General features: G+C 45.4%; 1 protein-coding gene and 1 long non-coding RNA gene across 3 annotated transcripts; one reads left to right on the top strand and one right to left on the bottom strand.

Annotated features, from left to right (window-relative positions):
* Positions 1 to 6,328: 6,328 nt before the first annotated feature.
* Positions 6,329 to 98,894, bottom strand: MARCHF10 (membrane associated ring-CH-type finger 10). Its single transcript, XM_066254549.1, has 11 exons — positions 98,726 to 98,894; positions 91,794 to 91,900; positions 78,677 to 78,799; positions 55,261 to 55,432; positions 41,932 to 42,084; positions 34,324 to 35,725; positions 27,940 to 28,106; positions 25,112 to 25,221; positions 15,031 to 15,129; positions 9,737 to 9,779; positions 6,329 to 6,390 (listed from the first exon to the last, which is right to left on the bottom strand). Exons 1-11 carry the CDS (start codon positions 98,739 to 98,741, stop codon positions 6,329 to 6,331), a joined length of 2,454 nt encoding a protein of 817 aa, XP_066110646.1. The 5' UTR covers positions 98,742 to 98,894.
* Positions 46,448 to 51,175, top strand: LOC136326548 (uncharacterized). 2 transcript variants are annotated; one of them, XR_010729467.1, is made up of 3 exons: positions 46,448 to 46,839; positions 47,271 to 47,506; positions 51,118 to 51,175. It is a non-coding gene; the product is annotated as an uncharacterized lncRNA (long non-coding RNA). The 2 variants fall into 2 exon arrangements; XR_010729468.1 differs by lacking the exon at positions 51,118 to 51,175 and adding an exon at positions 47,728 to 48,259.
* Positions 98,895 to 107,051: the final 8,157 nt, after the last annotated feature.

Here is a 107,051-nt window from a genome sequence, read left to right as displayed (position 1 = left end):
GGGGTGAAGGCAGGAACAAGGGCTCCCGGGGTGGCAGTTGTAGCTGAGGAATTGGGGACCCAGAAGCCCCATGCTGCCTGGAAGAAGTGGCTGGTTGGGTCTGGAGGTTTAAATCACTCCAGAAATACCTGTCCTCCCTCCCCTCTACTTTGCTGGTGGCTGCAGTGCTCACCAGAGCCCTGCCCCCATCCACAAGCATTTCAGACAGCTTCACAATCTTGGGGGCCTCCACAGACATTGCTCTCAACCTCCTTGCTGGGGGGCTCCCCCTTGCCAGAGGAGGGGCAGGGCAGGAGGAAACTCTGGGTCCAGCCATTTGCCTCTGGCTGCAGGGTGGCCCTGTTCTAGTAGAGCACGTGGCAAAGCTTCCTTTCTTTCTGCTCATTTCAATTCACTAAGCATTAAGCACCTCCTCCACATGCCGTCTCTGCTGGCAGGGGGTTGCCCTGAGACCCATCCCTGTGGGCCCGGGCAAAGGGCACTGCATGTCGGGCACTCAGCCCAACTTTCTCTGGCAGGACTGAACCGGGTCAGCTCTGGCCACCTGGATGTTCAGCGACAGCTCACTGAATCCGTGAATGAATGGGAGAGTGGTGTCAGGCTCTCCCATTAACAACCTCTTCTTGTCAGGGCAGAGATGCCTCCTCCCAGGTGTCCTGGCAGCACTGGCCTGGCCCAGTGGGCAGTGCTGTGAGGCCACAGGGGTGAGGAGCCGGCCAGCTGCACCACGTGGCTCTCCTGGAACGGGGCTGCCCGAGCTCTGCCAAGCTGCCTTGAGCACTAGGGCTGAGTCTGTTGCAGGGACAAGGTAAAAATTTCATCCTGAGGGAGGACCCTAAGGAAGGAGGGCAGGAAGAGGAAGGAAGAAGGGAAGGAGTTGGGATAAATAAGACTGGCATGAGATCAAAGTGCCCGGATGTTCAGTCCTGGCTTGATGTTCTTTATCTTAGGGGCCTGGGCTGCTTAGAGCTCCAGGAAAAGGCTGACTTCAATCTTGAGCTGCAGAGTTTAGTCTGTCCTTGTCTGGAAAAGCAGGCTGGGTGCCAGCACCAGAGGAAGGAGCAAAGCAGCAAGTTGGCATTTCCCCCTTGAGATGGATTTGGTGCTGGCAGTCTGCAAAAAAAAAAAGAAAGAAAAAAAAAGGACTATCTTCTGATATCAGCTGATGGCAGAACTTTAGTTTTAGCCCTGACAGAGGAATCCTGGTCAGTGAAGGTTTTCTCATCTAGTCGGCATTTTCTCCGACAGGAATCTGGTCGCCGCCATTGTACATCCCTGCTGGCTAATGCAGAGAGGCCCTCTCTGTCTCTGGGACTTGGGAAACCGGATGGTATCTTTCCCCATACTGGAGCTGCCGGGGACTCGGGATACTGCGTCAGACATGCCATTCCTCCATGATAATGATAACAAGCAAAGTGTTTATCGAGTAGTTCCTAGTGCTGCCCTGTTCTAACTGCTTACTGTGAATTAACTCGCTCTATCCTCTCTGCACACCATGAGGCAGGTACTATTGACCCGTTTTTACAGATGAGGACACAGGCACAAAGGCAACTGTCCCAGCCACGGTTCCTCCACCCACCTTCACTATAGGAAGTGTTGGGGGTGGGCAGCGAGTACTGGAGCACCTCACCCTTTGCAATATTCCAGTCAGGGTCTGAGACACAAAAACTTTGTCTCAACCTGCATCTGCCAGGGGTTTCAAAACCTTTCTTTTGGGGGGAGGGGGTAATGAGAAGCATCAGCTCGTAGTTGCGTCACTTTAGTTGTTCATTGGTTGCTTCTCATATGTGCCTTGACTGGGCGTGGGGCTCAAGCCAAGCTAGTGACCCCTTGCTCAACCTCGCGAACCTGCCCTCAAGCCAGCAACCTCGGGGTCCTGAACCTGGGACCTCAGCGTCTCAGGTCGATGGCCTATCCACTGAGTTATGGCCAGTTAGGCTCAACAACCTCTTTCGGATTTAAGAGCTTACAATGATCTCTTTTGTTCTATGGCTCTCCTTCCAGGAGACAGGTTTTCCGATATCTGAAAGCAGAGCATTCATATGAACCCTCTCATAAAGTGAAATGGCATGAAGTGAAGAAGAGTATTCCCAGACCCAAAATTCAACGCGTACTCCAAGTCTTTTATTTTGTTCACTAGGATCAAAACACTGAATTATGTCCAATTTTATACTAAGCGTAACACCCTTATGAGGTCTCTTAGGCTTTTCTGATACCTTAGGCACATCTTGCTAACAGGTGCACAGAGTAAGTCGAGATAAAGCACAGATGCTCACAGCGCCAGGTGCCATGCTCGCTGGCCTGAGGCTGCTGCATGCAGCTCCCAGGGAGGAGGACGGTGGGGCCACACCCACTGCTTCTTCTATAGGGGCTCATGCAAAACAAGCACTGAACATATTTTTTGCCTTTTTTCTAAAAGCAAAAATCCTCTTCAGATTTCCTTCGGTTAGCCAAAACAGTTACTAATGTAGGACTTTCATAAAAGTGACATGGCGAAAAGCGAACTTTCAAAAAGTGGGGGTACTTATATCAGGGTAGCCTGGGTCCGGTTAGGATCGTGGGCTATAATGCATAGAATGAGGTGGGGGCTAAGTTTTTTTTTTTGTTTTTTTTTTTGTATTTTTCTGAAGCTGGAAATGGGGAGAGACAGACAGACTCCCGCATGCGCCCCGGGATCCACCCGGCACGCCCACCAGGGGCGACGCTCTGCCCACCAGGGGGCGATGCTCTGCCCCTCTGGGGCTTCGCTCTGCCGTGACCAGAGCCACTCTAGCGCCTGGGGCAGAGGCCAAGGAGCCATCCCCAGCGCCCAGGCCATCCCTGCTCCAATGGAGCCCTGGCTGCGGGAGGGGAAGAGAGAGACAGAGAGGAAGGAGGGGGTGGGGGTGGAGAAGCAAATGGGCGCTTCTCCTATGTGCCCTGGCCGGGAATCGAACCTGGGTCCCCCGCACGCCAGGCCGACGCTCCACCGCTGAGCCAACCGGCCAGTGGGGGCTAAGTTGATATATAAATATTTACGCTCTCTTGGATATTTTCAAGCTCACATTTCTCCAACAGGAGTCGACCTTCCCCATGTCACCGAGCAGCAGGGTTCTTCCTCCTCTACTACAGCCTGCTGTTCTGCGTCCCACATCCTTTATCTCACCAGTCTGGGTAGGGGGCTTTGGTCCCTTTTTGTGGACCCTTAGCTCCCTGACCTGGCTAAGGGGCCCATGGCTCCTCTGTGCAATGACCATCTCTAGCCAGCGGCTCCCACACATCTGTGTGTGCTCCCGGCTTGTCCCCGCCCCCCACCTCTGCTCTGCTGGGGCTCCACCATCCTTCAAGGCCCTTTTTCCTATCCCCCTGGCTTCTAGAGCTGGTTAAGGATGTTATCCTCTCTCTCAGCTGGTCCAGAACCATGGCCTTGGCCAACAGACTGACTTAACTCCCTGTAAACTTCGGTGTGTCACTCAATTTCCTCGAATTTAGATTTTGTGATGGTTCATTTTATGTGTCACCTTGACTGGGCTAAGGGAGGCCCAGATGGCAGGTAAAACATTATTTCTGAGTATGTCCATCCGTGAGAAATTAGCATTTGAATCAGTAGATTGTGTAAGGAACATCGCCTCTCAATGTGGGAGGGCATTATTCAGTCCACTGAGGGCCTGAAGAGAAGGAAAAGAGAGGAAGGGTGAATTTTCTCTCTGCTCGAGCTGGGCCATCCATCTTCTCTTGCCCTCCAACATACATGCTGGTTCTTGGACCTTCACACTTAGACATGGACACATGCTATTGGTTCTCCTGGGTCTAAGGCCTTCAGGTTTGGACTAGAACTACACCACCAGCTTTCCGGGGTCATCAGCTTGCAGACAGCAGATCGTAGGACTTCTCAACCTCTATAATTGCATGAGCCTATCTCTCCTAATAAATGTCTTTCTCTACATTTGTACAAATCGTTTTTGGTTCTGTTTCTCTGAAGAACCCTAGTATAGGTTTCCTCTGGTAATGTGGGTTAATGATATCTTCCTCACAGGCTTATTGTCAGAATTAAAGATAAATGTCAAAATACCTATCCCCAGGCCCAGTGCATAGCGGCACCTATAAACTCATATTACCCCCATTTGACCTTTTCTATATATGTCCTGTTGCCCCATTAAGACTGAGGCCCATGAGGGTGGGCATCGTGCATTATTTTCTGTGTTGTAGTTAGTTGGTGGATACATGTTTGAAGGTCATGATGTCAGCTCTCTGAAGAGGCAAAAGCTTGGAAGGACCCTGTGTCCTGGGCACTGTGCCTCAACCTCATAAATCCTAGTGATATTTACCCAGTTACAGAGGGGATAGTCCTTTGTATCACTCTTTCAATAAAGGAGACTTGGTCCTTCAGGCACCTCAGGCCATGAGAAGCCCCATCCATCAGCAGACCCCTGAGCTGCCACCATGTTGAGTTGAGGACATAGGTAGCTAGCTTTCAGTTCACCCCAGACCTCATAGGAGGCACTCTTGGTTGTATTAGTAAGTCTTTAAAATAGTTCTCTATAAAAAGAGCATAGTTTTCAAAAACTCCACCTTGGCTGATGCAGACCTGTGACTGTCTCCGGTAGCTGCTTCAAACACTGTCACATCTTACTGTGGATTTGACTTGTCAGGGGATTTACACGGCCACCTCAAATCCCATCCAGCTCTCTAGAAAACTTATTTTTAAATATACATGGTCCGTTCTTAGATGTTTCGCAGTACTGGCTCCTAGAAAAAAATCTTTGCTCTTCAGTTAGCCTTAAAGTTCAGTTAAAAAATAAAGACCCATTTCCTCATAGAATTGTTAGGGCTTGGGGCTCTGTTTGTGAACGAAGGAACTTGAGGTTTTAGGAATTTTATTTACTTCATGAAATATTTTCGACTTGAATGACCTTTCTAGGCTCTATTAACATTAAAATATGGCTGTTTTGATTTTTGATCTTGGATGTAGGCTGCCTGGTTGAATCGACTTGTTTGCAGTAGTTCAGTTATTCTGTGTAATTGAGGAACATAGAGGAATGGGACCAAGATTTGGGGGAAATTTGAGTTCAGTCTTCCTAAAACCCTGTTGGCACTATAAGACATCTCAGGTAAAACTGTCTTTGCCCCCAAATCTGCAGGGGCCACTGTGGGTCTCAGGAGTGAGTGAGGGTCTTACAGTGAGGGGGGGAAGTGCCCTTTCCCCTTCATTTTGCCTTTCTCTCTCTCCCTGCTCTGTCTCACCCTTTCTCTGTTTCTTCCTCCAGGTTTCAGAAAATTCATTGAGGCTTATTTTACAATTAGATCATAGGGTTTACCCATTTTAAGTGCAGTTTAATGAACTTTAGTAAATTCATCCAGTTTTGTAAACATTAGCATGAACCTGCTTCAGAGCGCCTCCATCACCCCACTGTCCTCTCCAGCGGTCGGTGGTCAGTCTCCACTCCTAGTCCCAACCCAACCCCTGTGACCACTGAACTTTCTGTCTCCCATCTCTACAGTGTTGCCTTTTCCATTGTGTATAAATAGAATAATACAATATGCAGTCTTTTGTGTCTGGCTTATTTCACTTAGCATAGCATATTTACATACATATTTGCATATATCATTAGTTTATGCCCCCATCTTTTATTTTTTGACAGCTCTCTTTCTCTCTCTCGTACACAAACACAAACACAATCTTCTCATGAGCCTTCTCTGATCTTCCCTCCCCCTTTTGATCTAGTCTTTGGGCCCTAACTGTAATTAGGAGAGAAGCACGGAGTCCACACACCACACAGGTCCTAATGGGGCATCTACAGGGGGAGTCGGCCATCCAGCTGAACCAGTCCAAGGGGTCCAGGATGTGCACCCCTCCTGGTGGTGATGGTGGGAGGGGGCTGTGAGATGTGCTTCCCTCTCCTCCCAGTTGGAGGCCCTGAGCCTTTGCCCAGTGGGACTGGAATAACCTCAAAACAAAGCTGGGGGAATAAAATCAGTTTACTGAATACGTGGCTCTGTTCCACTCAGGGTGGAGACCTGAACAGGTGCCCTCCATAGGGGGATGCCAGGCCCCTGGGTTTGTCAGGGTTGCTGGGTCCCTGGTGGCTCTGGGCTGAGTCGCAGCAGCAGGGCAGCCTGTAGGGGCTGAACAAGGCCAGACCTGTGCATTCTGGGACTGGACTGGTGACTGTTACTGTCCATAGATGCTCAAGCCAGACCCCAGAAGAGAGTGGCATAAGATGAAAATAGTAACTGCAGGCACATTGGTTTCAATATCAGTAAAGAGGAGGAGGAAGGGAGGCACCTGGAGACATCGAGAGCAAGGCTGGTGGAGAGATCTCCTCGAGCTCCATGGCCGGCTCCCTTGCTAGATAACCGGGCTTTTGCTTTGATAGATGCTATTTTCCTGTTCATCTCCCAGCTCGGAATCTAGAAAGCAAGAAAGTCTCTCAGGCTGCAGAGCCATGGCAGACTGGGGGATCTGTCATGGAGGGATGTGGCATTGCTGTTCCTCCTGTCCCCACTCACCCGGAAGGCCAGTCACACACTACAGTGCCTGGAACAGTGTGGGAAACAGAGACCCGCAGTCTGGAGCTGGGGGCTTCCTAGACTGCCCACTGGACTTCTAGCCAGGCCAGGGCAGCTGGACTGTAAGCCCCTCAATGAAAGCATCTTACTAATCTCCACATCCCCACGCAGCTGGTGCTGCAAATGTTTGCAGGATGAATAACTGGAGGGACCACTCAGGGAAATGCCCTCACATAAAACTCTCACTTCCTTAACTTGTCAAGAAGTGGGGAGTGGGCCTAGGTTTTAAGAAGTTTTACAGAGATAAAATGTCTAGAAGCAGAGGGTTATGTGATGAGAGAGAAAGCAGGGAGGCAGTGGGGTCTGAGTGAGGAGATAGAACGGGTGTGGGGCTCTTTGTTCATGGGGAAACTCTTGTTCTCAATATATTTCTTTTTCCATTGGCTTGAGTGAGTGCTCTCTGACTAGTTGGAAATGGTTTCTGACTGTTAAAGGGCAGGGAGCAGGAGCAACTGACATCCCTCATCCCCACCTGGAACCTCTCAGCTTCCACCTCTGCCACAAGGAAGCCCTGGCGCCACAAACTGTCCTGGCTCTCTCACCGATCCTGTTCTTGTTCCCAAATCCAGCTGCCTGGACTTGTGCAAATGGCGGGGAGGTGCTCTGGCCAAGCCTCTGGCCTGAAGGCCCTCACGTCTACTTCTGTCCATACCTGTATTGCTAGTTGCAGGAGACATTGTTCTCCCTGGCCTTGGACTTGGCTGTGGTGACAGACATTTGTGCCAGCTGGGAAGCACTCGTCAGGGGGTTGGTCACAAAGAGATGTAACAGGTTTTCAGACCTGGGCTCACCCACCCAGGGACTCTCCCCAGCTCCCTTATGTCTGTGGCTGTTGTGTGTGGCTGCCGTTACCAGGTGCAGGGGTGGGGGCACCTGGTGAGACAGTTGGCATGGGTAACAGAGAGCCACAAAGAGGCTGGCATCTCTTTGTGCCACCTAGTGGGCACTGATATTCTGCCTTTTTTCCTCCCTGTTTACCTGACCTGAGCTAGGGTGGCAGGTCACAGCTGTGACAGCTCTGGCAACCCATCTTAACAAAGTGCTGCCAACCAAGTGACTCATGCCAGGCTGCTGGGGACCAAAGAAGAGCGTGGCCCGCGGGAGGTAGGAAGGCATGTGGCTCCGCCTCTGGCGGCCCTGGCTCTTCTTGATCATGGCTCTGGCGGGAAGCCAGGCAAAGGTAGCGTCTGCTCAGTGTGCCAAGACCGCCCCTCTGTGCGGAGCTCCACCACAGCTACGCCCGTCAGCCTCTGGCAGATCTGCATTTCCAGGGGTGAACTGGCTGCCCCCACTTGGGGGCTGGTGCCGGGGAGGGGGTGGATCCTAGAGCTCGTTCCAGCTTCCTTTCGTAGGACGGCAAATGACATCTCTCTTGAGCAACACGGGAGGGCAGCGTTGCAGCTCAGGGCACTTGCAGGGAGGGTTTCCAGGGTCACCCTCGTGGAGACTCCTTTTTAAGCATCCCCCAGTGATGCTCTCCTTCTGCGCTCCAGAGATGTCAGTCTTACCTGGGGTCCGGGCTAGGAGACTGGAATGCTCCTTCCCCACCCGCTGGGGAAAAGGCTTGGTCCTCCTCAGGGCCTCCCGGGGCAGCAGGGCGGCAGCGGCCCGTACTGGGCACTAGGGGGCGCCCCTGCCCAGCCGAACCCATTCGGGCGCGCCAGGCCGCGGCAGGTCTCCCGAACCGGGAAGAGCCACCGGCGCCTCCGGGGCGGGAGCTGAGGAGGGGCGCACCCGGGCTCGGCGCCGAGACCCTACCCGGAGCCTCAGGCCCGGAGTCCTCCCGGACGCCCAAAGTCAGCTCACTGTCGCGCCCTTTCCGGACCAGGGGCTCTCGCCAAAAGCCGCGATTAGGACCGGCGAGGCCAGGCGCAGAGGCGTTTTCCCCGAAAGGGGGTGCGTGCGCCCGCGACACAAAAGGTCTTTTCTCGACCGCACCGCTCCCTTCCCGCTCGCTCCCTGCACGGCGGCCGGAGGGGGAGCAGCAGCTCTAGGTTGGCCCTGGCGACAATGCTGGATGGCGGGGGTGGCCGCCCAGAGTGGTCCCCGGAGGACGCGAGAGGGCACTGGGTCCTCACCGGGCTCTGCTGGACACCGCGGTCGCGTCCAGGACTGGGACTCGATGGCCTCCTTTTGTGAACGGAAGGAACGGCCCTCCCCGCGTCTCTGAAAATGGTACCCCAGGGTTCTCAGGGGAATGTGCCCTGAATAGATAACTGGATTCCTAGAGTCGTCATCTGGGCCTCACTCTGTGCAGCTGTGAGCTGGTTTAGCTTCTCCTTCAGGCAGGTCTATTGGGGGTTCCCCAAAAGCTTCCCTGCAGCCAGCAGCGTCCTGATCACCAGGGGTTCACCCCTTGGCCTGACTCAGAGTCTCTGGGAGGGGCCCAGGAGTCTACTTTTGGTAAGTCCCCAGGTGATTCTGATGGCAAAGCCACTGTAGAAGTACTGTTGTAAACCTTTTAGGGCGGACAGTTGTAAAATTTCTCCCCAGAAGAACCTCTGGGGACAGAATTGTCACATTCCCCCCTCAGTTCACTGTAATGTTTATTCTCCATGCTGATGGAGAAGTTCTTCCTGAGTCTGACTGCAGGCCCTCTTGCTTCAGTTAACCGAATTTTCTTCAGTTGGGTTTTCTATGAGATAAGGAGTTGTTTGAGGACAGGTTTGCCTCCTGCGAGGGACCTTTTTCAGGAGACCCGTTTTCCTTATTCAACCTCTAAATCCAGCAGACCCATTTGGTTGGGCGCCGAATGGTGAGGAAATCCAATAAAAGCCACCAGCTTTTATTGATTGAATGTGGTCCGTTCCCATAATGGCTAAGCAACCCCCTTCTAGGGTTTGGAAGATAACCTGAGAGGCCCCTTAAGTAGTGGAGGCTGGAGAATTCCAGCAAAGGAAAAGGAAAAAACCTGCAGCAAGTCATTCTATGCCCGAAATACTGTCTCCCTTTTTGTTGGCCCTTGCCCTTGCTTTCATTAGGAATTAAAATTCTTATCTGCTCTGCATCCAGTGTACTTGGCTCGCCTTCCTGATTGCTGCAGACAGTTTCCCAAGCTTTGTGGGGTTATTTTTGCCGCTGGGTGGTGGTCATCACTTCCTTCCACAGTTTTAGGTTCAGCACAGTGACAGAAAAAGAGTAAATTAGCAAATACCCTCAAAATGGCAGGACTGACCCCCAAACCTACTTTCATTTTCTTCTGGTCTGGGTTGTGGGAAAAGTCTTGACAACTGTGAGAAAGAAGACAATGAAAAATGAATTGATTTTCCAAAGCAATAGTGTACAGCTGTATAATTCCCTAGCTGAGGGACGTTCTAGGAATCCCTTACCATCACCTTAAAGGGGCAGAGAAAATGGGCGGAGGGGCCACAAGCACACAGATATTCAACACCTGCAGGGCTCAGCCTTGTCCTAAAGACAACCGCAGCATAACCCAGGTCACCTTTGCTAGTTCAGGGCTTCTAATTTTGGCACTGTAAGCAGACCTGCTTCCTCTCCGCAATTGATCTGAATAGCAGAATCCCATTCTGATTGTCCAAATCACATTTTCAGACTGCGGGGGGTGAAGGCCCTGCTAATTGGCCACTTGCCTCACCACTGGCTTTTAAACAATTGCTTGTATTCTCTGCCCGGCAGGAAGCAGCAAGCCCATCAAGGCTCTGGGCTGCCTCTTTGTTCTGACTATATGGCATTTTTATGCCACAATAAGAAACACTGTGTACTCCGTGGGAGACCATTGTGCCAGGCTGTGAGGATGTGGGTTTGGTGCAGAAGGCTGGTGTTCTTCCCCCAGGAGAGGAAGGGTTTTGTGACAAGCTGGGGGACAAAACAAGAGGTGCCAGACACAGTTACTGGGGCAGCTGGCTGCCCAGTGTGGAGACAGCTTTGGCCTCTGGTGTGCCTCTCACCTACAGGCCAGGAAGAGCACAGGAGAAGGATGGAATTTCTCACAGAGTAGCAGACCCTGTTACCTGGTAAATTATACATCAGGACTGTGCTAACCCAGCCTCATCCTGCCTCTGGACTCTGTGCCAGGTGATTGAATTGATGTGAACCAGTTCTCACACCCCACCAGGAAACACCATCTTGGTGAGTGTGGGCCAAGTGAGGGCCTCTCATGTTTTGGGTAGGTCTGGTCCTTTGAGGCAAGAGTTTTAGTTTTGTAGACATGGTATGAATGGGGAGGGCTTAGAGAAAGTCCACCCAGCCTCACATATAAATGGACCAGTGGGATCTAAAAGCTACTTCAAGACCCTACCTGTCTCCCAGGCCAACCACTGCATACCCGCCCCTCCCCCCTAGTTTCTTCCAGGTGAAAGTCTTCCTGCAGGTGCAGTGTTAATGCAGCACACCTGGCCCAGGAGACGGGCAGCCTTGCTCCAGAAGAGCTCTGCAATGCTGGAGGGCCTGGGGTCCCTCTGGCCTTTGCCTTTCAGCACACTGACTCTATTGTTTCATATGGGTAGTGAATCAGGCCCCTAAGAGGTATAGAGAGGAGCTGCCATTGGCAGGCAGGGGGAGAATTCAGGGTACAGGTACATTTCACTGAGAGGATGGTGAGCATGATAGAGATAAGGCCTATGGCTATGAGGACACCCCAGGACAGGGGACTTTGGGAGAATAGACCCCGAATAATGGAATGCCTTATGTGGGTACTAAAGGGGAGAGAGGACAGGGAAGGCAAGTTTGTTTAGCTTCACCTCAGATTAAAATCTGACAGTCCCCATCAGATTAAAGGGTGAGCCAAGCAGAGTCAGTGAAGCTGGAGGGTCCTGTGTTCTGCTGGGCACTTGCGGAGAACACCACTCAGTGCTGCTTCAGCCCGTAAGCACCTCCCTCTGTGCCCACCAAGACTGCCCTTCCATCCCCAGTGCTCCCCGCTGGGCCCCTTGCCCTGTACCATCGCAACAGCCACCCAGCTGGTTTGGTCCCCCTCCAACCCACTCTCATCATGGCTGCTCCACTTAGCTCTCCAAAATGCAAACCTCTTGTCCTGCCAAACCCTGCTAGAAACTCGTGAGTGGCCTTCTAGAGCCGTATGCAAACCCTTCCCAGCCTGCTCCCTGCCAAGGCTCCAGGCTCACTTCCTGCCAGTCTGGGCCACACTCAACAACTTGGCTTTCCCAAACATGCAAGTCTTTTCAGGTTTCTGAGCCTTTGCATTTCTTTCTGCAGGGAATGCCCTTCCCCCACCTGCCCCACCCCCTTGTCCATCTGCTACACTCTCCAAGATTCAGTGCAAACATCACCTTCTCGGCTGGTCTGTGGATGAGAACAATAATGGAAGCAGCTTGGCCACCAGGCTCTCAAAGCAGTGGGAAGACTGAAGGCAAAGAGTACACCTACTTGGATTAAAGGCAGGGCCTCTGAAACACTGGCTTGTGTCCCTGAAGGCCTGAAGACACTGCCTGGAGAGTCTGTTTCGGAGAAGGAATGGAAGGAGGGGCGAGAATGGTGGCTCCTCACCTCATCTAACTTTGTTCTGTGTCCTTCCATATCTGGCTCAATCTTCTACCATAGCATAAGGCACATTTTTTATATTCTTGTCAGATGTCTATTCTCTCTTTAGATTCTGAGTCCCTTGTAGGCAAGGGATGTCTTAATCATCTTAGTATTCCTGCAGTCTAGTTTAGAACCTGGCACATAGTAGGCACAGAGAAAATCTTTAAATAAATAACTATACCTTGAACTTAGGTGTTCCTTTACCTAGAATACCCTTCTCTCCACACGTCTGTACTATCACTTTCTCCAAAACGTAACTCAAGGCTCGCTTCCTGGGAGAAGCAGGTTCTGGTTCATTAATTTATTGTTTGAGCATCAAAAGGTTATTGAGCACCTACGCTGGGCCAGGTATTTTCTAGGCACTGGAGGAATGCTGGAGTTTCAAGAAATAAGGTTCCATGCCCAAGTTGCCAACGAAACATACCACCTCTACTCTGTAAGACCATATCTTTATTTGCCTGTCAGTTAGTATTTGTGGAACTAATTAGTGCTCCTGGCATCCAGAGTGTTTGGGCCATAGTCAGTGGTGAAATATGATTCACTGGGGGCCAGCATCATGAGAGGGGCAGAAGGCTAGGCTTTGCCTTCAAATAGCTCATACCCTCCCTGGGAAGACAAATTGTCTATGGGATCATTGGAAACCCCAGGAATCCCAGCCAGGGAAGACCTGGCGTTGTCAACTTCATAGCCTCTGGGAATTCACTGGGCCCACTGGTTCTCTTGACCAAGTGAGACTTTCCAATAATTCCCTGGTTTTATAAATTCCAATTTGGCCATAAGCTCATCAAAGAAAGGGACATCATGACATCATATCTGGTAGCCACTCCCCCTGGGCCCATCTAAGCACCTGGTGCAGGCTGGGTCATGAATGAATGAGGGAATGAATGGTCATCACCACTGACCACCAGTCATCATGAGATGACTTGGATTAAAAGCAAGAACCTTCATGAGATGCAACTGAGAAATTGAGCGTGAACGGGTTCTTAGTTCTGGTAGGTACAGGACAGGGAAGGAGGGTTCTCTCCTTAGGTACCGCCTCTCTTTTGCTAAATGTAACTCACAGATTCTGAGTATTTTCTATAAGAAAATACTGAGATTCAAGCTCAAGTCCAGAAGTGTGAATTTGACAAAAGCCCTTTGCTTTCCAACTTCCATTGTGTATTCTTAACTGGTTATTTGTACCCGTGATTGCTTGGTGCTTTAGTAGATGAGATCTGTTTTGGGGTCTCTCAAAGTAAATGCACTCTGTAGTGAGAGGAGAATATTGCCCTGTCCTTTCTGCTTTCTTCTGTGCTGGCTCCCAGCTGGCTGCTGGTGTCCCTTACTCCTTCTCTAGGGTAGTTTTATCAGAAGGTTCTGAGTCAGACCTCTGGAGCCTTGGTTTTCTCCCATTGGGTTGTACTGTTTATTGTTTGCTTTACTGTCTGGAAGGCTAACATTGCTTGCATTAGCTTGCTGATGTTGCGGCCATCTGTAACCTATATCAACTCTGGGTGCTTTGAAGTTCAATGTGCAATAAAAAGTTCATTAAAAAGATGTGGAATCATGAAAATGAGGTTACAGAAATATTAGCAAAGGATCATTTCCTGCTTCCTGTACTATTATTTTTTCTCTTCTTAATGTAGTTCTCTGGGGAATTCATGTAACCATTAAAACTATGGAACACTTAAAGGAAGGACAGGCCCAGGTCAAAAAGAGGGTGAGATTCCTGAGGAGAAAGCTTGGCAGTGACGTAGCCTGTTTTCTTAATTGAGAACTTACGGTCTAAAGGGAGAATTTAAGCCAGAAAAAAGTAGGGACAAATCTAGACTTCCTATGATGAATGGTTTGAACCCAGCCTTTTAGTTTGGGATGGCTCCCAATGGACTGCAGCAGCCTCTGGTCAAGCCAGGTCTGCGGCGGTGCAGGCCACACTGGGGACCCTGGAGTTCCAGCCTCCGGCAGTGACCACCGGACCAGCAGGTGCCTCTTGTCTACTTGAGGCAGAGGAGGAGGGGAGAGGAGAAAGTGAAGAGAAAGAGAGGTATGTGGGCTAGTGTGGCAGTGTCACTAAAACTGCCTAGCGGTATCACTGGTGGCTTGTACACTGCCACACCGGCTTGCTTTCCAGTCACGACTTTCTGACCTGAGCAGTAGTCAAATTTCAAGCCTCAAGGGGTGTTCTGGGAACCCAAAACACTAAACGTGTATCAGTCCCTGGCATTACCGTACCGTAAGGGAGGGGCCGGCCTGCTAGCGCTGTCTCCTGGCCCAGCCACAGAGAGGCATTTAGCCAAGAGGGGAGTCCTTCGGGGCTCAGAGTCCTGACTCAACAATAACCAATACACTTCAGAGGTCGACCTGTCCACCTCCCATACTTCGGTTAACTTGGCTAAGGCCAGGCTGCAGTTAATAGCAGACCCACGCTTCTCCCTCCAATCATGAAGCCTCCTAGAGGGCCCTGGTTCTCTTGTTAAAGGAAGGGCAGCCACAGATGGTCATTCTTGGTGAATACACTGTCACTTCTCTAATGACAAATGGCAACACCATCAGCACCTTTATTTCTTGGTATACACACAGATGCTGGGATAACAAACCCTGGGACCCAAAGCCAAATGAAGAGCTCTCCTGTGGGGGAAGGTCCCTGTTTTTCACAGGCCCTCCATGTTTGGGCAGTGGGCATGCCCACACATGATGCACACTCAGGCCCAGCAGCCTCGCTGGCCTCTATTTTTGGGACAAATGTCCCTAGAGGCTCACTTGCCTATGTGATCATTAATGACCATTTAATTACTACTCATGTTTAATAGTAAGCAATTCTGTGATTATCACTTTTCAGCCACCAGGCCACTCTGCATACACTTAGCATTCACTAAGTCTTAGGCCTATTGATGACAGTGCCATGTTCTATCAGGTGACCGTGAGGATCTCAACAGATTGCATACCTAATAAGCAACACTGCAAGGTTTGGGGGCCTGCTGCCGGATGGCCCAGACTTACCCTGTCTCTTGTAACCCGGCTGTAGTTTAGCCTCATTAGTTCTGCAAACCTCTGCAGTAGCACCAGGTATAAGGCTGAGTTTATCAGCGCATTTTGCACCTAAATTTGAAGAAGAAAGCTCTTAAGTCCATCTATAAAATAATAATGATCTAAATCATGTCATGGAGGGTAGCAAGGCCAAGAGGTGACAGGAAATGGGACAAGTACCCAAGCCCTAGTCCAGGCCTGGTTTTTGGGGACCAGAGAACAGAGCAGGAGTGGTTCCGGAGCAGAGGCTGGGCAGCCAGTGGGAACTCTTTACTACCTGATGCAGCGTGCCCTGCGAAAGCTCTGTGCTTCAGGTTGAGTATGACGTGGGGCAAGACTTTTTTATGGTCCTTGAAGGATGGGAGGGACTCTGGTAGATGGTTATGAGGGGTCTTAAGGGCCCTTTGGAGGCACTGGATGCCAGCAAAGACAGGGATGAAGACAACAAAGTGTGTTGGCCAAAATTCCTTATTTCTGTGACTGAAGTATATGGGGAGGGCATTTGTTTAGGATTTTAAAAAAATTTTGGCATGGGCTGGGGAAATGGTGAGGTGGGACCGTATCAGACATAATGAAGAGTTTGGATGTCATGCTCCATGATGTAGGTATGTAGCTACATACCTGAGCAGAGGAGATATATATCTCAGGAAGGCAAACTTTTCTGTGGCAGAATTTGGGATACAGATGCCATGGGGGAGGTATGCTTTATTTTCCTAGATTCCTCATTTGCCCAGAGAAATCAAGGGCCCAGGCCTTAATTCTTTATATTTCTCTTTTTACCACTGGTCTTAATGATGGTCTCACCTAAGCCTCCCCTCACCCTCTTCCAGGCTGAGCTATTACCATTTAATCCCCAAACAGCATGTGCTCAACTGGGCCTCAGATGGCACTGTGAACCTCAGGGTCTTCGCTCATACTCTTTCTCTTTATTTTAAAAAAATTTTATTTTGTTGTTGTTTTTTTTAGATTTTATTTATTCGTTATAGAGAGGGAGAGAGAGAGAGAGAAGGGGGGGGGAGGAGCAGGAAGCATCAACTCCCATATGTGCCTTGACCAGGCAAGTCCAGGGTTTTGAACCGGCAACCTCAGCGTTTCCAGGTTGATGCTTTATCCACTGCACCACCACAGGTCAGGCTCTTTTTTCTTTATTTTTTTTAGTGGGGGGGGGGGGATGGAGGGACAGACAAGGATAGACAAATAAGAAGGAAGAGAAATGAGAAGCATCAGCTCACAGTTGCTGCACCTTAGTTGTTCATTGATTGCTTTCTCATACATGCCTTGACTAGGGGGCTCCAGGCAAGCCCGTGACCCTTTGCTCAAGGCAGCAACTATGAGGTCATGTCTATGATCCTACGCTAAAGCTGGTGAGCCCACGCCCAAGCCAGCAACCTCGGGGTTTTGAACCTGGGTCATCAGTGTCCCAGGTTGATACTCTACCCACTGTGCCACCACCTGGTCAGACTCATGCTCTCTCTTGTTTGGTTTGTTGGCTTGTTTTTGTGCCTCTGTTTTGAATGCCCCTTTCCACCTTTGCCAGGCTGTGCCCATAACTTCTTTACCACTGTCACAATGTCACCTCCTTATAGAAGCCTTCCTAACAATTGTCCCAGTCATTCCTTTACTCCCCGACTCCTAGGCATTTGCACATTGCATCTTGTACTTGTTAAAGTCTTTGCCTTTTCTTGGTGGGTGGACTGTGTTTTATTTTTCTCACTAGTGCTTAGAACATAGGGAAGTACAAGGGGGAGGACCTGGCCACTTGGCTGACCATGGCTCATCTGTCCTCAGCTCCTTCGGCCATTTGTATTGCAAGGCCTCAGCCTGTGGACGCTTCATTGACCTTCAATAAATTAGTGGCATTAGCGACAACTCCTCCCCTCTGCCATTTTAATCCTCCATCTCTCCTCATGCCAAATCCCCTGGGTGGGGGCCTTGGTAATGAACCAGACGGTGCTCAGGAAGCCCCGGGTGGGGGTGGGGACTAAGACCCCCAGCAGAGGGCATTGCCCTTTAAACCACCCTTGGGAAAAGTTCGAACTCTGACCGCTTTCTCAGGGTAACTAAAGCTTGGTCTTGACACAGTGACAACCTGAGCACCTCTTCCTTCCTCTCACAGCAGCCAGAGGAGCTACATGGGCCCATCTCCCTGCTCCCGTTCCAACGGGGGCAGCTCAGGAAGCTGGCACAGAACACACCTCTTCCAGGACGAAATAGCTGCCAAAAAACGCGCTCAAGTTGAGCAAGGATCAATGCGTTCTTCCTTCTGAATTGGTGCCAACTCCGGATCTCGGTGACCGCTGCCCCAAGGTCACTGCTCAAGGCCCTTCCACCACCCTACAGACTCATCTTTAAGGGCTCGCCAACTGTCCTTAGCAGTTAGCTTCCTATTTTTAGACTTTAGTCACATTTTCTGTATCCCTCTGACCTTGGCCTGGAACAGGCACGGAAGAAGTTGCTTGTTTTCACTTTTTTCTGCTTTAATTGCCTCCTCCCACCTTCCCGTGAGTGTGAGTGGATGCCTCCTTTATGGTCTGTCTCGCAAGCCACCTCTTCTGCGAGGCCTTTGTAAACTACCCCTTAGCTCTTCAACACCAAACCAAGTCTTGTCCTGTTTGCTTTTCTCTGGATGGTGGCCTCCTGCGAGCTGCCACTCTCTTCCGCATTCTTGTGGCCAGCAAGCCTTTTATGCTTAGAGACACTCTGATGCATAAAGGCAAATCAATCAGCTAGAAAATGGCTTGGAACTATCAGGTTTGTCAAAGCATTCAGGAAAATCATTTAGTTTTTATGACTCAATAAGGCCCAGAGGCATGCAGATGGGAAAATATCCACTAATGTTTTCTGCAGATAATTTGAAAAGTCACTTCTAGCAGATTGTGTCTCTTCCTTGGCCCGTGGGAGGGAACCTGTCATGCGGTGCCATAAATCTCATTGGCCAGGCTCCTTTATGTGGCCCTTAGCAGAGCCTGTGATGCTCGACAAAGTGGCCGGGCTGGCCAATCAGGGCAGGCGTTTCATAGTTGACAGGAGCCATCCTTTGTGCACAGAGCCACAAGTGGAAGGGACTGCTTATCAGGGAGCGTTCCAGTGGTGTTTGTTTGCAAGGGCAAAATGAGCAAGGTTTTGGAGCGTTATTTATTGGGCTACTCCTGACCCACCCCTCCCCTGACCCAACTGCATTGCACTTTGGCGCCCTTGTGCAGTATGGAGGATGGGTGGGAGGCGGGGTGGGAGGCTTGAAAGGGAGAAGCCTGTGAAGCAATGGACAGGAGCTCTGGAGGCTCAGCCCTTCTGCCAGATGTTTCTCTTTCTTGTCTCCTGCCCCCTTCTCCCTTCATTTTGTTAACATTCATTTCTACCAAGAGCTTTGCTACCAATGGAAATTCTTCATTTAATCCACTCCGAGAAGTGGACAGGCTGGCTGCACATTTATCGAGTCTTCAAATATGTTCAAGAGATGCTCTCAAGTGTGAGGGTGATTAGGTGGCTGCGTGTGTCCAAGGACATCTGCCTGTGGTTGAGAGGGAGTGTGGCCAGGCCTGTGCTTCAGAGCAATGACAGCCAGAGCCCCGCTGAGACCCTCCTGCGCTACAGAGCCCAGATGGCAGAAGCATGTCTCCATCACACAGTGGGCGTGGGCCCCAGGATGGGCAGCTGGGGGTCATGAAGTGCTATGACTTTCAGCAAAGAGTTTTAAATGTGCATGACCAAAATGACTCCCCATTTATAAAAGGGAAGAAGTCACCACTGTTCTGCCTGTTTCCCTGAGGCATTGTGACAAAATGAGCTAATACAGTTGTCCCTTGCCATATTATGGTTCACTTTTCACGGTCTCACCGGATTGTGGATTTTAAAATTGTATATATCTAATTTTGTATCACAGATTTTTCGCTATATCGCAGAAATTGTGGTATATAGGTATTTTTATATATTTATTATTTTAATTATTTTTGCAGCAAAATAAGTGAGGGAAAGGTTAATAACAGTGTGGGGAAGGTTTATAAGAGTGTGGGGAGGGTTTATAAAGCCTTTAAATATATATAAATAATAAAATAAATATAAGGTCACTACTTTGCAGATTTTTGCCTATTGCAGGGGGTTCTGGAACTTAACTCTGGTGACAGACGAGGGACCACTGTACTAGTGGACACGGTATTTCACAAAACAAAAATGTCTTGCAAGAGCTGAGAATGAAGATAGGACTTAGGGCAAGCACCAAATGTGCCTTGTTTGCTCCTGTGTTCTGAGTGCCTAGCCCAGTGCCTGCCCAATAAGTGTGTGTGCACATGAAAGAATGAGGAAAAATGCATAATTCTGGACTAGACAGTGGCCCATTCAGCCATGACTTTTGATTCTAGTGGCTCCAATATTAACATGCATTAGAATTACTGAGAGAACCTTTTAAAACAGTTGCTGGGCCTGACCAGGTGGTGGTGCAGTGGATAGAGCGTTGGACTGGGATGCGGAGGAACCAGGTTCGAGACCCCAAGGTCGACAGCTTGAGCACGGGCTCATCTGGTTTTAGCAAAAACTCACCAGCTTGGACCCAAGGTCACTGGCTAGAGCAAGGGGTTACTCAGTCTGCTGTATCCCCATGGTCAAGGCACATATGAGAAAGCAATCAATGAACAACTAAGGTGTCGCAACGAAAAAATAATGATTGATGCTTCTCATCTCTCTTCGTTCCTGTCTGTCTCTATCTATCCCTCTCTCTGATTCTCTCTCTCTGTCTCCATAAAAAAAAAAAATCAGCAAAACAATTAAAAAAACAACAGTTGCTGGGCACCACCTCCCTTTCTCCCCCGTTTCTGATTCAGTGGGTCTAGGCTGGGGCCCAAGAGTGAGCATTTCTAACAAGTTCCCAGGTGATGCTGATGCTGCCTGTGGGGGGACCACTCATTTTTGAGAACCACTGCTGTAAACTAAGGCTCAACAATTGGTAGCTAATAAGCTCAATCTGGCCTGCAGATGTGCCCTGGCTGGAAAGAAGGAAGGAAATGAATATCTTTGGTTGGAGAAAGGACTCTCCCTTTTGCCACAATTGTCACCACTCCCTATAGATGATGACACTTGGAAAATTCTGATAATTTGCTACCTGCCTGTGATCTAAACTTTTCTTAAATGTTTTCTCCTGGCCCCTTTTGGAGCCTGGAATGTTACTTGGAGCTCTACATGTCACTATCCAGTTCTTCTTTCCATCCAAAAACTGAGTACCCCAACTAGAATCAAGGATGAGCCTTCTTCTGGTTAAAGATCACACACACACACACACACACACACACACACACACACACACACACACACACACACACACACACGCAGCGCTCCCAAAAGATGTGCAGTGAGTGCGGAATGCCTGCGGGGCTTAATTTTCAGGTGTCTTTGAATAAGGAGGGAAGGAGAGCGGAACTGCCATAACATTGGCAGGCCTATGACTGGACCCCCAGGTACCAGGATCCCGAAGTGCCCCATCCGGATTCTGGGCCCCACTCCAGACAGCTTAGAAGAGTTACTAATCCAGCCACTTGATGCCTAGTAACAAGCCTTGAGTCTATGGGGCCTTCTGGGAACAAATCAATGTCTGAGAACTGTGGAGATAATCAGATTTCAATGCCTTGTTAGGGCTCTTGGGCAGCATTTACTCTGCCCTGACTCAAGTGCACTGAACCAAACCAGGAAAACATACTTTGACCTAAGCCCTTTCCCACCCTCCGAGACCACTGACAGTGCTGGTTGGGTACCTAACAGTCAGTGGCCTCAGTCTATGGTCAGACCTCTGGGAGGTATCTGTCTCAGATTTTGTCCTCAAAGGCATGTCGACAGAGGGCTCACTCCTATTTTCCTTTCTGGTCTAAATGTCTCTTCCGTGGGAAGGTCTTCCCTGGTTCCTCAGAGCAGGTCAGACCCCTCTGTGGCTGTTCCCACAACTGCCTGCATGTCCCTTGTTCTGCTCTCCCCGCACCAGTGACCAATGGCAGTCTTCCCCTTAGAAGGCAGTGGCTGTTAGTCTTGGCATCATGGTACCTCCAGCACCGACATACAGTATCTGACATACAGTAAGCACTCAATACGTGTCTTAAAAAGTTAAACTTTTGTGTTATGGGTATTTTCCACACTTTACGAAAAAATTAGTACTGGGTCCCACTCCAGACCAATTAAATTAGAATCTCTGAGGCTGGGCCTGGGCATCAGTAATTTAATAATAGTTTAAAAAAAGAGAGAGAGAGACATGCAGCTAAATGTTCATTTTAATTAGGGAAGATTTTTGTGTGTGTCTATAATGTTTCCTATAATAGAAGAAAAGCAACTTTTCTACATGGAAAAGTACGTGAGAAAATAAGTTAGTGAGCTAGCTAGTTAGTTTGTTGAGGTCAGATGAGAGCCAGACTGAACTGAAGCAAATTCTAGGCTCCTTCTTGTCCCTGTCTTTGTACATGTATATATTTGGCTATCCCATCTCAGTAAAGAAACCTGTTTTCCAGGAGTGAACAGCATGGAGGAATGGCTGAGAGGACCCAGCAGAGCCAAGGTGTGGAGTCGGGGGACAGCCTGGACCGCAGAGGTACAGGTGTGCACATCAACTCCACGGCCGAAGGGGCCTCCCAGCGGGGGACGAGCCCAGGTTGAATTACATTTTCTATATCTTTGTGTTAAATACCATTACTTTAGTCTTGATCCATGGAGAGTTTCTGAACTTGTCTACATCATGCTTGCATAGTGTCTTAAGTTTGACTCAGGCTTGTAGCAATCAGACATTATTAAATCTTCAATAGGCCATTGGAACAGTCAGAACTGCTGTAAAATTGACCCCTCAGTGCTTTCGGTCAGTAGATAAATATTGCTTGTTGGTTTTTGGGATCGTTGTTCTCCCACCAAAGTAGGCTTGTCTGTCTGGTCCTTACCTGTGTCTGTAATGAAGAGAATTTTCTTTCTCTTTCTCTTTTTCTTTCTTTCTTTCTTTCTTTCTTTCTTTCTTTCTTTCTTTCTTTCTTTCTTTCTTTCTTTCTTTCTCTTTCTTTCTTTTACTTTTTTCTTTCTTTCTACTTTTTTCTTTCTTTCTACTTTTTTCTTTCTTTCTACTTTTTTCTTTCTTTCTATTTTGTGGGGTGTGTGTGTGTGTGTGTGTGTGTTTATGAAGGGCATTTTCAAAAGGCTTTGATGGCCTGTCAAGTTCTCACTGAAACTAATTTTTTTTTTCTGTCATCCTAGTGGCATAATTACAGTGCCGGATGTTTTCTGTTTTCCCCTCCAGATCCACTTCCACCTGCTTTGTGGCCTTGAGGTTGATCTCCATGAATTGCGCTAACTAGTCCCCCTTGTGCCCTGGCTTCTCCTCAGGTTTGGCCAAAGGGAGGCCGAGCAGGCTGGAGGCCGAGCGCGGGAGGAGAGAGAGGTGGGGTAGTTATTCTCCTGCTCGTTCTCTGCTGGGCAGTGGTGCTGCAGTGGCTGCTCCCCTCACAGGCTGTTAGCCACTCTATCCTATGGTCACAACCCTCCTGATTTTCATGACTGCCCCCTCCCCTTGTCACTTCAGGCCTAGGGATGGTGACATTGGATGGTCTCAGTTGCTCAGTCATTTCTTGATTTCTTTCACTGCCCACATTTTGCCCTTCTTTCAGCTCATCAGTCTCCCCTTGGGAATGTGCCATCTTCTCTTTCCTGCCCAGACTCTGGCTGACACAGTACTGTTACAGTTCTTTATAGAATGTGCTTGTAGCTGGTTATCTTAGCTGGCAGGATGCAGGGAGACCAATAATGTAGGTATGACCCTTGCATAGTTGGCTTAGTTCGGGGACGGACAGTAGCTTTCTCCCTGGAGTGCCGAACACTTTGGGCATCTCTGTGGCTGTTATACGGCAGCTCTCATTTACTGTGAGCCTTCTCTGCACAGGCACTGTGTTAGGTGATGTATTCGGGTCTTTCCCAACATCCAACCCTGTGAGACAAGAATTGTCACCTCCCACTTCCAAAAGATGAGAGAACTGAGACCCAGAGAGTTCATGTTGTTTCCCCCGGGTCACACAGCAACTCTGGGGAAGGGAATAGGATTTAGGTTCACGTCTTAGTCAAAGCTGGTGTGTTTTTTGGTGGGGTGGGCTGCCTCTGGCTTGATGAGTGCAAACATTTTAGTACAGCTGGAAAAAGTTGCTGTTAGTGAGTCAGTCCTACAGACACCTCTGGTAAACCACCAGTGTGTGGTGGCAGGGCAGAGCACCGTGGTGGTGGCAGAGCAATGTGGAAGTGTGTGTGCATGGGCCGAAAGGGGTGTTTATAGGATGAGCTGCCCCCTGGGCTGCACGCTGTTTGTGAGGCCTGTACACCATTCTGGCAGTATTCTGGGTAGTCTGGCCTCGTCTGGACACGTCCTTCTCAGGAAGTCTGACAGGCTCCGTTTCCTGAAATAACCTATTCTTTGAGATGACCACATGGAACCTGTTTGCACCCTGGCTGGCACCCTGACCTCAGGCACTGAGGGCCTGTTTCCTTTCAATACTTTGACTCCTGCATCCTTAGGGTTCAAAAATGCGAGTCGCTTCTGTTTCTCATCTCAGATCTCAGTCCCTGGGGATTATGACTGAATGATTCAAGACCCTCAAAATGTATGTACTGAAACTACTGAATTTGCTTCTTAGGAAATTCTTTCTTTTTCTCTCCCTGTATCCCTCCCTTCCACTTCCTGATGCCCATTCTTTGCAATGCTGGTGTGGCATTATGTCTATTGTACCAAACTTATTAGTTTATGTTGATCAAATCCCCTTTCTTATCAATATTTTGCTTTTTTGTCTAACAGCCTTAGGATTTTTAAAAAGTAACTACAGAATTACACAGATTCACATGCAATGTTTTGACTGAGCTGTGCTACTTGCAGAAAAGATCTGGATTCAGGCTAATTAGCTGGACAGCCCAAGTGACTCCTCCTCTGAAGGGCAACATTTCATTGCTAACAATGATTTTATAGTTTTAAAATTATGAGGCTTACAATCATGATTATTAATCTTTTTTTCTAATCATATTATGAAGGAGGTCATTCTTAACTATAATGGTAATTTGGGCTATTTTCATTTGATAAATATTTATTGACTGCTTACTATGTGCAAGGTACCTTCTAGAGCAGCACTGTCTGATAGGAACATAGTGTGAGTCACAAATGCAAGCCGCACATGTAATTTGAAAATTCCAAGTAGCCACATTAAAGAAGTAAAAGACATACAAACAAACAAATAAACAAAAAGCAAAAAAACTGGTAAAATTAATTTTAACAATATATTTAACCCAATATATCCTGAATATTATCAGTTCAACAAAAAATTAATACAAATTTATTTATGTGATGCTTTACACTCTTTTTTGTTTTTGGTACTGCGTCTTTGAAATTCAGTGTGTATTTAACATATTTTGATTGGAAGTAGCCTCCTGTTCATTAGCCACGTGTAGCTTGTGGCTTCCATATTGTGCAGTGTGGTTCTAAATAGAGATTGTTTGCTGAGAATTAAGCAACTAACTATTATCCTGGGCCTAAATCACATTCCCAACTAAGGTTAACTAACTCCTTCACAGTATTTGAATTTACAATCCAAATGCCCCTGAAGAGTTAAAAGCACACAAGTGTTAAAAAGCACACAGTAGGTGCTTACACCTGTTTATTACTCTTGAGTTAAGCAGCCCCCTATCACTCCAGAGTTACCCAATGTATAAATTAAGGATCATTTCCTCTAAAACTGATCTATTTTTTTTCCTGTTGCTGTTAAACTTAAATTACTTGACAAATTTGTGCTCAGAGCTTGCCAGACTTTTCCTATTTCTGTGTGTCAGTTCCTACCTTTGTCCCCTGACAGCAGCAGGACCTCAACCCAGGATGAGCAGGACTTTCCAGTCCTCTAATGGTCCAATTTACTAACAGATCTTCTCGAAGAAGTGAGCTAAATGAACACTCCCCACCGCACGCGGTGCACAGACTTCTGCATTCCCTGTACCGGGGAAAGCGTTTCTGCCCGCTGCGGGCCTCTAACACACTGCCGCCTGCTGAGGCAGAGTGGGCGTGCACATCTCTTACCTGGGCATGCTGGTGCTTCCTGTAGAACTCGGTCACGTTAAGATCATCCAGATTGACCAACAGGCCTTGCTTACACATCTCACAGGTCTTCACAGTATCTAGATTTGCTCCTTAAATTAAAGAATTCTTTGTTACATATGACCCTGAGTCTTTCCATGTTGACACTTTGGGTCTTTTAGTGTTGACTTTTTTTTTTTTTTGTAGCAAGATAAGGATAGACAGATAGAAAGGAGAGAGAACAGAAGCATCAATTCTTTGTTGCAGCGCCTTAGTTGTTCATTGAATGCTTTCTCATATGTGTCTTGAAGGGAGGACTCCAGCTGAGCCAGTGACCCCTTCCTGAAGCCAGTGACCTTGGACTCAAGCCAGTGACCTTGGGCTTCAAGCCAGTGACCTTTGGGCTTCCCCATGCTCAAGCCGGCAACCCCATGCTCAAGCTGGTGAGATAGCGCTCAGCCAGATGAACCTGTGCTCAAGCCAGCGACATTGGGGTTTCAAACCCGGGACCTCAGCATTCCAGGCCAATGCTCTATCCACTGAGCCACCACCTGGTCAGGGTGGTGTTGACATTTTGAAAACCAACTTGTGTGTGTGTTGTGAATTCGGAATTGCAGTGACCTTCTTTATAAAGTCAGCCATATTCCGTACAAAATGACCTTGAATTTGAGATTGGAAAAATTTCCTTTGTAGTCATTTACATTATTATGCAAGCTTCATATAAGTGAAAGTCCCATGACTTTTAAATAACAGATCTTGCTTTCAATTTCAATATAAACATACTGGTTCATAAAATTGGATTTGCTACATGGAGGTTGAGAGTCTGGAACACAGGTGTTTGCAAGAAAAGTAAATATTGGACCCATGTTTTTGCTTTTTTTTTTTTTCTTGAAGACCTAACACATGTCTAAGCAAATAAATTAAGAGGATCAAATGGATGGCATAAGCTATCCTAAATCTGTGGCTTCAAATCTGCCTTTACTCTCACCCAGGTGATTTCCCACCTGAAAAAAGTGAGGGAGCCAGGGTCCACGTGTGGGAACTAGCACAGCAGTATCTGAGGCCGGCACTTGAACCTGAGCTCAGTCACATTTGGGAAAAGAAACATGAGAAGGCTTCCTTGGTTGCTTTTTGTAAACATGTGTTCTAGATCAGCAATGTTTTCTTCGCTTATCCTACTCCCAGTGCAAAAATGGAAGATGCAGACCTGTGGCTGTTGGCTGTCTGGGCGAACATTCTGCCATACGTCTTTCCCCGAGTGTAGTTGCTACATATCGGCTAGTGATGTGCCAGTGTTTATCTTATGCATTAGAGAATAGAGGACAAATTAGTTCCCTGCGTTTATTTGGTAGAGATAGGATTTGTGCAGTTTTAGAGCCCCATATAGAGAAATAGTAAATAATAGAGAATGTCGGAGGAAAAAGTGATCAGTCATCCCTTATCTGAATTTTATTTTCTAGATTCTTTTTTAAAGCATCAGTGTATAATGCTATAGGCTTCTGAACGTCCCATGTGTCTTGCTATCTAATCCCGCTCAACACACCCTACCAGCATCAGCATTTATGGGCATGTAACAGGGCTTTCAACATCTATTTCATGAGTAATTTTTTTTTTGTGCTAGATGTTTAATTGGCCTAAATTTCTGTAAAAGAAAACATTGCATGGCAGAGTCATTTGCAGCTGAAATTCACTTGTTTCTTTGCTTTCTGAAGGACTGAGTCCTTTGCCCACTATACAGAGATGTGTTTAAGCAGTGTGGGCAGTGGTCCTAGATTGTGCATGCTCAGGCAGATGTGTATATAGTACAAGGGCTTCAGGGAGGAGACAGTGTGATCATCCCACATTCATTTCTCTGGTTAAATGGTGATCCCATATTCATTTCTCTGGTTAAATGGTGTTCTGTTCTTATTGTGGGGGTACAGCCATTCCCCCCCCCCCTGGGGACAGGGTAAAGCTCTTAGGTCTCCTAGGCTGCCTAGAAGGATGGCCAGCAAGGAGGAGGAAGTGGAAGAGGAGGGAAATAGGATCTGGCTAGGGGGTAAAACATTTTGGAGAGGTGCGTCTGAAAGACAGGGCAGTTGTTTTCTAATGGAGCTTTTCTCTGCATTGATCTTCTATGCTTTTATTTTTTTGTTCAAGTGGCTCTCATTCCTAAAATGATGTTTTAAAGAAGCCTCCCGTTCTCCACCAAGAAAGCTGCAGCTGACCTACCAATGTGGCTGTATTTAGGTTATGCCCTCCCCAGGGAGTTGGGCTGCATACTCACACAAGATCTGCTACAGACAAGGCTGACAAAACCAGCACCTGGAAACTGCTTTGTCTAATACGGTTCTAGAAACTCAATCAGTGCTCTTTTCCTACCCCTACTGCCAAAAGGCAGATTTGCTCAGTTTCTTCAGTGACATCCCCTGCCCCCCATAAATAAAAGGAAGCACATCTGTTTTGGTGTCTACTACTAGCAGGCATGGTGGCCGCGGCCTTGCTGAGGTTCCACCTCTGACCCATTTCTAGTTTCCTTTCTCCTGGGAGGCAATCTTAGCAGCTTTGCTCAGGCCTCAAGCAGGGGTCAAGTTCAATAGCATTTGGAACAGGATTCTTCTCTCAGACTTAAAAAAAATTAATTTTTCTCCCATGATTTAAAGACAGCATTTAGTCTCACTGCTGTCTGTCAGGGCTGCGAGCAGGAGCTCGGGCCTGGCAACTGCGTTTCCCCAAACTCCTGCTTGGTAGAGGTGAGTGACGGTTGTCAGGGCTCTGAGTCCTGCACTGTGGTGCCTCCTCTAATTCTATGTCCTCTCACGTCTGCCACTCACTCTTCCTTACCCACCTACCTGATGTTATTTTCATTTTCAGCCACATTTTCAGGCACTCTTGATGAACAAATTGCAGGCTTCCCACACAGCCGCACGGCTCCAGGAGGGGGTTGGTAGAGGAACCCCGGGCTATCTGACAGATGCGACACAAGTCTCCCTCCTCCTCTGAGTCCTCCTCCAGGAGACTAAATGGAAAACAAGCCCTTGTGACCAGGAGTCCACATGTTTGCAGTTTCCACAAATACCAGGTCCCAGGGTGTGAACAGGGTAGCAATGCCCCCACACCTGCCTGCAGGGCTCCTGGTCCCCCCCCCCCCCCACTGCTCCCTCTGACCTACTGAAGATTCTTCCAGGTCTGGTTACTGATCACTGGTGTATGGATTCTTATATCCGTGCCTCTGCAGTAGTTGATACAGGTGAGCTGAGCAGGGGCACCAGCATGCTACCATAAGTCTGGAGGTATGGGAAGGGGCTACTGAGGGCAACTGTGGAAAAGGCTGGGAGGCCCTCTCCTCACTATGGCCACTGGGTGGAAGTTGGTGGTGCAGTTGTTGGTTGTGGTCAGGGGGTCTGGGTTTGAGGCTTGCCTCTATAAGTTGTGAGTTTGGTGACTTGGGACACTTGACTTCAGTTTCTTATGCCTCTGTTACTTTGCCAGTAAAGCTAGGGTGATAATGATACTCCCACTATCTATGTCATGGGTCATGGGCAAACTTGATTCGAGGGTAATAGTGAAACTTTGCAAACTGTAAAGTGCATCTAGTGTCTGGCAAAGTATTTACACATAGAGACCACTAAATAGATGTTGGTTGGGATGAATGATGATCTAATGAACCTGAATATGAGCTCATCAATAACATAACACTTGCCAACAATTTATGCTAACATTCTAGAATCTGATGTACATGGAATGAATGAAAATGTAAGCAAATATATTTGTGTCTAACAAATGGTGAATGAAGAATAGTTGGTTGATGCTCATGTAGGGATGCCTTTGAAAAACCTAAGACTATTTTTTTTTTGTTCTTTAAAATTTTCATGGGACTAGGGGCTCCCTGGTCAAAGAAAGGAAACTGTTAGAGACTAAAGTCAAAGGGAAAGAAGAAATGTAGAAGCATACGCTCAGTTTCTTAAGATACCTTCCTCCCCAAGAAAAGGAAGTTCAATGAAAGAGAATAGAATTATAGTTTCTCATTATAGACAAAGAAAAGAGGAGATATACCATGCTTATTGAAGAAAAAGACTCTATATCTCCAAGATGTCATGTCTCCTCAGAATAACCTATAGATTCAATGGAAGTCCAGTGAAAACGCAACAAGCTTTTCCTAAACATAGTCAAGGGCTTTTAAGGAACAGAGTGGAGAGGGAGGCTTTGTACCATGTTAATCAAAACTTAAAAGGCTGCAGACATTAAGATGATGTGGTATTGGATTAGGGAAAAACAAAAAGAACCAATAGGATAGAATAGAGAGCCCTGAGTTATATATTTATGTGTATGCTACATGACCGAGGTGGTCTGTAGGTAGGCAGAGATACTGAACAACTAGTATTTTTTTTTTGTTTTTTTACAACTAGTATTTGTAATAAGTACCTCACACCACATATTAAATGTTGCTTCGCAGTTAAGTCCTAAATCTATTTCATATGAAGTCCTAAGTGTGCAAAGTAAAACTAGAGATTTTAAAAGAAAATAGAAAAAATAATGGCCCCAGGCTTGGGAAGGATTACTTTCTTTTTCTCTTTTTCCTTTTTTTTAGGAGAGAGGAGGGGAGATAGTGAGGCAGACTCCTGCATGTGCCCCAACCAGGATCTACCTGTCATCCTTATCTGGGGCCAATGTTTAAGTACTGAGCTATCCTCAGTGCCTGAGGCTAAAGCTTGGACAAGCCGAGCTATCCTGAGAACCAGGGGCCATGTTCAAAGCAATCAAGTCACTGTCTGTGGGAGGGGAAGAATGAGAGAAGGGGAAGAAGGAGGGGGAAGAAGCAGATGTTCGCTTCTCCTGTGTGCATGTGCCCTGACCAGGAATCAAATTCCGTATGTCCATACCCTGGTCTGATTCTCTATCCACTGAGCCCCCGGCCAGGGCGTGGGAAGGATTTCTTAATCAAGGCAACAAGAAATGAGTCAAAATCCAAAAGAAGATGTATATATTTAACTATATTCAAATTAAGAATTTATTTTCAGCTTGACCAGGCAGTGGCACAGTGGATAGAGCATTGGACTGGAATGTGGAGGACCCAGGTTTGAAACCCTGAGGTTGCCAGCTTGAGCTTGCGCTCATCTGGCTTGAGCGTGGGCTCACGAGCCCAAGGTCACTGACTTGAGCAAGGGGTCACTCACTCTGCTGTAGCCCCCCGGTCAAGGCACATATGAGGAAGCACTCAATGAACAACTAAGAAGACTAAAGAGCTGCAACAAAGAATTGATGCTTCTCATCTCCCTTCCTGTCTGTCTGTTCCTATCTGTCCCTCTCTCTGTCTGTCTCTCTCTCTGTCTCTACCACAAAAAAAGAAAAAAAGAAAAAAAAATCTATTTTCATTAAAAGACATCAAGAAAAAGAAAAGACAAACTACAAATTGAGAAAAGATATTTCTACGATGTAATTGCCAAAGGATTAGAATAGTAGTCAGAATATATAAAGAACTTCTAAAGTAAAAAAATATTCTAAAATAAAAATAGGCAAAGACAGCCTGACCAGGCGGTGGCTTAGTGGATAGAGTGTTGGACTGGGATGCGGAAGGACCCAGGTTCAAGACCCCGAGGTCACCAGCTTGAGCGCGGGCTCATCTGGTGTGAGCAAAAAGCTCATCAGCTTGGACCCAAGGTCGCAAGCAAGGGGTTACTCAGTCTGCTGAAGGCCCATGGTCAAGGCACATATGAGAAAGCAATCAATGAACAACTAAGGTGTTGAAACGAAAAACTGATGATTGATGCTTCTCATCTCTTTCCGTTCCTGTCTGTCTGTCCCTATCTATCCCTCTCTCTGACTCTCCCTCTGTCTCTGAAATAAATAAATAAATAAATAAATAAATAAATAAATAAATAAATATTAAAAAAAATAGGCAAAGACATAAATATGCATTATACAGAAGAGGAAACACAAATGGTCATTTAATGTTCCAAAGAGCACCTCAAATGCCTTACCTTATTAACAGTCATGAAAATGTAAATTAAAATTACAATATTATTTTATCCTAATTAGACTGGCAAAATTTGGAAAGCCAATCAGTACAAGAGCTGGCAAGGATGGACAATAGTGTACATTACTGGTGAGATGATAAATCGACATTATTAATTTGGTGAAAGGTGTGCTACCCGCCAGCCTAGCAATTCCACTCCTAGATAAGTAATACCCCAGAGAACTCTCTCCACATGCACAGGGAGATATTTACACAGAGCTGCTTGCAGAAAACAGCAAAGAACCCAAAGTGTCCATTGACAGGAGAATGACTGGTTGTGGTATTATTCATATAGTGGAATACATGGTAGTGGTGAAAATGAATGATTTAAAGTAAAAAATATCAACAAGGATGCATCTCACTAATGATGTAAGAGGGAACAGCAAGTTGTAGAAGAATAGACATTACATTTTGCAGAACAACAGATATTCAAAAATAATGGTGATATTTTTATAAAATCCAAAAGTATGCACAACTTATTGTTCAGGAGTACATATATTTATATGATAAAACTATAAAGCAAAAAACTTAGAATAACAACAAAATAGAAAGCAAGGAATGATAAATGCAACACATAAATAGTTTCCTGGGGGTAAAGGGGGTGGGAGGGAGGTGAGGTAGGGTGTGTGAGAGGCTCACCAGCTCCAGAAATGTTCTGTTAGCTGGAAGGTGGACACAGGGACATCTGGGTTTGGTTTTGTTTCTAATTCATAGGCTATATACTTATTGGTATGTATTAAAGTAACTAACAAAAGGAAAACATTTTAAAAAGTGTTAAGTGGCATTGAGAAATGGGTTTGAAATATTAAAAGAAGATGTATTATAGAATAAGAATGAAAGTTTACCCAAAATTGTATTTATATGCAAAGATAAAAGACTGGAAACAGTTTAACAGTGCTTATCTCTGGATTATTGAGTTACAGATGACTTTTCTTTTAAGTTTATATTTTTAATATTTCCTATAATGAATATTTTTGAACTTAGAAAAGCATAAGATTTATTATATACATAAAAAGAGTAATAGAAGTACACAAATAATCACTGTTCACTGTACTACCATGCCTAGAAGTAGATGCATTTTTAAAAGAAACCGTTTTCAGCCCAAAGGCATCACTTGGGGGGTGGAGTTCAGACTCCTGACTAGTGGGTCTGAAGCTGTATTTTTGGGTAAGGGAGGCCTTTGATCCTTAAGCATGGGTAGGTCTTCTAGTAGCTCGTTTAATATGGAAAAGAAAAGGTTCTACTGACTAGAAACTTGCTTCACTTCTGCAGTTGGATAAAAGACATAGAGGAGTATGTATGTAATCTATGGTAATTTTTTTCTCCTTTTTTGCATGTCTAATTCATTGCCATAGAATTTTCTCACTTACAAATGAATATCAATAGGATAATTACTGGCCCAAATGAACCACATGTAGAGGGCTGGAATTCAAAGAATCCATTTCCAGATCTGTAAGCCAAGATCAGAGCCTGGTAACACTTATCATAAATGGAATGGTAGACTCCTGACGTGGTGCTTAATGGTGGATTTAAGCATATCAAATTTGATAGTTACAAAATATCCCAATATCAGCTCACAAGAAAAGAAAGATCAAAGAAAAGGGTAATTAAAAAAATTCTATTTCTGCCCTGGCTGGTTGGCTCAGTGGTAGAGCATCGGCCTGGCATGTGGAAGTCCTGGGTTTGATTCCCGGCCAGGCCATACAGGGGAAGCACCCATCTGCTTCTCCACCTCTCCCCCTCTCCCTTCTCTCTCTCTCTCTCTTCCCCTCCCACAGCCAAGGCTCCATTGGAGCAAAGTTGGCCTGGTTGCTGAGGATGGCTCCATGGCCTCCGCCTCAGGAGCTAGAATGGCTCTGGCTGCAACAGAGCAACGCCCCAGATGGGCAGAGCATCGTCCCCTAGTGGGCATGCCAGGTGGATCCCCGTCGGGCACATAAGGGAGTCTGTCTGACTGCCTCCTCGCTTCTAACTTCGGAAAAATACAAAATAAAATAAAATAAAATAAATTCTATTTTTCTCTCATACATGAGAAAGAGCACCTAGAATGGAAACATTGGTTATCCCAGAGCAACCCTTCAGAGAACTGAGGTAACTATGGTAACCATTGGGGACTGGCCTTGAAGATTCAAAATCTAGAGCTGTTGGTTAGATTTTTGCAAAGTCCCTTGAGGGAGAGTTGGTGAACTTTAAGTGCTGGATGGCTCATCCTTTGAGGAGACAGCAACCTTTTGTAAAAATACAACAACCCTGGTTCCTAATTGCCAGCAAGAAATGCTAGAGTAGGGAGCAGTGAGAAAGTCAGAAACCCTTATATCTAGCAAACTTGCCTTTCTTAAAGTTATGGTATTCAAAGGAAAAAAACACTTTGGGGATACTGAAGAAATGGAACTGGAACACCAAAATTTTCTTTATAGATACATATATTTTAAGATCAACAAAACAGACAACTTCCTTGATATTGGTAGTGATTAAAATGTAAAGAAAGGGCCTACCTCGGCCCTGGCTGGTTGGCTCAGTGGTAGAGCTTCGGCCTGGCGTGCAGAAGTCCCGGGTTCGATTCCCAGCCAGGGCACACAGGAGAAGCGCCCATCTGCTTCTCCACCCCTCCCCCTCTCCTTCCTCTCTGTCTCTCTCTTCCCCTCCCGCAGCTGAGGCTCCATTGGAGCAAAGATGGCCCGGGTGCTGGGGATAGCTCCTTGGCCTCTGCCCCAGGCACTGGAGTGGCTCTGGTCGCAACAGAGTGACGCCCTGGAGGGGCAGAGCATCGCCCCCTGGTGGGCAGAGCGTCGCCCCCTGGTGGGTGTGCCAGGTGAATCCCGGTCGGGCGCATGCGGGAGTCTGTCTGACTGTCTCTCCCGTTTCCAGCTTCAGAAAAATACAAACAAAACAAAACAAAACAAAAAAAGAAAGGGTCTACCTCTTATTTAAAATTCCCATGATCAAAAGAGGAGTGGGGGGGGGGGGATAGGAGAGGATAAAGGGGGGGTAAGTGGCAATGGAAGGAAACCTGACTTGGGTTGGTGATCAATACAATATACAGATGATGTTGTAGACTTTTACACCTGAAACCTATATTATTGTATTAACCAATATCACCCCAATAAATTCAATAACATTTTTTAAAATTCCCATGACCCTCTAATAAAAGCATTTAGTTGAGCATTGGAAAAGTGGAATAAAAATATATGTATTTACATATAATTATGAAAATTCTCACCTTTCTTTTAATTTTTTGAGTTTCTCAGGATCAGCCTTTATTTCGCTGGCATCCTTTCCATCTGTGAAATCAGAGACTACCATTCTGTTCCCATTGCCATTTTGATTTGGGAAATCAGACACTGAAAAGAAAGTAAAAGGCATATTTTCTTGCAGGGACCCAGGCACATGCAAGTGGCCTTGTAAGTTCATTCTTGATGGAGGGGAGCTGGAAGACTCCACCAATGACAAGCTTCTTTGAGAATTTAGTAAGAGATCGTCTGTATACAGCGGAGCCTCCTGAGATTGGCTTGTTAAAGTAATAGCTTCTGCTCCACTGACATCACATTCATTTGCACTGTTTACTGGAAAGTAACTGTGGTTTCCAGCACTGGCAAATGGATTCCTATTTCTAATGGGGAACAGTGGCTGACGAACATTAACCCTTGAGTTTCCCTCTGAGTCTGAACTGTGAACTAAAGTAGATGTCATTGACAAGTCTACTGGAATGTCATCTCTCTGAGCAGAATGCATCAGTGATTCAGAAGTGTGGTAAGAAGAATTAATTGATGATCTTGGTCTACCAGAAATAAAATCATCAAGAGAAGTACTAGAATTGTTTAAATAGGTTTGCCACTCTCTTTCATAATCATGGGTACCAGGCCTAACTTCCACAGAAGTACAGTCACTAAATACATATTCAGCATTGAGATGATCATCTAGATTAGGTTCAAATTTGGTTTCCTGCGAATAAAAGGTCTTTCCCTCATTTTCATTGTCACCACTGTCATCCTTTTTAGTGGAGCCCCTATCAGGCAGGCTGGGGTCATGGAACATCCTTTGCCTGACAGAAGGCTGCTCTGTCACTGGATCCATATCATTGGTTATTCTTAGTGAGCCATGACTAGACTCACTTCTTACAGAATTAGCCCTGCAATTTTCAGGATCTTCTTCAAAATTTTTATTTTTGGCCTGAGTGGCTGATGTTCCAAGAAACTGACTTCTCCTATAACTGGAAGGAGAACGGGGTGGGTTCATACCAACCAACAAAAGTTCTTCTTCTATGTGGGTTTCCTCTTCAGTGTCATCTTCTCCTTCATGGTTTAATAATAAAATGGGAAAAAAATCTTTATCTCTGAACCTAAATGTCACCCTTCTTGACCCTCCCGTGGTGGCGGGTAAAAGTGATGGCCGCAAGGACTCGCTCAACACTTGAGTACTTTTTGTTCTTGGGGAGGCATGGGATAGGGCTGGATGTGGCTCATTCTTGGAAAGAGCATGCCGATCTGCTTTTCTGGCTCTCTCGGGGATAATCTCCATCATTGTCATTGGCTGGGAGGATGGCACTAAGTTTCTTCTCTCTCGAGCTGGCCTCTTTAGTTTAGTGTCACTTGCCCACATCTGGCCTTCTAGTTGAACTGGATCTGCATTGACAAGAGACAAATTTATCATTCTACTATAGGTGTTCATGGATAAGAGACCCCTAACACCAAAGGCGAGAGTCCCTTAAGGCAGCAAATAAGCCATAGAGGAGAAAATACACGTGGTCAAAATGACTGGAGGCTACAAGAGGTCTGCACTGGAGCTGGCTTCATTTTACTGCTTGAATTCTTCTTTGCATATTTGTGGAGCTCGGGCTGGCTCTGGGGAAATGGGCTGACCCTGAAAGTACAGGAGACCCTTTCTGCAGAAGCTTCGGGAAGACTGTTCAACTCCAGGTCAGTCAGGGCTGGTGATTGGTAAATCCCTCAAATGGTGGTTTCTATTCCTGTTTTGTTGGAAAGGAAAGCCAGCACTCCAGGAATGACTTCTACCAAAACCACCAGTGCTTTTCCTTCCAAATTCACTCAACACACATTATGACACTCCTGCTTCATGTACAGCTTTACAAAATCTTAAGAAAAGGACAGTTTGCCTTGGCAGATTGGAAGGAAGGCTCTAGAAGCTGATGCCCAGTTAAACATATGATCTCTGATTATATTTACTACTTAGTGCAAATAAATTTAATAATGCTTTCATGAAGTCATTATCTCTCCTTTGTCACTAGCCCCTAGTCAAATGTAACCTCTGCCTTTAATACAGTTCCTATGCCCCTGTGCTCTGAATCGAAAGTATGAAATGTAGAGAAATGCGAGGGGCAAAGAGCCCGTGTGGAATGGAATTTCTACTGATGAATCATTTGGTTAAAACTCGCCTTATAAAAGTAAAGCCTACTTATTGAGGGCTGATCCTGAATAGGTCAGGCATCACGCTAGCTGTGTTACACGTACATGTGAGATGGGCACTACAATCACACCACAGTATAACTGAGGGCACCGGGGCTTAGGGAGGTCACGTAACTTGCCCAAGATCATATTTCTAGTAAGTGATGGACTGAACATTTGAACTCATGCAGTTTGTCTTCTTAAGCCTACCCTGCCTTATGCTTAATAAACTGGCTGGACTTCCAATTTCCTTGTGAAAACGAGAATCCATTTAATTCATCATTGTTTTTTTGTGTGTGGTCGAGGGTTCTTTTTCCCCCATCTTGTGTGTGTATATGTGTGTGTGTGACAGAGACAGAGAGACAGATAGACAGAGAGAGTGACAGGTGCAGACAGTCAGGAAGGGAGAGAGATGAGAAGCATCAGTTTTTCATTGTGGCTCCTTAGTCTCCTTAGTTGTTCATTGAGTGCTTTCTCAAATATGCCTTGACCAGGGTGCGACAGCAGAGCAAGTGACCCCTTGCTCAAGCCAGAGACCTTGGGCTCAAGCCAGTGACCATGGGGTCATGTCTATAATCCCACACTTAAGCCAGTGACCCCACGCTCAGGCTGGTTAGCCTGTGTTCAAGCCGCAACCTCAGGGTTTTGAACCTGGGTCCTCTGCATCCCAGTCTGACACTCTATCCACTGCACCACCACCTGGTCAGGCTTTTTTTTTTTTTTTTTTTAATTTTTCTGAAGCTGGAAACGGGGAGAGACAGTCAGACAGACTCCGTATGCGCCCGACCGGGATCCACCCGGCACGCCCACCATGGGGCGACGCTCTGCCCACCAGGGGACGATGCTCTGCCCATCCTGGGCGTCGCCATGTTGCGACCAGAGCCACTCTAGCGCCTGAGGCAGAGGCCACAGAGCCATCCCCAGCGCCCGGGCCATCTTTGCTCCAATGGAGCCTTGGCTGCGGGAGGGGAAGAGAGAGACAGAGAGGAAAGCGTGGCGGAGGGGTGGAGAAGCAAATGGGCGCTTCTCCTGTGTGCCCTGGCCGGAAATCGAACCCGGGTCCTCCGCACGCTAGGCCGACGCTCTACCACTGAGCCAACCGGCCAGGGCAGGCTTTTTTTTTTTCCATCTTGGCATGCATAGGACACTGAAAGTACTTCTCCGATCCCACTTACCTTTGTTCCCTCCTGACTTTGGCCTTCTCCCTCAGCTCCCGTGGCTGCTAGTCTACAGGACCTGATAAGGCCCTGCTATCCTTATCATCTGGTTTCTAAAGCGGTTCATGGTTTGCATTGTAAAGTAGACAGGACTCCACAGGTTCAGGAAGGCCTGTGTGATACAGCTCAGGCAGGTGAAATGCAAATCCTCTGAGCATGTCTGGCTCAGCCAAAGGCCAAGTCAATACTGACTCACTTTAATTGAGGCCTCTCAGGGGAGCACCAGCTCACTTCTCTAATGTCCTAATGTTCTGTAAGCCTCTTTTATTGTGAGCTGCAGGGGACAGTCAGCAAGGCAGTACGAATCTTTACTCATCAGCTCTTCTAGAAATCATTTAAGCTCTACTATCAGGCCCCTCAAGGGTTTTATAAAACCCAGCAAGAGACGTATTGGCAATGCCAGGCTGCCCAAGCACCTGGCTGTGTATGCCTAAGTGGGAAGCTGGTGTGCCCACCCAGACTGGGCTGAGTGCTGGAGCCAGAATCTTCTAGTAGCTCCCTGAACACACAGAACCTGCTGGATGGCGGGAACTGCACTCTCTGCCCAGAGCCAATTCAGTTCAGGCTGTGAGAGACACCTAACAGGCAAAAGAATCAGCAAGGGCACCTTCTGCAAAAACATTAACTGGAAACTCAACAGGAACCATAAGCTCATTTCATAGAAGCCACCATGCTGTCAACTGGTGACTCCAGCCTCTCATAGGCTAAGTGCCTGTGGCTACAAAACACCTCAGGAAATGCATCTCCCCCATTCCTTGTCACCAAAACTGCCTTCCCCTGAAAAAAATTCTGTCAGTGCTTCACTGGTGCGTGTGTGCGTGTGTGCGTGTGCGTGTGTGTGTGTGTGTGTGTGTGTGTGTTTCCCCTAAAGGTGGCAGACTGTGCCATTCTATATTTATGTTATTTTAACCCTATTTCTTGTATCTGTCAAATAGGGAGCAGATTTCGTAGTTCTAGGCCTGGGCATAAACACCCGTTTGGTATGCCGGGATGTGCTATTCATAGAGCAGCCCCACAGAGGCTGTGGGGCCTCTCTGAGGCCCTGCCTGGGCTCCAGCTGTGAATGGAGTGCCTGCCTCTCCCAGCAGTTCAACTAGGTGCCATGGAACGTTCTAGGTGCAAAGGGAGGAAACCAGAAAAGGCATCTGTCTGCCCTAAGGCTGTCATTTATCTAGACTTCTTCGCCTGCTTGGCCAATAGTTTTCTACATTTTGATAGCCATATCATTTTAATCATTTCCCTCTGGTTATAAAAGTAGTCAATATTCATCACAGAAAATTTGGAAAATACAGAAGAGGATGAAGGAGAAGGAAAAACCACCCCAAATCCCAAACCCAGATGACCACTGCTGCTGTTCTGGATTGCAGGGGTGGACTGCAAACTCAAGGTCCCCGAGCTACTCTCATCTTGCAGTGTGTCTGGCTCTGCACTTAAGCCCCCAGTTAGCGCCTGCAGGTGGGGGTGTGTCTGTGCTGGTTCACCCCTGGCCCTCAGCCCTCAAGAATGCCTCCTGCTGCACCTGCCTACTTCCTGCAGGCATTTGGGGCTCTCTCTCTCACCTGGAAATAGTTTTAAAAAACAAAATTAGACTATTTGGGTATACAACTTTATGTCCTGCTTTCTCTCCCTAAAACTTTTATTATAAGCATTATCTCCCACCATTAATTATTAAGAACATGCTATTAATTATAGTATAAAGCAGGGGTTGGGAACCTTTTTGGCTGAGAGAGCCATGAACGCCACATATTTTAAAATGTAATTCCGTGAGAGCCATACAATGACGCGTGTACGTTATGCATTATCCAATAAAAATTTGATGTTGCCCCAGACGACAGCTGTGATTGGCTCCAGCCACTCGCAACCATGAACATGAGCAGTAGGAAATGAAAGAATTGTAATACATGAGAATGTTTTATCTTTTTAATGTTATTATTTTTTGTTTATTAAAGATTTGTCTGTGAGCCAGATGCAGCCATCAAAAGAGCCACGTCTGGCTCGCAAGCCATAGGTTCCCGACTCCTGGTATAAAGGTACATTATATAATTGTATAGTAATTGTTTAACTATTCTATCATTAGTATATAGATTGTTTTGAGGGTTTTTTGCTGCCACACATTACACCGTGATGAATGTCCTTGCTCATACATCTTTAACTCCCTGTCTTATTTTCTTAGAATAGATTTATAGGACATGGAAATGCAAGGTCAAAAGATACAAACTCTAAAGACCGTTGACGCATGTTGACAAAATCTGGTTTGGCCCTGACTGAATGGTTTGGTTGATTAGAGCATCATTCCAACAGACAAAGGGTACCAGTTTGATTCCTGGTCAGTGCACATAAGGAGACAGATAGATGTTTCTGTCTTTCTCTCTCTCTCTCTCCCTTCCTCTCTCTCTAAATTCAATGAATAAATTTTTTTAAAAATCTGGTTTGTACTGAGTTACCCTACAGGTAGAGTATGAAAACATTTCTCACAGCCGTGTTACAGGGCTTGGCATAGCATCTGATACAACAGTACACGGGAAATGTTAGTTGTTAGTTTCACTGCCAGGATTGAGTATTATTTTTAAAACCTTAATTCAGTAGGCCAAAGTTTTCTTGTACAAATTTACATTTATTAGTGAGGTTGAACTTTTTTCCTTCCAAATGTTTATTAGCTACCTGTATTTCTTCTGTGAAATTGTTTGCTATGCCTCTTCCTCATTTTTCTATTAGGTATTAATTTTTTTTTTTTTTTTACTGATTTGTAAGAGCTTTCTATATAATATCTCTTTGTCACAGTTGCCTCAAATTTCTGATACAATTTAAACATCTGGCCTCTACTCCAGTTTATGCAAACCACTTTGGAATGTGAAAATCAGAACCGAAGAGAGATTAGTGAGAAAATAATTGCAAGAAGACAAGGAGCCCTGGGTAATAATAGAAAATTGGGACAAATTCTCAATGAATCTCAGGATAATGCAAGGTGTCTTCTGGGTGCAAGTGGAGGATTGTATGAGCCTCATGGGTCCAGGAGCGTTTCATGTGTGGGGAACTTCACTTTTTAAATAATATTCAAGAGTTTATGGAGGGCCACTGGGGAGGTGGCAGGAAAGAAACTAATAACAGTTCACTGCCCACTATAGTCAGGTGCTGGTTGTTATATTATTTCCTTTAGTTATTATAGCAATGAAATGAGATAGATTTTATCATCCTTATTTTAAGACAAGGAACAGTAGCCCAGAGTGGCCATTTGACCACCTCTAGGAGGAAGAAGAGCTGGAATTAGAAGTGAGGTCTGCCCTTCCGTACAGGAGGCTAAGTTATATCAGTGGGTCCTGTGGATGTCTAATTGCTACAGGTTTACATATGCTCTAATTACACTGAATTCCAAGCCATCCAAATATTATCATGTTCTGTATTTACCGGTGTCCACCACACTATATGTTATATTTTTAAAATAAAGGTTACTGAGTTCAGCAGGTGGTGAGGAAATGTAATGCTCAGTGGTTTCTCCAAGGGGAAGAACGGGTTCATGGCACGGTTGGCTGTCATGTGTGGCTTTCCTTGAGTCCCATGAGGGGCTCCTTAGGTTTTGTCCTCCTGCCTCCGCAGGAGAGGGTGATGTGGTTAGCAGAGCACCATGGCTTGGGCCAGAGGATGAATGCTCAGGATTGAAAGAGGTGGTGTCTACTCAACCAGTCTTTTGAAATAAAACATATGTTCATTTTAATGTTATTCCTTACACAGTAAAATCTTGACACCCTGGATCAGAGGGGAGAAGAGCCCTGTGGGAGGTGAGCAGTCGCCACTCACAGACACTGCTGGGAGGTGGGGAGGAGCTGTGGCTAAGCAAGCTGTTTCCAGAGCTAGAGACTGCTTCTGCAACCCCCGCCCCACCCTGAATTCAACACCCAACGTCCAGATGCCCTCTCTGGAAACCTAATGGCAGGCATCCACTTAAAACCATGATACTCATGCTCTGGAGTAATAACAGAGACAAATAGAAAGTAGATTCTCCCATGCTCTGCCTTTCCTGACCAACCTCCCTTGGAGAACTAAACTAGAGCCAATGGTTTGCTTTAAAAACCGTTTGCTTTGTGTTTCCCTTGAAGGTACATTCTCCTTCACATAAAAGCACAAGTGTCTAAAAACCCTATAGAATTCATTGGGTGACAGCACAAGTCACTTCTCTCCGAAGACAAAGATGAACGAGGCACAGGTCCTTACCTGCTCCCCTGAGAGCTGGCGCCTTTGCTGGTGGCTGTGACTTCTGTTTGCTTCTGTCCCCAGACACTCTTGCGCTCTGCATGTGTGGGCTGACCGTCAGTCTCCTCAGGTTTGGCCTCCTCTTTCTTGATAAAATTTGTGGTGACTGGGCTCCTGAAAGGTGCAAATGAACTTTCAGTAATGACTTTTTTACAGGAAAACATGTTCTAGGTAAAGAATGCTCACAGGGACGGCAGTAGGGAAGGCAGTTGAGAGAATGGAGCCAGGAGACCAGAGGAGAGTTGGATTTGAAGCCTGGCTCCATGCCCTCATAGCCGCGTGGCTTGGGCAAATCACTTCACTTCTTGAAGCCACAGTTTCCCCAACTGTCCTGTGGAAGTAATAATCCCTACTTCACAAGACTGTTATCAGCATTATGAATGAGCCCCTATGACACCTGCAGTGTCTTTTATTTTGCTAAGAAGTTTTTAGCTTCTAGTTCATTAATGTTGGGGTAGGCCTGTTGGTAACCCTGCCAAGAGCCTTGTACAGTCAGGACACACAAAGGCCCTGCTCCTTCCCTGTCATTCAGATTTGCACCACAGCATGGTTTGTACCGTATATCCTTTTCCTCAAGTTGTTTGCTGGCAGCTAACACGGCTTTCCAGAAGGGTCCCCAGTATCTGGGGACCATATACCCTTTTTTCTCATCTTTGTGCTCCCCACTGCTGTGCTGCAATGATACACTCACAGAAAGACAATAGTGGAGTGATAACATGGATTGAATGCCCAATAAATATATATATATTTTAAATTTACATTTTTTAATTAGGTTACTGATTGGTATGAATAATCTCACCTTCCTTCTTCATATTTTTTTTTGAGGTGGGACACAGGCAGGGAAAAAGACAGACAGATAGGAAGGGGAAGGAAGAGAGATGAGAAGCATCAATTCTTTGTTGAGGCACCTTAGTTGTTCATTGATTGCTTTCTCATATGTGCCTTGACTGGGAGTGGGGAGGTGAGGGGGACTATAACTGAGCCAGTGACCCCTTGCTCAAGCCAGTGACCTTAGGCTTCAAGCTCGCGACCTTCGGGCTCAAGCCAGTGACCATGGGGCCATGTCTATGATCCCACACTCAAGGCGGCAACACCACACTCAAGCTGGTGAGCCCACATTCAAGCCGGCGACGTCAAGGTTTTGAATCTGGGTCCTCTGGATTTCAAACCTGGGTCCTCTGTGTCCCAGGTCAATGCTCTATCTACCACGCCACCACCTGGTCAGACCTTTCTTCACAGGTTTTAAGCATCGGTGCACATGAGCATGGGAGAGTGTTTCGGTATTTTATAAGCGTCTCTACATGTTCTGGAGTTCACAAGCAGTTAAAATTGTGAATATCTGGACTAAATCTTTCCAAGAGAATTTTCCTGGCTCATCCCCATTTGGACAGCTCAGAAATTTCACAAATAGCCATAGCCTGTAGGCAACAGGGGTAGAGCTGGGAGAAGTCCCCGAGTTGTGTGCGAGAGAGCGGCCTTTCTTGGCACATGAAGACAACTGGATTTATGTCCCAGAGTTTAAGTTGCAGTTGCGTGAATACTTTGCATCCAGATTCGGGAAAGAAAGGCAGTTCTCCTTGGCAGTCCATGCAGCCTAGTTTAATATAATGACTGGATGCTACCTACTTTCCCTGACAGGTCCCCGGAGGGGGAGGCAGTGGGTTCTGTGCCCCAAGCCACGATCATGTTCCAAGGGAACTTATTGGGAGAGAAAAGCTGCTGGTGGTGTCGGTTCCAGCCCAGGGCAAGTTGTTGGAGCTCAGAGAGGCTGCAGGCATGACAAGAAAAAAGAAACTTCTTTAGGAAATGAGGGTGGAGGGTGGTGATTTGACACAATGCCACTGACCAAGAAAAGAGTGAGCAGAGAACGATGACAGGGAGGATTAGGGGGCTTTACAATAAGGGACCCAACACAGAAAACAGGGGAGGCACTTTCTCAGCACCAAGAGGTGCTTTCCTCTGATCCAGAGGCTTCTTCTCAAGACCTCGTCCCTCCCCAGCTCCCAGAAGTCAACATCTGCCTCATACTTCTCACCTGATTGACAGGGCTCAAAGAAGCAGCCAGAGTCTTATTTACGGAGGAAGATACAGGGAAGATCAGGGAAGGGGCCAGCGTGGGGCTCAGGCCAAGTCCAGCGCAGATTTGGGACCCAGTCTAAAGGTCCTGGTCACAAGCATTTTATTTTGATTTCCATCAGGAATCCCAGAAGAATATTCAAATTTCCTTCTCAGCCCAGGCAGCAGAACACAACGCCCACAGCCCCCCAGCCCCCTCCTTATCCACATGCCCTCACACCCTCAGGGGAGCGATCCCCTTCTCAGAGGACCTGCCAGCCAGTAGGTCCTTCAAGGTCTGTTTCCAGTTTTACGTCCACCGAGTCTGCTCTGCCTCTGCCTTGGCGAGGGCTTCTAGGGTTCTATGGGCTTTAGCATTTAAATATTCTAGAATTGCCTAATGTGTGTGTCTTCTCTCTTCAACTGGACTGTTAGGTCCTTAAGGACGAGGCTGCTGTCTTTAGCCAGCCTGTGTGTTGCCTCACTCTCTCCTGCAGACAAATAGAACTCGCCTAGTGTGATTTGCAGGACTGGAGAAGATGCATTTAGCTGAAACTATGGGGATTTCCAGAAGCAGAACAATTTGTGTGTGTGTGTGTGTGTGTGTGTGTGTGCAAAACACCCAAGGTGGCTTGAGGTAACAAGTCATTTTGTTTTCTTATTCAAAAAAGGGCTTTCTTCAAAGCAGTGGTACTCTTAAATGATTTCCATTACCATGTCTCCTCTAATCAAGTTTTCAGAAAACTAAAGTACTAACGCTGAATGACCAGAGACTGTTTTACCAGCGAAGAAATCACCACTGGTAGTTCAGGCAGGACCCTCTGACCTTTGGCAATTGGAACCTCAGTATCTGCAACTGTGAAATGGGAATATCCTACCTTGTTTAATTAGTATAAAGTTTAGCAATAGTGTATGCACATGGTTTAACTCAGTGTCTGGAACCTATTAGCTACTAAAAATGATAGCCGCTGCTTCTACTGTAAATAGTGATAATGATACCAATAACATTTGGAAATCTGAAGTCACTCCCATGAGAAAACTAAGTTGGACCAGAAACTCATTGTCATGCTGACTCCACGAGGTCGAGAATAACTTACTGAGTAACCTTCATTCCTGACTCCCTCAATCCTTGTACAAAATCCTAAAGGCAAATAGCAACTCTCTTCTTATAATTTGTTCGACAAATACCTGTGTGTCTTTGCTATGCAATAATTTGAGGGTTCACAAAGATGAGTAAGACATCTTGGTCTGCCCTTCAAGGTTATAATCGGATTTGGCCGCACCACTGACGGCCCTGTGGAACGTTTAGGGTCTGGAAAGCAAACTTTGGTGCAACAGTCCTTCTCCATCTGCAGCTGCAGGCATACATTAGATGACCTACAACAGATCACATAGTCTGTATGTTCCCGGACTGCAGTTCCTAGTCACCTCACCCACTTCCCCAAGTGAACCAAACGTCAGGCCTTGGGGGCCTTTCCAGGGATGGCCCTCGTCACGGCATGGTACATATATTAGTCTGAGGAATACCAAGGAACGTTGACACTGGGAGGTGAACTATAACTCCCTCTTCAGGTAGCAGGACAGGCCCTTTGCCTTACAGAGAAGGGAGGGGGTTGTGTTCAGCAGTTTCACCACCAGCAACTCGAAATCCCGATGTTTGTAAGTGAACTTTAGGGGAACTGTGGTTTGCTTTGGACAAGGTGAAACCCAGACTTTTGGTGGGGTCTGGGCATGGCGAATCCTCTACTAGCAAAGAAACCTATCACTGTTGAGATAAAAGGTGTCTTGCCTCAGTTCTCTTGAATGTAACTGTTGACAGAACAGTTCTTAATTTGACCAGGAAGGAAAATAAAGGTAGAAATCTCAAAATGACACAGGCCCTGACGACCGGGAAGCAGGCCCACTGCACCTGCTGATTGTTCAATGACTCACATCGCTTGCCGTAATACAGTTCTCAATAGACAAAGCCGGAGAGAATGAGAAAGTGAAAAACACCGTTCCTGACCCTTTGCCCTACCCACTCTATCTTGACTTGGACGCTTGGTGCCTAGGAGGTGCCAAGAGTCTAAGAGATGCCTTAAATTTTTTTTTAATTGCTTCTTTTAGCTGCTGGGAAGAATTAGCAGTGCTGGGGTTGCCCCACTGTAATAGGCAGCTTTCTGTGCGGTCACAAATAACAGACCGCATAGATCTGCCTGCTGGAGTGTGTGGGAATGTGTGTTGTTTTACGTGCCCAGAGGAGATCTCCATTAAAGCTTAATTACGGTATGTACCATAAATATGTTTTATTTTAGAACCCAGGAGGTGGGATTTTTGATTTGGGGAAATGAGGTGCCTAATAAGTAGGCAGGAAAGGGAACGTAAACAGTGACTGAGCCCTTTAATTTGTCCCCACTCAGTGTCGTTCTGAACAGGTTTTCAGTTCCAGCATGTTTTCCGAAGTCCCTGCCCTGGCGCCTGTCCCAGGGCTGCCTGGAACGGGCACATGCTCAGAGCCCAGGGGCTGATCAGCCACAAGAGCCCGGCTGGTTTCCGGTGGTAACGTTCCAGAGAGTGCCAGACACAGGAGTGAAGAAATCAAACGAGTCTGGAGAGATGACCAGATTTTATTGGTCGCTCACTCCTCAGTGCTAGAAGAGGATTGGATGAAGTGGCAGCCGCAGTCTGGTCTTCCTGCTCCTCCCCTGCACACCTGGTGTTGTCATGGCATTGTCCTCTGGGCCCCTCCTGCCCACTGCCTTGGGGAAGCCTGACGTCCCCTCTCCCCTATTCCACTGTGCTGCATGCCTCACTGAGGGCGACTTACCACAGGAGGTAAATTCTACTGGGCCTCCTGGGGCTGGGCAGGCACAGCACAGGGGTCTCTGCCGGAGTGGGGCAGGAGACTGGGAAATAGCACAGGGCTGCTGGAGACTCGGGAACGGGGCCCGATGAGCAGGGGTTCCTCAACAAGGAGGGAGAGGGAACAGGCCGGGCTTGGGAGGAAGGGTCCCGGGCCACCGGGGTGGCAGGTGGCACGAGTGGCAGGAGGAGGCAGCAGTAATTGGTATTGGGCTGCTGGACAGGGGAGAAAGCAAAGACGGAGCAGTAAGGGGAATATTCAACACAGAACAGGGGGTGCTCGCTGCTGTCACCTGCACAAAAGAAAAAGAGCAGTCAGGAAGCAGCACTCACAGTGAGAAAGGACATAAAAAATGTGAATGAATTAAAACTGAAAAATTGTTCTTTGGGCATGACCTCTCCAGTTGTCACGGGGCAGGAGGCACCTCAGCTGGGACCTCAAGGTCACTGAAGACAACCAGGGAAATGTCATCAACCATCACACCCTCTTCCAGCCAATAGTGGCATCTCTGACAGATGCTAGAAAGTTCTTCCCCTACTAAGTTCCCCATGGAAGCTCTGGGCCCCTTCTCAGCTCCCGCAGTCCGTCTAATGAGCTGTTCTGGCAGCAACATACGGTGGCCGGCGGGGTCTCACTTAGGTAAGGCTCTTTCTGCCCCTCAGCCCTCCAGCTGCTGCTGGTTGGAGGTGGTGGTCATGCCTTAATCTGGCCTTTCTGCTGCAGAGAGGAAGCTTGGGAAAAGAGAACGAAGCAGAGAGACCCTGGTGGGATCACGAGGAGGGAGAGGGGCCGAGGTGGGAAAGCAGGTGGATGACAGAGATGTCCAAGGGACATTAATGATTTGTTCACCAACCTCACAGACAATCTGCCAACTTAGCTGGAGGCAGAATACGGGCACCTGGAGGAGCAGTCACAAGCAGAGAGACCCCCTCACACATGATAAATCTCTCAGCTCTGCCACTAGGCTGCTGGGTCACCTTGGATCAACTGCTTTCCTTCCTGAAACCTGTTTCCTCATCTGCAAAATGAGACAGGTGTTCTCTCTAGCCTTTCTCCTCCAAGAGTGGCCCTTGGACCAGCAGCATGGACAGCACCTGGGAGCCTCTGAGAAATGCAGAAAGCCAGACCATCCAAACCTACCCAACCAGAACCTGCAGTTGATCAGCCTCACTGGGTGCCAGGCTCCGATACAGGTGCTCAAACCTCTGTGAGAATCACCTGGAGCTGCTTGTTAAAAGCCTGGTTTTGCAGCTGGCCCCTTCTCTGGAGATTCTGATGTTCTGGGTCAGGAACAGGAACCAGATTGCTGTCTTTTAATTAAGCACCTCCCTGGTGATTCTTATCATCACAGAAGTTTAGGAAATGCTATAGCTAAAGTCAGTTCCAATTCTAAAATGCCATCACTGTTACCATCCAGTTGAAAGTTATTAAAGGCATACCTTGTTTTACTGCGCTTTCCTCTGTTGCGCTTTGTCTGTGTTGTGTTTTTGTTTTTGTTTTTTTTTTCAATGAAAGGCAAAAAGATTCACCAGCAAAAAGATTACAACTCACTGTATTGTGATAGTTGCTTTACTTTGGGGTCTGAAACCGAACCCGCAGCATCTCTGAGGTATGGTGTAACGCTGGTGGCCAACGCCAGGCAGGTCCACATTGGATTTGGGCAGATGGTAGAGGAACTGCAGAACCAAAAAGCATTGGGCCATTCCATTTAATAAAGCCTTACAATGGCGGACAAGCACACCGGCAGGGGAAAACTGCTTCTCAGGCAAACAAACAGTAAGAATGGCCCCTCACAGTGGCAGGCAGGCAATCGGCAATCGGCAATCGGCAATCGGCAATCGGCAATCGGCAATCGGCAATCGGCAATCGGCAATCGGCAATCGGCAATCGGCAATCGGCAATCGGCAATCGGCAATCTCCCATCTCTCCTGAGCGCAAGCACCCACTTTATATAGGCTATACACATGTGGTGCTGCTACGCACCCATGCACCAATCAGGCAAAGTGCTTGCAGCCAGCACACCAGCGAGCAAGTCTAACACAGCTGCCTCACATATGGCCATCCCTGTAATGGAGGGGGGTGGAGAAGAAGAGAGTCTCGGTTCTTATTTACTTGAATTCTCTGTAGTAGCTGACGCTACTGTTCACTCCTTCCTTTCCAAATGGCCCCCGTGGCTCCTGCACTGAGTGGTTCCTACTTCTCTGATCATTTCTCTGGAGATGTCTTCCCCCATTCTTCCCTTAACTGTTCTTATCCTCCAAGGTTCCTTCATCGTCTCTCTTCTTACTCCATCCACTCTCGCAGGGGAGACATTTGTGTTTCCAGTGGCCTCTTCTACACTGTAGACCCTTGGATTTCTCCTGGTGGCAGGATCTGTGCTGAGCAGCAGGCCTGGGTACCTGGTGCTTCCTGGCATGTCCTCCTGGCCCTCCGGCCTGCCCCTCAGAGATGGCGCCCACAGAATGGGACCTTTCCTCTTCTCACTTCCTCAGCCTTGCCAAAGGTCTCATTTTCCGGGCCAGCACTCTAGATTTGCCTCGATTCTTCCTTTTTCCTTATCCCCACAACCCACAGTCACCAAGTTCTGCCAGGATATGTCCTTCAACATCCCTCAAGCCCAGGCCCTCTTCCCTATTGTTGGGAAACCAGCTGTGTTAGGCTTGCTTGTTGGTTTACTGGCTGCAAGCACTTTGCTTGATTAGCGCGTGAGCCTGTGGCAGTGCCACCTGTGTATAATCTGTGTAAGGTTATGGGTCTTGACTGCCACTGTGAGGAGTAATTTTTGCTGTTTGTTCACTTGCTGTGAGAGGTGGTTTCCCCTGCCTGTTTGCTTGTCTGCCATTGCGAGGGTTTATTAAACGGAATGGGCCAACGCTTTCTGGCCCCACAGTTTCTCTACCGTCTTCCCGAATCCAGTGTGAACCGACTGGCCTCAGCCACCGACATCACACCTATCCCCTCTGCTTTTGCTCCTGGTTAAGCCCTTCTCATTTCTCTCCGGGTCCACGGCAGCTGCTGCTTGTCTGGTCTCTCGGCCTGGGTCTGACTCTCTTCGCCCTCCCAACCAGGGTCTGCTGTTGCTCTCCCAGCCAGTCCACCTTCTGTGCTACAGCCGTCAGCTTTGAAAAATGTCAGTCCGGTCATATCGCTCCCTGCTCAGCCTCTGTTCTTGGCTGATACCCTCTCACCCTCAACATGACATTCAAGGCCCTTGGGGACCTGGTCCTTGCCTGCCTATCAGGTGTCAACTTTCTACTCTACACTTCCTAATGAAGTAGAGTGCCTGAACCAAACCAGAGCTTCTCAAACTCAAATGTGCAGAGGTCTTGTTAAAGGAGGTTCTGATTCAGTAAGTCTGGGTTGGGACATGAGGTTCTGTGTTTCTAGCAAGCTGTCAGGTGGTGCTCCTAGTCTGGGGATACTTGGAGACACAAGGAAGGCCCTAGAGGATCTGTCAGTCTCTCTCTACCTCTCCTTCTCTCTTCCTTGTCCTCTGTCCTCTCCATGCCTTTGCACACTCAGTATATCCTGCTGGGCACATCTTTCTTGCCTTCCTCCCCTGGCTAAATCCCCTGTCCTTCAGGGGTTTCACCCCACTCAAAGCTCTTAGAACTTCCCTTGGTCAGGGCATGTTGGTGTCCTGCCCTCCCTGTAGGCTGTGAGCCCCTGGAGGCAGGCCCTGTGTGTTCTATTTCTGTATGCCCAGCACCCAGGCAGTGGCTGCAGGTGAGCGTGCAGTGAACGAGCGATCGGTGAGAGAACCAGCACAGCCTGGGTCACACGCCCGGAGCAGTGAGGGCAGCTGACTGTATCTGCCAGCACCCCATAGGTACTGGATAAATGGATGTCTATTGATAAATAGTTAAAAGATTTTATAATCAAGTTATAACCTCTTCTACATCTCAAACTACAATTTCTCTTATAAAGATGCTAACCTGAGAGAAAGCAGCATGTGGGGTTGGGGGCAGGCTTCATAAGCAGAAGGAGGCCTCATCTACACCCAGGATTTTAGTTCTCCTGTCTACCTGGCAAGGCAGGTAATAACTCCATTTTGCTGATGAGGAAACAGTTTGGAGAAGCTGCCAGTTCACATTTATAGGGCTATAAAGTGGTGGATTAGGATTCTGAGCCAGGACTTCAAATTCTGCCCCTCTGTGACTTGGAAGCATTACTGTAAATGGACAGAATTATGGTGATCTGTATAAAAATGGGAGCATTCACTTATGTTGGTTGTTTTCTAACTTGGACAGATAGCTCGGAAAGTTGTTGGACACCAGCAGACTTGCCTAGAAATCCATTAGCCTTGGCCTTTCAGAGAAAATCTTCATCAGAATTTATTTGCAAGGTAAGTTATAAAGATTTGGAATTTGCCTCAGCTTTTTCTTCCAAGCTCCTCTCCAGATAGATGTTTTCCAGTTCAAAAGAGGCCACAGTTATTTTAGATATTTATCTTTATAGATCTGAATTCTCTTTTTCTCAGTTTTACAAGAACATGTCTTCATGATAAGCCACTATTAGGCTGAATAGGTTTTGCCACTCCTACAAATCTGAATCTGGTAAATGACTAACATTGAACTCCGTAATAAGTGAGGATAATTTCAGAATGCTTGGCTTTGTTTTAAAGGGCAAGATTTTGGAAGCAGTCTTCCAGGACTCCATCCAGATCCGATTTCCTGGCACATAACTAGGAGACTGTGCCCAAGCTCTAGGTGAGACAGCAGGGCAGGAGAGGGCACCTTCACCTCCCCCGTGCCTGGCGCTGGGGTAGAGAGCACTTTAGGACTCCAGGAGCCAGAACCCCGCAGCACAGTGGCCTTTGGACGCCTCTATCTGTTTTGGAAAGGAGAGGTGGCTTCTTTTCAACTTGGGCTGGGGCTGGGAGGGATCTGGGAGCAGGAAGGAGTCCAGGAGCCTGAGGCCACCGTAACTCCCTGCACTTTCCTGTCCCCCTGCACTGGCTGGGCCTGCTTCCTGTTCTACTTACTGATCCATACAGAAATCTGAGATAAGAATACGTGACTCTGTTAGGCTTATTTCTCACCCTCTATCAGTGTTCACCTTGATCATGAAATAGAATTTCTGAATCAGTTGCACATCAGATCCAGCTGGGTCTTGACTCTGCCTGGATTTTCCGTGTCTTTTTGGAGATAAAGCAAATCTCCGGCTCGGGAAATGCTTTCTGATCATTCATCTATTTCTATTTGATGTTCTGCTTTGGAAATTCAGAGTGTAGTAAAAGTGTCTTGACCTGATTTATGTTAGGATTTTAAAAATATTAACTCTGATTTTTGGCAAAGGAAAAAAAGATTGGAGGGGGATGAGGACAACAGTAAGACAAAGAAAATAAAGTTTTCTAGTTTATTCTCCCAACTAAATACATCTCTTATGTGCTAGATCCATAATGCTATACTGTATCAAGGGCTTATGGTATCAGGTAGTACTCAAATGGCTGAGCATACATTTTTATCATTTACTCTTCACAGTAATCCTAGCAGGTGAGATCTGTTGTGACTCCCTATTTTACAGATGAGGAAACTGAGGCACAAGAGGTTACTTGCCCAAAGATACATAGGAAGTAAGAAATGCTAATCCAAGTATTTAGACTCCAAAGCACTTGTCCATCCATAAACTGCACACCCCCTCCATGGAGAGGGAGAAGGAGGAGGAGCACAAGCCAACTCATTTAGAAACAGTTCCCTGGAATACATGAACTTAATTTAAAATGCATGAATTCTTTCTAGTAGTGTGAAGAACAATGAACATCTGATACCTTCTCAGTTATAAAGGTAGTTGTAGAGGACATGGAGAGATCCTATATAATAAACAGCCATTGTAGGGGTTCTAGATGGCAGTTCACATATAAGGAAAAGCTCTTTTATGACATGGCTTATCAATGCATAGATTTGCATGTAAGTCAAGCCACATTCCCCGTTAAATTATTTGGTAAAATTTTGTCATAACACTGTATGGAAGGTTAACCTATGAGGCAGATGCTGCAGAGGGATTTCACTGTATTTGATACTCTGGTTTTGTAAAGAATCTGAGATCTGACATGGGAAGAAGTTTTGGTGACTCACTGCCAGTGTTGGATTTCCCCCAAAATGCTTTAGGAAAATAATTTCTCTACAAAGGTGAAGAAAAGCAGGAAACAATAAATTTACCTGGTGAATTGGATCAATGTGTTCCCTAATTCAGGTCCCAAATCCTTTTTTTTTTCTATAATAGCAGGGTATTTATCTGAATTTTCTGAGCTGTCACCGTAAGTCAACTCACCTTTTCCTGAAGGGACTCAGCTTAAATTCTTGCTCTGTCTCTAGGCTCTCATTTTGCTATGCTAATTAAGAACCTCAGGGGTTCCTCAAGGGGTGAGTGTGCGCACACACTGTAAATGGAACAGATCTTAACTCACCAAGGCTTTGCTTTTAGCCAACTTCCTGATCAACCCAGTTTGTTGCACAACAAATTCAGCCTGTAGCAGCTGACATCAGTCACCAGGACTGCTATGCTTGCTGGACAGTCAGGCCATGGTCCAGCTCATGGCTGCTTGGGTCTGGAACATGGTCTGGGGCCATAATATTACAATAAAACTGTTGGTTTTCAAAGCATTTTTACTACAAGTAACATCCGTCTTTTGATGAAATCGATTATCTTTCTGCCAACTTGGCTCTCTTGCCTTTACCTTGGTATTTTGCAATCTAGTAATTCTTCCAATTTAATGTTTTATAGAATGCAAAGTAAATTGATTCATCCTTTTTGTCAGTGTTGTAAGTTCTGTATGGAGAATTTACATCTGTTTTAATAAGACAAGCTAAAATCATTGAGTGAGCCTACACTGTTCATTTTAATAATTTTTCTCCACAGATGACAAAGCATACCATGTGAACAGTTACCCAGTTTTGGCAAAAAGGCTAAAAATTATATCAAGTGAATGCAGTTGCATTAGTTAAACTTAAATTTATTTTTTTCTATTAAGAGTATCCACAGTTCAATACATTACAACGTGTATTTTGAAATATTTGGGAAATAATTTTATCTGCCTTATTTCCTTCTTCAACAGCTGAATGAACAATGCAATTCCTACTAAAAATCTTCAAAATGAGAAATTAACTATGGTGATACTCTTCCCTGATTAAATAAGGAAAAAACTTGGGGCTTCACCTGAAAGGACATTATTTGGGAAGTCCACTTGTTTTTTACTTCATTAGAAGCAATAAAATGTGGGTGGTAACCCGAGAGTTGCCATTTTCTAAAAATGCATTAAGACTTAATTGGACAGGTGGTTGCATGACAGAGAGCTATTTGGCATTAGGAAATAGTTGTGACTTGGTTGTAAGTGAATTGGGTGCTATTTATGAATTCTTATGCAGTTGATTTGGATCATTTTCATTGCACTGCAAGTAGTTACCCCAACTTCGAAGTCAGTTTCCAGAGGAATCGAGTTTGTCCTACAGACGTTGGCTCTGATGGGGATGAGCCCAAGGGACTCTAAACTTTCTGTTGAATTTATCCCCTTTCTGGATCCTATTAAATCACTCCAGCCTCAAGCAGAGGACTGGTCTTTGCTTCAAAGGCAGCTAAAGAGTGAATTATTTACCAAATTGCACAAAAGGGAGGATTTATCAAGCAAGCCCCTTCTTTCCCAGAAAGGACAACCTCAGAAGTGGAGGACTTTATTACTCTCTTTCTTGGCTATAAATTATACCATTCAGATGCTTGTGAAAGCTTCTCTTCATGCTCTTGCTTGAGTCATAAAACTTGATACCTGGGGCCAAATGCCTTTATCCCCCTGACCCTGAAGGGTAGAGATGAAAAGGCAGTAACACTAGGCAAGTGCCGCACAAAGCCAATGACTGGGCAGAAAATTCAGGCAGTGGAGACAGTTACTCTGCATAATCCATGCCGCCTTGACCTGATACTCTCAAAATGAATTTTACCATTTGCATAAGAGCATAGGACCCTTCAAAACCTGAATTAGCCACTTGGGAAGCACTGGGTGTAACCCAGTGGTCCCCAACCTTTTTTGGGCCACAGACCGGTTTAATGTCAGAAGATATTCAATATTTTCACGGACCGGCCTTTAGGGTGGGACGGATAAATGTATCACGTGACCAAGACAAGCGTCGAGAGTGAGTCTTAGACGGATGTAACAGAGGGAATCTGGTCATTTTAAAAAAAGAAAACATCGTTCAGACTTAAATATAAATAAAACGGAAATAATGTAAGTTGTTGATTCTTTCTCTGCAGACTGATACCAAATGGCCCAAGGACCAGAACCGATCCACGGCCTGGGGGTTGGGGACCACTGGTGTGACCAACATCACCAATTTGATGATTGTCATTACGACTAATACTGAGATTTTAGAATTTGGAATTTTCATAAACCAGCTACTCACCTGGAGAGGGTTTGCTGGGACCCACTTTCTCTGGTTTCATTGTAGTCATGGTACTTTTGTGTTTCTGCTTGATGGATGTTTGGTCAATTGCTGGAAGTCTGTAATCACACTTCATTGCAGAATTCTTGATAGATAATCTTGGTTCGGCTAGAGGGTCCTCCTTACTAGAACTCTACCAAAAAATGAAAGGAGTCTGAAGATTAGTGGCCAGTAGGTCATTTTTGCTAGGCTGAGGGAAAAAAGACAAGCCGAAGGCAGTGACCTCTCCATCAATAACTCTGAAGCAACCTGCCATGCATGCTCAATACTCCCTTTCACCAGTGAGATTTTGATGGACTGGGCATATCAATTTTGAAATAATAGCAGACTGAACGAGTCTGTTTTGTAGACTACTACAGAAAGAATGCATATTTATTGGTCTATCTTGTGAAACATTATGAAAAGACTGCATTTCTGACCCTTAAGTAATTTGATGACCAGTAAATAGCTCATTTTCAAAGCTACATATGAAAGCAGGAGAGATGATCAATGCTTCTAAACTTCTTGCTATTTGTTATTTGAGCTACTTTGGGGATGAGTGAGGAAAAATGTTCTTTGTATTAATCATATACTTGACAATGAAAAGGAAATTTAGATAGAGTTTTAGGAATGAATAAATCAGACCTCTGTTTAATATTCTGAATTACTGGGTGCAACATAAGACAAACTAATCTTTTAAAAAGTCCCCCACTTGTTGCTCTGCTATAAAGAAGTCAGTATAAATTTATGCACGAGCACACCATAAATCTTGCAGTGTCAGAATATCTCCACACAGCCTTGCAGATGCAATAAAAGTTATCCAGGCATTGGATAGCCTGTTTACTTTGCCACACTTCCACCCACCAAAGAAATGATGAAAACAATATAAATGGCTTATGGGATACCTGGTCTTGAAGGGTGATTTAAGTCTTGCCTTATGGTTTCGGTCCTGGCATTAGTATGATTTGCTGGGTGATACATTCTGTAACAAACAAAACCACAAGATCCCCCCCATCTACCCCAGGAATTCTAATACATGGAATTTTATTGCATTGTGCATTAGTCTAGTATTGGAAAGTCCTCCCTAAATGCAGTCTTTTGCAGACACAGAATGCTAAATTAATGTCCTCCCTCCCCCCCAGCTGTGGCAATTTGCGTTGATCTTACTCATCAGTCTCACTGACACTTGTGGCATTTTCATTTCAAGGCTCCTGACTCAGGAAAATACTCCAAATGGCTTTGAATTATTGGGTACAACGTAAGACAGACTAAATTCTAAAAACCTCCTGCTCATCCATCTTGTATAAAGAAGATCAAACTTACAGGTGGACAGATCGTTACCCTCCAAGACTGTAAATCACATTTTGTAATGTAGAGCCTGGATCCAGCCTTCCAACAAATAATTATTGTTTCTCCCTTCATTTTCAGAAAACAGACCACCCTCAGATAAAGGGACAAGAAAGGGCAAGGGCATAATGAATTGGTTGTTTTCCCCTTTCCTTTACGATTCTGGAATTAAATAGAAATCCTTGAAAATTATTCTGAAATGTCAAAGATGAAGCATGAGGTCATTTCTGAACATGAAATAGGATCTCCGTTTTCAGAAAAGGAAATGTGGGCAAATTCTAATTATGATGCCTAAGATTGTCATAGGCAAGAAGAACATGAGTGAGCATGGACAGACTTCCTTCCACAAACTGGCCCACACAAGCAACTCCCATTAGTGAATGGAGAATTCTTTGCTTGCCCTAGGCAATGGTGAGCTGGGAGGAGTTGGTGAAGAGCCTTTGCTGGATAGGGTGTTAAGTCACATTTATTGTTCCTTCACCTATTCTTTCATTATACCTTAAGCCTTTAGTAGAACCAAAGAGGTGCCAGAAAGCTTGGCCAACTAGACCATGCCTGTTGTTTACGGAACAGTGCACGTGTGCTCCAAGTACATTGTCTCTGGCTCCTGGTTCCATCAACATTACTTCCAGTTGGTAATCATTCAGAATCCAGAAATCACAGCAGGAAGTGGGTGTTTTGTCAGTTGGAGACTAAATCCAGAATGACAAGGCTGTAATACTTCTGAATGTGCTTACTCAGTTTCTTCCTGCCTGCTTCATTGAGTAATCTTAAATCATTTGAACTTTTGGTGTTTTTATTAATGTCTTCTCACGCACTCAGCCGTTTTCACCTATCCTTTCTCATGAAAACTCATATTTCTGGGGGAAAAGATCCTGGGGCGGGGGGAAGGTTGTTAGTGATTCATTCTGGCACTAAAGTGTGGTATTTAAAACTCAGAGCCCAGCTTCCTGGGAGTGCATCTTGGTCTCTCACGTATTATTGTAGACATTGGGTTAGTTCCTCTTTGCATCTCAGATTTTCTCATCTATGAATGAGCGTATCCACCTGTTGGTGGTTCTATGAGGATTAAATAAGTTAAGATATGTTTATAGCACTTAGAACAGTGCTAAGCAAACAATAAGTGCCATGTTAGTATGGGATTTTGCAGTTATCCATTAATTCATGTTTAACCATTTCAAAGATTAACCAGCTAACAACTAAAAATTACCCACTGTTGAAACCAGAACCAAAAGCCTCAATGAAAATTTCAATTGGGCCCTGGCCGGTTGGCTCAGCGGTAGAGCGTCGGCCTAGCGTGCGGAGGACCCGGGTTCGATTCCCGGCCAGGGCACATAGGAGAAGCGCCCATTTGCTTCTCCACCCCTCCGCCGCGCTTTCCTCTCTGTCTCTCTCGTCCCCTCCCGCAGCCAAGGCTCCATTGGAGCAAAGATGGCCCGGGCGCTGGGGATGGCTCTGTGGCCTCTGCCCCAGGCGCTAGAGTGGCTCTGGTCGCAACATGGCGACGCCCAGGATGGGCAGAGCATCGCCCCCTGGTGGGCAGAGCGTCGCCCCTGGTGGGCGTGCCGGGTGGATCCCGGTCGGGCGCATGCGGGAGTCTGTCTGACTGTCTCTCCCTGTTTCCAGCTTCAGAAAAATGAAAGAAAAAAAAAAAAAAAAAAAAAAAAGAAAATTTCAATTGGATTTTCACCTATCCCACAGAGATATGGACAGAGAGGTAGGTCAGTCCCTACAATGGACTCTTGGTTTCTTCTGAAGGCAATAAAAATTTTTAATTTTTTTTTTTGGTGAGAGAAATAGACAGACAGGAAGAGAGAGATGAGAAGCGTCAACTCACAGTTGCATCACTTTAGTTGCTCATTGATTGTTCTCATATGTGCCTTGACAGGGAGGCGGGGGGGGGGCCCAGCTTAGTCAGTGACTCTCTCTGCTCAAACCAGCGACCTTGGGCTCAAGCTAGTGATCTTGGGATCATGTTGATGATCCCATGCTCAAGCTGGTGACCCCGAATTGAAACCAGATAAATCTGTGCTTAAGCCATGACCTTGGGGTTTCAAACCTGGGACCACAGCATCCTAGGTCAATGTGCTATCCACTGCACTGCCACTGGTCAGGCTATTTAAGATAATCCTATAAATAGCCAGTTGAAACTGATCTAGTGTTAAGAAAATATGGTATAATTTCTTTTTCAGACAGTAAAGCTCTAATGGCAAATATTTAACATTTAGAGATTCTCAAACAATACTAATTACATTATTTTGAATTAAGTTGATTTTAAAACTATGTCTTCTGCTCTTGTAATTTTGAAGAGTAATTACAATTTTCACTTCTTCCCCCATATGTTCCCAAGTTAAAATGTCACATGGAGGTGGAGGCAATAGCACATTGCTATTCCTTTGGGAGATAAAAACCAGCTCTCTTTCAAAATCAAAGCTAAAAACATAAAAAATAAAATAAGATAAAAACACCAAACTTGATACATGTGTTGACTTTAAGTTCCCTATTGGTAATTTGATGAGAACATTCTAATAAGGCCATGTTAACCAAACAAAGTTATTGTCATGATCAATATTTTCTGGAATATTATTATTATTTCTTTTATATAATAGTTTCTAGAGATCCCCAACTGTGCTTCTGACATCATCCAAACTGAAGTAGAGATGTTACCTTGCTTAAGGCTAGGCTCTCTCATAAGGTCAGAGAAAGACTCATACTAGAAAAAGAGGGGACTCACATCAGGGCAGGTAGGCAGCCCTGGGGATTTAGTAACATTAGAATGGTCCTAGTTAGACTTCTAGAAGTTGGAGAATGAAGGGTTCCTCGGAGATGTGAGTATGACTAAATTTTTAGACTGGAATCTAATAACGTTGAGTCTGGAATGGCAATGTGACAACGAACAGAGATGATCAGAAGAGCAAGGGGACTAAAGCAGTCAGGGACAGAAAGGAGAGAATCATCTCCCAACTCTTGCCTGATGGCTCATTTGCAACACCCAGGGAACTGGTCCTCTTCTGGAGTCCCACCGCCCACAGTGTGCCGTGGAATTCAGACTGATGTGCATAAAACCCGTGTTTGCCATGTGTCATGTGACGGGCGACTGAGCTGAGCTGGTTTATGACATAGTATAGATCAGGGCATGACTGGCTGGGAATAAGGAAGAAGAGGCAAAGGGCGGTGTCAGGCTGGTACCAGAGAAAGACTGTGTGTTTGTTATACTTGAAATAAATGTAGTCTCATAAGATTCTGAAAGAAAGTGATGAGGCAGTGAACCTTGACACTCAAATAGTAACAACATGGAAAGGGTGGCCAAGGGACTGTGGATACAAATGAGTATTTTCAGAGTCCTTTCCCCGAAGTCCACATTCAAATTATGCCTCGAACAGCAACAACAAAAAAAACCCAACAACAAAAAAAACTGCCTTGAGGAATTGAGGGCAGCCTGTATAAATAGCATTCTGAATGGGATGGATACCTTTATGTGTTCAAGAAATATAAAGTTAGTATGTTCTACACAGAGTGCTGTTGTAGCACAAAGCCAGCTAAATTTTCTCTCATCTAAAAAAAACCTCTAAGAATAGCAAAATCCTTCACATGTTCAGACAATTTTGAGCTTATCAGAACTATAAACTTGAACAATTAAAAACAGGGATTAGTAACATTTGTGGGGTTTTTTAATTGACTCAAGTCCCACCTACCCGAATCAAACTGCTGCTTAGCCCCCCACTTCCTTCTCCCACTTGAAGACGCAGCCGCCAGGCGGGGTTGGCAAGACCAGGATCAGCAGTGGAAGCCCTTGCTCTTCATTTGCCACACGATGCTTTTTGGAGTTAGCTAGGCAGCCATGTGCATGGATATCACAGACCTCTTTCTACCATTGATTTCTGTAGAGAACTCTCTCCCTCCTGCCTTCCCCTCTCTGATTCTCACGCTAGCAAGGTAGAATGACCCAGCCTGAGACACTGCTCTGAGAGGACAGTGGCCTCAGTGACTAAAGTCTTCATAATGTTGGATGACCATTGGGTCCGCTCTTTAAAGAAGAGGCATGTGGGACTTCAGAACTCACTTCATGATTAATATCCATCCCACCGTGGAGCAGCCACGGTGAAACTCAGAGCTAACCCCTGGTATGCTGTGAAAATCACTGTTGATTTACATGAGTGGCGACCACATATTTTCATATTTTGAGGATAAGTGTGTACAGTGTTCTCTGGGATGGAGTTCTGTGTAGTGGTAATGGGTAAGGAGGTAGTATATGGCCAGAAAATTGTTGGGTTTAAAAATATGAACACTGAAGTGTAGTGTCTAATAGCACATTGAGGCTGCCCTCAGGTGGGTATGGTTTTGCTATAATGTACTCCTCCTTCTTCCTTTATTTGAATTCACATTTTCCTTTTAGCTGGGAGGAGCATGTGAGGAATGGGAAAGAGTTGGTCATCAAGCAGATCTCATCCATGAAAATACCTCCTATTCAAACCAATAGATCACAGAATATGGGAATTAATTGAGAAGTGTATGCACCTACTATGCACCTACTATGTCTTCAACCCCATGCTAGGCACTATGAAGGAACATCAAAACAAGATGCTTACAATGGGAGAGATAAGAGTAATACTATACCAGCAAAATGCAAAGTAACATTTAAGTGATACATTGTGTGTCACCAAATCTAAATTTCAAAGGAACTCAGAGAAAAAGTTGAGAAGTCAAGGGAGGCTTCGTGAGGGAGGTGATGTTCTCTGGGACCTGAAGGGTGTGCAGAAACTGGCTTAGGCTGGAGGCAGCACGTGAGCCAAGGTAAGGATGGAATTAGAAGTGTGGCATGATTCTTGGACAGTGAGGCGAGTGGCCAGAGCAGAGGAAAGAGGAAGAGGGGTGAGAAATCAAGATGGATGGTAGGGTGGGGTCAGATGGTTTGGGGGCTCTGAGATTTAAGCAAAGGCTTGAGACTCAATGTGAAAAACAATGGGGTCCAGCTGAAGGTTTCCGAGTAAAAAAACCCAACACAACGATTTAGGTGGCATTTAAGCTTGTGCATTTCTTTCAGAGAGAGAAAACAAAGCATCCTGCAAATTTGCCAGTGAAATAATCTTTCTGTAGTTTCAGTGGCTGATTTTTGTAAAGTGTAATTCTTTTCTTATTACAAAAGAAATGCGTGTTCATAATGGAAAACGACAAGCAGAAAGAAAAAATAAAGGAAACATTCAAAACCTCCTTAACCTTGAAATTAAAACTGCAACTGGCTTGTTATGTATTCTTTCAGACCCTTTTTAAGGAATGTAATGGAGACTACTAGTTTTCCACCAGCATCCCTTATTAAGTGATAAACTTGAGGCTGGGATGTGGCTGTCCACCTTGAACTGAATGTTGCAGCTTCCCTTGCAACCACGGGTGGCCTCAGGAGTAAAGTCTAATCAGTGGCATGTGAGCGGGAAGCGGTGAGTGCAGCCTGCTACAGGGATCAGCTGTGGACCCACACCTTTGCTGGGAAGACAACTTTGAAAGTCATGTGTTAAAGACAACAAAACCATCATTAGCCTGAGTCCCTAAAAGTTCAAGTGGAGCAGAGCTGCCTCCTGATCTGGTTCATCCAACCTGGACTGTCACGGGTGCAAGAAATAAACATCTTGATTGAGTCATCACATTTTTGATCCCTTTGTTACAGAAGCTAACATTACTCGCCTAACATATATGTGTATATGTATATATAAACATTTTTTTTGTATTTTTCTGAAGTGAGAAGCAGCAAGGCAGAGAGACAGACACCCGCATGCGCCCAACCAAGATCCACCTGGCATGCCCACTAGGGGCGATGCTCCGTTGCAACTGGAGCAGTTCTAGTGCCTGAGGCGGAGGCCATCGAGTCATCCTGAGAGCCCCGGCCAACCCTGTTCCAGTGGAGCCTCGGCTGCAGGAGGGGAAGAGAGAGAGAGAGAGAGAAAGGAGAGGGGGAAGGGTGGAGAAGCAGACGGGCGCTTCTCCTGTGTGCCCTGGCTGGGAATCGAACCTGGGACTTCCATATGCGGGGCTGATGCTCTACCACTGAACTAACCCGCCAGGGCCTTTAAACATATTTTTTTACAAAATTATTTCACTTAATGTAGTGTATCGACTGGTCCCCTTTTATAATTTTCCAACCTTATTTTGAAAAATTGCACATCTACAGAGCTGTGGGAAGAATAGTACACATAAACCCACTGCCTTTTACCTTGCAAGTTTGCTTGATCTCTCTCTCTATTTTTCTGAACAATTTCAAAGTGGCTAGTCTTCATGATACATCTTCCTTAAATACTTTAATATGCATCTTCTATAAAAATAGACATTCTCAAACTGGTACAGTGACTATGGAAAACATGACAATTCCTCAAAAAATTAAATAGAGTTACCATATGACCCAGCAATCTCTCTTTTGGATATCCACCTACAAAACTTACAAACATTTGTTCACAAAGACATATGCACCCCCCTGTTCATCTCAGCATTATTCATGGTGCTGAAGACATGAAGACAACCAAGGTGTCCTTCGATAGAGGATGGGATAAATAAAATATGGTACACCTATATACAATGGAATACTACTGAGCCATAAGAAAAGATGAAATACTACCATGTGCGACAACATGGATGGACCTTGAGACTAAAATAAGTCAATCAGGAAAAGCTAAGAACTTTATGGTTTCACTCAGAGATGGGATATAAAACTGAGACAACAGTATGGTGGTTACCAAAGGAAGGGGGTGGAATGGTGGTGGGAGGTAAAGGGAGCCAAATATATGGTGACAGAAGATGGTTTGACTTTGGATGATGGGCACATAACATAATATATAGATCATGTACCACAGAGATGTACACCTGAGACCTATATGATCCTATTAACCAATGTCACTCAATTAAATTTTGTAATAAAAATTAAAAATAGACATTCTCTTCTCCTACAAAGCCACAATCTATTACCTAAGAAAATGTTCCATGACGTTATCTAATATGTAGAGCATATTCAACCCAAATGTCCCCAAAATGTCTTTTTAGCCTTTTGTTTTGATCTATAGTATTATCAATCAAGGTACATGCATTATATGCAGTTACGTCTCTTTAGTCTTTGTTCTCTCTCCTTTTTGCTTTGTTATATTTTTTTACTGTTTTGAAGAGTTCCAGACTCATAGAATATTCTATATTCTGAATTTGATAATTTCCTCATGATAAAATTCAGGCTAATAATTTTTTGGCATGAATATTCTATCGGTGGTGCAGTGTCCTGCTTTATAACGTCACCTTAGCACTAAACAATGCTGTTTGGTCTCTAGGGTAAGGTGGTGACTGCCAGATTTCTCTCATGCAAATGTACATTCCCTGTACCCCTTGTATAATTAATAAATAAACTATGAGATGACTCTCAGACAGTAGCCTAAACAACATTTCACCTAAAGATTTTTAGCATCTTTTGATGTGCTTTACCTGAATTGGTAATTATAGTGGGGTAACAAAATAACCTTTCTAATTCTATCATCTCTTCTACAATTATTAGTTGGCATTTTTCTCTAAAGAACTTTAAACCCCCTTCTCATCCATCTATTTATCTAATTTATTATCATTGGGGTCTCAAGGATATGTTTTATTCAATAACCTCACCAAATTTTTCAGTGCTGAAATTGTACCAAAAATGGAGAGTATAAGTCCATTCAATTTGACTCTTGACTTGAGTCTTTGAGTACTTCTTTGCTTTCTGGTACAAAAAATATCATAGCCTTGCCTTGTGCTTTACCTACCTCAGCACTGTAATCAGCTATTTCCAAGAAGCTCTGGTTTCCTTTAGTTGAGAATGGTATTTAGAAACCAATGTCTGCATGCTAGGTGTGTTCATTGCTACTGGAGTGATACTGTTCCTAAATCTTTTCAATGGAGTTAATTAGAAACGTGTATTTTAAAAATCATCAGTTCATAGTAATATTTCTAATTAAAGTTTAACACTATATGGGTTTTCTGTTTTTATTTATGTCTCTTGTCCAATTGTATTTAAAATCTTTTTCCTTAATTATATTAATATATTTGTTTTACTCTGCAACAAACAAGAAATAATTTCAGAATTACAATACAAATATTCCTCTAAGAGTAAACTCAGCATTATTTCCTTGAAGCTCTCTTTGTCTTTAAAATATATTTCTTGGCCCTGGCTGGTTTGCTCAGTGAATAGAGCATCAGTCTGGCATGCAGACATCCCAGGTTTGATCCCCAGTCAGGGCACACCGTGAGAAGCGTCCATTTGCTTCTCTTCCCCCTCCATCTCCCCTTTCTCTCTCTCTCTTCCCATCTCGCAGCCAGTGGCTCAATTGATTCAAGTGTCAGCCCTGGGTGTTGAGGATATGACTCAGTTGATTCGAGCATCAGCCCCAGACGGTGGTTGCCAGGTGGATCCTGCTTGGGGCACATGTAGGAGTCTGTTTCTCTATCTCCCTTCCTCTCACTTAAAAAATAAAAATAAAAAGAACATATTTCTCATTGTATGGACCCACCGTAATTCTTTTGGTTGGTCATGTAGGTTGCTTCTACTGTTTTAGTATGATAAATGGTGCTATGGTGAATGTCCTTATATATCAATATTTATACAAATCTTTATCTCTTTAAGTTCACAAAAGTGGGAATTTCCAGTTTAAAGCATCACAGTAATTTAAAATTTTTTGTTGTCTATTTTCCCTCTAGAAATATTGTACCAATTACATTTCTAGATGAGAATGACAGTTTCTATGTAACTTTTTCAAATATTATCTTTTAAAAAGTCTTTGTCATTTTGGGAAAAGATAATAGTTTTAATTTGTAACTTGTATGTTACTTTATTATTACATGAGTTCATTTATTTGTTTCATTTATTTAGAATGTATGTTCCATATAATTATAAAAAGGGTCTGGGATGACTTAGAAAGTTGAACTCAAACTGTCTTTTAGGAACGGCACGAGAAAAGGCAAACTAATTTACGGTGTGAACACTGAGAACAGTGGTGGCCTCTGAAGGGGACAAGGGCAGGAACTGACTGGGAAGGGGCAATAGGGAACTTCACAGAGTGACAGGAACCTGAAGGGGGCTTGGGTTACACTGTTACATACGTGCACTTGCCCACACTCATTAAATAGTACTCTTAAAATGTTCACTGCACATAATTTTTACCTCTAAGTCAAAAACTGGGACAAACACGAACAATCAAAATCACAAAAACATAACTATATATGTTAGGATGTTGGAATGATTGATGAGTGAAACAAAGACTTTGTCCTTACAGAGCTACAGTCTAGATGGGGAGGTAGAGCATTTAATCAAATAACTATTCAATAAATGTAAAATTACAAGTCATAATTTTTAAAAAATGGAAATGTGTGGATAGTCATAGAAGATAAGGCAGAGGGGCCTGGATGTAGAGAAGGGAAAGAGCAGTTTGAGGAGGAGACCTGGGCTGAGGCTGGAGGCAGTGCTGCAGGAAGAGGGAGCGGCTGACTCCGGCAGCAGGGTGCCTGGCACCTCAGCGGGCCCAGAGCCCGTGTGGATCTACGGAGGCCAGATTCCACAAGGCCTTGTTGACTACAAGGTGCATTTTGGTGCCCCGTCTAAAAGCTACACAAGGGGTTTAAGCAGATAAGTCAAGTGATGGGTTCTGTTTGTTCTTATCACTCTACCTATGGTGGGGTGGGGGTGAAATTTGGGGGCAGGAGTGGAACTGTGAGGGGGCCTCTGCAGTAAATTAAAGAGGTAATAGCAGAGAAGAACACACAGATGGATTTAAAAGATATTAGGGGAAGTAAAATCGATAGGACTTGGTGATGTATTGAATAGGAGGCTGAGGAGGAGAGAGAGAATCAGATTCTGACAATACTCACAAAGGGAAGAACAAAGGGTCAGCTTGGAAAGTTTAGCACTGGGCCTGGTGAGTTTGAGATGTCTTTGAGACATCCTCGTAGAGACTGAGTAAACAATTGGATAGTCTAGATCTGAAGGTCAAAGTGAGGTTTGGGTTGGAAATGGAGATTTGAACATCCTTGGCAGATATCTTGACTTTGGCAGTTAAAGTCTTGGTGAAATAACCTAGAGACTACATGGAGCAGGGCTTCTTCAGGATGGGGCATGAATTTGGATGGGGAAAAGTTACATATTTATTTCTACTAACCTCTAGCTGAAATCTAAGTGTACCTTTCATTTATGAATTCAGGGGAAAACCGCTGTGGTATTAGCAGTACCTGTGATTTTGTCACCAATAGAAATCGCAGGTATTTTTACATTTCATTAAATTTGTTGCCAATGTCTCAAAATACCTTTTATGCCCATCACTTGTTATTTAATGTGTTAATAAAGAAGCACATACATTATTGAATCACAGCTTTCTAAAAATATTTTGATGACTATTTCAATAAAAGTGGTTTCCTTCAAAATCCTACGTATCTTCTTCTTCTTATTATTTTGGCATTTGAAAATATTATTCTGAGAAAAGGATCCAGAGAGCTCACCATACTCCTAAGAGGTCCGCAATACAAAAATAGGGGAAAGCCTCCAGGTGGAGAGTGAGAGGAGAACCAAGCTCAAGAAGTTCCGGGACTCAGAGTGGAGGAGGATGAGACCGGGAGGAAGCCAGGAGCAGAATGCGGCTTTGCAGACACTCCGGGACGTTTGAGGAGGATCGACTGGCCAGGCCAGTCAAAGGTGGTGCAGAGAGGTCAAAGGTGGTGAGGACCAAGAGAGAACTGCCACATTCAGAGACGTGGATGTCATTTGACAAACAGCCATTTCTGTGGAATGATGAGCGTGGATGCCAGATTGCAGTGGGTTGAGGAGTGAGTAGGAGGTGGGGAAATGGAGTCAGTTGGTGTAAATAATTATTTTGAGAACTTTGGCTGTGAAGAAGTATTAAGTGAAGGGGATGTAGGATCGAGGAAGGGCTGTTCTGTTTTGTGTGTGTGTTGTTTCGTTTTTGGAAGGAGACCTTAGATCACGATTCAGCGCTGATGGGAAGCCTGCGGTGCAGAGCGGGAGACCCAGGCAGGGAAAGGATGAAGGATGGAGGAAGGGTCCTGTGAGAGCTAGGAGGCAGGCCACTGAGCACTGGTGGAGAGGTGGGAATGAGGGGAAGGGAGTGAGGAAGGAAGGGGGGAGGGTTGGGCAGCTGTGAGCTGAGGAAGCTTCCACCTGAGGACTGAGAAATTGAAGACTGGGGAAAGAAAAGAAGGTTTAAAGTGGAAGAGAGCTGACCAGGGAAACTGAGCAGCATTGAAGAGTTCCAGGAGGCTGGTGGCTGTGACCATTCAGGGGCACTAGTTTTCAAAGTTGGCTGATGTTTTTCCAGTAGTCACAGCGGCTTGGGTGCGGGCCCAGAGATCATGGGTGGGCGGGGTTTTGGCAAAGAGGTATGGAAAATAGACAAAGGGCAGGGAATTAAAAGAATTGAGCACAACCTGACCAGGTGGTGGTGCAGTGGATAGAGCATTGGACTGGGATGCGGAGGACCCAGGTTCGAGACCCCGAGGTCTCCAGCTTGAGTGAGGGCTCATCTGGTTTGAGTAAAGATCACCAGCTTGGACCCAAGGTTGCTGGCTTGAGCAAGGGGTTACTCGGTCTGCTGTAGCTCCCTGTCAAGGCACATATGAGAAAGCAATCAATGAACAACTAAAGTGCCACAACGAAAAATTGATGCTTCTCATCTCTCTCCATTCCTGTCTGTCTGTCCCTCTCTATTCCTCTCTCTGACTCTCTCTCTGTCAAAAAAAAAAAAAGTATTGAGCACAGAATCCAGGCTGCTTGGGAACAGTGAGAGGGCAAAGGGAGAGGATCAAGAGGTTGTGTAAATGTCATAGCGGAAGTGGATGAGCAGGAGGGCTGGAGGGCTGGTGGTGATCAGGAGATTTTGGAGATGGAGAACTTTTGTTTGGTGATGTGGTCTAGGGGTGTCTTTCGGGGGGTGTGTCAGGGTGAGATGGAGGGGGGCTTAAGAGACATTGGGGACTGAGATGCTAGGTGGGGCTGGATTAGCCAGGTGCATGCTAAAGTCATGTAGGATTGTGGTGGGAGATCAGGACATGGGGTGAACAGAGATGAAGCCACTGCCAGAGGGTTCACTAAATAAGGGAGTGTGGCCAGGAGACAAGAGGGTGACAGTTGGGTGTGGGGTGGGGCAGGGCACATAGTGGAATAAAACAACATAAGCCTCAGTGGACCTGTGCTTCCGACAGAACCTGGGGAGTAGCGTCAGGGAGCAATGAGGGCCTGATCCTGCCCCCTGATCGGAAGGAAGAGGTGGAGGAGGCAGGTCAACAGTGCCCTCCAGGGAGGGGAGCGCTCAGAGGAGGGCTGGTGCACCTGTCCTGTGCTGCAGGGAGGCTGGACGGCTCACCCTTTTCCCCAATGTGCTCACCTCTCCTTGACTGAGGCTCTGCCTTCTACCTGTAATGTTCCCCCCCCCTCAGCTCCCTGCTCCCCCTTCCAGCTCCCAGGTCCTGCCATGCCGTGAGGTCCAGCTGAAAACCTCCATCCTCCGTGGAGCTTTCCCAGGTTTCCCCGTGGCCTTTTTATTACATTCAGGGGATAGTCTCAAACCACAGGCATTTGTGTAACGTCTTACTTCATTGACACTGAACTTCCCAAGGGCAGGGGCACGGTTTATTCACTTGCATGCCCCATATCCCCTAACACAGTGTCTTGGACACAAAAGGTTTATAATTACTTAATGAATAAAGCAATATAAAAACAAAACAAGAAGGTTTTGGGATGAAATGCTGTAGTTTGTAAATCATGTTTAATGTAGGTATGCACCTGAATGATAATACCTCACAACTGAAAATGTTTCTAATTTTGATATCTGATTTTTAATTGGTTTTTAACAAGTTTTCTTTTTGTTTTAAAAATGAATCAGAACCATTTTTTTAAATAGGAATTTTTAATAAAATGTAATAAACTGAAACACCTAGCACCACATAAAATGTGAGGAAAAGCCACTTTATTATCATCTTTCCTCATGCAATTTCTGAGCCGCTGAGTCCAATTAACACAAGGAACTCTTCCGGTCAGAGGCCACCAGTCTCAGCACCGACAATTTCAATGAGCTGGGATAACAGCTGGTGTTTGTATCACCTGCACTCGTGGCAGAATCACCCTAGTGGAAGGATTGACTCTAGCCTGTCTTGCTTATCTGTTGAAAAAGGCAGGACAGTATTCTGGAAGCAGCTGCTATTTAAACAGACAGTTGCCCCATTTTACTACCATGCCCTATTTTAAAATTATGTACTGGAACTCAGACAATGAAGGGATGAAGGAGAAATGAGGCGCTGCTGACTTTGCCCACGAGACAGTTGTAATATTCATTTGCTCCACTAATGCTATTGAAGGTCTTCAGCACCCCGGTTTGCCCCCAGATGGGCCTGCACACCAGATATTCCAATTAATCTATAATCTTATCATGAAAGAAAGATCCAGGCCCTGGCCAGTTGGCTCAGCGGTAGAGCGTTGGCCTGGCGTGCGGGGGACCCGGGTTCGATTCCCGGCCAGGGCACATAGGAGAAGCGCCCATTTGCTTCTCCACCCCCCACCTCCTTCCTCTCTGTCTCTCTCTTCTCCTCCCGCAGCCAAGGCTCCATTGGAGCAAAGATGGCCCAGGCGCTGGGGATGGCTCCTTGGCCTCTGCCCCAGGTGCTAGAGTGGCTCTGGTCGCAGCAGAGCGATGCCCCAGAGGGGCAAAGCATCGCCCCCTGGTGGGCAGAGCGTCGCCCCTGGTGGGCGTGCCGGGTGGATCCCGGTCGGGCGCATGCGGGAGTCTGTCTGGCTGTCTCTCCCCGTTTCCAGCTTCAGAAAAATACAAAATAAATAAATAAATAAATAAATAAATAAATAAATAAGAAAGATCCAGTGCAGTCTGGTGAGTAATCCAGCGGAATATTCAGTCACAATCAGACGACTTCTGTTACAAAGTACAGTGAATCCTGAGTCTACTGTGGGCCGTCCCGAGCTTCTTCGGTCCACGGAGAGCTGCCACCCAGCTGTTCTTATGTCTTTGTGTTCTTGCCTACCTGTGACAAAAGGAACTTTCAGAGCTCTACAGAAGCCATCTGTTCCTTTGCAGAGTGGTATGTAGTGGTGAGTGGGATTCTGCCAGTTCACACTGGTTTGGCTGAACCGATACCTAAGTTTTTGTTGAGGTAGGCAAACCGGTTGTTAAAATGGCACTCGTAATCAGGATTCTCTCTAAGGTGGGTACCTGGGAAGCTATTTAATGTGGGAATCACAAATTTACATCCCTTATTCTTTTTTAACATTCATCCGCGCAACAGTGTATTCTAAGCACCTGTAGTAATGTTCATTCCGTCCATAGGTGAAAATATTGCAAGTGAGGATGCCAATCAAGACGCAATAGGGAAATATCTTAAATAACAGTTTTACTGTTTTTGTCAGGTATTAGTTAATCATTTTTCATTAATATTCTAAAACTCTTCCTTATAATATAATCTAGTTTGTGTACCTCTTTTATTGTTCTTATTTAAGTATTAAATGCATAAAAAAACTGTTTCGGTATATTGTTTTTTTTATACTTAAAACGGTCATTAGGGCAGAGAACTGGTTGTTAAATTATTTGAATCCCACCACTGGTGGCATTCCAGGACAAGAATGCTTTCTTACTCTTGTCACCACCAGTGCAGAGGTTTCCAAGTTGTTGACTGTAACTGACTAATCTTCAAACTCAAACTGGCATTGCATACAGCCAGCCTTGCCAGACTAGTGCCCTCTCCAAAATTTCAAACAAGGTCAGGGAGCATCCACTAATCCAAGTAACAGCATCGCCTTTCCGCTCTCCTCAGGGTGAGGATTCCCATTCTGGCTGTTATAGCTTTGTTACTATGACTTCAACATGTGCACATGCCTAAAACACTCTTGCAACTGTCAGCCATCAAACATTCAGTGAGCTCCTATTATGTGGTGGTCATTGGAAATGCAACAATAAACATACCTGCTCATGAGTAGTGCCAGCCTAAGGTAAAGACAGGAAGGTATACCTCAAGGTAGAGAGTTGAATCCAGAGGGTGTTAGGGGAATACAAAGGAGAGACAAGGGCAGAGTCACCTGACCCCAAGGAAAAGCCTTGGAAATTCTTCCCACAGGAGGTTCCCTCAGTATTCAGGGTCAAGTCATCAGGGTCTTGAGTACCTTGGTAATATATCTGAACTTGATTCCATTTTTTTTTTACAGAGACAGAGTCAGAGAGAGGGATAGATAGGGACAGACAGACAGGAACAGAGAGAGATGAGAAGCATCAATCATCAGTTTTTTTGTTGTGACACCTTAGTTGTTCATTGATTGCTTTCTCATATGTGCCTTGACTGCGGGCCTTCAGCAGACTGAGTAACCCCTTGCTCAAGCCAGCGACCTTGGGTCCAAGCTGGTGAGCTTTACTCAAACCAGATGAGCCTGCACTCAAGCTGGCGACCTCGGGGACTCGAACCTGGGTCTTCCACATCCCAGTCCAATGCTCTATCCACTGCACCACCGCCTGGTCAGGCTGAAGATTTTTTTTTTTTTTAATATTTTTCTGAAGCTGGAAACCGGGAGAGACAGTCAGACAGACTCCCGCATGCGCCCGACCAGGATCCACCCGGCACGCCCACTAGAGGCGACGCTCTGCCCACCAGGGGGCGATGCTCTGCCCCTCCGGGGTGTCGCTCTGCTGCGACCAGAGCCACTCCAGCGCCTGGGGCAGAGGCCAAGGAGCCATCCCCAGCGCCCGGGCCATCTTTGCTCCAATGGAGCCTTGGCTGCGGGAGGGGAAGAGAGAGACAGAGAGGAAGGGGGTGGTAGAGAAGCAAATGGGCGCCTCTCCTATGTGCCCTGGCCGGGAATCGAACCTGGGTCCCCCGCACGCCAGGCCGACGCTCTACCGCTGAGCCAACCGGCCAGGGCCAGGCTGAAGAATTTTTAATAGAGCAGTGACATGGTCCAATTTGCTTCTAGAGGGATCCGTCTTACTGCAGCCTGGCAGACTGGCTGGAAGGGGTGAGGCGAAGACTAAGTAACCAGGGAAACAACTCCTACAACAATCCAGGCAAAAAAAAGATAGGACCCTGGAAAGGAAGGTGCTGGTGGACAGATTCAAGAGAGAAGAGATAAGACAGTCTAGCTTTGGTGTCTGATTGCTGTGGAGTGTGAGGAGGAGCAGAAGAGGAGTCTTAGATAATTTCCAGAATTCTGGCTTGGGCATAAATAGATTCAGGAAGAGGAACAATTTGAGGGGAGAGGATGATACATTCAGCACCTCGAGTTTGAGGCGCTTGTGGGCCACACCAAGGTGAACAGATCAACAGCTAACATGAAAAACACTCAAATGAGAATTCCCACAGATCCACGCTGGTCAAACCGTGGGCTGCGCATTCCCCCTTCGTGACACACAGTTCAGGCTGGAGACGCTGTGTGCAGAGCTGCGTTATTACTCAGGTGCACCTCGAGGGCACAGATTCTGAGCCGGAGTCAAGAGGGCGGCTGTGACAAACACCATGCCAGGTGTTAGCGATGACTCACAGCCTCCTGGGATGGGGCCCTGTAGCAGTTAGGACCGGTGTGTACGTGTGTGACCTGTCTCGTCTGCACAGGGGCCTCGGGACAGAAAGAAGGGAAGCCGACCCACAGGAATCTGACAGCAGACAAGCAGAAGTTAGAGAAGTGTGACTCATGGATGCATATGCCATGTGCTAAGTCCTGGCTGCTTTCATGACGCTGTTAAGGGTGTTGGTAGGTTGACATTGACAGATTAATGGGAGAACAACTGCCTAAAAGCCGTTTGAAAGAGGAGAAGCTAAAGATTTCACAGACAGGATGGGCTGAATAAATAGGTAGTGAAAGGAATTGTGCAAATATATCCAGGTGGTAGAAAACCACAAAATGCAAATCAAGGCAGCCAGAGATACAGTATTGTATTACAAAGCATTGTGTTGTGGATTGTGCAGGGCCAGTGTCCGTTAAACAAAACCCCTTCCTGGCCCATGAGGTCTTGTCTTGTTTGTGTTTTGGACTTGACTGCAGTCTGAAGCAGGGTCATCCCATAGATCTTTCTGCAACGATGGAAATTGTTTCTATGCGTGTGGTCCAAGATGGCAGCCACGGACCACATGTGGCTACTGAGCATGTGAAATGAGGCGAGTGAGACCAAGGAACAACTGACTTCTAAATTTTATTCTAATTCATTTCCATTTAAATAGCTCCACGTGCTAGTGGCCACTGAATTGGACACCACAACTCTAGACTTATACTGTTTTGATATATGGTTGGATGTTCTGATTTTTTAACCCATTCAGGCTACTGGAAGAGCCTTTATTTTAGCCTCTAAAGTCTGTGTGGATTATGGTGAATGAAACACTGAAAATGTTTACATTGGGTAACTGACTTCACCCTTTACCTTCCCTCGCTTTCTGGGAGAGCCAGGTGAGCTCACAGAGGTAAACATCCTGCTGAGGCAGGCCTGGGACAGAGCCAGCTGCGGCTGGTGTCAGGTGAACTGCCTCCTTCCAATGTAGCATTGGGTCCTTGTGACCTGCAATCTAAATATTTAGTTGCTTGGTTGCTGATGGTGAAGGTACAATGATCCTATCCCTATCAGCAGAGCAAATGGTGCTCTTGAAAAACTGAGCGCTGGTCTCCACCTTCTTTGCCAGAGAAGTAAATGCTTCGGTGACCATGTGTCCCCAGTCCTTGAGGTCTGTGCATTTGGAAGGGTGTCCCTTTCAACAAGGATACAGAATCTTAGAAGATGAAAAGGGCCCATGATGTCTATTTTCATAAAAGATCGTTGTTTCCCAGGTCCTGGGCTAATAATTTTCATCATTTTCTATGGGGAAACTAGGGCTCCTGTCCCTTCTCTGTGAAGGTTTGAAGCAGGTGAAACATCCGGCTGCCCCTGTCAATCACAGCCAGCTCTTCCAGGCCACAGCTGTCTTGGGGAAATGACTTCCTTCTCAGATAGAGACTGCTTTCTTTTTCAGCCTACTGAATCATTCAGCTTCTAGCTGGTTATGTGGAGCTGACATTTATTTATTTCTCTGTTAACTTCTAATCTGATTAAAAGGTTCACAAGGTTATAAGTAGCTTTGAAAAGGGTCTAAATAAAATTAAGTTGCTACTTAGGTTGACTTTTAGAAATTTGGCCCGGGGCTGATCTGAGGTGAAAGAAGGTGTCTGGAAGCCCCAGAACCTGCCCCTCCACTGCTACCTGTTGGAGAATCATTTGCAAGAATAGCTGGACACCAAGGCAATTTATAATGTAATCTAATGTTAGTATGACATTTAAGAGTCTCACCAATTCTCATAATGATCCCATGAGATAAGCATAATAATAAGCATCTCCTTAATGAGAAACTGAAGTGCTCAGAAGTAAAGTGGCCTGCCTGAATTCATGCCGTCATGAGGGACAGAGCTGGCTTTCGATGATAAGTGTTCTTTGTACCAGGCCGCACCATCAACTTCACCAAGTTTGGGAAGTACCGGAAGTACCACTCCACAGAGCATCTCAGTAAAGGCTTGACAGTTACTGCTTTACTTTAGACTTAGATTGAACACAACCTCTGACTAACCAGAGGTTAAAGCCACTGGCTGCAATGAGGGAGTCACGTCCTAATGCAGTGGCTACCACGTTAGCTGTGCATTTGGGGATCTGCTCACCTCTAGGCAGGTATTGGGAAATTATAGCTTGATACTGTCTCTCTTTTTTATTTTTTTATTTTTTATTATTTATTCATTTTAGAGAGGAGGGGGGGCGAAAGAGAGAGAGAGAGAGAGAAAGAGAGAGAGAGAGAGAGAGAATGGGGAGGAGCAGGAAGCATCACCTCCCATATGTGCCTTGACCAGGCAAGCCAGGGTTTTGAACCGGCAACCTCAGTGTTTCCAGGTTGACGCTTTATCCACTGCGCCACCACAGGTCAGGCGATACTGTCTCTCTTACTTGATGGTAAATGCCTCGTTTATCCCAAGCCCATTAGAACTGTGACAACCTGAGACTGGGTTAAGGAAGGAACAAGTGATGGGACGTGCAATACATGTGACTTCGGTGGTGGCATGCTTCATGTCGTAACTGTAAAGTGGGAAAATGGCCATGGATTAAGCAATCTACTTTCATACTACCCTTCTCAGTCTGAGAGTGAACTTGCCTTCAGATATCAGAGGTAAAATGTTCCCTAGCATTTTCAACCACAGAAATGTCTGGAAGGAAAGTACTCAGGGGGCTGCTCACCTAGCAGAGAGGGCTTTGGTTAGGTTTACACCATCTCAGTGAGCTGTAGTTTTCTCCTGCCCTTTTCTGTGTGACCAAGGATTTTTTTCAGTCTAGTACCTGATGTGACATTTAACACATTGAGCCCTGGAAATAGGATCAGCCTGGCCTGGGTTCTCTTTGGGAAGTGCCAACATTCTTATTCTCAGCCTCCTCTGGGAGACTAGCTCCAGGACCTCCATGTTATGGAGAATCCTGGAGAAATAGCTTTGATAAGTTCTTTATTCCCTCAGGATTCAGGATACGGCAGGGCCAGTCCAGACTATGAAGGCTTAAGAACAACCAGCTTTTCATAGAAATTTAGGTAGGGATCCAAACCCGAGAAGGAAATTTTCCAAACCAACGTATGATCCCGGAGGCTGAGGATTTCCAGGGTCTGGTTTGAGTCTCATAAGGATCTCTGGCCTCACTTGCACTGAGTAGACATTGAAGGACTGAGCCAGGAGGACCGATGTTATGAGCACATAGTCAGATGGCTGTTGATGTGATGCATTCAGTGACATCTTCTCTCACCCTGTCCTTCCTGTGCTTTTGTATCCAGAGGCAAATGCTCTAGTGTCCCCCTAAAATATCTGTCATACAGACAGCCAGGCAGTGGTGAGTTTACTGTGGAGAATACTGACTTTATCACTCTTCTTGATAGAAAAGATGTGACCTTGAAGGCACTTGGACAAACCCTTGGGCTATCATTACTGGGGAAAATTGGGATTATACAAAATAATGTTGTTTTGAATTCTCTGACATACTAAGAGGTGATGTAGCACAAACATTGAAAACTCCTGTCCTCATACTTTGGAATAGAAATCACCAGCTTTATGCATTTTACAACCTATTTTTATTTTGTAAAGTTCAACTATGTCCTTTTTAGATGTCATCTGAGGGTTTTGCAATGATGATTTAAAGAATAAATAATTTTTATAGCTGAAAAAGAAAACTACAGGAATCTGTCACCAGCTTGTCCCCCAAACAAGTCTGTGAAGAGCAGCATGAAACTTGAAGTCCTAGAATATCTCAAATGCATGAGCATTGTTGTACAAAACAGCCAGGCCTAGGTCCGTGGGTCCTTGCCTGAAAACTGAAGAACCAGCTGCCCATTGTTTCATCATTCCCATCTAGAAAGGTTGCTACATGCTACCTATTTTACTTAAAATACATTTTCTATCTGTCCTTGAATTTTGTTCCTAAGTACAAAAATATGAGAAGTTAATACTAAAAATGTGTTGCTCTAGCTAAACTAGATTTAATTTTTGGCTTAATCTCACTCTCTAAGTTTAATCAGCATAGGGCATTATATTTAGTTCTTGAGTAATGGAAGATTCAGGCGACATGTTCTTAGTGCTGCCAATGTTGTGAGAGAGACTTTCTCACCTTCAGACTTTAGGAGGCATATTTTATTTTATGATTGTATGTTCCTTAATAGGGAGTATAGATCTCTCCCAGGTATGTATTTACATCTATAAACATCAATCACTGATGTTCTTTTAGGTGTCCTTTGAACATTAAATAACCGCAGTGTGAACATCTGAGATGGCAGAAGAAATCCCGAGAAGAACTTGATTGATATCAGGTATCCAGGACCTATCTCGGGAAACCATACCGCCAACAGAAAAGAGGGTCCATCCTCTAGAGTATATTTCAGGCATAAAATATTAAATAAGAATTCATAAGAAGCACATAACTCATCTTAAATCAATTCACCATGCTAACAATGGGTGTTGAATGCAGCTTGTGGCATTTAGCTTACATAGGATAAGTAAAATTCTTAGGCAGATAAGAGCTTACACATGAAATATGATCATATAGCTCAGTGGCTCAGAGCACCCTCTCTGGGCTTGGACTGCTTGGAACAGAACCCCAACTCTACCACATACTCACTGCAAAATCTGAGGTGAAGTTTTCTAAGGCTCAGTTTTCTCCTCCATAAAATGAGACAAACAATAGAGATTTAAGAAAATGAAATAAGCCAATATGTATAAAGTACTCAGCACAGTGCTGGAACATTGCAAGCACTCAAATAATGGTAACTACTAACTACTACTGTTATTATCATTATGTTCATATTGCTATTATTCATCCTTTTATTTATTTATTTTTTAAAGGAGTTCTGATATATATATATATATTTTTGTGTGTGTGACAGAGAGAGAGAGACAGAGAGAGGGACAGACAGACAAGAAGGGAGAGGTATGAGAAGCATCAATTCCTCGTTGCAGCACCTTAGTTGTTCATTGATTGCCTGCTCATATGTGCCTTGACCATGGGGCTACATCAGACCGAGTGATCCCTTGCTCAAGTCAGTAACCTTGGGTTCAAGCTGGTGAGCTTTGCTCAAACCAGATGAACCTGCACTCAAGCCAGAGACCTCGGGGTCTCGAACCTGAGCTCTCTGTGTCCCAGTCCTACGCTCTATCCACTGTGCCACCGCCTGGTCAGGCCCTTTTATTTATTATTATCAACCTAGACAAAAAAGTATTTTAACAATGGCTAGTTATATGATGCATTTTACTCTCTTCATTTAAAATAAAAACAGGATTTGCAATGCAATGAGTTAGACTACAAGGAAAGAAGATTGAGGCCAAACTAGGGTGAAGAGGGAAGGTCACATGGCCAGGGTGGTACCCAGACTGGGAGCTCCTGCCCATGCCGCTTCCTGCCCTGACTTTTAGGGTTCTTCAACATCTCTTTTTGTGTGTTGGCTTTTCCCCAAGTAACACACACACACACACACACACACACACACACACACACGGCAAGAGGAGAATGTCTTCCATAGTCCTAAGTACCTGTTTGGAAGATGACCCACTTGAAAACCAGGATCTCTCAGAATTTGTCTCTTGCCCCCAAAATTGATCTTGTTTCTTCTTCTCATTTGGGTCTCTTCGGTATTCCTGTCGTCTCAGACAAGCCTGGAGAACAAAAGAGGGTTTTTTGTTGTTTTTGTTGTTGTTTTTGTCGTCTTGGGCCTCTGACTAGCTCTTATAATTTATGCTTTCTTCCTGTTTTGAAGAACATGAAATAAATCACAAAATAAAGACATGATGTACATCTCCAGTGTTCATCAATACCTGTTACCAAGGCTGTACATACTCACCCAAGCATCACTTCACTCTCTCTTCCCTTTGTTCCAAATGCCAGGTCAAAATACTAGTCATTGCTTTAATAAACTTACACAACAAACATACTGAGAGGCATTTTGTCAAGTGTTTACCCAATAATTGTCTTTTCAAGGAAGGAAGTACCTAATGTACCATATTAACTTCTCTTTCCGGTCTCTTTCTCTTCACAGCTCCCCCTTCATACTCACCTTCACTCTACTCTCTCGCCTTGGATTACACCCTAGGTACAGGAGAATTTTCATACGTGAGACCTTTAGCACATGCTCTTCCTTCCACTGGGATTGCCTTTCACAGGATGTTTTCCCAACAAATTCTGCTGACCTTCTAAGAACTAGCTCAGTGGAGTCTCAAGTTTTCCCTGCCTCACTACAGGTCAAATTAATTGCTCCTTTGTATATGAAATATGATCATAAAAAGCTTGAATCATGCAGTTTTTTTTCCTATCGTATATAGTAGTTTTGTTTTTGAGCCTGTTTCTCCTGCTGATCAGTGAGAACCATGATGGTAAGGACCACTTATCTTTTGAATGGCCCTGCATCTAACATTTAATGTTATATGAATTGCAGTTTTGCTTTGGAGGAAAACAACAATCCCTAAATGCAAAAATGATAAAAACAAAAATAGCCTGAACAGGTGGTGGCTCAGTGGATAAAGCGTCAGACTCGGACCCAGAGAACCCAGGTTCAAAACCCCAATATCGCCGGCTTGAGCGTGGGCTCATCTGGTTTGAGCACAGCTCAGCAGCTTGAACCCAAGGTCGCTGGCTTGAGCAAGGGGACACTCGGTCTGCTGTAGCCCCCAGGTCAAGGCACGTATGAGAAAGCAATCAATGAACATCTAAGGTGCTGCAACAAAGAATTGATGCTTCTCATCTCTCTCCCTTCTTGTCTGGTCTGTCTATCACTATCTGTCCCTCCCTCTGTCTGTCTCTCTCTGTCTTTGTCACACACACACACACACACACACACACACTAATAATAATTTTTAAAGCTTTTTATTTGTTTATTAGAGAAAGAAAGACAGACAGGAAGGGAGAGAGATAAGAAGCATTAACTCGCCCCTGGCCAGTTGGCTCAGCAGTAGAGCATTGGCCCAGTGTGTGGAAGTCCCAGGTTCAATTGCCACTCAGGGCACACAGGAGAAGTGACCATCTGCTTCTCCACCCCTCCCCGTCTCCCTTCTCTTCTCTCTCTCTCACTCACTCTTTCTTCCCCTCCCACAGCCATGGCTTGGTTGGAGCAAGTTGGACCCGGGTGCTGAAAATGGCTCCATGGCCTAGCCTCATGCACTAAAATATCTCAATTGCTGAGCAACATAGCAACAGCAGAGCATCACCCTATAGGGGGCTTGCCTGGTAGATCCCAATCCGGTCACATGGGGGAGTCTGTATCTCTGCCTCTCAGCTTCTCGCTTAAGGGAAGGGGAGAAGAGAAGTATCAACTCATAGTTGTGGCACTTTAGTTGTTCATTGATTACTTCTCATACATGCCTTGATGGGGATGAAGGGTTTGGGGGAGGTCTCCACTGAACCAGTGACACCTTGCTTAAGCCAGCAACCTTGGGCTCAAACCAGGGACTCTGCACTCAAGTCGGGGACTCCGCACTCAAGCTGGTGACCTCAGGGTTTTGAACTTGGAACCTCAGTGTCCCAGGTCAACACTCTATTCACTGAGTCACCACTGGTCACACCAAAAACAATTTTTCTTTTTAGGTGAGAGGAGGGGAGATAGTGAGGCAAACTGCCACATGTACCCTGACCAGTATCCATCCACCCAACAACCCCATCTGGGCTGATGATGGAGTACCAACCTATTTTTAGCACCTGAGGCTGATGCACTCCAATGGAGTTATCCTCAGTGCCCAGGGCCACGCTTGAACCAGTTGAGCCACTGGCTATGGAGACAGAGAGGGAAAGGAGGGAGGAGGGAGAGGGGAGAAGCAGATGGTTGCTTCTCCTGTGTGCCCTGGCTGGAAACTGAACCCAGGATATCCATATGCCAGGCTGACACTCTGTCCACTGAGCCACCAGCCACGACCATTTTTTTTTTTATTTATTCATTTTAGAGAGGAGAGAGAGTGGCAGAGAGAGAGAGACAGAGAGAGAGACAGGGGGGGAGGAGCTGGAAGCATCAACTCCCATATGTGCCTTGACCAGGCAAGCCCAGGGTTTCGAACCGGCGACCTCAGCATTTCCAGGTCGACGCTTTATCCACTGCGCCACCACAGGTCAGGCCACGACCATTTTTTAAAAACAAAAATTTCTCCGAACAAACCCAAGAATATCATGTGTTATGGGGATTTCAATGGATAATTTAAATACCCCTCAAAGAGTAAAACTTCTTGGAGCATTTCTAAACTTGTAGAACCAGTGACTGAATTCATCATTGCCCTGCCTGAGCCAAATTATTCACTGTCATATTAGAGAAAGGTGGTGTGAAGACCAACAAAATTGTTTCTAATCTGGGCCTGACATGTCTGCCTTCCTGGTTGTGTTGAGAAAGAAAAGATTTCTTCAGTATTTTTTCACTTCTGTTGGAAAAGTACTTCCTTTATATAGAAGGACTTGCCAGGCTTTCCTGCCATGGGAAAGCCTAATATTATTGCTACAAGGTTAAGAGTAGAAACAACCTGATATTAACCAAATGTTTCCCATTTTGAAAACCGACTCAGTTACACTGTGCTTCACAACTGAGTTGCAGGGGAAGTGCTGGTGCCCAGGCGTATGCAGGGCAGCCGGTTGGTCACCTGCTGCAAGTGGGATCCTGGCTTCCCAAGAGAAATGTGCAGTTTCACCCGCCTTGCTTGGAAAAGAACACTCCAAAAATGGTTTGGTTTTTTTTTTTCTATTTCACAATTAATCTTACTTCCAAAAACTGTTTCATATAGATGGTGAGTTGTTGTCATAAATCCTGAGCAGTGTTTGTTTTCATAAATAATTTAAACAAGAATACTCAAAAAATAATAGACAGTAACTATAATGAATAAGCACCGAAGAGAGTCAGCTGGAGAGCTGAGTAAAAGGCCTCTCTTCTTCTTAATTCTTACCATGACTTGGGATGGGAACCCCTGTCTGAGAGGAGCTTCTTCAAGGCATTGTTTCTTTTTTTTTTTTTTTTTTTTTTGCATTTTTCTGAAGCTGGAAACGGGGAGAGACAGTCAGACAGACTCCCGCATGCGCCCGACCAGGATCCACCCGGCACGCCCACCAGGGGCGATGCTCTGCCCACCAGGGGGCGATGCTCTGCCCCTCCGGGGTGTCGCTCTGCCGCAACCAGAGCCACTCTAGCGCCTGAGGCAGAGGCCAAGGAGCCATCCCCAGCGCCCGGGCCACCTTTGCTCCAATGGAGCCTTGGCTGCGGGAGGGGAAGAGAGAGACAGAGAGGAAGCAGGGGGGGGGGGAGGTGGGGGGTGGAGAAGCAAATGGGCACTTCTCCTATGTGCCCTGGCCGGGAATCGAACCCGGGTCCCCCGCACGCCAGGCCGACGCTCTACCGCTGAGCCAACCGGCCAGGGCCTCAAGGCATTGTTTCCTGAGGTGGCAGATGTCTGTGCTATCCTAACCTACTGGTATCAAAGGAGCAAGAAAATGCTGATGGGCTGAAAGTGGAGTGAAGGAGCCCATCTTAGCAAATGCTCGCAGGACCGAGGCAGATTTTGTGGGATGAACAGAATTCTTGTGGGCTGAGTGTTTTTTTTTCAAAATTCTCTCCAAGAATGCATGTGACTAAAATATTTCTTTACCAAAAGAGGACGAGGAATAGAATGGTTTGCAATGTTGGAAAAAAAATTTCCCCCTCTGGTTCCATATCCCTTCTCTCATAGAGAACAAAACCAGTGGCAAGGTAGGTACTTCCAATTTTTAAATTTTGATCCAGCTAAGCAATCTTTCTATATAAATCAAACATTAATTCTGTCAAAGTCATAGCTCTGCTAAAGAGAAGGAACACAGGGACCAAGCCAAGTCCAGGCCTCCCAGGGGCTAGTTTTTCTATTATTTGTAAATGTCAATGATTTTTTGTTGTCGTAACTGATACTGATGTTATTTCTACGCTGGGGGTCCTGAAGTGACAGGGGCAGAGGATGGGGAGGAGGAATGGACTTGTAATTCACAGTCACCAGGGGCTCCCCTTATCCTGGGACTTCCATATTTTTCCCTTTCAAATTTACATGCCTGGAGCTAGATTGCTATAAATAAGTTTCTGTTCATGTGACATTACTGGCTGAGGGCAGTCTTGACACTGAAGGTGTGTCAGGTAACTTCTTATTCCTTCCTTCTGGGGGTGAGGAGATTGGGGCTTCCTCCTTCACTCTTCCTTGGACACCCTCCCCCAGGCCCACCCCCCACTACAGCTTGTGCAGTCAGGCTGCCTTCTGTGCCAAAGCTACCACTGTGGGGGCAGAATGCAGAAGGTGCGTATATGCCTGTGGGGGATGACGTGGAGTTTGTGACTCATTGTAACTCAATCCTGGTAAACACGACAGGCCCCAGCTCCTCCACTTTCTAGCATCGTGACCTTGGCGGAGCTGACTAACTCCATTGATTCTCCCTCCCCTCATCTGTGAGAGGGAGATGTGAGATGCCTTGTGCTGCAGAGTGTTGGGGGGGCCCAAGGCACTGTTGGTCAGAAGCATAGCAGAGGGACTGGCTCATGGTGAGTATCTCATGAAAGACACTCATCATTGTCACCATCACCATTATTATAAGAATTTTCATTGTTTCCAATCCCATTTCTTGGTTTACTTCCATTTCTAAAAGTCAGTCTTTGCCATATACTGTGACTCTGATCTTGGTCACAGAAGAAGAAAGACTCTTTTTGTCCAGGCTTGAGGGTCATCCTTGTTTCCCTGCCCTGAAAGTGTGTTTTCTAAGCCCATTCTTCCCTCAGCAGTCAACTAAGGAGATACTGTTCTAGTCACTCCGGGGTCTCTCTGTAAACTACTTTTTCTTCAGCATTACAGCTTTCTGAGTCAACAGTGATGCTCAAAGCTCCTTCTTCTTTTTTTTAATTAGCAATCAGCTCTTTTACTTGGGTTCCTAGTGCCTTAAGAAGCCATTGGTGTACTGCAGGAACACTTCCAAGCCTCATAGTCATGGCACAAAATCATCCTAAGACCCAAATCCACATCTCAGTCAACAATGGTCCTGTCAAAGTTATTGTTTGTCAAACTCCACAAGTGTTTTGGGAAGTGGCAATTGCCATTGCCTTCAATAGGTTCTTTTTTTTTTTTTTTTTTTTTTGTATTTTTCTGAAGCTGGAAACGGGGAGAGACAGTCAGACAGACTCCCGCATGCGCCCAACCGGGATCCACCTGGCACGCCCACCAGGGGCAACGCTCTGCCCACCAGGGGGCGATGCTCTGCCCCTCTGGGGCATCGCTCTGCCGAGACCAGAGCCACTCTAGTGCCTGGGGCAGAGGCCAAGGAGCCATCCCCAGCGCCCGGGCCATCTTTGCTCCAATGGAGCCTTGGCTGCGGGAGGGGAAGAGAGAGACAGAGAAAGGAGGGGTGTGGGGGTGGAGAAGCAAATGGGCGCTTCTCCTGTGTGCCCTGGCCGGGAATCGAACCCGGGTCCCCCATATGCCAGGCCGACGCTCTACCGCTGAGCCAACCGGCCAGGGCCCAATAGGTTCTTTTTTGTTGCTGTTCTTATGATCTAACATACATAATCCAGAGTTTGGGGCTTTAATGATCACTGGTGACATTATTAAAGTTCATTCATTTTGAGAGGTTAAGTAATCAAAAGTGTAAAAACAGTGTGACATGACATTCCCCTTCAATGAATTGATATTCCTGTTCTAGCTGAGAAGAGTAGAGGAACACATACCCCATAGCACAGAACCACCCCCATTCCGTTGGGAAAAAAAGTTGAATTATCTCCATTCCCATAACCTTCTGAGTGGACAGTCCAAGCTCTCACTATCTGGCATAGTCATCTAGCATGTCCTTGAACAAGTTTATATCATCGTATTCAGTGTTTGATCAGCACGTGTAGGAATTAGGCTGAATAATTGACACGCAGTAGGACCCATTTGAACATATTTGATAGATTATGAAAAATCATTCTGAAATGCCAAGCGTAATCCTTCTCTCCAGCTTTCAGTAGACATCAATGGCTAAATTCTGCCTTAAGTTACATAAACATAGCCCTGGCCGGTTGGCTCAGCGGTAGAGCGTCGGCCTGGCGTGCGGGGCACCCAGGTTCGATTCCCAGCCAGGGCACATAGGAGAAGCGCCCATTTGCTTCTCCACCCCCCCCTTCCTCTCTGTCTCTCTCTTCCCCTCCCGCAGCCAAGGCTCCATTGGAGCAAAGATGGCTCGGGCACTGGGGATGGCTCCTTGGCCTCTGCCCCAGGCGCTAGAGTGGCTCTGGTCTCGGCAGAGCGATGCCCCGGAGGGGCAGAGCATCGCCCCCTGGTGGGCAGAGCGTTGCCCCTGGTGGGCGTGCCAGGTGGATCCTGGTCGGGCGCATGCGGGAGTCTGTCTGACTGTCTCTCCCCATTTCCAGCTTCAGAAAAATACAAAAAAAAAAAAAAAAGTTACATAAACACATTTGACCAAAAGAAGAAGGAAGGGAAAAAGCTATGCAGCATGAACATCCTTGAAGAAATAGAGCCAAATTCTGAGATGGCATATAATTATGTACTAGTTACCAGATTCTGAAATAGCATGTAATATGCCAAATAGATGTTTATTTCCTCTTGTGTTTTCAAAAGGATCCCACCCAACCACTGAAAGGAGTAGCATCAAAATAACTCAGGGTGGGTTTAGCCCTCCCCTCCTGCTGCTAGCACACAGACCTGCACAGGCACTGCTAATTTGGTGCATACCAATCCTTAGCATATTTTAGGAAGTAGCAGGAATAGTGTATGCAGGAGGTTTCTAAGGGCTTCAATTTGAGCCAGTTCATTAAAGGCAAGTAAAGCACAGGAAGGAATGTGTGGCAAATGTATATGATTTGGGAGTCATATCTAGTTATTAGGTCTTACACTATTTGTACACCCAGAAATGGAGACTCCCTAGTGTCCACGCAGATCACTGCCCTGTGAGAGAAAGCTGGGATTTCTACAAGTAACTGGCCAAGTTCACCAATGACCCAGGGTTTCAATATCTACCCAATACAAAGTTTATTTCCTCTTGTGTTTTCTACCTTACTAAATTATCTAAATACATATGGGTCATATATGGACCAAGTTATTGAAAGGTCATTACAGTCATGCAATTGATTCTTAACCCCCTCTTTTAAATCCTTTCTGGAATAAGGCAATGGATTAAATAATCTAAGTAACTCATGTGGTTCCCTTTAAAAGTAGTTTCTGTGGGTTGCTATATACTTACTTCAACAATATTCAGAACACCTTATAGACACCTGATTTATTTTTTGCAGACCTTGTGGTGAGTGGCTTTGAAAATGCTCCCTGAGGGTGGATTTGACTTATAGGAATAGTTACAAGTCTTTTGGATCTAAGTCTGTAAACAGTTGGTGGTCAAGTTAAGTAACACTGGCTCTCATCTGTGACAAGGTGTTTGATTCAACAGAGAAGAATAAGATCCCGCCCCTGCCCTTGAGAAGCTGTGGTCCAGTTTGGGAGAAAGTCACACAAAAGACATTGCTCACATTTATTATGAGCAATATGAAGGAGGTGTGAAAGGGTGCTAAGGTGTTGGAGTGACGGAAATGTTCTAAAATCGATGATGGTAGGCCCTGGCCGGTTGGCTCAGTGGTACAGTGTCAGCCTGGTGTGCAGGAGTCCTGGGTTCATTTCCCGGCCAGGGCACACAGGAGAAGCGCCCATCTGCTTCTTCACCCCTCCCCCTCTCCTTCCTCTCTGTCTCTCTCTTCCCCTCCCGCAGCCAAGGCTCCATTGGAGTAAAGTTGGCCCAGGCACTGAGGATGGCTCTATGGCCTCTGCCTCAGGCGCTAGAATGGCTCTGGATGCAACAGAGTAGCGCCCCAGATGGGCAGAACATCGCCCCCTGGTGGGCGTGCCGGGTGGATCCCGGTTGGGCGCATGCGGGAATCTGTCTGACTGCCTCCCCGTTTCCAACTTCAGAAAAATATTTTTAAAATAATAATAATAAAAACAAATAAAAAATGGAAATAAAATTGATGATGGTGATGTCTTAAATTTGGCAAATTTACTAAGAGTTATTAAATTATGCACTTCAAACAGGTGAATTTTATAGTATGTAAATTATGCCTTACTATAGTTGTTTTTTTTTTTTAATAAAAGGTATGATAGGAGTTCCCTCTGGTTCTAAATTAAAACTGGGGTCCTCACCATCCTGGTTAAGAGAATAAAATAGTGAAGAAGAAGAAGAGGCTGGAGACGTGGTTGAGGTTAGGCTGTCTTGCTGTGGTTCTTGGGCCTTGGACCCGACCTTAAATGAAAAGAACAACCGAAGGTTTCCTTGCATTCCAATGGCATAGTCAAATTCATATTTTAGATGGATTTCAAGAAAAGAAGACTGGAGGCAAGGAGATGGTGAAAAGGATATTGTAATAGTGTTAGAGAGAAACTACAGAGGCTGAAACCTGGGTAGTGGCAACAAGATAAAGGGGAAGACACAAGGTCATGAGCTTTTTTGTAAACTTACGGTGTGATGTGGGTGGTGACGGAGAAGGAGGAGTCAGGGAAGGCTGAGGTCCCTATCATCAGACAGAGAATACAGTGGGAGGCAGGAGGAAGGACATGTGGAGTGCAACTGTGGCCCTGCCGAATTTGAGGTTCCTATGTGACACTCAGACGGAAATGTACAACAGCGGGTGTGCATCTGATTTGAAGACTCAGAATATGAGTGGTGGTTAAAAACATAGGAGGGGATGAGATGAGTCATGGAGACCTTGGGAATTAGAGGAAAATTGGGTGGAGGATGGAAAACTGGGAGAATTAACATTTGAGGGGCAGAGAAAAGAATGTGAGAGAAACAGAGGGAAAACCAGGAGAACTTGACATCAGAAAGCCAAAGGAGTACTGCTTCTAGAAGAAAGCTGCAATAGTGTCAGATGTAGATCAAACTGCAGAAACAGAGACTAAAAAGTTATCCACTGAACTTGGCTCTGGGCGAGAACAGTTTCAGGGTCATGGAGGTGACAGCCAGGTTGCAGTGGGTTAGGGAATGAATGGGAGGAGAGGAAGAAGAGATAGAAATGTAGCTGACTATTTGGGGACATCTGGAGACTGGAAAATGCCAGGGCTGTGGCTAGAAGAGGACACATGGTCCACGGGCAGCTTTGTTTTGTTCTTAGAATGGAGGGACTTGAGCATGTTTGTAGGCTGAGTCAGTAAGAAGGGACATTTCAAAGACACAGGAGAGGTCTGTGGATGAAGAAGGCTGGACACAGAGGGCTATGGACCAAGATCTTAGGCTGAGCACTAACACGGAGAGTGTTACCTCACCTCACGGAACTTGAGGGCTAGATGGGTGTGTAGCCAGATAGAAAGGGAGGTGTTGAGTGGCCTCCCACCTGATGGCCTTGGGTTCATTGTTTTGTTTCATGTGTGTGTAAAGAAGGAAGAGAAATTCTTTGTTGAAAGTATGGGGATTAGAGCTTTGAAAAAAGAAGAGGTTTAAAATAGTGGTGATATCAGAGGGAGCTGATGGACAAGTGAACATACTGAAGTGAGTCATCTTGCATTCCTTTCTTTCTCTCCTTCCCCCTCTCCAGCTATCAGCAAGATGTCTGTGCTGCATGTTTACTGGGTCAGGCCACTTCTTGCCATGTCTACTCCTACCACCCTGGCCCAAGCCAGCAGAATTTCTCTTCTAAATTCGGATTGTAGTTTCTTTACTCATTTTTCTGCTGCTTCTCTTGCTCCTTTCAGACCATTCTACCTGTGGTAGGATTCAAATCATTTAACAACTGGTTCTCTGCCCTAGTGACCGTTTGAAGCATAAAAAAAACAGCGATATATGAAAAGGTAATTCATTATTTCATGCATTTAAAACTTGAATAATAACAATAAAAGAGGCCCTGGCCGGTTTGCTCAGTGGTAGAGCGTTGGCCCGGCATGTGGAAGTCCTGGGTTCAATTCCTGGCCAGGGCACACAGGAGAAGCACCCATCTGCTGCTCCACTCCTCCCCCTCTCCTTCCTCTCTCTCTCTCTCTCTCTCTTCCCCTCTTGCAGCCAGGGCTCCATTGGAACAAAGTTGGCCTGGGCACTGAGGATGGCTCCATGGCCTCCGCCTCAGGCGCTAGAATGGCTCTGATTGCAGCGAAGCAATGCCTCAGAGGGCTGAGCATCGCCCCCTGGTGGGCATGCCGGGTGGATCCTGGTTGGGAGCATGTGGGAGTCTGCCTGCCTCCCCCACTGCACCCCTCCCCACTTCTCACTTTGGAAAAATACAAGGAAAAAAAAAGAACAATAAAAGAGCTTCTTACCCCTTGGTTGTTTGGCACTTTTCCTCTTTACATTATATGTTTGTTTACTGAAGTAACAAACATGAGGGAATTAAAATGTATTATTTCATCAAAGGTATAATGAGTTTTATGAAATGAACAAATAGTTCCATCATCAATTTTTTTTTCACCTATGAATGGAGTGAACATTGCTACAGGTGCTTAGACTACTACACTGTTGCACAGATGAACATTTAAAAAGAGTAAGGAATGTAAATTTGTGTTTTCCACATTGGGCAGCTGCCCAGGTGCCCACCTTAGAGAGAACCCTGAATACAAGTGCCAATTTAACAACCGGTTTGCCAAACTCAACAGAAACTTAGGTATTGGTTCTGCTGAACCAGTCTGAATTGGCTGAATCCCGCCACTGGTTTCTCCACACAACAACCAGAGAGATCTTTTTAAAATGTAGATCATGCCACTCTCCCTGCTTAAAACCATCTAACAATTCTCACTGTGATAAGAATAAGTTCCAAATACTATTTTTCATCCTGGAAACACTACCTGGCTCTGTCTACCTCTCCCACACTCATGTTTGGTCAGTGTGTTTCAGCCACTCTGGCCTTCTTTTGTTTCCTCCAATGCACCAAGGTAGTTCCTGTCTCAGGGCCTTTGCACTTGCTTTCCTTCTGCTCAGGATGTTCTGGCTGTCTCTTTCTTATCATTTACTTGCACAGCCAAAGTCACTTCCTCAAAGAGGACTTCCCTGTCAGTTTAAAGAAGCGTCACCCCCACTTCTATTACCTTTGTTTTATCTGCCTCATTATATTAATCAGTAACTAAAGTGATCTTACTTATTTATTTACTTTGCATGTTGTTTGCTTCTCACTTCTAGAATAAGAACTCCGGGAGAAAGAGGACTTTGTTCAGGACATAGTAGGAACTTAAGTATTATTATTATAAGGACAGTGTTGAAAGTGTCCTTATTAATAAGGACAGTGTTGAAAGCCCAATAGATTAGAGCAGTGGTCCCCAACCTTTTTTGGGCCACGGACCGGTTTAATGTCAGAAAATATTTTCACGGACCGGCCTTTAGGGTGGGATGGATAAATGTATCACGTGACCGAGATAAGCGTCAAGAGTGAGTCTTAGACGGATGTAACAGAGGGAATCTGGTCATTTTCTAAAAATAAAACATCATTCAGACTTAAATATAAATAAAATGGAAATAATGTAAGTTATTTATTCTTTCTCTGCGGACCGGTACCAAATGGCCCACGGCCCGGTACCGGTCCACGGCCCAGGGGTTGGGGACCACTGGATTAGAGAATAAAACTGCAGTGGCTCCAAGTCACACACAGTTGTGTGATTTTTTTTTCCAACAGAGACCATAAAATAAGATTGATTATCTTATGTGCCTGTTCTGAAGACAGTTTCAAACAAGTATTTTAAAACATGGGCTGGGCAGCAGAGGTGCCTTTGTGAAAAGTAGATGCACTCCCAGCATGACCAGTTCAAATGTTTATGTTTTCACTTATTGTATAGAAATTCACTCAATTTTATAGTCTTACAGGTGTGTTGCCAAGTTGTGGGAGAATTTTGCTGACTCCATTTCCAGCCCCAAAGTTCATCTGTGTTATACAGGTGAAATCAGGTTATCGAGATCAGTCTGGTTTTCTTGGTGACCCGGGAGGTTCAGTTATATTTGAAATTGCTAAGGTGGAGAAAAACCTGATAATGGCAGTTCTGTGATTTCCTTAGGGAAAGAAGACTTTTTGATCTTTAGGTGAGGCTGAGGACATGCCTTCTTGGTTGGTTGGTGAGGGTTGACTTCCGGGCCAGCAGCCTGAATGACACTTTCTAAGTGATCCCAGATTCCCACATGCCCGTCTGGCAAGTCTGTCCTAGCCAGCTCTGGGTAATTGCATCCCGGTTCCTCAGGCTCTCTGTGGATTTTGTTTTTGCACACAAACACTGTAACTAGGGTGATGAATAGTTAGCTTATTGTGGAATGTGCTCACCACCTTTCTTCTGGCAGGATGACTACAAAGGTCCATGGCATTTTATAGATGGATGGCAGGGCAACCCAGTTTACCCCTTGCATGTCTTTTTCCTTGATTGCTGGTTTGTAGAGCTTAAGCCCTAATGCCATTTTTGACAAAGTTTGTGTGCCAAGCTCTGTGCTAAATACTTTAAAAAGGGTTAGCTCATTTCATTTTCATGACAATATTATGAGGTGGGTACTATTATTATCCCCATTTTACAGATGAGGAAACTGAGACTCAGAGGTAAAGTGGTTTTCCATGGTCATACAGCCTGCAAGTGCTGGGGTTTGGATTTTAGAAAACTACTGCTGTTTATCATATCGTGATACTGAGTACGCTGAGTTCTCTCATAATATTGTAAGTGAAAGTGGAAGATAACTCACGTTTTCTGAAATTACCTGATATTCAGACTCTACCTTGTGCTGCATGTCCCGCAGATATTGAATGTCACTGAGGAACGTCTGTCTGTCCCTTGCTTCATGAAACATGATTCTTAATCCCTGACCTGCATATAAAAGATAAATAAACATGCTGTGGTAGAATCCTTTGTTACTTTGCCATATTATACTTAGTATAATTGCGCTTATTCTCTTTATTAATCTAATTTCCACTGTTTGAAGGGCACAAATATTACTTTCAGACTGAAGGGACTCTTTGTGTGGGTATCAATGCCTTTACACCCCTCCTGTGCCAGGCATAAATAATGCAGCCATCAGCCGGCTGGCTTCAGTGATCCTGTCCTGGTTAGTCACAGGGAGTTAGGTTGACAGACACCTGATTCAGAAGCAGGTCTACAACATGAAAAATAAAAAAAAAGAAAACCCAAGAAGCTAGCTAAATTATCAATGACTATTATTCTACCCCTATGCCAACCCAGGCACTGTGCTGGGCACCAGGATATAGCAGTCAGCAAGATGAACATGGAAAAAAAAAATGAACATAGGTCCTTCCTTTGTGGTGCTTATGGTCTAGAGTGAGAAGACTGACACTGAACAAGTGAACCATGATTGTGATCAGTGCTATGGAGATGTCTGGGTTGTTTGTTTTTTTTTGTATCAATATTTTTCTGAAGTTGGAAATGAGGAGGCAGTCAGACAGACTTGGGCGACCGGGATCCACCCGGCATGCCCACCAGGGGGCGATGCTCTGCCCATCTGGGGCATTGCTCTGTTGCAACCAGAGCCATTGTAGCGCCTGAGGCAGAGGCTATGGAGCCATCCTCAGCACCCGGGCCAACTTTGCTCCAGTGGAGCCTTGGCTGCGGGAAGGGAAGAGAGAGACAGAGAAGAAGGAGAGGGGGAGGGGTGGAGAAGCAGATGGGCGCCTCTCCTGTGTGCCCTGGCCAGGAATCGAACCTGGGACTCCTGCACGCCAGGCCGACGCTCTACCACTGAGCCAACTGGCCAGGGTGGGGTTTTTTGAGTAAGTGGTATCAGAGGAGGAAATAACCTGATCTGGGAGGCCAGGTTTTCCTTAGGAAATGACACTGTGTTTGCTGAGGAGTAAGCCAGGCAAGAAGTGGAACAGAAAGCATCTTGGATAGAAAGGAATGCAGGTACAGAAGCTTCGGGGCAGGAAGGGGCTGGTGTGGCTGAGAACCAGGAGGATCAGTGCAGTTGGAGCAGAGACACAGGGCAGAACAGCATCAAAGGGTTGGAAGGTGGGCGGGGCCAGCTCATGTGGGTGGAGCCTTGAAGCTCATGATGAGAAGAGCCATAAAAAGACACCAAAAGGTTCCAAGCTGGGGAGTAGATGATTAGATTTGCGTTTTTAAAAGGTCCCTCCAGCTGTTATATGGAGAACAGATGGGGGGTGGAATAAAAATGGAAGTGGAAAGACCATTGGGAACATATTACAGTAATCTCGATGAGGTAAGATGGTGACCAGACTTGGGTAGCAAAAGTGGAGATGAGGACAAGGAGGTGGGGGAAGAGGGGCAGGAAGAGGAGGAAGATGAGATCACAGCTACTATTTATTGAGCCTTTGGAAGTTATAAGCATTTACACATATTAACTCATTCAAATCTTCATGACCACACTATGAAGCAGAAACTATATCTCTATTTTGCACATGAGAAAACTGAGGCACAAAGAGATTCAGTAACTTGCCTAAGGTTACAGAGATACTAAGTGCAAGAGTTGGGATTTGAACCCAGAGAGTCTCATACTAGTGCCCACCTGCAAACCATGAGGGATTCAGGGCTACTCAAGAGAGAAAGTCATCAGGACTTGGTGATGACATGATGGGCCGGGAGAGGGATGTGTGAAGGAAGCTGCCCCAGTTACTGGCTCGAGCAGCCAGAGGTTAGTGCCAACATCCCCTTCAGAAAGAGAGGAGGAAGGAGAAGTAGGTTTGTGAAAAAGTAGTGTGTAGTTTCAAGTGCCTGGGGTACAGCAAATGGAGATGTCAAGTAAGTAGATGTAGGTGCTGATTAGAGAGGTAAATATGTAGGCATTGCTGGCATTTTGGGGGACAACTGAAATTGAAGGCAGAATGGGTACTGAAAAGAGGAGGACCCAGAACAAAACTCAGAGGAACACCAAAATTTAAGAAGAGGAAGCCAAAGAGAAACCTGCAAAGAAGCCAGAGAGACAGGAGGAGAACCAGGTGGGTGGTTTCATAGATGCCGAGAAGAACGTGTTTCAAGAAGGAGGTTATTAATAACCTCGGTGAGAGCTGTTAGTGGAGTGACCAGGCTGAAGACAGATTGCAGTGGATTGCATCAATGAGAGGTAAGGAAGTAGAGACAACATTTTCAAGAAGTTTGGCTCTATTTGATGTGGCCTATGTGTATGACCAAAATATTTAAGTTCACAAAGTTATTAAATGGCTCTGTTAATAATGAGTCTGCTAGATGGATGTTAACTAGACTTATTATGGTGATCATTTTGCAATATATAGAGGTATCAAATATTGCATTGTACACCTAAAACTAGTATAATGTTAAATGTCAATTATACCTCAATAAAAAAAAATAATGAGTCTGTTAGACTTCATCTAGAAGGTCATCAAAGTTTCCACACTATTCCTGGTTATTGTCCAGTGAAGGTCTTTTATTTATTTGCACATGTATTTTTTTCTTCTTTTTCAAGTGAGAAGAGGGGAAATAAAGAGACAGACTCCCGCATGCACCTGAACTGGGATCCACCCGGCAACCCCTGTCTGTGGCCGATGGGGCCATACTTGCAACCGAACTATTTTTAGTGCCTCAGGCAGAGACTCCACGGGGTCATCCAAAGCACCCAGGGCCCATGCACTCAACCCAATCAAACTATAGCTGCAGGAGGGAAAGAAAAAGAGAGAGAGAAGGGGGAAGGGGAGGGGTGGAGAAGCCGATGATCGCCTTTCCTGTGTGCTCTGACTGGAAATTGAACCCAGGACATCCACATGCTGTGCCAATGCTCTACCGCTGACCCAACCGGCCAGGGTACTACAATACATGTATTTTTTAATGACTTCCATGTGACAGGTCCTTTCTAGGCTCTGGGGAAACAGCAGGATAAGACAAAATTCCTGCCTCCAGGTGTCTGCATTCTGCCACTTTTCTTCCTCCCCTGGTTTTTCAGTTGTGTAGATATTGGCAGAATCAGCTGGCCCCTGACTCACGGTGAGCCAGTGTCTGGTCTTGTTGCTGTAAAATCTTTTCAGGTTTATCGTCTAGCCCTGAACTATAGGGATGACTCATGCTGGTCCTTCGGGGGTAATTTTACTTTAAGTATAGAAAATTGGTCTCTGAGAGTCGGCATCTAAAACTACAGTCCTATAGGCAGTTCCATAATCTATGCTCAAAACATAAATCTCTGAGCATTTTAATAGTCATGTATGAGATTCTAGTTTAAAAGATTACTTTTAATGTTTCACATGAATTTGTGCCTATGTAAAAATGAAGTTCCCACCTTTTCAGAAAAGGATGGTGTTAAAACAGGCAGAAAGATGAAACCCTGATGCTACAGTTGGAAAGAGAAGCCTATCTGAATATTAATCAAGTGAAGAACGTAAGGATTCATAATGAAAATATGTTAATGGTCACTGAAGAGGCACACCCCAGAGTGCACTTGGATGATACATCTTGGTGACAAATTTAACATAGTAAAGCCAGATAATCTATCCTGCTTCAATGCAGTGTTATTTTAAGGAGGCTTCTAAGTCAAGAGCCATGAAATAACTTTGTTAAAATAGATAGGAAATAACACTATTTGAATTACTTGCTAGGTTACCGCTGACTTCACAATCACCTACCAAATAAAGGATGTTCAAATTGCCTACAAAAGTCTTTTTTTCCTTCCATAAACTCTCTATTGCTATACTTTACCATAAAAATGAGTAGTTTGAAGCATCATGGTGCTACATGTGATTCCTTCTTTAAATACATCAATACTTTGTGAGGTTAACCAAGTACTACAGGCACCAAGGAAACGGATTGTTAGAAATAGAGCAAGGACATGGTTGATCACCATTGTTTAGGCAAACATTTTTCACACTTCTGAAGTGTCACTTGAACTTTATATTGTACTGCAGGTTTGAAAAACTGACCAGGATGAACAAGAAACAGAAATAACTCTATGGAAATAAATCCACATGAGATAATGCTTAATTCATGGATCTCCACACTGTAGGCCTACTCAACCAGATGGCCATTTGAAGCCAAAAATTTTTCCTCAGCAAATACAGATAGGTGGAAGGGGGAGGAGGAGAATGATGATAAAATGTGGGCAAAGCACATATTTCTAAAATAGCATCCTGTATTCACTTGTTTCTCACCTTTGAACTGCTTTTCAATTTAAAATCCACTCATGGTCATGCATGCTTCTGTTTTAAGTCTCTGGTGATAATATATTGTGCCAAGTTTGTGCTTTAAAGATCAACGTAAGAAACTATTTTAAATTGGGAGGGAAAAGCAAAGGCGAAGGGAGTAGGAGGCCTGTGGGAAAGCAAGAGTGAGTGATCCTTCTTGTCCTCAAAATTCTACATATCTGTGAAATTTCAAAGAGGAATATTCTAAGAACTCGGTGACATATGTATTCCTCTCTAGTGTAAATTACCAATGAATTCAAACCAAATTTCCCTGACTAAGGAGAACAGAATCTGCAGAAATATTTTTCAGTTCTCTAAAAAAATCCTATCTAGCCCTGGCTGGATAGCTTGGTTGGTTAGAGTGCCATCTCCATATGCAAAGGGTATAGGTTCGATCCCTGGTCAGGGCATGTTACAGGAACGGATTGATGTTCCTGTCTCTCTCTTCCTCTCCCTTTCTTTCCTTCTCCCTCCCTTTATCTCTCTCTAAAATTAATAAATTTAAAATTTGTTTAAAAAATCCTATCTATATCTAATCGGTTTCTGCGATTTCTGTTCTATAACCACATTTGTCAGAACTGATCTGAAGGAATTTCTTTTTACTAACAATCAAGCTATTTCACTATTTTCTTACTATGTTCTCATATTAGAAATGTCAACAGAGTAAGTATTTTATTAGTTTAGCAATTTTTTAAAAATGTAAATTTTGGCCCCTCTTTAGGCTGAACTTTCCTTTGAAACAAAATCTAAATGGCTATATTAATACATGACAATTGGTTTATAAAGTCCCTCTAAGATGTGCAAACTGCCAGTTATAAAAAAGTCATGAGGAACACAGCATAGGGAATATAATCAATAATATTTTAATAACTATGTATAGTGTCAGATGTGTATTAGACTTATTGGGCCGATCACTTCCTAACATATATAAATGTTTCATTACTGTGTTGTACACCTGAAACTAATATAATAGTGGATGTTAACTTTAATTGAAAAAAATATTTTTAATTAAGTAAGAGGCAGGGAGACAGAGCCAGACTCCCACATGCACCCTGACCACTGAGATCTACCCAGCAAGCCCCCTACCAGGCAATGCTCTGCCCCTCTCAGCAACTGAGCTATTTTAGCACCTGAGGCAAGGTCATGGAGGCATCCTCAGTGGCCAACTTGCTCAAAGCATTCCAGCATGGCTGCTGGAAGGGAAGGGGGGGAGGGCTGGAGAAGCAAATGGTCCCTTCTCCAGTGTGCTCTGACCAGGAATCTAACCTGGGACTTCCACATGCGGGGCTCAGTGGTAGAGCGTCAGCCTGGCGTGTGGAAGTCCTGGGTTCGATTCCTGGCCAGGGCACACAGGAGAAGCACCCATTTGCTTCTCCACCCCTCCCCCTCTCCTTCCTCTCTGTCTCTCTCTTCCCCTCCCACAGCGAGGCTCCATTGGAGCAAAGATGGCCCGGGCGCTGGGGATGGCTCCTTGGCCTCTGCCCCAGGCGCTAGAGTGGCTCTGGTTGCGGCAGAGCAACGCCCCGGAGGGGCAGAGCATCGTCCCCTGGTGGGCAGAGCGTCGCCCCCTGGTGGGCGTGCCGGGTGGATCCCTGTCGGGCGCATGCGGGAGTCTGACTGTCTCTCCCGGTTTCTAGCTTCAGAAAAATACAAAATAATAATAATAATAAATAAATAAATTCCTCCTTTTCCACAATTGGGTGCTTAGGATTCAGGAGACCTTATTCATTCTTTTACACAATTAATTTGTAATGACAACTGTCTCAGAATTTGTTTAAACCTTAGCATCATGGTGCCATACGTGATTTCTTATTTAAATACATCAATACTTTGTGAGATTAAACAAAGATGTGTGACTCGGACCTAATTTGCCTCATACTCTGATACTAAGAGAATACTGTGACTGGAAAGAAAGAGGAGGAATTGGTAGTGGTTGGTGATCTGACTTGACCCTTTCAGTCAGTTTGGCTTAAGAAATCAAGGGCACGGCAAGGCGGGGCAGGTGGTGGAAGGAGGGCTGCTTGGGGGTGCCTCTTCACTTTATTGTAAAACTGAAAGAGATGGACGGTCACATCAAGCCCAATAGGGAAATACTCAGCTTGCAACTGGGAAACTTCAGTGGGTGGGTGGTAACGTCACAGGCTTGACAAGCAATTCGACCTTCTCAGCAATAATAATGCAGATGATAATATCAACAATTTTGCACTCAGAGGCTGAGGGTCGTGCATATCTCTTCTGGACTGCAAACCAGGGCAATCTGCCAGCAAGTTAAGTAGGTGGGGGCAACCAGCTAGCAAATAAATGATCACAGTGTCCCCCAAACCTGTCCCTTAGAGCCAGAAAAAAAAAACAAAAACAAAAAAACCCAAAAAACAGGCGCCGTGCCAGCAGGAGGGAGGAGTGGCCAGGCACCCAGGCTTCAGGCCTGATTTCCCCTCGGAATCGTTTTAGTCGGAAAGTGAAGCTGTACCCTTCCCCTCCCCCCACCTCCTCGGAGGACCAGAGGCCACTAGGGCTGGCGGGGCCCGGCCGTTACCTTGTGGGTCAGTCATTTCTCCCCTGCGAGGAACTAAGAGGCCGAGGGGCGGGGCAGGTGGGCTGGTCCCGGGCGGAGGAGTCGCCCATCAATCGCGCGGGGGCCGTCCCTATTCTCCTCTTCCTCTTCCTCCTCCTCCTCTTTCCTCTCCGCTCCCTCTACCGGCCTCTCTTCCTCCTCCTTCTCCTCCCAGGCGGCTTTCTCTGCCCGCCTTTCTAGGGGTGGTGGCGGTGGGGGCGGCTCCCTGGCGTCCTCCCGTTTCCCTGGCAACTAGCCTCCTCTTTCCACGCGCCACTCTGGAGCTGGCGCACTGGCGTGAGGGCAGCGCGGGGGCTGCGGCCGCGTGGTCCTGAGGAGGGACGTGGGCGCCCGCCGGTTGCCGTGGAAATGAGTGGGATGCAATTGCGAAGGCAAAGCGGGCGGAGGAGCGATGCTGAAGGAGGGCGGAGACGGACTGGCTTTGTCTTGATGTTCAAACCCAAACGTACAGATGGAGGCCTTCACTCCTGTCCTGAAATCAGCGCTATGCTTTGTAAAGAAAGACTAGAAAACGAGAAAGGGAAATATTTTTAATTGACTAAAATAATATTAAAGGCAGTACATAGGTAGAGGGAAAGACTGTGCAACACTGGAGTTCAAGCTGTGCAAGGGGTCTCTGAAATGCTTGCTTCAACATAAAAGGGAAGACACAAGTGATTAAGGGCAGAAGAATCGAGATAAGAACCCAGTTATCTCCTGGTTATCAGTAACCTTGGCTGCCTTTTCCAAGAAAGGAGGTTCTTAGAGAGTTAGAGCAGTGCCCACAGAGCCTCTCTCCACCAGGTTTATTTGTTTGTGATTTTCATAGGCAAAGATGGTTCTTCCATTTATTTTGCATACAGGGTGTGGCAAAAGTAGGTTTACAGTTGTGAGTACATGAAACAGAGTTTATTCTTTTATTATTATTTATTAATTATAGTATTATTTTCCAAACAAATAGCTATAAAGTAAACCTACTTTTGCCACATGCTGTATTTAGCCACTCAATTACTTGCCAGCTGATATCAAGTCAGTGCAATTTTGATTGGGTAGAGAATAGGAAAAAAGGAGATAGAAATCTTGGATCTTTTCATCAGTACCCAGAATCCCTAGGTGTCTGTGGTTTAGGGGTCTTCTCAGCACTCTGCGACATCCATCCAGTTGGCAGCTGCGTCCTCTGCAGCATTGTACCCCTTTCTATTCTTATCACCACCACTCGAGTTTGGAGGTCCATGACTTCATAACTGAATTATTGTAAGGGCCTCCACACCACACCCTCAACCCTGTCTTCCACACCCTAACCCCACAATTTATACCTTATTCTGTAAGCAGCATAGATCTAATGTTGTTGGTCCCCTGCTGAAAAGCTTTCAAAGATTTTTCTACTTCTGAAATGAAGTTCAAACTTTTGACCATGGCTTTCCCTCTGTCCTCCCCTAGTTTTCCTTTTTCAACACTTCTTCACTCATATTTCAGCCAGATGAGACTATGTAGAACACATTGAACATTCCTCTCTGCCTTCCCACCAACTTTTTTTTTTTTTTTTAATTTTTATTCATTATAGAGAGGGGAGAGAGAGAGAGAGAGAGAAGGGGGGAGGAGCAGGAAGCATCACCTCCCATATGTGCCTTGACCAGGCAAGCCCAGGGTTTTGAACCGGCAACTTCAGCGTTTCCAGGTTGATGCTTTATCCACTGAGCCACCACAGGTCAGGCCACCCCACCAACTTCTAAGGCATCTCCCATGCTGGGCAGAATTCAAATAAAATGTACTTAGGTGAAGACTTTGTTCTGAGCACTTTTTTTTTTATTTTTACAGAGACAGAGAGAGTCAGAGAGAGAGATAGGGACAGACAGGAACGGAGAGATGAGAAGCATCAACCATTAGTTTTTTGTTGCGCATTGCGACACCTTAGTTGTTCATTGATTGCTTTCTCATATGTGCCTTGACCACGGACCTTCAGCAGACTGAGTAACCCCTTGCTCGAGCCAGCGACCTTGGGCTCAAGCTGGTGAGCTTTTGCTCAAGCCAGATGAGCCCGCGCTCAAGCTGGCGACCTCGGAGTCTCAAACCTGGGTCCTCGGTATCCCAGTCCAACGCTCTATCCACTGCGCCATCACCTGGTCAGGCTGTTCTGAGCACTTTGTCACCCAACCTTCATTGGTCCACCATCAGTTAGTATCTTTCCACCTCAAGTAGCCCATGTTCATTTCTCAGCTAGCTATCAAGTAATCTTTATTAAAGCATTAACTGGTAATTGAAGCATTAACTGGGAAGTACTAACTAAGACCTCTCCTCATGGTTTTTACCTTTCAAAAGAAGATGCTTAGAAATGCAAAAATTTTAAGACACACTCATTGAAACTATAATAGTGAAGTGATAGGTAGAGAGCTCATCTGTTAGAGCTAGGATCCCTCTTAAATAAAAATAATTATAACAATTAATGAATAATAGAGGAGGAAGTTGAAGCCCAGATTAGGTAGAAGAGAAATGACATGCCCAAAGACATGGGTAAGAAGCAGATCAGGGTTCAAACGCAGAGCATCTCATTCCCAATTGCTTAATGTTGCTTACAGCAAAAAAAAAAAAAAAAAAAAAGAAAAAGCACCTTGGTTCATATTAGGCCCAGATTTTTCTCCTTTCACTTCAAGATCTGTTTAAGGCCCTGGCCAGTTGGCTCAGTGGTAGAGCATTGGCCTGACGTGTGGAAGTCCCAGGTTGGATTCCTGGTAAGGACACAAAGGAGAAGTGACTATCTGCTTCTCCACCCTCCCCCTACTTCTCCTGCAGCCATGGCTCAAATGGTTCAAGTGGGTTGGCCCTAATCTCTGGGGATGGCTCCATGGCCTTGCCTCAGGTGCTGAAATAGCTTGGTTGCTGAGCAACAGAGTGGTGGCCCCAGATGAGCAGAGCATTACCCAGTAGGGGGCTGGTCAGGTGGATCCTGGTCAGGGCGTATGCAGGAGTCTGTCTCTGCCTCCGCCTCCTTGCCTCTCATTTAATAAAAGGAAAATAAAAATAATTTTAAAAGATGTTTAAAATAATACTCTTTACCTCAAAAGATTGCTGTAACGATTAAATGTGAGAAGGTATACACAGCGTTTAACTTCATACTTGGCATACACGAAACCCTCAATAATTGGTAGCTCTACTTTCTGAGGCCTATCTTAAGATTTTATTTAATGTATGTGAGTGTAAATGATAAATACTTAAAGATTTTTCCATAACAAAGTTTGGAGATACCACTTTACAGCTCAGTTTTAAACTCTTCTACATTTCAATTATCTCCAAAACTTAAGTTATTTGAAAAGGATTATGGTGCCCTTGAAAGAGGGTGAGAGTGCCAGAGGTCAACCTGTAAAAAGTTATTGAGCAACTCCAAGTTTAGTGTTTAATGAGTAAACTTGAGCTTGGTGTGTAAATTACAAGTAAGATTACTATCAGCATTGAAAAGCAAAGTGCTAAGGAAGATATATATATATATATATATATATATATATATATATTTTTTTTTTTTTTTTTTTTTTTTTTTTTTTTTTTTACAGAGAGAGAGAGTCAGAGAGAGGGATAGACAGGGACAGACAGACAGGAACGGAGAGATGAGAAGCATCAACCATTAGTTTTTTTGTTGCGCATTGCGACACCTTAGTTGTTCATTGATTGCTTTCTCATATGTGCCTTGACCATGGGCCTTCAGCATACCGAGTAACCCCTTGCTCGAGCCAGCGACCTTGGGTCCAAGCTGGTGAGTTTTTGCTCAAACCAAATGAACCCACGCTCAAGCTGGTGACCTCGGGGTCTCGAACTTGGGTTCTTGGCATCCCATTCCGACTCTCTATCCACTGCCTGATCAGGCAAGAAATATTAAAGTAAGGAGAAAACATAATTCCTGGTTGGGGAATGGATCCTACTTTTTATGACTCTTTTTACAGTGTCCCTGGTAGATGATGAATACAAGAAGACAAAAAAACTTAAATTGAAGTAAATAGTGGATTATTATTATCATTATTATTATTAGGTGAGAGGAGGGGAGATAGTGAGGCAGACTCCCACATGTGCCCCATCCAGGATCCACCCTGCAACCTCATCTGGGGCCAATGCTCAAGTATCAAGCTATTTTTAGCACCTGAGGCTGACGTGCTCAGACCAACTGAGCTATCCTCAGAGCCCAAGGCCATGCTTGAATCAATTGAGCCACTGGCTGCAGGAGGGGAAAAGGGAGAGAAGGGAGAGAAAAAAGGAGAAGAGAAGCAGATGGTCACTTCTCTTGAGTGCCCTAACTGGGAATCCAACTCAGGATGTCCATACACCAGGCCAGTGCTCTATCCATTGAGCTACCTACTGGCTAGGGCCAAATAATGAATTCTAATGATTGAAATATTTGGTGTTTACAGCTCAGCTTCAAAAATTTCTTTAGTTTAAGAGTTCTGCAAAGGGTAATATCAAGTATAAAATTTCAAAAGTAGATCCTGTATTCAGTTTCAGAAATAATAACATGTTGATGGAAATATTTAATTCAGTGCAAAGAGTAAGCTGTGCAGAGGGGTAGCTATGCATTCTAAGCCTCCAAGGCTTATAAGACTCCAGTATCTAGGAACCTCATGAAGACCTGGCCCACTTGGTCCAGAACAACACTCTCTTTGTTCACCTAATAGTTCCTCCTCCTAAGAGAGAGTCTAAGTGGGTCACTTTGTTGCTATCTAAACAGGAGCGCTCCTGATGGGCATAGAGCTTTATGCCAAGTTGCCTCAGAAGCAGACGACCTCTCTCATATACAACATTGTTGTTTTTACCTTGAGCCTTGCCATGTGTTCCTATTCTTATCAGTTGAGGCCAACGTGGTGATGTTGCCTTCATTCAGTGCACAAGGCTAGAACTATGGCAGTTTGTTTACAGAAACAATCTCTATGAGTGGCTTCTCTGAGAAGGGGACTGTGGGCATGCTAGTCCTTTAAAGCTTCATAGTTCACCTCTAGAACCCCTTTGTGCAGAGGACTTAGCTGATTAATTTTTAAAACTGGCTAATGGCTCATTGAATACTCCATGACCTGTTGGGACATTCTGCATTTATCCCATAGCTATATTTGGCCAGACTGTGAATATGTAATAAGACAATCTCTTAGTGTCACCCATTAAAAGTGGTCCTAAATTGATGTCATTAAGATGGCCAGAGAGCTAGGTAGGCTGTTTCAAAGTGAGCCCTCTGGACTCTGTATATATTTTCAATGGAGTGCATTGAAGACCCAGGATTAGATCCTTGGTTGTGTAGGATTGGAAACACTATTTTAGCTAATTGAGAGTTGATCTTTTTAGGAATTGATTCCCAGTAACTCCGTTCAACAGAGACTAAATGTCCTCCTCCTAACCAAGTTATTATTTTATCCCAGAGAATAAAGCTGGCAGCTGACTAGCCCTGGTCATGTGCACAAGGTACTTCCTTCTGGTGAAAAGGTATCCCAGGAGAACAAATTAAAGATCAGGAGGGTTACTGAATATTGAATTAGGTCCAAGGGAATTGAATGTTCTTAAGGGATATCCCTAGCAGGGATGTTGCTCTCTGGATAACTGAACTGGATAATTCACCTCATAGTTTGTGGAGACTTTTATCACATTTTTCTTTCACTTAACTGCCTCTGTGCACAACTTCATAGGACCATTTCTCTTTGACAATGCCATTAATGGCATAGTTTGGAGTCGAAAAGGCCTGGGTTAGAATCCCAGCAGTGGCACTCACTGTATGATAGTGAACAGCTTTTATCCCCCTTCACACCTCAGCACCATCATAGCCAGAGCTTCCTCACCAGCTTGCCATGGTATTAATGAAACAGCAAGTGCAGGGTTTCTGGCATTGTGCTTGATACAAAGTAGCTGTTCAACAAATGGTAGCTATCAGCATTACCTACATTATAGAGATTTAATTCTCCTTGCTGAGATCTGAGGATATCTCAAAAACATCAACCATAGGTTTATAAAACATCTCTAAAGGCTTATAACCTCTTTAAAATCTTGTGTTACTAATATCATGGTGGTTAATATTACAGTGATTTTTTAAATCCTGAATTTCAGAGAATGACATTTTATGACCTCATCGCTAAATGTGAGGGTGTATCCAATCTGAGGCTTGCAGCCATCCATGAACTGTATGAAATTTAGTAATGCCTGTTGGGCTTTCAGAGGTCAAATATTTGAGACCTGAGATCTCTTGTGGAATGAAGAGATTGGCAAGCTCCCTACAATTAATAATAATAATAATAATAATAATAATAATAAAGTATGCTCTTTGTGGGATTCCTCAGAATTTTCCTCATTTGGAAATGTAGCTGGTCTATTGTGCTGTTTAACAAAGAAAGGGCAAACTCATTAAAGTTTTTGGATCCTACAGCGTTAAGATTGTTCTCAAAAGTTCAAAAAGGCTTTGATTTCTTTATCTATTTTGGAAGCTTCAAACTTCTCAAAACCCTTCATTATGGCAATTGATCCATCTGATACCAGATTGAATCTGATTATAAGAACTCTGAGAACATAAAGCATACAGCTTTTCTGAATTTCTGAGGAATAGTTACCAAAGGAAAGAATTTGACTTCTGTCCAGCAGGAGTATCTGATTTGTTTGGACTTTGGATAAACTCAAGCCATACATGTTTGGCCAAGAATTTAATTTGTGGGCGGCTCATGAAGCTCCGAGCAAGACTCAGGCCTCAGAAAGCTATAACAGCATCAGGGGGCTCACGTGATCATTAAACATGTTTCTGGACAGATAAATACTCAGGCCAGACAAAAAAATAATGGTTCTCATCAAGAGGGCAGGGGATTGTGAGTACTGAGCAACTCCTGGACCATCATGAAGCGTTAGTTACTCTGTGATATTTTGTTTGGATAAAAGTGCTGAGCATGTGAGGGAGGGAGGGGCAGGGGCAACACTAGTGTAGGGGGCAGGCGGCCTCCTTTCTAATCACCCATTTCCTGACCTTGCAGTCATGGAGCTTCTGCCCTGTGGAGTGGGGATTCCTCCAGTGACTGTACCACACAGAAGAGGGTTCGTTCCTGACAGAATGTTTCTCAGCTTTGCCCTCTTTTCTCTCCAGGGTTCCTTCTTTTGTAATTCTCTTTCTCTGTTTTCTTTCTTTCTTCTTTCTTTCTTTCTTTCTTTCTTTCTTTCTTTCTTTCTTTCTTTCTTTCTTCTCTCTCTCTCTCTCTCTTTCTTTCTTTCTTTCTTTTCCTCCCTTCCTTCCTCCCTTCTTCTTTCTTTCTTTCTTTCTTTCTTTCTTTCTTTCTTTCTTTCTTTCTTCTTTTTAAATTGTGTGGAAGGAGCCTCAGGTTAGCTACTAACTCTAATTTATTTCTTTAACCCTTTGTGGCTTCTCATTGCCTCTGCCCCACCTAAGGACAGCTGCTTCCCTTCTCCTTCACTAGGGGGCGCCCGCTCAGGATAGTTGGGTGTTCTTAGGTGGCAGGAACAGCTTCAGGGACTCTGTGGGGGCGAGGTGAAAAGTAGCATGAGGAGGAGGGGACACCTGAAACAAAGATGCATTGTCGGGAACTGCTGCCAGTGTCTATAGTTGGACACCCCAAATTCATGGATCTCAAACATTCTACCCATTTACTTAACAAATATTTGGCTAATAGGTGTCAAGGACAATTTACTTGTAGACAAATCAATAAATATTTACTGACAAATGATAATTAGTGCTAGGGCACTAACAGGGCACAGTGACAGAGAATACTGGAGGTGGTGATGGAGAGGGTGGAAGAACCAATTGGACAAAGTAGTCAGGATGGCCTCTCAGGTGATGCCGAAGGAAGGAAGAGGAGCCAGCTCTCTGATGGTGGAGGAGGAGCGCAGGAGGAGGAGATGGCATTGGCAAGGCCTGGAGGTGAGCAAGAGCTCAGAGAACTCAGGACCTGAGAGGAAGCCAGTATGGACGGAAGACTTTTGTGAGGGAAGACTGGTAAGGTTTAAAGATTTGTGGCTGGATTTTTTTTTTTTTTTTTTTTTTTTTTTACAGAGGCAGAGATAGACAGGGACAGACAGACAGGAACGGAGAGAGATGAGAAGCATCAATCATCAGTTTCTCATTGTGCATTGCGACTTCCTAGTTGTTCATTGATTGCTTTCTCACATGTGCCTTGACCGCGGACCTTCAGCAGACCCAGTAACCCCCTGCTGGAGCCAGAGACCTTGGGTCTAAGCTGGTGAGCTCTTTGCTCAAGCCAGATGAGCCCGCGCTCAAGCTGGCAACCTAGGGGTCTCGAACCTGGGTCCTTCCGCATCCCAGTCCGACGCTCTATCCACTGCGCCACCACCTGGT

Source organism: Saccopteryx bilineata, chromosome 2 (assembly GCF_036850765.1).
Source record: "Saccopteryx bilineata isolate mSacBil1 chromosome 2, mSacBil1_pri_phased_curated, whole genome shotgun sequence".
Lineage (NCBI taxonomy): Eukaryota > Metazoa > Chordata > Mammalia > Chiroptera > Emballonuridae > Saccopteryx > Saccopteryx bilineata.
This window is presented reverse-complemented; position numbering and strand designations above follow the sequence as displayed.

What these genes read in the sequence shown, in the direction of transcription:
- MARCHF10 (XM_066254549.1), bottom strand. An exon ending in AGGTAGAGTCTGAATATCAG is followed by an intron (nt 78,800 to 91,793) that starts GTAATTTCAGAA and finishes TTTGTTCTCCAG; the next exon opens with GCTTGTCTGAGACGACAGGA. An exon ending in CTCAAAAAATTAAAAGAAAG is followed by an intron (nt 28,107 to 34,323) that starts GTGAGAATTTTC and finishes TTTTCCATTTAG; the next exon opens with TCTCCTGGAGGAGGACTCAG.